Source organism: Ranitomeya variabilis, chromosome 6, assembly GCF_051348905.1.
Source record: "Ranitomeya variabilis isolate aRanVar5 chromosome 6, aRanVar5.hap1, whole genome shotgun sequence".
Classification (NCBI taxonomy): Eukaryota; Metazoa; Chordata; class Amphibia; order Anura; family Dendrobatidae; genus Ranitomeya; species Ranitomeya variabilis.
Genome location: NC_135237.1, coordinates 407,034,949 through 407,179,127, shown reverse-complemented (window position 1 = coordinate 407,179,127; position 144,179 = coordinate 407,034,949). Strand labels below are relative to the sequence as shown.

General features: G+C 44.6%; 1 protein-coding gene across 3 annotated transcripts; it reads left to right on the top strand.

Annotated features, from left to right (window-relative positions):
- Positions 1-43,717: 43,717 nt before the first annotated feature.
- Positions 43,718-113,502, top strand: RALBP1 (ralA binding protein 1). Of its 3 annotated transcripts, none has more exons than XM_077270205.1 (10): positions 43,718-43,840; positions 58,310-58,614; positions 83,356-83,799; positions 84,300-84,649; positions 86,030-86,191; positions 95,489-95,620; positions 97,277-97,387; positions 100,987-101,108; positions 101,851-101,974; positions 109,716-113,502. In XM_077270205.1, exons 2-10 carry the CDS (start codon positions 58,371-58,373, stop codon positions 109,953-109,955), a joined length of 1,929 nt encoding a protein of 642 aa, XP_077126320.1. In that variant the 5' UTR covers positions 43,718-43,840; positions 58,310-58,370; the 3' UTR covers positions 109,956-113,502. The 3 variants fall into 3 exon arrangements, with proteins under 3 accessions (XP_077126320.1, XP_077126322.1, XP_077126321.1); XM_077270207.1 differs by lacking the exon at positions 43,718-43,840 and adding an exon at positions 43,950-44,073; XM_077270206.1 differs by lacking the exon at positions 43,718-43,840 and adding an exon at positions 44,023-44,130.
- Positions 113,503-144,179: the final 30,677 nt, after the last annotated feature.

The following is a 144,179-nucleotide window of genomic DNA, read 5'->3' as shown; positions in this document are numbered from 1 at the left end:
CGCAGCAGAAATCGAGACTCATCAGACCAAGCAACGTTTTTCCAATCTTCTACTGTCCAATTTCGATGAGCTTGTACAAATTGTAGCCTCAGTTTCCTGTTCTTAGCTGAAAGGAGTGGTACCCGGTGTGGTCTTCTGCTGCTGTAGCCCATCTGCCTCAAAGTTCGACGCACTGTGCGTTCAGAGATGCTCTTAGACCTACCTTGGTTGTAACGGGTGGCGATTTGAGTCACTGTTGCCTTTCTATCAGCTCGAACCAGTCTGCCCATTCTCCTCTGACCTCTGGCATCAACAAGGCATTTCCGCCCACAGAACTGCCGCTCACTGGATTTTTTTTCTTTTTCGGACCATTCTCTGTAAACCCTAGAGATGGTTGTGCGTGAAAATCCCAGTAGATCAGCAGTTTCTGAAATACTCAGACCAGCCCTTCTGGCACCAACAACCATGCCACGTTCAAAGGCACTCAAATCACCTTTCTTCCCCATACTGATGCTCGGTTTGAACTGCAGGAGATTGTCTTGACCATGTCTACATGCCTAAATGCACTGAGTTGCCGCCATGTGATTGGCTGATTAGAAATTAAGTGTTAACAAGAAGTTGGACAGGTGTACCTAATAAAGTGGCCGGTGAGTGTATATATATACTGTATATCTCCCTATACTATGTGAAGACATTAATTTGATCTGTTCTATTCTAACCTGTTAGTGTGATTTTACTGTACACTGCGCTGAATTACCAGCTTTTCTCTAGAACACCGGTGCGTATTTCTCACTGATGGTCTGTGTGTAATCCGTATTTTTCTCGCCCCCATAGACTTTCATTGGTGGATTTTTTGTGCAATACGCTGACAAACGCAGCATGCTGCGATTTTCTATGCCTGTAAAATACAGCTGAGAAATATATGGCAGATAGGAGCTGCCCCATAGAAAATCATTGGTCTGTGTGCAATGCGTAGTTTTTGTGCCTCTCATAAGTTCGTAAAACTCGCTAGTGTGACCCTGGCCTGAGAGCCCTGCTCGCAGGCTTAACCACTTAGTGTCAGAGCCAATTGCTACTTAATGACCAAGCCAATTTTTACAATTCTGACCACTGTCACTTTATGAAGTTATAGCTCTGGAACGTTTAGGCTGTGTGCACACGATGCGGATTTAGTGCAGATCCGCCGCGTTTTTTTCCGCGCAGAAACGCTGCAGATCCGCACTGTGATTTACAGTACTATGTAAAAAAAAAGTTGTGCACATGGTGCGGAAAAATCAGTGCGGAAACGCTGCGGATTTCAAAGAAGTGCATGTCACTTATTTTGTGCGGATCTGCAGCGTTTCTGCACCCCTCCATGATAGAAATCCGCATTGGGAAAAACTGCAGAAAATCCGCACAAAATCCGCATTAATTCCCCACAAAAACCGCACTAAATCCGCATAAAAACCGCGGCAAATCCGCGGCTGCGGATTCTGCCAGGAGGTCCGGATTTTGTGCAGAAAATTCTGCACCTCTTTTCTTACGTGTGCACATAGCCTTAAATGTATCCCACTGATTCTGAGATTGTTTTTTCGGGACATATTGTACTTCATGTTAGTGGTAAAATGTCTTCGATATAATGCGTTTATTTATGAAAAAAAAAAAAATTTGGCAAAAATTTTGAACATTTTAATTTTTGTACCCTTAACCCCTTTCTGCAAGCTGACGGAATAGTACGTCAGCTGCCAGTATCCCCCGCTTTGAGGTAGGCTCCGGTGGTGAGCCCACCTCAAAGCCGCGACATGTCAGCTGTTTTCAACAGCTGACATGTGCGCGCAGTGGGTGCGAGCGGAATCGCGATCCGCCCGCGCCCATTAACTAGTTAAATGCCGTTGTCAAACTCTGAGAGCGGCATTTAACAAGCGCTGCCGGCCGCGCGACCAGAAATACTCTTTGAAACCTCTATGGTTGTTGATGGCAGATTGCTGAGTGCCAACCTGTGGTTGGCGCTTCTAGCATGCCTGCAGTTCTGCTGCATAGAGGTGATCTGTGCATCACCTCTATGTAGCAGAGGCGATCGAGTAGTGGATGCTTGTAGCCTCCCATGGAGGCTATTGAAGCATGCCAAAATTTAAAAAAAAAGTGTTTAAAAATATAAAAAAAGAAAAAAGATATATAAAAGTTCAAATCACCCCCCTTTCGCCGCAAATCAAACCTACACATATTTGGTATCGCCACGTTCAGAATCACCCGATCTAACAATAAAAAAAACGGATTAAACTGATCGCTAAATGGCGTAGCGAGAAAAAAATCAAAATGTCAAAATTAATTTTTTGGGTTGCCGCGGCATTGCATTAAAATGCAATAACGGGCAATTAAAAGAACATATCTGCACCAAAATGGTATAATTAAAAACATCGGCACGCAAAAAATAAGCCCTCACCTGACCCCAGATCATGAAAAATGGAGACGCTACCGTTATCGGAAAATTGCGCAAATGTTTTTTTTTTAGTAAACTTTTAACCCCTTCCTGACATCGGACGTACTATCCCGTCGAGGTGGGGTGGGTCCGTATGACCACCGACGGGATAGTACGTCACCACCGATCAGCGGCGCTCACGGGGGGAGCGCGGCCGATCGCGGCCGGGTGTCAGCTGCATATCGCAGCTGACATCCGGCACTATGTGCCAGGAGCGGTCACGGACCGCCCCCCGGCACATTAACCCCCGGCACACCGCGATCAAACATGATCGCAGTGTACCGGCGGTATAGGGAAGCATCGCGCAGGGAGGGGGCTCCCTGCGGGCTTCCCTGAGACCCCCGGAGCAACGCGATGTGATCGCGTTGCTGCGAGGGTCTCCTACCTCCTTCCTGGCTGCAGGTCCCGGATCCAAGATGGCCGCGGCATCCGGGTCCTGCAGGGAAGGAGGTGGCTTACCGAGTGTCTGCTCAGAGCAGACACTGGTAAGCCTGCACCGATGTAAGTGAGATCGGCGATCTGATAGAGTGCTGTGCACACTATCAGATCATCGATCTGTGATGTCCCCCCCTGGGACAAAGTAAAAAAAAATTTTTTCCACATGTGTAAAAAAAAAATAAAAAAAATTCCTAAATAAATAATAATAAAAAAATATATATTATTCCCATAAATACATTTCTTTATCTAAATAAAAAAAACAAAACAATAAAAGTACACATATTTAGTATCGCCGCGTCCGTAACGACCCAACCTATAAAACTGTCCCACTAGTTAACCCCTTCAGTAAACACCGTAAGAAAAAAAAAAAACGAGGCAAAAAACAACGCTTTATTACCATACCGCCGAACAAAAAGTGGAATAACACGCGATCAAAAAGACTGATATAAATATCCATGGTACCGCTGAAAACGTCATCTTGTCCCGCAAAAAACAAGCTGCCACACAGCATCATCAGCAAAAAAATAAAAAAGTTATAGTCCTGAGAATAAAGCGATACCAAAATAATTATTTTTTTCTATAAAATAGTTTTTATCGTATAAAAGCGCCAAAACATAAAAAAATGATATAAATGAGATATCACTGTAATCGTACTGACCCGTCGAATAAAACTGCTTTATCAATTTTACCAAACGTGGAACAGTATAAACGCCTCCCCCAAAAGAAATTCATGAATAGCAGGTTTTTGGTCATTCTGCCTCACAAAAATCGGAATAAAAAGTGATCAAAAACGGTCACGTGTCCGAAAATGTTACCAATAAAAACGTCAACTCGTCCCGCAAAAAAACAAGACCTCACATGACTCTGTAGACCAAAATGTGGAAAAATTCTAGGTCTCAAAATGTGGAGACGCAAAAACTTTTTTGCTATAAAAAGCGTCGCTGGTTTCACACTTGCGTTTTTGTCTGCAGCGTTTTTTGCACAAAAAAAGCATGCGTTTTTTCCCTATATTTAACATTGAAAACGCATGCGTTTTTTTGTACGGGTTTGGTCGCGTTTTCAAACGCATGCGTTTTTTTTCTGCATGCGTTCATTTTCAGAAATACAACCTGCAGTATTTTCTTGCGTTTTTAAGCACATGCGTTTGCGTTAAAAACGCATTCGTTTTTATCGAAAAAAAACAGAAAACACACTGAAAAGCCACCCACCACCATCAAGGTGATAAAGAGATCCAAACCCTAACCCTAACTCTACCCCTAACCTCACCCCTAACCGTTTAATGAACATTTTCTGACAGTCATAGTGCCACGTATTTCAGTGCCACGTATTTCAGTGCCACGTATTTCAGTGCCACGTATTTCAGTGCCACGTATTTCAGTGAGAACGTATCACGTATTTCAGTGCCACGTGTTTCAGTGCCACGTATTTAAGTGCCACGTATCACGTATTTCAGTGCCACATATTTTAGTGCCACGTATTTCAGTTGCACGTATTTCAGTTGCACGTATTTCAGTTGCACGTATTTCAGTGCCACGTATTTCAGTGGCACGTATTTCAGTGCCACGTATTTCAGTGCCACGTATCACGTATTTCAGTGCCACGTATTTCAGTGCCACGTATTTAAGTGCCACGTATCACGTATTTCAGTGCCACGTGTTTCAGTGCCACGTATTTAAGTGCCACGTATCACGTATTTCAGTGCCACGTATCACGTATATCAGTGCCACATATTTAAGTGCCACGTATTTAAGTGCCACATATTTCATTTGCACGTATTTCAGTTGCACGTATTTCAGTTGCACGTATTTCAGTGCCACGTATTTCAGTGCCACGTATTTCAGTGCCACGTATCACGTATTTCAGTGCCACGTGTTTCAGTGCCACGTATTTAAGTGCCACGTATCACGTATTTCAGTGCCACGTATTTCAGTGCCACGTATTTCAGTGCCACGTATTTCAGTGCCACGTATTTCAGTGCCACGTATTTCAGTCACGTTTAGGGTTAGGGGTAGGGGTAGGGTTAGGGTTAGGGTTAGGGTTGGAGGTAAAGTTAGGGTTAGGGTTGGGGCTAAAGTTATGGTTGGGGCTAAAGTTAGGGTTTGGATTACATTTACGGTTTGGATTAGGGTTGGGATTAGAATTATGGGTGTGTCAGGGCTAGGGGTGTGGTTAGGGTTACCGTTGGGATTAGGGTTAGGGGTGTGCTTGGATTAGGGTTTCAGGTAGAATTGGGGAGTTTCCACTGTCCAGGCACATCAGGGGCTCTCCAAGCGCGACATGGCGTCCAATCTCAATTCCAGCCAATTCTGCGTTGAAAAAGTAAAACAGTGCTCCTTCCCTTCCGAGCTCTCCCGTGCGCCCAAAAAGGGGTTTACCCCAACATATGTGTTATCAGCGTACTCGGGACAAATTGATCAACAACTTCTGGGGTCCAAGTTCTCTTGTTATTCTTAGGAAAATAAAAATTTGGGGGGCTAAAAATCATTTTTGTGGGAAAAAAAAGAATTTTTATTTTCACGGCTTTGCGCTATAAACTTTAGTGAAACACTTGGGGGTTCAAAGTTCTCAAAACACATCTAGATAAGTTCCTTGGGAGGTCTAGTTTCCAATATGGGGTCACTTGTGGGGGGTTTGTACTGTTTGGGTACATCAGGGGCTCTGCAAATGCAACGTGACGGCTGCTGACCAATCCATTTAAGTCTGCATTCCAAATGGCGCTCCTTCCCTTCCGAGCTCTGTCATGCACCCAAACAGTGGTTCCCCCCCACATATGGGGTATCAGCGTACTCAGGACAAATTGGAAAACAAATTTTGGGGTCCAATTTATTCTGTTACCGTTGTAAAAATACAAAGCTGGGGGCTAAAAAATCATTTTTGAGAAAAAAAAAAATTATTTTCACGGCTCTGTGTTATAATCTGTAGTGAAACACTTGGGGGTTCAAAGCTCTCAAAACACATCTAGATAAGTTCCTTAGGGGGTCTACTTTCCAAAATGGTGTCACTTGTGGGGGGTTTCAATGTTTAGGCACATCAGGGGCTCTCCAAACGCAACATGGCGTCCCATCTCAATTCCAGTCAATTTTGCATTGAAAAGTCAAATGGCGCTCCTTCCCTTCCAAGCTCTGCCATGCGCCCAAACAATGGTTTACACCCACATATGGGGTATCAGCGTACTCAGGACAAATTGCACAACATTTTTTGGGGTCCAATTTCTTCTCTTACCCTTGGGAAAATAAAAAATTGGGGGCGAAAAGATCATTTTTGTGAAAAAATATGATTTTTTATTTTTACGGCTCTGCATTATAAACTTCTGTGAAGCACTTGGTGGGTCAAAGTGCTCACCACACATCTAGATAAGTTCCTTAGGGGGTCTACTTTCCAAAATGGTGTCACTTGTAGGGGGTTTCAATGTTTAGGCACATCAGGGGCTCTCCAAACGCAACATGGCGTCCCATCTCAATTCCAGTCAATTTTGCATTGAAAAGTCAAATGGCGCTCCTTCCCTTCCAAGCTCTGCCATGCGCCCAAACAATGGTTTACACCCACATATGGGGTATCAGCGTACTCAGGACAAATTGCACAACATTTTTTGGGGTCCAATTTCTTCTCTTACCCTTGGGAAAATAAAAAATTGGGGGCAAAAAGATCATTTTTGTGAAAAAATATGATTTTTTTTTACGGCTCTGCATTATAAACTTCTGTGAAGCACTTGGTGGGTCAAAGTGCTCACCACACATCAAGATAAGTTCCTTAGGGGGTCTACTTTCCAAAATGGTGTCACTTGCAGGGGGTTTCAGTGTTTAGGCACATCAGGGGCTCTCCAAACGCAACATGGCGTCCCATCTCAATTCCAGTCAATTTTGCATTGAAAAGTCAAATGGCGCTCCTTTCCTTCCGAGCTCTGCCATGCGCCCAAACAGTGGTTTACCCCCACATATGGGGTATCAGCGTACTCAGGACACATTGTGCAACAACTTTGGGGGTCCATTTTCTCCTGTTACCCTTGGTAAAATAAAACAAATTGGAGCTGAAATAAATTTTGTGTGAAAAAAAGTTAAATGTTCATTTTTATTTAAACATTCCAAAAATTCCTGTGAAACACCTGAAGGGTTAATAAACTTATTGAATGTGGTTTTGAGCACCTTGAGGGGTGCAGTTTTTAGAATGGTGTCACACTTGGGTATTTTCTATCATATAGACCCCTCAAAATTACTTCAAATGAGATGTGGTCCCTAAAAAAAAATGGTGTTGTAAAAATGAGAAATTGCTGGTCAACTTTTAACCCTTATAACTCCGTCACAAAAAAAATTTTGGTTCCAAAATTGTACTGATGTAAAGTAGACATGTGGGAAATGTTACTTATTAAGTATTTTGCATGACATATGTCTGTGATTTAAGGGCATAAAAATTAAAAGTTGGAAAATTGCGAAATGTTCAAAATTTTCGCCAAATTTCCATTTTTTTCACAAATAAACGCAAGTTATATCGAATAAATTTTACCACTAACATGAAGTACAATATGTCACGAGAAAACAATGTCAGAATCGCCAAGATCCGTCAAAGCGTTCCAGAGTTATAGCCTCATAAAGGGACAGTGGTCAGAATTGTAAAAATTGGCCCGGTCATTAACGTGCAAACCACCCTTGGGGGTGAAGGGGTTAAGGGTTAAAAATTGACCAGCGATTTCTAATTTTTCCAACAAAATTTACAAAACCATTTTTTTAGGGACCGATATAACAGAAAATACCCACAAATGCACCCTTAAAGAAGCGCAAAACCACATTCAAGAAGTTTAATAACCCTTCAGGTATTTCACGAGAACTAAAGCAATGTGGAAAGGAAAAAATTAACATTTTACTTTTTTTCACAAAAAATTTACTTTGGAACCAAAATGGACCACAAAATTTGTTGTACAATTTCTCCTGTGTACGCAAACACACCGTATGTGGGGGAAAGCCACTGTTTGAGCGCATGGCAGGGTTCAGAAGGGAGGAGGCACCGTTTGACTTTTTGAACGCAAAATTGGCTGGAATCAGTTGTGGCACCATGTCACGTTTGGAGACCCCCTGAAGTACCTCAACAATGGAACCCCGTCAATTCTAACTCCAACTCTAACCCCAACACACCGCTAACCCTAATCCCTAACCATAACCCTAACCACAATCCTAACCCTAACATACCCCTAACCCTAACCGTAATCCCAACCATGACCACATGCGTAACCCAACCCTAACTTTAGCCCAGCCTTAACTTTATCCCACCCCTAACTTTAGCCCAACTCTAACCCTAGCCCAACCCCAACCTCAACCCTAACCCTAGCCCATCCCTAACCCTAACTTTAGCCCTACCCAACTTTAGCCCAAACCTAACTTTATCCCAACCCTAAACCTAGCCCCAACCCTAACTTTAACCCAAACTAACTTTAGCCCAACTCTAACCATAATGTAAAACTGGAAATAAATCCTTTTTTTATTTTATTATTTTTACGTAACTAAGGGGGTGATAAAGGGGGGTTTGATTTACTATTTTTTTATTTTGATCACTGTGATAGGGTCTTTCACAGTGATCAAAATTAACCAATAGGAAAAAATGCACCCCTAAAGGTGCGCAAAACCACATTCAAGAAGTTTAATAACCCTTCAGGTATTTCACGAGAACTAAAGCAATGTGGAAGGAAAAAAATATCATTTTACTTTTTTTTTCACAAAAAATTTACTTTGGAACCAAAATGGACCACAAAATTTGTTGTACAATTTCTCCTGAGTACGCAAACACACCGTATGTGGGGGAAAGCCACTGTTTGAGCGCATGGCAGGGTTCAGAAGGGAGGAGGCACCGTTTGACTTTTTGAACGCAAAATTGGTTGGAATCAATGGTGGCACCATGTCACGTTTGGAGACCCCCTGAAGTACCTCAACAATGGAACCCCCCAATTCTAACTCCAACCCTAACCCCAACACACCGCTAACCCTAATCCCTACCCTAACCATAACCCTAACCACAATACTAACCCTAACATACCCCTAACCCTAATCCCAACCCGAACCATAATCCCAACCATGACCACAACCGTAACCCAACCCTAACTTTAGCCCAGCCTTAACTTTAGCCCAACCCTAACCCTAGCCCATCCCCAACCTCAACCCTAACCCTAGCCCAACTCCAACCCTAACTTTAGCCCTACCCAACTTTAGCCCAACCCTAACTTTAGCCCAACCCTAAACCTAGCCCCAACCCTAACTTTAGCCCAACCTAACTTTAGCCCAACTCTAACCCTAATGGAAAACTGGAAATAAATACTTTTTTTAATTTTATTATTTTTACCTAACTAAGGAGGTGATAAAGGGGGGTTAGATTTACTTTTTTTTTTATTTTGATCACTGTGATAGGGTCTTTCACAATGATCTAAATGAACCAATAGGAAAAATTTCCTATTGTTGCCGGTGCCAGCTCGCAGATCTCAGCAAGCACACTGCATTAATGCACCTGCCATTTTCTTCTTGGAAGAAGACACCGCAAGCAGGGGGACTTCACAGGGGGTTGCTGGGACACCATAGGTACCGGGGGGATCGGGGGGACCCCATTTCTCTCTCCTCTGATGTGCAATTACATCAGAGGAGAAAAAAATTAAATGGGAAATCTGACTTTTTTTGTGGTCACCGTTGTTTTGTTAATAATGACGATCGCAACACTGGGGTCAGTAAAAACTGACCCGAATCATGTTCTCTGGGGTCTCAGCTACCCCCGTTAGCCAAGATCCAGGATAAATTCAGACACTGAGGGGTTCTATACATTTATTTATCAGCGCCGTTAAAAAGTGGCTCTGAGGCATAAGTACGCTTAACTGCTGCCGTTAAAAGGTGTATCGGCGGTCGTTAAGGGGTTAAAATCTATGAGGAAATAGGGGAGACACGAAAAGTATATGATAAAAAGTGCTTGTATTGTCCAGCCATCAATACAATAAATAGGGTATTCAAATAACGCTGCATGAACAGGTCACCAGCCAGTATCTGTATAAGAGCAGATACAGAGTACTAGTAAGTGCATGAAGGGTGTATAAACAAATGCTACAAGGGACCAGATTTGGAGGAAAATTTTGTAACGGCAAAACAGGAATAGATAGATAAGTGAGGTGAGGCGATAGGGCAGTCTAAAGAAGTGTGTTTTAGGGCACTCTTAAAACGGTGTATATTGGAGATTAATCGACTTGTACTGGGTAGTGCATTCCAGAGAATTGGAGCAGCATCTGTCTTCTTTAACTTTGATGTTGCACTGTCTATAGATAGATGCAGAATCCATCAAGCTGATGAAGCTGCACCCTTTATGTACATAACACCCCGGCAAAGATGTCGGCAACCCTGGCAGACTTTGCAAACACATTTTATCCAACGGGGCTTTACGTGTGTTGAATGTCTGTGGAGAAAAATCACTTTTGGCAAAATAGTTCGGCCTTTGTAAATTTAAGCTCAAAACATATAACTCTGCCTTTCATGTTGCCAAACACGCCTATTTCAGCACCCTCATCACCTCACTATCCAACAATTCAAAACAAGTCTTTGATTCTTTTCACTCCCTTATATCGTATTTTTCGGATTATAAAATGCACTGTTTTTCAACCAAATTTGGGGGAAATGGGGGTGCGTCTTATAATGTGAATGTACCTTACCGGTACCGTTGCTGCAGGCCGCAGGCTGGGATGAAGGGGTGTCCAGCGGTGCTGCGGGTGTCCGGCACTGCTACCCAGTGCTCTGCGGGTGTTTCTGGGGCCCGGCGGCGCTGCGGGGGTGTCTAGTGGTGCTACTGCGGTTGTCCGGAACTGCTGCCCGGTGCTCTGCTGCCCGGTGCTCTGCTGGTGTCTCTGGTGCTGCGGGTGCGCGGCTGGTTCCGCCTGATGCTGCTGCTGTGGCGGTCTCAGATAACAGCAGGAGGACAAAAAGAGCAAACTGATTATATCTAAAAGATATCATATCATTTTATTATATCATAGAAAAGGTAAAATGTCACAACAATATATAGAACACCAAAAAACAATGCAGACTGTTATGAACCCCACCCATACCTATCCCCACCCCACATATACACTTCAGTCCCTGGAAAAATAAATAAATAAAGGTCCAAAGACCTTTTCTATGATATAATAAAATGATATGATATCTTTTAGATATAATCAGTTTGCTCTTTTTGTCCTCCTGCTGTTATCTGATACTGTTTGGAGCTGATTTTTGATTTGGGTTTGCAGACAGATATTCTCTGCCACCCTGGTCTCTACGTATGTACATGGGATTTTGGTTGCTGTGGCGGTCTCCGGTGCTGCCGGGGTGAGCCGGCAGTCCCATGGTTTCCTGCACGGTGGACTCCAAGAGTCCACCGCACAGGAACTCATGGGACTGCCGGGGCTCTGGCCTTTCACAAAATGTCGGCAGAGCCCCGGCAGCACCGGAGACCACCGCAGCAGCACCGGGCAGCGCCAGCCGGGCACCTGCAGCACCGGAGACACCAGCAGAGCACCAGGCAGCAGCAACGGACACCTGCAGCAGGACCGCCAGACACCCCCCCGCAGCGCTGCCGGGCACGGGAGACACCAGCGGAGCACCGGGCAGCAGCGCAGCACACCAGCAGCACTGCCAGGCACCCCTTCATGCCAGCCTGTGGCCTGCAGCATCACCCCACTTCTGCCTCCTCCAGCAGCGACCCTGGGTCCCCGCTTCACCGCAGCCACTACCCCCAATAAGCAATAAGATGCATGGATTATAAGAAGCACCACCATTTTATAAAAAAAAAGTTTTCCTATTTTTCTCCTCAAAATTTGGGGTGCGTCTTATAATCCGGAGCGTCTTATAAAGCGAAAAATACGGTAAGTGCTAAAGCGCAGGCCCCTATCACCAACCTTAGCGCTGACAATCTAGCCACTTGTTTCAAAGAAAAAAAGAAAAAAATTGACCATATCGGACAGAAAATTTTCCTCCTAGTACCCTAATATAACTGATTCTCTTCCCTCCCACATTTCAAGTTCACATTCCGTTTTTAAATCGGTCACAGAAGAAGTTACCCGGCTTATTTCGTCTTGCCCTACTATCTCTATTCCCTCACACCTACTCAAGTCTCTCCTCCAGTTGTCACTATCCACCAAATAAAATATTTAGCTTCTCTCTTTCATCTGGTATTTTTCCCTCCTCATTCAAACATTTCATCATAACTCCTTTACTAAAAAAAATCCCTTAACCAAAACTGCTCTGCTAACTACAGACCTGTCTCTAATCTCCTGTTCATCTCTAAGCTCCTGTTTCTCTAATCTGTTGTCTCACAGATAACTCTCTTCTTGACCCTTTAAATTCTACAGAAAGGGAATAGTAATAGCACATGTAAATACCATAAGATATTTGTTTGACACTAATGTGATCAAAAAAGCGTAAAAGCTATACAAGGTGTATCCAATCAGGATATCCCTATTTCTAGTATTAAATTTCTCTTTGTGCCAGCAGGCTTCAATAGACAGAGACAGAGCAGGACCCTGGCCTGGCTATTCTGCACCTGCCCTTGGAAAGCTATATAGACTAAATGCAAAGCCCAAAAAGGGGTTCCACATCCCTATATGTATAAAGTACAAAAAAATAAAGTAACAACAAAGAAATGAGCTGGAAGACATGTTGGTATAGGCAGTGTTGGACTGGGGTGACAAGGGCCCACCAATAACATTGACTTTGCGGGGTCCCACTTTTCACCTGCATGCAAATATTATACTACCTTCACAAATTTACCTATATCTCTATATAATAATAAACTGGGTAGCGTGGTTAATGAATGAGATGCTGCTTTTTTTCTGTACAGAGTGAATCAAGTGAATTATGCCAAGTACTGGCCATACAGTAGGGTTGGGGGCCTGAATCTACACAGGGGCCCACAGGGGGATTCCCCTGTTACCCTGTGAGCCAGTCCGAGCCTGGGTATAGGTGCAATGTGTGGGTGCACATTCAAACTGTGGACATTAACAAAAATAACTTAAGATAAACACAAATTGAGCAAATACCCAAGTATGATTTTTTTGCGGACTATAAGACGCACAGGACCATAAGGCGCAGACCAAATTTTGGGGAGGACAATAGGAAAACATTTTTTTTAAATAAAATGGTGGTGCAATTTTATTTTAGCTTATGGAGGACGGGGGGGGGGGGGGCAGCTGAGGTGGAGCTGGGTCACAGGAAGCAGAGCCACTGCTGCAGGCCTCAGGACTGGAGCGATGCTGCGGACCCCATGCTGGGAGAAGGGAGTGTCCCAGCAGTGTGAGGCTGCGGGCCCTGGACTTTCAGAAAATATCTGTGGTGAGCGGAGTCTGCTTCCCATTGATTTTCCTGCAGTTGTTAAGGACTGACCTGAGTTGCAATAGTGATATTGCAACCACTAGGGGCAACACAGCAGGTAGCATCGTCAGGATATAGCCAGTGGTCGGTACACAGAGCAGCAGTATAGTTGGGACGATATGCAAGTAACAAAGTCAGGATATAGCCAGAAGTCAGTACACGGAGCAGCAGTAGGATCTGGAGGATAAACAGCAGGTGGAAAGAAGCTAGATTAAAGGCTGGGAGCTCAATAATTTAGCAATGAAGTGCAGTGCCAGGTTTAAGTAGGTGCTCAGTCAAGAGAGGGTGAGCCAATCAGGAACTTAGAGTGGAGACATCAGGGACTCAGGTTGGAGACATCACAACACAGATACTAGTATCTGATTCAGCAAAGAACTGTTCAGCACGCTCAAAGGGAAGAGCTGCTGCATGGTGAACAAGAGCTGCTAAGTTCGAATCCTGATAGTGGTGGTCTTTAGAAAAATGGCCACCTCCTTCGGCGCATGTGCAGATTGACATCTCAGATCCTGAGATCTCAATCTGCATATAGGCTGCCTCCAGCGGACATTTTCCTGAAGCCCAAGGCATCTCCCAAGGCTGAGCTTTGGGGTTGGACATGGTGGCTTTCGAAAACTACTGCGTATGCCTCACCTATGCTCTGCTGGCTCTGTCTATCTGCCTCACTGGTGATTGAGTCCTTGGACGGTGTCTACGAACACCAGTCCCCTGCAGCTTCCCCGTCCCACCTGGCTGAGTAGTATCCCAATGCTGCCACCAAATTGTAAGAGAAGGCCTCAAGGGGGTCCTTGCCTTGTTTGGGTATGACTTCCACCCCTTTCTGCCAGCTGATGGAATAGTACATCAGCTGGCATTATCCCCTGCTTTGAGGTGGGCTCCAGCGGTGAGCCTACCTCAAAGCCGCGACATGTCAGCTGTTTTCAACAGCTGACATGTGCGCGCAATGGGCGCGAGCGGAATCGTGATCCGCCCACGCCCATTAACTAGTTAAATGCCGCTGTCAAACTTTGGTGTCTATGAACTCGTAATGACCTGGAGAATCATAATGGCAGGTCAGTTTTAGCATTTAGTGAACCTAGCAAAAAATCCAAACAAAAAACAAGTGTGGGATTGCACTTTCTTTGCAATTTCATCGCACTTGGAATTTTTTTCCTGTTTTCTGTTACATGACTGTTAAATATGCTTATATCGCATATTTATTTAATCAGGACTCTTTACCAGATGCGATACTTTTAAAGAAAAATTTCATGATATTTTCATAAAAAAATGTAGTGGTTTATTGGATTGTCCACAAAAAACCCACATTGCAGCAAAACATAAAATAGGTGACGTAGTTACAAAGAGATTGTCCATTTGAGATTCTGAATGGTAAATGGCGTGTCTTTGTCATGGAGTAGAAGTCATCATGGCTACCAGCTCTTCATTTCTTCAGTGAGTCTGAAGTCTGTAGAGAGTGAAGGTGACAGCCCCCACGTGACAGCCCCCACCCTCCTAAAAGCCGTGGATGATATGTCTCATAGAACACGTGTTCTCTCTATATGGTGTTAACTATTACTCTGAGCTACAAATACAGGAATAGCTTTTGTAATGTCAGCGAGAGGCAATGTGCTCAGTACAGAATTGAGAATAAGAATAATTAAATTAATAATTAATATTTAACAATTCCCCCTTTTGAGGGTGACAGACATTGATTGGAACCCTCAAAGTAGATATATTGCTAATAAGATCTTATTTCTTCTTTTCTTCTTCTTTGGCAAAATAATTTAATGTCCATAATAATAATAAATTGTTATACGCAGGGCCGGCGGCAGCACCCGGCCTACCAGGGCAAGTGCCGGGGCCCTGAAGAGACAGGGGGGCCCACTCACACAGTCATAGAGCCATCTGGCTGCTTTAACCCTTTCTACCCTTTCAATTTGCGCTGGCACAAGCATCTTCTCACTGTCAGTGCAGGGCCAGGCACACATAGGGGTTAATTAAGGACACAGCCAGCGTGACATTGTGGGCGGAGAGTTCTCCTGCTCTGAATCTCCTGGCTGTGTGCACTCCTGAACTTATCGGAGGAGATGGAGCTCCTACCAGCACCTGAGTGAGTGCAATGCTATATCGCTGTATGTTCTGACAGTCTGGGACTGGGTGACCTGGGGCGGCCATGGGCTGGGCGGCTGCAGCTGATATATATATACTACAGCAGCCGCCCAGCCCAGGCCCCCAGCACAGCCTGTATAGATACAGTGTATATAATATATATACAGGACAGGTGCTGGGGGCCTGGGCTGGGTGGCTGTTGAAGTATATACACTGCACAGTACCACTCCCCTGTATATATACACCGCACAGTACCTCTCCTCCTGTATATATACACTGCACAGTACCGCTCCTCCTGTCCTGTATATATACACTGCACAGTACCACTCCTCCTGTATATATACACTGCACAGTACCACTCCTCCTGTATATATATATACACTGCACAGTACCACTCCTCCTGTATATATGCACTGCACAGTACCGCTCCTCCTGTATATATACACTGCACAGTACCACTCCTCCTGTCCTGTATATATACACTGCACAGTACCACTCCTCCTGTATATATATATACACTGCACAGTACCACTCCTCCTGTATATATGCACTGCACAGTACCCCTCCTCCTGTATATATACACTGCACAGTACCGCTCCTCCTGTATATATACACTGCACAGTACCACTCCTCCTGTATATATACACTGCACAGTACCGCTCCTCCTGTATATATACACTGCACAGTACCGCTCCTCCTGTATATATACACTGCACAGTACCACTCCTCCTGTATATATATATACACTGCACAGTACCACTCCTCCTGTATATATGCACTGCACAGTACCGCTCCTCCTGTATATATACACTGCACAGTACCACTCCTCCTGTCCTGTATATATACACTGCACAGTACCAGTCCTCCTGTATATATATATACACTGCACAGTACCACTCCTCCTGTATATATGCACTGCACAGTACCCCTCCTCCTGTATATATACACTGCACAGTACCGCTCCTCCTGTATATATACACTGCACAGTACCACTCCTCCTGTATATATACACTGCACAGTACCACTCCCCCTGTATATATATACTGCACAGCACCACTCCTCCTGTATATATACGCTGCACAGCACCACTCCTGTATATATATACTGCACAGTACCACTCCCCTGTATATATATACTGCACAGTACCACTCCCCTGTATATATATACTGCACAGTACCACTCCTCCTGTATATATACACTGCACAGTACCACTCCTCCTGTCCTGTATATATACACTGCACAGTACCACTCCTCCTGTCCTGTATATATATACTGCACAGTACCACTCCTCCTGTATATATGCACTGCACAGTACCCCTCCTCCTGTATATATACACTGCACAGTACCGCTCCTCCTGTATATATACACTGCACAGTACCACTCCTCCTGTATATATACACTGCACAGTACCACTCCTCCTGTATATATACACTGCACAGTACCACTCCTCCTGTATATATACACTGCACAGTACCACTCCTCCTGTCCTATATATATACACAGCACAGTACATCTCCCCTGTATATATACACACTGCACAGTACCTCTCCCCTGTATATATATACCGCACAGTACAACTCCTGTATATATACACCGCACAGTACATCTCCCCTGTATATATACACACTGCACAGTACCACTCCTGTATATATATATATACCGCACAGTACCACTCCTGTATATATACACCGCACAGTACATCTCCCCTGTATATATATACCGCACAGTACCACTCCTGTATATATACACTGCACAGTACCTCTCCCCTCTATATATACACTGTACAGTACCGCTCCTCCTGTATATATACACTGCACAGTACCGCTCCTCCTGTATATATACACTGCACAGTACCGCTCCTCCTGCCCTGTATATATACACTGCACAGTACCACTCCTCCTGCCCTGTATATATACACTGCACAGTACCGCTCCTCCTGTATATATACACTGCACAGTACCGCTCCTCCTGCCCTGTATATATACACTGCACAGTACCACTCCTCCTGTATATATACACTGCACAGTACCACTCCTGTATATATACACTGCACAGTACCTCTCCCCTCTATATATACACTGTACAGTACCGCTCCTCCTGTATATATACACTGCACAGTACCGCTCCTCCTGTATATATACACTGCACAGTACCGCTCCTCCTGCCCTGTATATATACACTGCAGAATTTACAATAGCTATCACTCATGTAAGAAGTGAAATCTGGCATTGTACTATACCTATATTTATCTGCTGTATCTGGGCATCATGAATCGTGGTATGTGTTAAAGGGGGGGCCCACTGAGACTCTTTCGCCCGGGGCCCTCAAAAACCTGGAGCCGGCCCTGGTTATACGTACTCAATAACATAATGAATATATGTAAATACATGTTATGGTAAGCTGTGACCAATATTCATATAAAATAAATAATTATACATCCCAATACATAATTGAAGCATCTCAGGTCCGATCATAATCATCTGATGTAATCTGGTCTTCATCTTGATGTCTTCTTCTTGGTTCTTTTTAAAACAATCTTTATTATAATTCTCTTGAAATAGATGATAGCATGTAGATATTGTAGAGACCGTGTGTCACGTGTCAATCAAAGTCCATAAATTCAAATGTTGATAAGAAAACAAAGTCCATAGATGAAATATACCTTTAATCACTGTGCAGTGTCACCTTTAGAGATCTGGACTTACATTGGCTTGCCTTGGAAATCATCTGGAATCCTCCATATCATCCGCAATCCTCCATATCATCCGCACTGGTCTTGGAACTGGTGTGATATCTTTGGTCAGCACAGCAAGGGTTAAATTGACTCTTCCTTGCAAAACAAAGCACCATAACACATGTCAAGGTTGTAGCATCCTGAAAATTACCTGATTGTTCACCAGCTTTCATCAAAGCTTTATAGGTGATAGGAAACCACTGGAACCTGATAAAAACGTGATATCACAGTTCATCTTAGCATCATAGGATCATCGTCCTCTCCAATTGTGGTTGTCAGTTTAGATACTGCAATCATAGTTGTCAGTGATGGATGCTGCAGTCGTGGTTGTCAGTGATGGATACTGCAATCGTGGTTGTCAGTGGTGACATGAATTGTAATTGACACAGTCTATTATTACTCAGAAATCATAACTGTGTTACCTTGTGGAACTTCTGGATAGCGGCTTTTTCTTCTTGCAACTTTTAAGAATCAATTGAATTTAGAAATATGAAAAGTCTTTATTAACATAACTCCAGTATCTTGATTGAAGTCTTCATTCCCTATTCTACACCAAATCTGGAAATTTTCCTAACCTATAATATCACAGCGTACCATAGCAATCAATAGTATCCATATAATTATTATCGGAACATTAATATGGAATTCATATTTGGAAAAATCAAACAATAATGAGAATACATTATTAACCATATTCTTCATGTGATACAACATTTTTATGTCATAGGTATAATTACTTTTAGATGTCAGTGTGTCTTTTATGTAACAAGTGTTTCCATCTTTATTACTATTGATTCTCTTCCGTCCCACATTTCAAGTTCACTTTCCGTTTTTAAATCGGTCACAGAAGAAGTTACCCGGCTTATTTCGTCTTGCCCTACTATCTCTATTCCCTCACACCTACTCAAGTCTCTCCTCCAGTTGTCACTATCCACCAAATAAAATATTTAGCTTCTCTCTTTCATCTGGTATTTTTCCCTCCTCATTCAAACATTTCATCATAACTCCTTTACTAAAAAAAATCCCTTAACCAAAACTGCTCTGCTAACTACAGACCTGTCTCTAATCTCCTGTTCATCTCTAAGCTCATGTTTCTCTAATCTGTTGTCTCACAGATAACTCTCTTCTTGACCCTTTAAATTCTACAGAAAGGGAATAGTAATAGCACATGTAAATACCATAAGATATTTGTTTGACACTAATGTGATCAAAAAAGCGTAAAAGCTATACAAGGTGTATCCAATCAGGATATCCCTATTTCTAGTATTAAATTTCTCTTTGTGCCAGCAGGCTTCAATAGACAGAGCAGGACCCTGGCCTGGCTATTCTGCACCTGCCCTTGGAAAGCTATATAGACTAAATGCAAAGCCCAAAAAGGGGTTCCACATCCCTATATGTATAAAGTACAAAAAAATAAAGTAACAACAAAGAAATGAGCTGGAAGACATGTTGGTATAGGCAGTGTTGGACTGGGGTGACAAGGGCCCACCAATAACATTGACTTTGCGGGGTCCCACTTTTCACCTGCATGCAAATATTATACTACCTTCACAAATTTACCTATATCTCTATATAATAATAAACTGGGTAGCGTGGTTAATGAATGATGAGGTGCTGCTTTTTTTCTGTACAGAGTGAATCAAGTGAATTATGCCAAGTACTGGCCATACAGTAGGGTTGGGGGCCTGGATCTACACAGGGGCCCACAGGGGGATTCCCCTGTTACCCTGTGAGCCAGTCCGAGCCTGGGTATAGGTGCAATGTGTGGGTGCACATTCAAACTGTGGACATTAACAAAAATAACTTAAGATAAACACAAATTGAGCAAATACCCTGCAGTAGGTAAACAAGTATGATTTTTTTGCGGACTATAAGACGCACAGGACCATAAGGCGCAGACCAAATTTTGGGGAGGACAATAGGAAAACATTTTTTTAAATAAAATGGTGGTGCAATTTTATTTTAGCTTATGGCGGGCGGGGGGGGGGGGCAGCTGAGGTGGAGCTGGGTCACAGGAAGCAGAGCCACTGCTGCAGGCCTCAGGACTGGAGCGATGCTGCGGACCCCATGCTGGGAGAAGGGAGTGTCCCAGCAGTGTGAGGCTGCGGGCCCTGGACTTTCAGAAAATATCTGTGGTGAGCGGAGTCTGCTTCCCATTGATTTTCCTGCAGTTGTTAAGGACTGACCTGAGTTGCAATAGTGATATTGGAACCACTAGGGGCAACACAGCAGGTAGCATCGTCAGGATATAGCCAGTGGTCGGTACACAGAGCAGCAGTATAGTTGGGACGATATGCAAGTAACAAAGTCAGGATATAGCCAGAAGTCAGTACACGGAGCAGCAGTAGGATCTGGAGGATAAACAGCAGGTGGAAAGAAGCTAGATTAAAGGCTGGGAGCTCAATAATTTAGCAATGAAGTGCAGTGCCAGGTTTAAGTAGGTGCTCAGTCAAGAGAGGGTGAGCCAATCAGGAACTTAGAGTGGAGACATCAGGGACTCAGGTTGGAGACATCACAACACAGATACTAGTATCTGATTTAGCAAAGAACTGTTCAGCACGCTCAGAGGGAAGAGCTGCTGCATGGTGAACAAGAGCTGCTGAGTTCGAATCCTGATAGTGGTGGTCTTTAGAAAAATGGCCACCTCCTTCGGCGCATGTGCAGATTGACATCTCAGATCCTGAGATCTCAATCTGCATATATGCTGCCTTCAGCGGACATTTTCCTGAAGCCCAAGGCATCTCCCAAGGCTGAGCTTTGGGGGTTGAACATGGTGGCTTCCGAAAACTGTTGCGTATGCCTCACCTATGCTCTGCTGGCTCTGTCTATCTGCCTCACTGGTGAATGAGTCCTTGGACGGTGTCTACGAAGACAAGTCCCCTGCAACTTCCCCGTCTCACCTGGCTGAGTAGTATCCCAATGCTGCCACCAAGTTGTAAGAGAAGGCCTCAAGGGGGTCCTTGCCTTGTTTGGGTATGACTTCAACCCCTTTCTGCCAGCTGACGGAATAGTACTTCAGCTGGCATTATCCCCTGCTTTGAGATGGGCTCCAGCGGTGACCCCACCTCAAAGCCGCGACATGTCAGCTGTTTTCAACAGCTGACATGTGCGCGCAAGGGGCGCGAGCGGAATCGCGATCCGCCCACGCCCATTAACTAGTTAAATGCCGCTGTCAAACTTTGGTGTCTATGAACTCGTAATGACCTGGAGAATCACAATGGCAGGTCAGTTTTAGCATTTAGTGAACCTAGGAAAAAATCCAAACAAAAAATAAGTGTGGGATTGCACTTACTTTGCAATTTCATCGCACTTGGAATTTTTTTCCTGTTTTCTGTTACATGACTGTTAAATATGCTTATATCGCACATTTATTTAATCAGGACTCTTTACCAGATGCGATACTCTTAAAGAAAAATGTCATGATATTTTCATAAAAAATGTAGTGGTTTATTGGATTGTCCACAAAAAAACACACATTGCAGCAAAACATAAAGTAGGTGATGTAGTTACAAAGAGATTGTCCATTTAAGATTCTGAATGGTAAATGGCGTGTCTTTGTCATGGAGTAGAAGTCATCATGGCTACCAGCTCTTCATTTCTTCAGTGAGTCTGAAGTCGGTAAAGTGAAGTTGACAGCCCCCACCCTCTTAAAAGCTGTGGATTATATGTCTCATAGAAAACGTGTTCTCTCTATATGTTGTTAACTATTACTCTGAGCTGCAAATACAGGAATAGCTTTTGTAATGTCAGCGAGAGGCAATGTGCTCAGTACAGAATTGAGAATAAGAATAATTCAATTAATAATTAATATTTAACAATTCCCCCTTTTGAGGGTGACAGACATTGATTGGAACCCTCAAAGTAGATATATTGCTAATAAGATCTTATTTCTTCTTTTCTTCTTCTTTGGCAGAAAAATGTAATGTCCATAATAATAATAAATTGTTATACGTACTAAATAACATAATGATATGTAAATTCATGTTATGGTAAGCTGTGACCAATATTCATATAAAATAAATAATTATACATCCCAATACATAATTGAAGCATCTCATCTCATCTGATGTCATCTGGTCTTCATCTTGATGTCTTCTTCTTGTTTCTTTTTAAAACAATCTTTATTATAATTCTTTTGAAATAGATGATAGCATGTAGATATTGTAGAGACCGTGTGTCATGTGTCAATCAAAGTCCATAAATTCAAATGTTGATAAGAAAACAAAGTCCATAGATGAAATGTACCTTTAATATCTGTGCAGTGTCACCTTTAGAGACCTGGACTTACATTGGCTCGCCTTGGAAATCATCTGGAATCCTCCATATCATCCGCACTGGTCTTGGAACTGGTGTGACATCTTTGGTCAGCACAGCAAGGGTTAAATTGACTCTTCCTTGCTAAACATAGCACCATAACACATGTCAAGGTTGTAGCGTCCTGACAATTACCTGATTGTTCACCAGCTTTCATCAAAGCTTTATAGGTGATAGGAAACCACTGGAACTTGATAAAAACGTGATATCATAGTTCATCTTAGCATCATAGGATCATCGTCCTCTCCAATTGTGGTTGTCAGTTTAGATACTGCAATCATAGTTGTCAGTGATGGATGCTGCAGTCGTGGTTGTCAGTGATGGATACTGCAATCGTGGTTGTCAGTGGTGACATGAATTGTAATTGACACAGTCTATTATTACTCAGAAATCATAACTGTGTTACCTTGTGGAACTTCTGGATAGCGGATTTTTCTTCTTGCGACTTTTAAGAATCAATTGAATTTAGAAATATGAAAAGTCTTTATTAACATAACTCCAGTATCTTGATTGAAGTCTTCATTTCCTATTCTACACCAAATCTGGTAATTTTCCTAATCTATAATATCACAGCGTACCATAGCAATCAATAATATCCATATAATTATTATCAGAACATTAATATGGAATTCACATTTGGAAAAATCAAACAATAATGAGAATACATTATTAACCATATTCTTCATGTGATAGAACATTTTTATGTCATAGGTATAATTACTTTTAGATGTCAGTGTGTCTTTTATGTAACAAGTGTTTCCATCTTTATTACTAAAACTTTATTAATAAACTATATTTATTAGACCAATGATATGTAAGAATTGTAAGGCTGCAGTAGCATCATACGCAGTGAAGAGGCAGTGACCCACAAAGTTCAAACACAAAAGTCTCTTTTAATGTGTTTCTACACAACATTAAAGTCCAATTCACATAAATGCATATAACTTCAGTGTATATTATCCGTATTCAATTTACACCAGTTCACAGCAATACAAATCATATGGCTTTAGATTGCGGTCCCTAAACAGGCCAGACTTTGCTTGTCCAATTTCCCTGGGCGACCGCACGCCATATCACAGTCTCCATACGTCTCCATACACACAGCCTCATAAGTTGCAGACACTACACACGCCAGCCGTCCTCTGACTAGTTCTCGTGGGTGTCCTGCATCGCTGTATCAGTCTCTTTACTCACACAGTCGTACACAGTCCAGGATATCTTCCGGATAGCAGCTAGTCACCATATCCACCTATTTGCAATTGTTATACATGCTAGTCCTCTTTTGGGCACAGGACATCCACCTCCGGGCACAGGACTGTCCACATCCGACTCCTTCGGGCACAGGACATCCACCTCCGGGTACAGGACTTGTCCACATCCGAGACCAGTACCATGGACGACTTGCATCTCTGTGTACGCTGCAGGTGCCAGGCTATTCAGCTGCCCTGGGTGCTTGTTCTGCTGGCCTGTGCCTCCATGCACTTAGCTAGCGCTCTGCAGGCCTCTACTCTGCACAGCAGCACACACCAGACTGACACTGACGTGCACATCGCACACCTGACACACCCATACCCCTTACTGCAGGGCTTTTAAACACACAAACCTGTGGCCTTCAGCCACATAGAAAACCCGGACCGGAAATCCGTGACTCTCATGCACACCAATGGACTTCATCCGTCTGCATGAACAACCTGTGGAGAATACACAGTGCCCCCTAGCTGTAACAGAGGCCACAGCCTCACAGAATGTATAGTCATGAACCAAAATAAGAATATATATGAATAAATGAGTGAAAAAATTGCTGTATTTAAGTCAGAATTGAAACATTTATCCTATAATGAAACCATAATGAAACTATATTTGTCTGAAGATGTGTACCCATCTATGTAACCATTAAAAAAAAACATTGAATACCATAAAATCATCATTTGGAAAAAATATTCTAAATGTAGATTTTCTTGATAAAATATATTGATGTGTGATTGCACTTATCCACTATTAACTAAATCAAGAAATAATAATTACTAAAGAAATATAGAAATATATGTTGAATAAATAATATTTAAATATATCTTAATATTCTAATAATTTAACTGAATCACATTATTTCCAATAAACACAAGGTTTTTGCTTTTTTTCAGCATACCATGAATCATGAGGCCTTTTTCATACATCAAACGTTATATTCACTCTTAGCAGCTGCTCATACGCTCATCTGATACTCAGACTGTGACACACATATATAAATTGAAACTACATATTCTACATACAAAGATATGAATACACGTATGTTAACCCAAATTATTGTATCCTAATTATCAATGCGCATTGTAAACTATTAAATTTAATATTTTAAAATTTCTTTGAATATTCCCCAAACACACATTACGTAACACTTTGTAAACCATTTTATGGATAGAAAGACTCATTAGAACTTGGCCTTTGACTTGTAAAGGCTGAGGGGCTTCTCAAAAGTTCTTCGTACTGAGATTACCAGCTTTAAACTGAAACATGATGGGTGTATGGTATCGTTATTATTAGCCCACAGTTCAGATGTCACTTGTTGTGACATATCATGCCATGCAGTAAAGATATATTATTACCATGCAAAGGATTAAAATCTGCAATATGTTACAAAATTTTTAACAGTACACAAATTAAATTAGAATATATTATTTATTTTAAGTGTTAAATATATAAAATCATGCAATTATTATAACTTCCTGTGTAAATAAAGACATAAATCCATGTAAGAGGTTTTTGATCAATTCCTGCTTTGAAATGAAAATTCTAAGGAAAAATAAAAGATAAAGGTTAATTTCATATTCATATTCATAAACAAAATAATTTAACCCCTTAAGCCCCAAGGGTGATTTGCACGTTAATGACCAGGCCAATTTTTACAATTCTGACCACTGTCCCTTTATGAGGTTATAACTCTGGAACGCTTCAACGGATCTTGGCGATTCTGACACTGTTTTCTCATGACATATTGTACTTCATGATAGTGTTAAAATTTATTCGATATAACTTGTGTTTATTTGTGAAAAAAATGGAAATTTGGCGAAAATTTTGAAAATTTTTCAACTTTGAATTTTTATGCCCTTAAATCACAGAGATATGTCACACAAAGTACTTAATAAGTAACATTTCCCACATGTCTACTTTACATCAGCACAATTTTGGAACCAAAATTGTTTTTTGTTAGGGAGTTATAAGGGTTAAAAGTTGACCAGCAATTTCTCACTTTTACAACACCATTTTTTTTAGGGACCACATCTCATTTGAAGTCATTTTGAGGGGTCTATATCATAGAAAATACCCAAGTGTGACACCATTCTAAAAACTGCACCCCTCAAGGTGCTCAAAACCACATTCAATAAGTTTATTAACCCTTCAAGTGTTTCACAGGAATTTTTGGAATGTTTAATTAAAAATGAACATTTAACTTTTTTTCACACAAAATTTATTTCAGCTCCAATTTCTTTTATTTTACCAAGGCTAACAGGAGAAAATGGACCCCAAACGTTGTTGTACAATTTGTCCTGAGTACGCTGATACCCCATATATGGGGGTAAACCACTGTTTGGGCGCATGGCAGAGCTTGGAAGGGAAGGAGCGCCATTTGACTTTTCAATGCAAAGTTGACTGGAATTGAGATAGGACGCCATGTTGCGTTTGGAGAGCCCCTGATGTGCCTAGACATTGAAACCCCCCACAAGTGACACCATTTTGGAAAGTAGACCCCTTAAGGAACTTATCTAGATGTGTGGGTGAGCACTTTGACCCAACAAGTGCTGCACAGAAGTTTATAATGCAGAGCCGTAAAAATAAAAAATCATATTTTTTCACAAAAATGATCTTTTCACCCCCAATTTTTTATTTTCCGAAGGGTAATAGAAGAAATTGGACCCCAAAAGTTGTTGTGCAATTTGTTCTGAGTACGCCGATACCCCATATGTGGGGGTAAACCACTGTTTGGGCGCATGGTAGAGCTCAGAAGGGAAGGAGCGCCGTTTGACTTTTCAATGCAAAATTGACTGGAATTGAGATGGGACGCTATGTTGCGTTTGGAGAACCCCTGATGTGCCTAAACAATGAAACCCCCCACAAATTACACCATTTTGGAAAGTAGACCCCCTAAGAACCTTATCTAGATGTGTGGTGAGCACTTTGACCCACCACGTGCTTCACAGAAATTTATAATGCAGAGCTGTAAAAATAAAAAATCATATTTTTTCACAAAAATGATCTTTTCGCCCCAATTTTTTATTTTCCCAAGGGTAAGAGAAGAAATTGGACCACAAAAATTGTTGTGCAATTTGTCCTGAGTACGCTGATACCCGATATGTGGGGGTAAACGACTGTTTGGGCGCATGGCAGAGCTCGGAAGGGAAGGAGCGCCGTTTGACTTTTCAATGCAAAATTGACTAGAATTGAGATGGGACACAATGTCGCGTTTGGAGAGCCCCTGATGTCCCTAAACATTAAAACCCCCCACAAATGACACCATTTTGGAAAGTAGACCCCCTAAGGAACTTATCTAGATGTGTTTTGAGAGCTTTGAACCCCAAAGTGTTTCACTACAGTTTATAACGCAGAGCCGTGAAAATAATTTTTTTTTTCACAAAAATGATTTTTTAGCCCCCAGTTTTGTATTTTCACAAGGGTAACAGGATAAATTGGACCCCAAAAGTTGTTGTCCAATTTGTCCTGAGTACGCTGATACCCAATATGTGGGGGGGAACCACTGTTTGGGCGCATGGCAGAGCTCGGAAGGGAAGGAGCGCCATTTGGAATGCAGACTTAGATGGATTGGTCTGCAGGCGTCACGTGGCATTTGCAGAGCTCCTGATGTACCCAAACAGTAGAAACCCCCATAAGTGACCCCATATTGGAAACTAGACCTCCCAAAGAACTTATCTAGATGTGTTGTGAGAACTTTGAACCCCCAGGTGTTTCACTACAGTTTACAACGCAGAGCCGTGAAAATAAAAAGTCTTTTTTTTCCCAGAAAAATGATTTTTAGCTTCCCAAATTTTTATTTTCCCAAGGATAACAAGAGAACTTGGACCCCAAAAGTTGTTGTCCAATTAGTCCCGAGTACGCTGATACCCCATATGTTGGGTAAACCCCTGTTTGGGCACACGGGAAAGCTCGGAAGAGAAGGAGCACTGTTTTACTTTTTCAACGCAGAATTGGCTGGAATTGAGATTGGACACCATGTCGCGTTTGGAGAGCCCCTGATGTGCCTAAACAGTGGAAACTCCCCAATTCTAACTGAAACCCTAATCCAAACACGCCCCTAACCCTAATCCCAACGGTAACCCTAACCACACCCCTAACCCTGACACACCCAACTCTAATCCCAACTCTATTCCCAACCGTAAATGTAATCCAAGCCCTAACCCTATCTTTAGCCCCAACCCTAACTTTAGCCCCAACCCTAACTTTAACTTTAGCCCTAACCCTAACTTTAGCCCCAACCCTAACTTTAGCCCCAACCCTAGCCCCAACCCTAACCCTAGCCCTAACCCTAGCTCTAAACCTAACCCTAGCCCTTACCTAGCCCTAACCCTAGCTATAACCCTAGCCCTAACCCTAGCCCTAACCCTAGCCCTAATGGGAAAATAGAAATAAATAAATTTTTTTAATTTTATTATTTTTCCCTAACTACGGGGGTGATGAAGGGGGGTTTGATTTGCTTTCACAGTGTTTTTTATAGCGGATTTTTATGATTGGCAGCTGTCACACACTAAAAGACGCTTTTTATAGCAAAAAAGGTTTTGCGTCTCCACATTTTGAAACCTATAATTTTTCCATATTTTGGTCCACAGAGTCATGTGAGGTCTTTTTTTTTGCGGGACGAGTTGACGTTTTTATTGGTAACATTTTCGGGCACGTGACATTTTTTGATCGCTTTTTATTCCAATTTTTGTTAGGCAGAATGACCAAAAACCAGCTATTCATGAATTTCTTTTGGGGGGGGGCGCTTATACCGTTCCGCGTTTGGTAAAATTGATAAAGCAGTTTTATTCTTTGGGTCAGTACGATTACAGCGATACCTCATTTATTTAACTTTTTTTAATGTTTTGCCGCTTTTATACGATAAAAACTATTTTATAGAAAAAAAAAAATATTTTGGCATCGCTTCATTCTGAGGACTATAACTTTTTTTATTTTTTTGCTGATGATGCTGTATGGCAGCTCGTTTTTTGCAGGACAAGATGTCGTTTTCAGGGGTACCATGTTTATTTATATTCGTCTTTTTGATCGCGTGTTATTCCACTTTTTGTTCGGCAGTATGATAATAAAGCGTTGTTTTTTGCCTCGTTTTTTTTTTTTTTAACGGTATTCTCTGAAGGGGTTAACTAGTGGGACACTTTTATAGGTCGGGTCATTACGGATGCGGCAATACTAAATATGTGTACTTTTATTGTTTTTTTTTTATTTAGATAAAGAAATGTATTTATGGGAATAATATTTTTTTTTTTTTACTTTGTATAGGAATTTTTTTTTTTTTTTACACAGGTGGAAATTTTTTTTTTTTTACTCTTTTACTTTGTCCCAGGGGGGACATCACAGATCGCTGATCTGACATTTTGCACAGCACTCTGTCAGATCAGCGATCTGACTTCCAGCGCTGCAGGCTTACCAGCGCCTGCACTGAGCAGGCGTTTGGTAAGCCACCTCCCTGCAGGACCCGGATGCAGCCCCGCGACCATTTTGGATCCAGGCCTGCTGCAGGGAGAGGAGGTAAGAGACGCTCGGAGCAACGCAATCACATCGCGTTGTTCCGAGGGTCTCAGGGAAGCATGCAGGGAGCCCCCTCCCTGCGCGATGCTTCCCTATACCGCCGGAACACTGCGATCATGTTTGATCGTGGTGTGCCGGGGGTTAATGTGCCGGGGCGGTCCGTGACCGCTCCTGGCACATAGTGCCGGATGTCAGCTGCGACAGTCAGCTGACACCCGGCCGCGATCGGTCGCGCTCCCTCCGTGAGCGCGGCCGATCGCATATGACGTACTATCCCGTCACTGGGAATTAAGTCCCAGGTCACCCTGACGGGACAGTACGTCATATGGGATTAAGGGGTTAAATATCTTATACATATGTATATATTTACTATATGTATTTAATGTTATTCTAAGTATTATTACTGGATAAATTTTAATTATTTCACTATATAAAACTACATAAAAACTATATAAAAAATACAGCATTAATATGTGTATTTCCTGTATACTGTGTGAGGGCTAAACTAAGGGTACTAAGGAGTGGACCCACTGGACCGTGACAACAATCCTCCCACGGGCGAGCTGACCAGATGGACCACCCCCTATACAGGGAGCATTAGGGGCAGACCCGCGGGTGACTATCGCCACGGCAGCTGGGAGGTAAGGATGGACAAGAAGGAAGAACTCACGGAAACATGGACTGGATGGAGAAAGAAAACTGATAGGCGGGAGACAGGCACGTGGAATGAGCGGAACATACGGACTGGCAGGCAGGACTCAAAGGGAACAGAAAGGATGGGGAACTTGGACTAGAGGGAGTCTCGGACTGGACGGAGGGTGAGAACTGACAGGCTGGAGAATGGAACATAGACTGGACGAGGGACGCGGACTGGCAGGCAGGATACTGAGGGAACAAACAGCACGGAGGACATGGACCGGATCTAAGGAGAGAATAGGTAGAAGAACAAAGTTAGGTAACAGGGAACACTGAACAGGCGAGCGGCCAGAATTACTTGTAAGACACAAATGAGCATAAGGCACAGCAAGAAGGAAGGGGCAGGGTAATAAGGCCGGCGTAGCGCAGCACTTCCGTGTAGGAGTCCTCTAAGGAGATAGAGAGGACAGAAAGGAGAAGTCAGAACAAACTCAGAAATGTGCACGCACAGCGCTGAACCTAGCGTGCGCGCGCAGCCGACGAGAGGCCGAAGCCTGGAGTGAGCGCAGAGGAGAGGACCCCAGGACGGGATCAGCAGCTGTGGAGGCGTGCCGGAACACCGAGGACACGTGAGTATGGCAGGGCGCGGGGAGCGGCATTGGCAGCGATGTGACATACTGTACGAATATATACCTACAAAACTACAGAACTACAGAATTATACTGTATAAAATAATTACAAATTACTAAATATATTGTATAATACTTTTACACAACATATAATATAATTACATTTTTAACCAATTCCTAAACCAAATCTTATCTCTCTGTCGATAATGTCTTGAAAAGCTCTATTTAAAATTGTCATTTTTAGACTTATAGATTCTTTGAAGAGCTCTGATAATGGAGTCTTCAGCTCACCTCCCATACTCACCTGTTTCTGTCTGTCAATTTCCGCCATTTTTACAGAGAGATCTGAACCTTCAGCTTTTAACTGTTTCAGTGCAACTTCTTCAGTGGACTCTTGGATCTTTTGGTAGGGCTTGTAACAAATATGTAATTTTCTTCGTACTTCATAGATTTGATTTTGGGGATAACTCAGTTTTGGAGATTTTGATTTTGGCTTTTGGTAAAATTTTACTCTGTTTGATTTCAAACACTTAGTATGATTTATTTTCCTTTCAAGATCCTCATGTTTTCTAGAAAAATCAAGGGACTGCGCACATTCAAATACAGAATCTTTTTGTGAAGCAATAACACGAGATACAGAATTTATGAATCCAAATTTGTTTACAAAACATGTTATCATTGATTGTGTATTATCATTTTTAATGAGAGTTCTGTACAACCGTTCAAATATGGACATGATTGTAAAAGTACATTCTTTCCGGCCAATCCTTAATTTTAGAAGAATATAAATATCTGGATAATTTTCTTTTAATCCACAGAATATCTGAATTCTTAATCTTTCTATATCTGTTAATTCTTCGTGGAACTCATCATCATTCTGAATTTTCAATAATAACCTTCTGGAAAAAGTTGCAGGAAGCCACATTTTAAATAACTGATTTTTCTCCTATGTAGTGGTACAACACGGCACTCGTACCATCATGCGAGTTAGGTGCTCAAGTAGGGCATCCAGCCCAAAGCAATCCAGACAATAGAGAAACTTGGCACTCAAAAATACTTTAGCGTATTAGTTATTTATTCAATGTGCATCCATAGAGACAAAAGTTGAACGTTTTCAGTCCACATCCGGACCTTCATCAGAAGAATTATACTGGTATACTGGGAAATACGTATATCCTGTCAAAACTGGTTCCAACAGAGTTTTCAAAGAAGCCTGGATGCAAAGAGGAATTCTGAGTGTGTCCGCGCACATGGAGGGCGACAGAAGTCACATGGTGAGTTGCATGCTCCATGGGTTTGAGATCTGGTTATTGACTTAGCCATTGCAGAATATTCCACTTCTGTGCCTTAAACTCTTGAGTTGCTTTTGCAGTATGCTTTGGGTAATTGTCTATCCGTATTGTGAAGCGTTGTCCAATTAAACTTGGTTGAATCTGAGCAGAAAATACCATCTGTAGACTTCAGAATTAATCCGGCTGCTTCTGTCTTCAGTCACACCATCAATTAAAACTTATGACCCAGTGCCCAGTGCATGCCCATGCCATCACACTGCGTCCACAATGTTTTACAGAGGATATGCTGTGCTTTGTATAATGAGCCATTCTAAGCCTTCTCCATACTTTCTTCTTCCCATCATTCTGCTACAGGTTTATCTTAGTTTCATCTGTCCAGGGAATGCTTTTCCAGAACTGGGTTGGCTTCTTTAGATGCTTTTTAAGCAAAATCTAATTTGGCGTTTCTATTTTAAGGCTGATTAATGGTTTTGTCATGTCGGACGCTGTTCACACTAGGGCGTCCGACAGACAGCGGTAATTCCTCATTCGTCCACTATATGCTCAGTGGCGCCGGCTAGATTGATCCAGATTGTCCGGGGTTAATCTGGCTGGTACTCGGGTTGGAGGCTTAGTCACGCCCATTGCCTTTAAATAGTTTTGCTGGGTTTTGGGAGTCGCCGATTATAGCTTGTGTCTTGTGCCTGGTGATCTCGGTCTGGAGTGGTGGTCTAGGAGAGGAAATATCGTATCTGATGGTGTATTATCCTTCGTTATATTTCTCCTTCCTATATTTGTATTGTTTTGCCCTGTGCACATTATAGTGTTTTCTTGTGTGTCTGCGGCGTGGTGCGTTTTTTAGTTTTCCCTGTCTGTGTTTTCTGTAGGGGTTGGTGAGAGGTCTTATCACTGGGTGGCGGCTGGAGGTTTCAGCTTAGTACTGAAACAGGACTCAGGGTCAGGCCTGGCAGCCCAGACATGTACACCTTCAGTGTAAACTCTGGGAGAGGGACAGACAGGGTTTCCCTAGTTTGAGGGATATTGCAGGGGCCCGGGTAATCAGCTGTAGTCTACCCAGTACCCCCGTGACATTATAATCGGCCATATTTTTTGTATTCCATGGATCCCATGACTTCCATAACCCGCCAGTTGGAGGCGCTGTCCATGCAGGTCACTGAGCTGAAGGAGACAGTTCAGCAACAGGGTCTAGTAGTATCTAATGTGCAAGCTGAATCTGCAGGCGGAGTTGCTGAGCCAAAGTTTCCTTTACCTGAAAGGTTTGCTGGGGAACGCAGTAAATTTGTTACTTTTCGTGAATCTTGTAAACTATATTTTCGTATGCGCCCGATCTCCTCAGGTAATGAGGCTCAGCGTGTGGGCCTGGTTTTGTCATTACTGAACGGGGATCCTCAAGCATGGGCGTTTTCTTTACCATCTGATTCTGCTGCATATAACTCAGTGGAGAGTTTTTTTTTCTGCTCTTGGACTCATTTATGAGGATCCTGACAGAATGGGTCTAGCAGAATCTAAAATTTGCGCTATCCGCCAGGGGGAGTGTATGGCGGAGGATTACTGTTCTGAATTTCGCCGCTGGGCGGTAGATACACAGTGGAATGATCCCACGCTGCGGAGTCAGTTTGTTCATGGGGTTTCAGGAAAGGTTAAAAAAGCCCTTCTGATGTACGAGACTCCTGCGTCTCTAGAATCCGCTATGAGTCTTGTTATCCGCATTGATCGCCGTCTGCGTCAGGGGGTGCAAGAGACGCCACCTATGGGAGCGTAGGTAAACGTGAGGTTGCTGCAGGTGAGCCCACGGAGCCTATGCAAATCGCAGGGGTGTCACATGTGAAGCATCGTGCCCCTTTGCTCAGGAAGCAGAGAGCCTGTTTTTGCTGTGGTAAAACTGGTAATTATGTTAATACTTGTCCTCTGCTATCTAAGAAAAGCGCAATGGCGGAAAAACTACTAAGCTCAGAGGGTGTGGAGGAGGCCAATCTGAACTTATTCATATCCTCCATTGTGCTTTCTCAATGCATGCTCCCTGCCAAAGTTATGGTCGCTGGCAGAGAGCTGCCAATCACTGTGTTTATGGATAGTGGTTCTGCCACTAATATTATTGATGAGGAGTTTGCGCGCACACCCGGTTTCAGGATCGAAAAACTGCCTCATCCTATCTGGGTGGTCACCATCAATGCCGCTCCTCTCCCACAGGGGGAGATTACTGAGTTTGTGGCTGAGGTTAAACTCTACATTGGGGTCCTACATTCAGAGCAAGTTACATGTAGGGTGCTCAGTAATCTGCCTGCACAAATGGTTCTGGGTTTTCCATGGTTGGCTATGCACAACCCGGTGATTGACTGGAAAACCCAGGACATCATCCAGTGGAGCGGATTCTGCCAGGAGAATTGCCTGGCCACGTGTGTGTCTGCTATGACTCCTAGTATTCCTGAGTCTCTGCTGGATTTCGCAGATGTGTTTTCTGAGAAGGGTTGTTCAGAATTGCCACCACATCCTCCCTATGACTGCACTATTAGGTTAAAACCAGGGGCCAAATTGCCGAAAGCTAGGATGTTTAACATCTCTGGTCCTGAGAGGCAAGCCTTAAAAGACTACATCGCTGAGAGTCAAAGGGCACATCAGGCCTTCGTCCTCACCTGTGGCAGCAGGGTTCTTCTTCATTAAGAAGAAAGATGGCGGTTTACGCCCGTGTCTGGATTTCAGGGAGTTAAACCAGATTACGGTTCGTGACCCATACCCTATGCCGCTGATACCCGATCTGTTCAATCAGGTGGCTGGTGCTAGGTGGTTCTCTAAACTTGACCTCAGGGGGGCGTACAACCTCATAAGAGTCCATCAAGGGGATGAGTGGAAAACGGCTTTTAATACTCCTGAGGGTCATTTTTAAAATCTGGTGATGCCATTTGGTTTGACAAACGCGCCTGCTGTATTTCAACATTTCATAAACGATGTGTTCTCTCATGTCCTGGGAAAATTCGTTATTGTGTACCTTGATGACATTCTCATCTATTCATGTGACCGTGATACTCATTTAGAGCATGTTAGGCAGGGGTTACAGCTACTCAGAGAGAATAAGCTCTATGCTAAATTGGAGAAATGCGTATTTTCGGTTCAGGAGTTGCCTTTCTTGGGTTATATTGTGTCCGCTTCTGGGTTTAAAATGGACGCCGCTAAGGTGCAAGCGGTGCTGCGTTGGGAACGGCCTGATAACCTAAAAGCGCTCCAGCGGTTCCTTGGGTTTTCTAACTATTATAGAAAGTTTATCAAAAACTTTTCTACCATTGCTAAACCGCTCACTGACATGACAAAAAATGGTACCGATTTCTCCGCCTGGTCTGAGCCTGCTGTGCGTGCATTCGAGTTTCTGAAGAACAGTTTTGCTTCAGCTTCAATTCTGGTGCAACCGGATGTATCGAAACCATTTACCGTGGAAGTCGATGCGTCTGAGGTTGGAGTGGTGGCGGTGCTGTCTCAAGGCTCATCCTTGAGCGAGTTGCATCCATGCGCCTCTTTCTCCAAGAAACTGTCGCCCGCTGAACGTAACTACGATATCGGCAACAGGGAGTTGTTGGCTATCAAGTTGGCTTTTGAGGAATGGCGACACTTTTTGGAGGGGTCGGTTCACCAGGTTACTGTTATTACCGACCATAAGAATTTGCTTTATTTGGAGTCAGCCAAGCGTCTGTCCCCCAGGCAGGCTCGCTGGGCATTGTTTTTCACGCGGTTCAACTTTTTTGTTACTTACCGACCTGGGTCTAAGAACACTAAGGCGGATGTTTTGTCCAGGTGTTTTCCGGGGGCAGAACCTCGGGAAGAACCGGTACCCATCCTCCAAAAAGGTGTAGTGGTCTCGGCTCTCACGACAGAGGTTGAGGCTGAGATTGCCGAGGCTCAGGAGGAAGTACCACCAGAACTTCCCATTAACAAATCGTTTGTACCGCTCCATCTTCGCCTAAAGATATTGGCAGAGCATCATGATGCTGTCCTGGCTGGTCACCCAGGGGTTAGGGGTACTTTGGAGTTGGTGTCGCGTTGGTTTTGGTGGCCCAAAATCCGACAGGACGTGGTCTCATACGTGTCAGCATGCACCACGTGCGCTAGGGCTAAGACGCCCCGCTCCCGTCCTGCTGGCACACTACTTTCTCTCGAGGTACCCAGTAGGCCATGGACGGAGATCTCCATGGATTTTATCACGGACTTGCCCTCCTCAGCTGGGAACACGGTCATCTTGGTGATTGTTGATCGGTTCTCAAAAATGTCGCACTTTGTGTCTTTGCCTTCGTTGCCTAACGCTAAGACTCTGGCTCAGGTATTTGTGCAGGAGGTGGTCAGACTTCACGGGGTCCCGTCTGACATCGTTTCTGATAGGGGTACTCAGTTTGTGGCAAAATTTTGGAAAGCATTTTGCTCACGGCTGGGGATCAAGCTGTCGCATTCTTCGGCATTTCATCCTCAGTCAAATGGTCAGACCGAGCGTATAAACCAAAAATTGGAGCAGTACTTACACTGTTTTGTTTCTGACAACCAGGAGTAGTGGTCGACGTTCCTTCCTTTGGCTGAGTTTGCCATAAATAATCACCGCCAGGAATCTTCTGGTGAGTCTCCGTTCTTTTGTGTTTACGGGCACCATCCTCAATTTTGTACTTTGAGTCAGGGGGGCTCTTCCGGCGTCCCGGAGGAGGACCTGTTAGGAGCACAACTGTCTTCCGTCTGGAGGAAAGTGAAACAGCGCCTGTTCAGCGTGGGTGCAAGGTACAAACGTGTGGCTGACAGTAGACGTGTGCCAGGTCCGGACCTGAGTGTGGGTGACTGGGTGTGGTTGTCCACAAAAAACATAAGACTCAAAATACCATCCCTTAAATTGGGTCCTAGGTTTATTGGTCCGTTTAGGGTCGCCGCCATCATTAACCCGGTTGCCTACCGACTGGAGCTCCCTACGGTATATAAGATTCACAACGTGTTCCACAGATCGTTATTAAAAAAGGTGGTGGGTTCTGTGGACGCTGCGCCAATGCCTCCTCCAGTCTTGGTGGATGGCAGTTTAGAGTTTGAAGTCTCCAAGGTGGTTGACTCCCGAGTGGTGCACCGCACATTACAGTACCTGGTACACTGGCGTGGTTATGGGCCGGAGGAGAGGTCTTGGTTACCAGCCTCGGATATACATGCGGACCGGCTGGTCAGTATGTTTCACCGCCGCCGTCCGGACAAGCCAGGTCCTATAAGTCGTGAGGGCCCTGGGGTCCCTCGTAGAAGGTGGGGTACTGTCTGGAGTGGTGGTCTAGGAGAGGAAATATCGTATCTGGTGGTGTATTATCCTTCGTTATATTTCTCCTTCCTATATTTGTATTGTTTTGGCCTGTGCACATTATAGTGTTTTCCTGTGTGTCTGCGGCGTGGTGCGTTTTTTAGTTTTCCCTGTGTTTTCTGTAGGGGTTGGTGAGAGGTCTTATCACTGGGTGGCGGGTAGAGGTTTCAGCTTAGTACTGAAACAGGACTCAGGGTCAGGCCTGGCGGCCCAGACATGCACACCTTCAGTGTAAACTCTGGGAGAGGGACAGACAGGGTTTCCCTAGTTTGAGGGATATTGCAAGGGCCCGGGTAATCAGCTGTAGTCTACCCAGTACCCCCGTGACAGATTTGTACCTTGGGGTGAATCTTCTGAATTTGCTCTCATGATTTCTATGGTGGACTTAGATACTGAAACACCTACTTCCTGGAGAGTGTTCTTCACTTGGGTGAATGTTATGAAGAAGTTTTTCTTCACCATGGAATGGCTTCTGCGATTGTCCACCACCATTGTTTTCTGTGGACTTCATGGCCTTTTTAAGCTCTCAAGCTCACCAGTGCGTTTTTTGTTTGCAGAATGTACCAAACAGTTGATTTGAAGACTACTAACACATTTCTGCTACCTCTCTTAGGCTATGTGCACACGTTCAGGATTTCTTGCAGAAATTTCCTGAGCAAAACAGGACATTTTCTGCAAGAAATCTACATCGTGTTTTTTTACCGCGTTTTTGGTGCGTTTTGCAGATTTTCCGGAGGTTCCCAATGCAATAATATAGTGGGGAAATCTGCAAAAAATCCGCAAAATTAATGAACATGCTCCGTTTTTTACCGCGATGTGCACAAAAATTGCGGAATGCATTCTAAATGATGGGATGCATAATGTATACGTTTTTTTCACGTTTTTGTAGCATTTTTATAGCGAAAAAAACGCAAAAAACCCGCAAAAAATCTGCTACGTGTGCACATAGTCTAATGGATTTTTTTTTAATCCTAATATTGGTCTGTTTCACTTCCACTGTGAGCTCCTTTAATTGCATGTTGTGGGTTCGCAATAGCAGCAAGGTAGTAGTGTTAAATAAAAAATAACTTTTAATAAATATCTTAAAAGAGGACTATAGCCCCAATAAACACCAAAGGCAAAATAACACAAACAAAAAACCACACACAGTATCACATATAAAGCCAGACGCTCCTGTCTAGCGCTGTAGTCCTTATAGCATGGTGACAAGCTTTTTCTTATTACACCATAATGGCAATACCCTATCACAATTTTGCACAGTTGTTAGTGCCTAAAATACTATTTGTGCGCAAAAAACAGCATGTTTTTAGCAATCAAGGGTATAAACAGGAATGGTCTCACCAAACTCCAGGGACCTTCCTTAGGCTACGTTCACATTTGCGTTGTGCGCCGCAGCGTCGGCGCCGCAACGCACAACGCAAACAAAAACGCAGCAAAACGCACCCGTTAATGGAGGTGGTAGGATTTTTTGTTAAGTGTCCCCCCTAAAAGAGGTTTAAAATACTTCACCAAGTTACTCCGGGGGTTAAGCATTATATATTTTATCTTATTTCGGAGCCTGGTTAGGCTCATTATGATATCAGGCATCAATCATTCACTTGTACACGCCTCCGGGGCGGAGAATCTTACCCCGGATATCCCGATAATATGGCCTTGCGTGTCAGAATGCGTCTCACGCAAGCCTTTGGAGGTGTGACCAGGAATGGATCATGTGACGCCCTGTATACCCGGAAACCGCGCTTGAAAGCGGAAGAGAGGCATAGGAGGCGGACACCTACAAGACGGCGCCTTACATAAAATGAAGCACCCGCGCGCGGTGAGTCAGGTCCTCCGGTGTGAAGTGCGATGACTGGCACACACACATATTTCTTCTACACTGGGCATCTCCCCTGATGATAGAGCCCAAGGAAACGCGTCGGGAGATCGAGTAACAAGGAGGCTTCCCATAGGGTCCGTTGACATTAGAGAGAAAAGGGGTTGCAAGTAGGATTTGTGGAAAATCCTCCCCCGGTTTTTTATGCATCGGACGCATGGGATGACGCTGTAAGGAAGGTCCCTGGAGTTTGGTGAGACCATTCCTGTTTATACCCTTGATTGCTAAAAACATGCTGTTTTTTTTCGCACAAATAGTATTTTAGGCACTAACAACTGTGCAAAATTGTGATAGGGTATTGCCATTATGGTGTAATAAGAAAAAGCTTGTCACCATGCTATAAGGACTACAGCGCTAGACAGTCTGGCTTTATATGTGATACTGTGTGTGTTTTTTTGTTTGTGTTATTTTGCCTTTGGTGTTTATTGGGGCTATAGTCCTCTTTTAAGATATTTATTAAAAGTTATTTTTTATTTAACACTACTACCTTGCTGCTATTGCTAACCATTTGGATTGGTAGTTTTCTGTGATATATATGCATGTTGTGGGTTCACAGCAACAGCTTGCAAATGCCACACCTGGAATCAGCTCCAGACCTTTTAGCTGCATAATTAAAGATGGATTACCTTGGTAAAAACCCATTAAAAAGAGACAATTGTACAATTACCTTTGGTCCCTTTAAAATGAAGCAGCTAATAATGAAGAGCAAGTGTGCTCGGATATTTTGTTATCCAAGTATCTCGGGCGTGCTCGAATAATGTGTTCAAGTCCCAGCGGCTGCATGTTTTGCTGCTGTCAGACAGCCCAACACATGCGGGAATTGGCTGCTTGTTAAGCATTCCCCGTATATGTACGGCAGTCTAACAGCTGTGAATCAAACAATTAGTCCAATTAGGATGTGAATGCCCTCAAATTATAGCTGACAGTCTGCACTTTAAGCCCATATTCATTATATAAACGGTTATATATTGAGTATATTTTGCTAAACAGTTAAAATGCCAAAACTTGTATCACTGTCCAAGTATTTCTGGCCCTAACTATATAATAGTTCACTATTCCCAATTCCCTCCTACTCTCTTATCTCACTACGGGTTAAGAGGCGGCACAAACCCACTAAAACAAGTAAGAACACTAATAATGTAATCACATCAGTAGCGTAGCTACCGGGGGGGCAGAGGCTGCGGGCGCCCCGGGCCCGGTGCTCTGAGGAGGCCCACCCGGAGCTACGCTACTGTAACTGTATTGGCGCGCACAGCGCGTTGATACAGTTACATGCTGCGGCAGAGCAGGGAGAATCGATCTCCCTGCTCTGCCGCCAGCCGCTATGGGGTCCCTGAGCAGGCGGGGGGCCCCGGTGCCAGCAGTGGGCCCCCCGCCTGTGATCGCAGGGTCAGCTGTATCGGCATTTAGCCGATACAGCTGACCGCAATGATGAGGGAAGGAGCGCTGCGCTCCTTCCCCCATCATCCCCCTGTCAGCGTCTGACTTCGCCGACGCTGACAGGGGATGCGATGAATCACTGCCTGGCGCCGAGGCGAGCTGGAGCTCAGAGCAGCACAGGAACCAGGAAAAAGAGAGGTATTTATTTTTTTAAGGGGTGCTGCCTCATAGTACACAATCTGCCTATGGGGGGGTCTGCCTAATACTACAGGGTTTGCCTATGGGGGGTCTGCCTATAGCGGGGTCTGCCTAATACTACAGGGTCTGCCTAATACTACAGGGTCTGCCTATAGTGGGGTCTGCCTAATACTACAGGGTCTGCCTATGGGGGGTCTGCCTAATACTACAGGGTCTGCCTAATACTACAGGGTCTGCCTATGGGGGGTCTGTCTAATACTACAGGGTCTGCCTAATACTAAAGGGTCTGCCTATGAGGGGATCTGCCTAATACTACAGGGTCTGCCTATGGGGGTCTGCCTAATACTACAGGGTCTGCCTATGGGGGGTCTAATACAACAGGGTCTGCCTATGAGGGGGGTCTGCCTAATACTACAGGGTCTGCCTATGGGGGTCTGCCTAATACTACAGGGTCTGCCTATGGGGGTTTGCCTAAAACTACAGGGTCTGCCTAATACTACAGGGTCTGCCTATTACTACAGGGTCTGCCTATGGGAGGGGGTCTGCCTAATACTACAGGGTCTGCCTATGGGAGGGGGTCTGCCTAATACTACAGGGTCTGCCTATGGGAGGGGTCTGCCTAATACTACAGGGTCTGCCTATGAGGGGGGTCTGCCTAATACTACAGGGTCTGCCTATGGGGGGTCTGCCTAATACTACAGGGTCTGCCTATGGGGGGTCTGCCTATAGCGGGGTCTGCCTAATACTACAGGGTCTGCCTATGGGGGGTCTGCCTAATACTACAGGGTCTGCCTATGGGGGGTCTGCCTTATACTACAGGGTCTGCCTATGGGGGGTCTGCCTAATAATACATGGTCTGCCTATGAGGGGGGTCTGCCTAATACTACAGGGTCTGCCTATGGGGGGGTCTGTCTAATACTACAGAGTCTGTCTATGAGGGGGTCTGCCTAATACTAAAGGGTCTGCCTATGGGGGGGCTGCCTAATACTACAGGGTCTGCCTATGAGGGGGTCTGCCTAATACTACAGGGTCTGCCTATGGGGGGGTCTGCCTAATACTACAGTGTCTGCCTATGGGGGGTCTGTCTAATACTACAGGGTCTGTCTATGAGGGGGGTCTGCCTAATACTAAAGGGTCTGCCTATGGGGGGCTGCCTAATACTACAGGGTCTGCCTATGAGGGGGGTCTGCCTAATACTACAGGGTCTGCCTATGGGGGGTCTAATACAACAGGGTCTGCCTATGGGGGGGTCTGCCTAATACTACAGGGTCTGCCTATGGGGATCTGCCTAAAACTACAGGGTCTGCCTATGGGAGGGGGTCTGCCTAATACTACAGGGTCTGCCTATGGGAGGGGGTCTGCTTAATACTACAGGGTCTGCCTATGAGGGGGGTCTGCCTAATACCACAGGGTCTGCCTATGGAGAGGGTCTGCCTAATACTACAGGGTCTGCCTATGGGAGGGGGTCTGCCTAATACTACAGGGTCTGCCTATGGGGGTCTGCCTAATGCTACAGGGTCTGCCTATAGGGGGGTCTGCCTTATACTACAGGGTCTGCCTATGGGGGTGCTGTCTTATACTACAGGGTCTGCCTATAGGGGTGCTTCTTTATACTACAGGGTCTGCCTGTGGGTGCTACCTTATACTACAGGGTCTCCCTATGGGGAGTGCATTATACCATATTGAGGACTATCTGGTACATTATACTATATTGAGGACTATCTGGTACATTATACTATATTGAGGACTATCTGGTGCATTATACTATATTGAGGACGATCTGGTGTATTATATTATATGGAGGCTATCTAGAGGGGCATCATACAGTGTGGGGATTACAGTGTTGGAGCCATAAGTTTGGAGGCTACTAAGGGGTCAGTATACTGTGTATAAGAGAGCATCATACTGTGTATAGGGGAGCTGTACAGGGGGAGACTCGGGACATTATTAAATATAAAGTGGGCACTTACTGTTATAGGGGAACTCAGGTTACTGTGACTATCAAAGGGGCACACAGGACAATATTACTTTCTAGGGGGCAAAATATGGTCTCTGTTTTCTAGGGCACTTGCACCTGGCATTGCTATATTAAGAGGGGTGCCTTAGAATTTAGAGGGCACAGAGAACCACACAGCAGGGGCAGTAATAGGGACACATACGGCAGCAGTGGCTCAGTATTGGGGTATCAGGTGCAGTAATAGGGTTGCATATGGCAGCAGCGGCTCAGTATTGGGGTATCAGGGGCAGTAATAGGGACACATATGGCAGCAGTGGCTCAGTATTGAGGTGTCAGGTGCAGTAATAGGGACACATATGGCAGCAGTGGCTCAGTATTGAGGTGTCAGGTGCAGTAATAGGGACACACACGGCAGCAGCGGCTCTGTATTGGGGTATCAGGGGCAGTAATAGGGACACATATGGCAGCAGCGGCTCAGTATTGGGGTATCAGGGGCAGTAATAGGGACACATATGGCAGCAGCGGCTCAGTATTGGGGTATCAGGGGCAGTAATAGGGACACATATGGCAGCAGCGGCTCAGTATTGGGGTATCAGGGGCAGTAATGGGGACACATATGGCAGCAGCGGCTCAGTATTGGGGTATCAGCAGGATGAGAAGTTTGTGCAGGTTGGGAAGAGATGGTGATGGGGCTGGAATGTGAGAAGTGAAACGTGTCTTTGTTGAATTCTCTGCAGCCGAGTCGTGGCTGGAAGAAGTTGTCATGTCGGTCTGGGCCAGATGGAAAAGTGACGATTCCATCATAAACACCGTCAGCGGTAAGACATTATCTGTAACTGTGCTGTGATCTCTTATATGTTCTGTAGGGCTAGTATCTACCACTGACCATATGGCGGTAATATCTATGTTGGTCGTTATACAGAGATTATTTTCAGTAACAGCCCCGTCATCTGCTGAGGTTCTCCTCCACTATTAGGGCACATCACCGAGTTGTAATCAAGGTTACCTGGTTAGGGGCCCACTCAGAAGCTTTGCCCCCCCCCGAGCCAAAACCCTAGATGTGCCTCTGAATCACATATAATCTTTACACCCAGCTCCCTGCTTGCCAACCACAACATGGCTGCTGCAAGTGGTCACATGACTGTGGAATGCTCGCAGTCATGGATAAAAAAGTGAGACCTTCTCGGGACTAGAGGCCGACATGTACCGGACAGATCTGTCTACTCCTCTTGTTGTCCCGGAGGAGACCAGCTATTTGTTTAGTATAACGGTTTGTCTCCGGAAAAATGGAGTCAAGGCCTCGAAATTAGAGACACATTTTAGAGCTTGCTGTTTTACCCTATCAATATCCTGTTGTGAGAACTATGCGCTTCCTGCTGAGTGCTGAGTCCAAGGAGGAAGAGGAAGCTTGGCTCATAGTGACAGAGCGAGGCGGAGGGGGAGGACACAGGTGAGAGGCTTGTGTGGAGCCGGATTGACAAGGCGCAGCGCTGCATGTATTCCTCCGCTGTGTTATGAGAGCGCAGGCTATGCAGCTGCACTGCATGTATTCCTCCGCTGTGTTATGGGCGCGCAGTCTTGCGCAGCTGTGTATGGGCTGCACACAGTCCGTGCGCTCCCGGCAGGTGTCCTGGCGCAGCACTATATGTGGGAACCACTGGGACGTTTCCATAGTCGTCCTATGTGAGTGCTGATAAGTCTGATGTGTGTGGTGTCAGTGTGAGTAAATATCGCTGTAAGGTATGCGGATCTTTATCTCGTGGTCTCAATTGTGGAGACGAAAAGGCTTTCTTTTGATATTCTTCTTATTATTGCTTCCGTGGTACACATTATAGCCTTTATTATGACCCAGTACAAACATGTCAGGCTGGCAGCGGATTTCTACGTACAGTAGAGTTCTGGCTCTCTGGACCCCACTGCGCTCTGTGACCTGGAGGTCGCTGTTAGGGTGCAGTCAGACAGCAGTACACGGACTGGCCGGCGGCCCTCCTGACCCAATCATGACAGCTGTATAGAAATGCATGAAGCCACCGGCCAGTCCGTGCACTGCGCTCTGTGACCCAGAAGTCGCTGTTAGGGTGCAGCCAGACAGCAGTGCACGGACTGGCCAGCGGCCCTCCTGACCCAAGTGTGACAGCTGTATAGAAATGCATGAAGCCACCGGCCAGTCCGTGCACTGCGCTCTGTGACCCAGAAGTCGCTGTTAGGGTGCAGCCAGACAGCAGTGCATGGACTGGCCGGCGGCCCTCCTGACCCAAGTGTGACAGCTGTATAGAAATACATGAAGCCACCGGCCAGTCCGTGTACTGCGCTCTGTGACCCGGAAGTCGCTGTTAGGGTGCAGTCAGACAGCAGTGCACGGACTGGCCGGCGGCCCTCCTGACCCAAGTGTGATGGCTGTATAGAAATACATGAAGCCACCGGCCAGTCCGTGCACTGCGCTCTGTGACCCGGAAGTCGCTGTTAGGGAGCAGTCAGAGAGCAGTGCACGGACTGGCCGGCGGCCCTCCTGACCCAAGTGTGACAGCTGTATAGAAATACATGAAGCCACCGGCCAGTCCGTGCACTGCGTACTGATTTATACAGCCGTCTGACTTCACCCTTGCATTATAAATCTAGGGAACCTCGCTCTGATGCTCTTCCATTCTAAGTCTACATCTGGGTGTCAGCCTCAGCCTCCAGTAGGTGTATATGCCCGAAAATTATGCACATGTTTATTCTGGCAGCACCATTCTAGTCTATGACCCCGCTGGCGCATACTCGCTTCCCATTTTACAGGGTATTTTGGACGTAAGCCCCCTCGGGGCCACTGAGTGCAATATGAACGCACCTTAAAGGGCCACTGTCACCCCCCTCCAGCCGTTATAAACTAAAAGAGCCACCTTGTGCAGCAGTAATGCTGCATTCTAACAAGGTGGCTCTTTTAGTTTTAGGTTCAAGTATACCCCCAAAAAAGCGATTTGATACTTAGCCATAATTGGTGTCTCTAGCCACGTAGGCTGGTCCTCCCTCCCCAGCTCGAAACGCTCCTCTGCCGTCACTCACATCTTCTTGGTCTTTCTGCGCCGCCCCCTCAGCGCTGTTTACGTTTTCAAACCGGCGCCTGCGCTGTGTAGTACTGTTCTGCGCAGGCGCAGTAAGCTCTGGCCGTCTGCCGTCCAAGCCAGGCTTTCACACTGCATCTGCGTAGAACAGTAGTACACAGCGCAGGCGCCAGTTTTGAAGCGTAAACAGCACTGAGGGGGCGGCGCCGAAGGCGACTGAAGATTGGAGTGACGGCAGAGTAGCGGTTCAAGCTGGGGAGGGAGGACCCGCCTCCCTGGCTAAAGACCGGTATTGTGGCTAAGTATCAAAACGCTTTATTTGGGGTATACTTGAACCTAAAACTAAAAGAGCCACCTTGTTAGAATGCAGCATTACTGCTGCACAAGGTGGCTCTTTTAGTTTATAACGGCTGGAGGGGGGTGACAGTGGCCCTTTAAGGCTACTTTCACACTTGCGTTTTTAGCAATCCGTCGTTTTGGGAAAAAAACATCCTGCAAATGTGCGTTTTTTACCCATAGACTTGTATTAGCGACGGATCACGATGGATGGCCACACGTCGCGTCCGTCGTGTTTTGGCAGACCGTCGGCACGAAAAAACGTTCCAAGTGAACGTTTTTTTTTGTCCGTTGCGTCCGCCATTTTCTACCGCGCATGCGCGGCCGTAACTCCGCCCCCTCATCCCCGGACTTTAGACTGGGCAGCGGATGCGTTGAAAAAGTGCATCCGCTGCCCACGTCGTGCATAAATTTCACAACGTGCGTCGGTACGTCGGCCCGACGCATAGCGAAGGACCCGTACCGACGCTAATGTGAAAGTAGCCTTATCTGTCTTTTTCTGGATGATCCTCACCTGAATTATACCCGCAATACCTCATAAAAATGAATGTGCAGGGAAGCACAGCTCATGTCAAAGAGAAATGGTGCAATATTTTTAATGTAACCCAATTACCAAAATGATTTTTATTCCCCAAAACATGTAAGGAAAGTAAAACAACAAAAAAATAGTTTTGCACTGCAGGATTGTCATAAGGTATCGTATCTGCCACTTTCCTCCAAGGTTAGCGAGCATATAGTAAGATGGGATAAAATAAAGCACTAAACTGTGTTGCTCATATAGATATAAACATCTAGCAGTATTTGGTCAGTATTTTACATCAGTATTTGTAAGCCAAACCAGGAGTGGGACAAATAGAGGAAAAGTCTAATAGAAACATATGCTCCACTTCTGTATTTATCACCCACTCCTGGTTTTGGCTTACAAATACTGAGGTAAAATACTGACAAATACTGCTAGTGTGACGGCAGCCTTAGACTGTGTTCACATTGCGTATTATCTTCACGTTAGTTGGTCCATCAGTATTTGCATCTGAAGCCTCTGGGATACGGGTCTACGCTCCGATGTCTGATTCCCGTTTTTCTGGACTTCAAATGTAAGCGATAACCTTAGGCCACGGTCCATGTTTAGACTCTCTTGTTGGCTGTTCTTTTTTAAGGAACAGACAAATTGAGTTACAGGGGTTGTCCGGTCATTTATATTGATGACATATCATTGGGATGCGTCATCAATATCAGATCAGTCGGGGCACTACTTCCGGCACCTCCACCAGTCAGCTATTTTCGACACAGCCAGTGGCCGGATGTGCTCTGTTGCAAAGCAGGACTACATCGTTCTGTCAGCTGTATATTTCCTACAGTGGAAAACTGCACATTTACCCCTATTCTAATGAATAGCCATGGATTTGCAGTACCGGGCTGCGGCCACTATACAGCTGATGGAGCTGTGTAGTTCGCCCCACAACTGAGCACATCCGGCCACTGCTGGCGCTAAGAAGAGTTAGTCATCAGGCATGCCTGGTGTCACACCCCTACTGATCTGATATTTATCATCTATCCTAATGATAGGTCATTAATATAAAGTACTGGACAACCTCTTAATGTTCAAAATTGATCCATTGCACAACTGTGTCAGGTGGGTCCCATTAATTATTAGGGGGTCCTTCTGGGTTTCATTCAAGTGCATTATACAGATTTTTTTTCTACTTCTGTTGTTAAAACTGACACATAATTGAACATAGATGAGCCTTGTAATAATCGATGGCTCCCCTGCTTTAATTTGCATTAGTTATTTAATGCAGTGTTCCTCAACCCCTGTCCTTAAGGCCCACCAACACATCATCTCTTAAGGATTCCCATAGTATTGTACAGGTAAGAATTTCATCATCTGTGTAATACAATGGAAATCCTGGGCCGTAAGGACTGGGGTTGAGGAACACTTATTTAATGGATGCGTTTTTGACATTAAAGGGAATCTGTCAGCAGGTTTTTGCTATGTAAGCTGAAGACATCATGAGGTAGGAGTTAAAACGCAGGTTTCAGCACTTGCTATTATCAAGCTCTGTGGTTTACCTGTAATGATAGGAGCTTATCATTGCTGGGCACAGAAGCACATGACTCCAACTCCACCCCCTCCTACGATGAGCAGCTCACTGTCTATAGCTATGTACATGGATAGCCTGGTGTGGGCGGGGTTAGCTTTCTCAGCTCTGTTCATGCTAAATCTAAAAGCTCTGATTGTATCAGTACAGGTGCACCCAGTAAACTAAGTGATGCATCACTGGAATCAGGGTCTCTATGCCTACATTATGCTGCTGTCAGATGAAGGCGCAAAATGCTACTGACAAATTCCCTTTAATTATATTTCTCTGCTCCTAAAAACACAACAGATCAAACAGAATGTCTGAATATAGATGTCAGATTCCAAGAGTGCACTGTTATTCATTTTTTATCTTGTCAATTATTTAGCTTATGTGAATGGAGTCTTACTAATATCCTTGTATGTACAAAGGTGTCCTTATTTTCCTATAACGGGGTCTGTTCCAGCAGCTCCACTTCCAGCCTCTCAGGAGAGTTGTTCCTGTATCAGTAAATCATCAGTGCGCAGTATTAAGGGGGTTGGATTCCTGCTTATTTAATTTGCTAACTTGGTCCCTTCTCTGTCTATGCGCTAACCATGGCGGAGAATAGTGCTTGACTTAGCCTCTGAAATGAGCAGTCAGCCAGCCCCCTTCACACTCAGCACCGACAATGTATGGACTCCAGAGCCTCCCTAATTGGACAACCTCTGTACATATTAGATTAATGTTGATTTTTGCCTAGATAGACTATCTGATCACAAATTCAGGACCTCCAATTTTTCCTTGATGGCAGATGTAAGAGAAAAGGATGGGGCAGTTACCGCTCGGTGTAGAGTATGGGGGTGTCAGGCAGGATACCGTCAGCTTCTGCTATGTAAAGGCTGTGGCCAGCCTGGTGTAATAATGCGATAAGTTTGAGGCATGGCGCTGATATCTGCTGTGTACAGGAAATGTTCCCTGTAAAGTTGTTAGGTTATATAGGAATGGGATAGTGCTTGTTTAAGTACCCAGAGCTGGACAAATCCCAGGAGCCATGTGGCCGATGTGTCGGGAAATGTGCTGCTGGTGCTTAACTTTTTTTTTTTTTTTTTCCCTCTTGAACTATGAATGTTCTTATTGTCTAATCACTAAAGTAAAAATTGTACCAAGCATAGTGTAAATCCTGAAGCTTGCTTACTATGTTCAGAACAGAAGTTTAAAGGGGAATTCCAAAAAATACTGAAGGTTGACTTTGTAATTATTCATTGGGAGGTTATACAGAATTCCAAAATAAATAAATTGGGTTTTTTAGTCTTGGGGACTGATGGGAAACATATTGCTGAAATGACTGTAAGTGAAATATTCACTTCATACATCTGGACAGGGATGTAGTTGCTGTATATATGTTAACATTATACGTCCTGAGAAATTTTTACAAAGTGCAACAGATCTATTGTGTGGGAATATAGCCATTGCTGATAAACCTGGATCTCCTTGTCTGTGGCACTGGCACTTTTTATGTTGGTGAACTGGCACTTCTGGGTTGGTCTTTATATTTTCCTTTCATTTATGTGACTTGGAGTGGAAACTGGTGCAAAGTTTGAGCTATTTCCTTATCTATTGCCGCTTTTGGGCATTACTAAACATTCATTTTGACAATGTTTTCCCGCCAATGGACTTCCAGTTACTCTAGGTGTAGCTGACATGTCACTGCAGTGACCAGGAGTGAACATTACGTGGCAGTCGGTGGCCTAGCAAAGACCTATTAGGGCTGTCCCACACGTCCAGATAATTCCGGTACCGGAATAAATTGGTACCGGAGTTATCCGTGTCCGTGTGCCTGGGAACTCACGGAGGCCATACGTGCGGCACACGTGTGCCGCCCGTATGGCGAGTGGGTACCACACGGAGCGTGTGGTACCCACTCTGCATGGTGCTGAAGCTGCGATTCATATCATCCCTGCAGCAACGTTTGCTGTAGAGAAAATATGAAGAATAGTGTTTAAAATAAAGATCCATGTGTCCGGCGCCCCCCCCGCTGGTCAGAAAATACTTACCCGCCTCCCTCGCTGCTTCCTGGTCTGGCCGCGGCTTCTCCTGCATGCGGTCACGTGGGCCCGATCATTTACAGTCATGAATATGTGGCTCCACCTCCCATAGGGGCGGAGCCGACTATTCATGATTGTAAATGATCGGCCCCACGTGACCGCATACAGTAGGAGGCGCGGCCAGACCAGGAAGGAGCGAGGGAGCGGGTAAGTATTTTCTGACCAGCGGGGGGGCGCACAGGGGGTGGGGGGGCGGCGGACACATGGATCTTTATTTTTAACACTATTCTTCATATTTTCTCTATAGCAAACGCTGCTACAGGGAAGATATGAATACCGGCTTCAGCACCATGTGGGGGGGACAGCGCTTACTGTAGCGCTGTCTCCTGCACGCACACGGACCCCAGACGGAGAATGTCCGTGTGAGGTCCGTGTTTTACGCGGACCCATTGACTCTATTGGGTCCGTGTAAAACGTGCGCTCCCACGAACACTGACATGTCTCCGTGTTTGGCACACGGAGACACGGTCCGCAAAAAATCAATGACATCTGCACAGATGCATTGATTTTTATGGGTCTACGTGTGTCAGTGTCTCCGGTACGTGAGGAAACTGTCACCTCACGTACCGGAATCACTGACGTGTGAAACCGGCCTTAGGCCGTGCTTTATAAATTGCCTCTCCGTTTACCACTGACTGCCAATAATGCTTTGCTATACCAAAATATCATTTATCAAAAACCACATTGGGAAGACTATTAGTGTTTTTAAAAAATACACAATAACAAATAAAAGCCTTTTCTTCATGAAATGTGTTAGGTTTTGTTTTTTTTGTTTTTTTTTTTTTTTAAAACTTTTTACAAATAGAACTGACATTTTCCAGAAAGTTCTGACGTTGTTTCAACTGCAGTAAGAATGTAGCAAAAAATAAGGAAAAAAAACCTGCAAAAGTGTTCACCTTTAAAAAATAATAAAATGTAATCATTTAGGCTACGTTCACATTTGCGGTCAACGCCGCAGCGTCGGGCGCCGCAGCGGCGCCGCATGTGTCATGCGCCCCTATATTTAACATGGGGGCGCATGGACATGCGTTGTGCTGCGTTTTGCGCCGCATGGCCGCAAGCGTTGGACGCAAGAAACGCTTCAAGTTGCATTTTTTTTGCGTCCAACTTTCGGTCAAAAAGGACGCATGCGGCGCAAAACGCAGCGTTTTAGCGTGCGTTTTGCCGCGTTTGTTTGCGTTGTGCGCTGCGGCGCCGACGCTGCGGCGCACAACGCAAATGTGAACGTAGCCTTACATGAAAATTGGCTCAATTAAAGAATTTGTCCCACAAACACAAGCCCAGTTATGGCTATGGCATAATACGGCAATTTTTATATCAAATGCAAACAGAAAAACATACCTGAACTGCTTTTTATTTTATTTTTTTCCTCTCCATTTTTCTAGAAAGTGTTAGTTGTCCAGTTCTGAGGATAGGTAATCAATGTAAGATTTATGGGGGTCCGACACTCATCTCCCCCACAGATCATTTTAGTAAGAATTACTTACTTTACAAGCAATTATAGCGGTATGACATGCCACCTCCTATTTATTACACTCCCCTGGCTGGCCGCGGCTGCTAGGAAATACTGGCAGGCCCTCCCTATACATTACATGGGGATGTTCTATGCACAGCAATCTCCTGACTTTGCCATCCAACAGCACCAGATCTACAGGAAAAAGTTTCTGTGTAAGGAGGTTACATGGTCGGTACTCAGAGAGAAGGGAAGGTTGGGACCACAACAGTATAATTGCTGCTAACGTATAACCTATATTAGACCAGTGCAGCATTTACTGGTCTTTCTCCCGCAGAAACTGGTACTTGCTCTAAAAGAAGAAATATTTGAGGTAGACAGCAGGTTTTTTTTCAGCAAAATATCCTGGTCATTAACAATCACTTTTGAAAATGGCGCTCATTTATGGTAACCACACAACTTTGCGGTCTTTAGGTGTGCTGTGATGTTACATGTCAGCTAATAGCGCATCGCTTACCTGCTACAGATCAGTTTGTATTTTGTGAAGATTCACTTTAAGAGCATCTGTTTCCTTATTAACAATACAAACTGTGTACATTACTAATAAGACATTTGAAACCTGATGATCCTGTTATATTTACTATGAAAATCCATGTAAAAATGGATGAATAATCCTTTATGTAAATTTAATTCTGTCTCTGGCCATGTAACCAGCTCTTCCGTGTCCCTCATGCTGCTACTGAGATATCACATTGCTCTGTCTAAGGCCGAATCCATTGGATTATATGAGACTGTCACGTTCGGGTCAGGAGAACCACGGCAAGTCCGTGCATCGCAATCCGTACATGGATCGTGTTTAACCCCTTAGTGACGGAGCCAAATTTTTGAAATCTGACCAGTGTCACTTTATGTGGTAATAACTCTGGAACGCTTCAACAAATCCCAGTGATTTTGAGAATGTTTTTTTCGTGACACATTATACTTTATGATAATGGTAAATTTAGGTCAATATGTTTGGTGTATATTTATAAAAAATATAAAAAATTTGAGAAAAATGTTAAAAAATTAGCAATTTTCTAAATTAGAATGATTATCCGTTTAATCCAGATGGTCATATCGCAGCAAACCATTAAAAAATAACATTTCCCACATGTCGGCTTTACATCAGGACCATTTGTAAAATGTTATTTTATTTTGGTAGCATTTTAGGAGGTTTAAAATGTAGCAGCAATTTTTCATTTTTTCAAGGAAATTTACAAAATGTATTTTTTTAGAGACTTAGGCTGGAGTCACACTAGCGAGTTTTACGGACGTAAGAGCGCAGAAAATATGTCCGTAAAACTCGCCAAACAAACGGCACAATTATTCTCAATGGGGCTGCTCCTATCAGCCGTATATTACGCATCCGTAATATACGGTCTTGTACGGCCGTAGAAAATCGCAGCGTGCTGCGTTTGTCAGCGTATTGCGCAAAAAATACGCCAATGAAAGTCTATGGGGGCGAGAAAAATACGGATTCCACACGGACCAGCAGTGTGACTTGCGAGAAATACGCAGCGGTGTTAGTGAAAAGCCGGTAATTCAATTGCTGGCTTTTCATTTCTCCTTCCCAAACCCGACAGGATATGAGACATGGTTTACATACAGTAAACCATCTCATATCCCCCTTTTTTTTTGCTTATTCCACACTACTAATGTTAGTAGTGTGTATGTGCAAAATTTGGTTGCTGTAGCTGCTAAAATAAAGGGTTAAATGGCGGAAAAAATTGGCGTGGGCTCCCGCGCAATTTTCTCCGCCAGAATGGTAAAGCCAGTGACTGAGGGCAGATATTAATAGCCTAGAGAGGGTCCATGGTTATTGGCCCCCCTGGCTACAAACATCTGCCCCCAGCCACCTCAGAAAAGGCACATCTGGAAGATGCGCCTATTCTGGCACTTGGCCACTCTCTTCCCACTCCCGTGTAGCGGTGGGATATGGGGTAATGAAGGGTTAATGCCACCTTGCTATTGTAAGGTGACATTAAGCCAGATTAATAATGGAGAGGCATCAATTATGACACCTATCCATTATTAATCCAATTGTCTGAAAGGGTTAAAAAACACACACACACACATTATTAAAAAGTATTTTAATGAAATAAACACACCGGTTGTTTTAATATTTTATTGCTCTCTCAATCCACCTGCAGACCCGCGCTTGGCAAAATAATAAACCCACAATATACATACCATCCGAGGATCTGTCAAGTCCCACGATGTAAATCCTTCTGAAGGGGTTAAATCAATTTACAGGCAGGAGCTGCGCTAAAGCACTCGTTCGTGCCTGTAATCCCCGGGTGCTGAAAGGAAAGCTGGGTGATCTGTACTTGCATTGAGTCGCGGTGAAGCGCCCTCTGCTGGATGTCCTCATGAACTGGAGCCTTGGAAAAGTTCCCACGCTCGAGTTCATATGAGTTCATCCACCAGAGGGCGCCTCACCGAAACTCAATGTAAGTACAGATCACCCAGCTTTCCTTTCAGCACCCGGGGATTACAGGCACGAGCGAGTGCTTTAGCGCAGCTCCTGCCTGTAAATTGATTTAACCCCTTCAGAAGGATTTACATCGTGGGACTTGACAGACCCTCGGATGGTATGTATATTGTGGGTTTATTATTTTGCCAAGCGCGGGTCTGCAGGTGGATTGAGAGAGCAATAAAATATTAAAACAACCGGTGTGTTTATTTCATTAAAATACTTTTTAATAATGTGTGTGTGTGTGTTTTTTAACCCTTTCAGACAATTGGATTAATAATGGATAGGTGTCATAATTGATGCCTCTCCATTATTAATCTGGCTTAATGTCACCTTACAATAGCAAGGTGGCATTAACCCTTCATTACCCCATATCCCACCGCTACACGGGAGTGGGAAGAGAGTGGCCAAGTGCCAGAATAGGCGCATCTTCCAGATGTGCCTTTTCTGGGGTGGCTGGGGGCAGATGTTTGTAGCCAGGGGGGGGGGGGGCAATAACCATGGACCCTCTCTAGGCTATTAATATCTGCCCTCAGTCACTGGCTTTACCATTCTGGCGGAGAAAATTGCACAGGAGCCCACGCCAATTTTTTCCGCCATTTAACCCTTTATTTTAGCAGCTACAGCAACCAAATTTTGCACATACACACTACTAACATTAGTAGTGTGGAATATGCCAAAAAAAGGGGGATATGAGATGGTTTACTGTATGTAAACCATGTTTCATATCCTGTCGGGTTTGGGAAGGAGAAATGAGAAGCCGGCAAATGAATTACCGGCTTTTCACATATATCGCGCTGAATTAAATATAAATACAGAATATATATATATATGTGTCTCAATGAGATATATATATATATATACGCTGTATATATGTTTTAACGGACATTTGAGCACATAAATCCATTAGATGTCGGTTTTGCAAGCCTGCGAGAAAATATCGCAGTACGGATGCCATACGGATTACATACGGAGGATGCCATGCGCAAAATACGCTGACACACCCTGACTACGGATGACATTCGGATCACTATTTTGGGAACATTTCTCCGTATTACGGCCGTATTACGGCCGTAAAAAACGGACCATATTGTCTTACGCTGAGTGTGACTCCAGCCTTATCCATATTTGAAGTGACTTTAGGGGTCCCATATATTGGGAAACCCCCAAACGTGATACCATTTTAAAAACAGCACCCCTAGACATATTGAAAACTGTAGTCAGGTAGTTTATTAACCCTTCAGGTGCTTTACAGGAATTAATGCAAAGTGGTATGACAGAAATGAAAATGTGTATTTTTACCACCGAAATGCCTCTAACTTCTGAATAGATTACCAGACTGTAAGGCCGCTATTTGGTCGTGAATTGCCATCGCAAACATCAGGACCACAAAATCATGATCTCAGGGCACTGATTGGGATAAAGATGAAGCCCTCACACTCTGTTAAAGTACCTTCACACTAAACGACTTTGCAACGATAACGATAGCGATCCGTGACGTTGTAGCGTCCTGGATAGCGATATCGTTGTGTTTGACACGCAGCAGCGATCTGGATCCTGCTGTGATATCGCTGGTCGTTGCTGAAAGTCCATAACTTTATTTGGTCGTCAGACCGGCGTGTATCGTCGTGTTTGACAGCAAAAGCAACAATGCCAGCAATGTTTTACAATGGTAACCAGGGTAAATATCGGGTTACTAAGCACAGGGCCGCGCTTAGTAACCCGATATTTACCCTGGTTACCATTGTAAAAGTAAAAAAAAAAAACACTACATACTCACCCTCTGATGTCTGTCACGTCCCCCGACGTCCGCGCTGCTGCTCAGAGCTTCCTGCACTGATGTGTCAGTGCCGGCCGTAAAGCAAAGCACAGCGGTGACGTCACCGCTGTGCTTTCCGGCTGGCGCTTACACAGTGCAGAGAAGCACAGCGCCGGGGGACGCGGCAGACACCGGAATGTAAGTATGTACTGTTTGTTTTTTTTACTTTTACACTGGTAACCAGGGTAAACATCGGGTTACTATGCGTGGCCCTGCGCTTAGTAACCCGATGTTTACCCTGGTTACCCGGGGACTTCGGGATCGTTGGTCGCTGGAGAGCGGTCTGTGTGACAGCTCTCCAGCGACCACACAGCGACGCTGCAGCGATCGGCATCGTTGTCGATATCGCTGCAGCGTCGCTTAATGTGACGGTACCTTTAACCATTTATAATGATGTAGTAACTATTGACAGCAGCATCTAAGGGGTTAAACAGATTTGGATGGTGCAAGCACTGATAGTGGCTGATGCAGCAAGTTGTCAGCTATAGTGTACAGCCAACAGCTGCGGGATTGTCACCTGTATGGGGAGACTATTCTGTTATATCTCAGGTCAGTTAAGAGACGTATTGGCGGTCATTAAGGGGTTAATAGACTTTTGTATTGGCGTAAGCTGTAGCTGCCTGGATGGTTGGGGCAGCGACTGGCTACACTTGGACTCCTAAAATTCTATTCTATTATGCAGTCATTTTGACACGGTTTTCATAGTAAGTACAACAGCCTCTTGAGGTAAGCAGTTTGCAAAGTAAGCCATATGTTGTATTCCTTTGCAAAAGCAAAAAGCCCATCTAAAGTAAACATTTAACAGTTGAACATCTTACGTGGTGGGAGTGACACACACACACACACGCATACACACACGCATACACACACGCATACACACACACACACATACACACACACATACATACACGCACACACACGCACACACACGCACACACACGCACACACACACACACACACACACACACACACACACACATACATACACGCACACACACACACTACTTTTACGTCACTAAAATGATACTTAAACCAGGACTGCTTCTGGTACATACTGGATTCCAAGTCGTTCTGATGAGCTTCATAGTCTTTGCTGAGTGATAGCATCTCCTTTCGGATTTTACAATGTTAAGTTCTAATGGAAGAACTGTTTTTTCAATCTGAGATCTTTGCCCATAAAAATTCCTGACTTAACTGCTTCACCAATGCATGAAAACGCATATTACTTACTTAGTCATTGTTACACTGGGCTTTAAGGAAAACTTACCTTATGTAATGTCTGTGCTTTGCTCTAGTACACTCCATACAGATTTGAGCTTCTGTTCTGAAATCCACCTCGGAACCAGCGACAGTCCATACCCTATGCAAGTGAATGTGGTTTCTGCAATTATTTGCATAGGAAAGTTTTTCTTACAAACTTTTAGTCAGGACTACAGGCACAGGGAAAGGCTTTCTCAATATAGATGCAGTTATTTCCTTGGTTTTATATCTACTGTTCGTGCACTTTGCCAGAAACTTTTCAGTGTCATCAGTCACCAAAAGCAGTCATTCTAGTGAATATCAGATACAAATGCCATCTATTGTGTGACCACACAATCAGCATGTCACAAGGTAAGCAATTAAGGTATTTGGTACAAGCGTCTCTATTGTTCACCTGTCCATGTAATGTGAACCAGCTGAAAGGGCTTAAGCCTTCGTTTGCTAGTGTACATGCTCAATTATAGTACATCTGATGGGTTACAAGAAAATGTCCTGTAGTTGACTCAGTGGGAGTATGTAGTTTGTTGGTTGAAGCTTAAATGCATCACTCCTATAAGGGTACCGTCACACAGTGCCATTTTGATCGCTGCGACGGCACGATCCGTGACGTCGCAGCGATCGTATGATTATCGCTCCAGCGTCGTAGACTGCGGTCACACGTTGCAATCACGGCGCTGGAGCGATGCCGAAGTCCCAGGGTAACCAGGGTAAACATCGGGTTACTAAGCGCAGGGCCGCGCTTAGTAACCCGATGTTTACCCTGGTTACCAGCGTAAACGTAAAAAAAACAAACAGTACATACTCACATTCCGGTGTCTGTCCTCCGGCGTCTCAGCTTCTCTGCACTGTGTAAGCACAGCGGCCGGAAAGCACAGCAGTGACGTCACCGCTGTGCTCGCTTTCTGGCTGGCCGGCGCTCACAGTGCAGAGAAGCTGAGACGCCGGAGGACAGACACTGGAATGTGAGTATGTACTGTTTGTTTTTTTTACGTTTACGCTGGTAACCACGGTAAACATCGGGTTACTAAGCGCGGCCCTGCGCTTAGTTACCCGATGTTTACCCTGGTTACAAGCGAACACATCGCTGGATCGCTGTCACACACAACGATCCAGCGATGTCAGCGGGTGATAAAGCGACGAAAGAAAGTTCCATACGATCTGCTACGACGTACGATTCTCAGCAGGGTCCCTGGTCGCTGCTGCGTGTCAGACACAGCGATATCGTATGGATATCGCTGGAACGTCACGGATCGTACGGTCGTAGCGATCAAAGTGTGACTGTGTGACAGTACCCTAACACTTGTTTTTTTTTTTTTTTGTCTTTGACCAGGTAAAATGGACAGGTAACAGAAATCTGGGCTCAGTTCCTACATTAGATTGTCATCGGCAGAATGACCGAGTGCTTTCTGCCTCCCACCAGTAGCCCCAGTGAACATCGGAGGACTGAGCATGGAGGGGGACTGGCTCGTACACCTAGCTCTGAAGAAATCAGCCCAACAAAATTCCCTGGACTGTACCGTACTGGAGAGACATCACCTCCTCATGACATCCTCCATGAGCCCCCGGATGTAGTGTCTGATGACGAGAAAGACCATGGCAAGAAGAAAGGAAAGTTTAAGAAGAAGGAGAAAAGAAGTAGGTATACAGGAGCATCTCCTACATTATGCTTATCACAGGCCCAATCAATATAATAATTGCTGTCATTTTTGTAAACAAAAGTTCAAGTTCTGTTTTGATGAAAATTTCTTTAGGAGGGTGTAGAAAGGGGTTCCCAACATCAGAAGGAGCTCACTAACTGATTCGCTGATAATCCTTCAGCTGTCCTGTTCCAGCGAGACAGGCTATAGAAGCCAAAATGTTCTAACATATTTAATGAAATCCCATTTTTGGCCAAAATGTTTGCAGTTGTCCATATCCTTTAAAGAGTTACCGGCTTTTTAATTTTCATTTCATAATTTAATACATATGAAAATACACCTTGTAATATATCTTATTAGAGAAATCTGCTGCTTTCTCCTCCGGGACTGATCTTATTTCTCAAAATTACCCATTCACAGGTAAATTTTGTATTAATTGAAGACAGAATGTTACATTACTGAGATAGGCGATGGCAAGTACTACTGATAACATTCTATGCAGCAGTTGGGGTAGCAGGAGACAGAGCTCGTCCTCTCCCTTCTCACCTTCCGTCTACATAGAACCGATGGCAGGTACTACTGATAACATTCTGTGCAGCAGTTGGGGGGGTAGCAGGAGACAGAGCTCGTCCTCTCCCTTCCCACCTCCCGTCTACATAGAACCTTAGGAGATGGCAGGTACTACTGATAACATTCTATGCAGCAGTTGGGGTAGCAGGAGACAGAGCTCATCCTCCCCCCTTTCCACCTCCCGTCTACATAGAACTTTAGGAGATGGGTTGCTGCTGCTATCTTTAATGTAAACATCTTTCTTCACTGCATACAGATTTTACCCATGAATTTTGAGAATGAAAGATCAGTCCATGAGGAGAAAGAATCAGTTTTCTCTAATAAGATATATTGCAAAATATCTTTTCATGTGTACTCTTGATTTATAAGATAAAATTAAATCTGTGATTACTCTACGTCTTTAAAGTGTTCAGGAGAACTTGCAGCAGAATATGTCGGCCTCTAGCTCCTCCCCTCCACTCTCCATAGAACTTCATGAGCACCAGCTGTCATCTCCTATCTCAGTAATGGAAAAGTCTATTCACTGAAGACTGATTTTACTGTGAATTGAGAGTGAAAGATCAGTCCAAGAGGAGAAATAAGCTATTTTCTCGGATAAGATATATTGTATTTTCAAAAATGATGCTGATGTGAAGTATATCATGTGGAAATGTAATTTATTATTTTGTGTGATATAACCATTTGGTTTATAGGCATAAAAATTAAGTTTGAAAATTGCTAAATTTTCAAATTTTGTCAAATTTTCGATATTTCCATAAATAAATGTGAATTATATTGACTAAAATTTACTACTAGCATGAAGTACAATATGTCACGATAAAACATTCTCAGAATCAGTGGGATACGTTGAAGCATTCCAGAACTATAACCTCATAAAATGACTCTGGTCATGAAGGTGAAAACAGGCTGGGGGCTAAGGGATGTTCCAGTAAGGAATATTTTACCGTCTATCCAGTGGTTATGAAATAAATGTTTGATCAATCCGGATCTGACTGCTAGGTAGGGAAGAGTTTCTGTGACCTTTTAATTGGAGAAGGGAAGGGTTTACTTGTCCCCCTCCTAATGGGTAGTGTTCCCATCAAATGGATTCCCAACAATTTATCAAGTTAATAGTTGACAAGTATTTTTGGCTAGAATGCCCCTTTTATTACCCTTCAATTCACTGAATAGCTGATAATTGTTAGATCCGTGTGGATCCCATTGTAACAACCCCCACCGATCGCCCAATCAAGGCACTTTTAAACCCATTCCTTTTTTTTTTTTCACCTGGCTGCAAGAGTGTAGTTAGAAGTTGGATGGCATGGCTGGTGCTTCATATACACGGCCCCCCATTCTAAGTCTGTCACTGATATACGGAGACAGCCAAGCTCAGCGTTACCCATATTGGTTACTTTCCTTAGTGCCATGTGCAGCAGGGTGTGTACATGTCATGACCCTGCATTCAGCTCCTTGTAGCCACTGTCTAGCAGTCAGGTGGCCCTTTTGCTCCATATGTTGCTTACTATCGTGTGACTATTTCCCAGTCATACGGTTACAGTGGGAGGCTTGTGCAATGGTGTACCTGCATGTAGTAAGCTAGACTTCTGGTTGATGCCATAATAGCAGAGGCGCAGTCAGGGTGTAGTCCAGGCTTAGCGGCTACTTTGTCATTAGTTGTAATGAGTCATTGGATGTTTGGCACATACCTGTAGCATCTCTTATTAATTACATGTGGAGCAATGTGATGTGTTCTGCCTGACTTTCTAGTTTGTGTCGACCAACTTGTTTACTTACTAGTAGTGATGAGCGAATATACTCATTGCTCGGGTTTTCCCGAGCACCCTCGGGTGATCTCCGGGTATTAGTGCTCGGAGATGAAGTTTTCTTTGCCTTTGCTGAATGATTTACACCTATTAGCCAGGCTGAGTACATGTGGGGGTTGCTAGGGAGTCCGCACATGTAATCAAGCTGGCTAATAGCTGTAAATCATTCAGCTGAGGCAAAGAAAACTTAATCTCCGAGCACTAACAAATACTCAGAAGTCACCCAAGCGTGCTCTGGAGAACCCAAGCAACGAGTATATTCACTCATCACTACTTACGAGATGTTAGAGCTAAACATGTGAGTTTACCTTTTGTATTGGGATGGCTGACTGGTGCTAGGTAATGTAGTAGACCACAGATAACACACACTGATTTGTACTGGAGCTCTGCAGTTCTGCATTTTATGTCAAGGCCAAATTTCTAAATGGGTTTTCCATGTTTTATATTTGAAGGGCATTGATGCATCTCTTCTGAAAAATGCTTTTAAAAAGACAGGTGTAAAATCTCACTAATAAGGTTAATTCAGGAAGGATAATGTGTATGGTCAAGGTCTCTGAACTATGTTGTATAATGGCATGTTGTTCTTAAAGGGAACCTGTCACCCCTAAAATCGAAGGTGAACTAAGCCCACCAGCATCAGGGGCTTATCTACAGCATTCTGTAATGCTGTAGATAAGCCCCCGATGTATCCTGAAAGATGAGAGAAAGAGAGGTTAGATTATACTCACCCAGGGGCGGTCCCGCTGCGGTCCGGGGCCTCCCATCTTCTTACGATGACGTCCTCTTCTTGTAGTCACGCTCCGGCTCCGCACGTACTTTGCCTTGTTGAGGGCAGAGCAAAGTACTGCAGTGCGCAGGTGCCGGGAAAGGTCAGAGAGGACCTGCGCACTGCTGTACTTTGTTCTGACTGCAACAGGGTAGACAAAGTACGCCTGCGCCGGAGGCGCGGCAGGAAGACAAGAGGACGTCATCGTATGAAGATAGGAGGCCCCGGACCGCGACGCCCATCGTACCGGGACCGCCCATGGGTGAATATAATCTAACCTCTTTTTCCCTTCCCCCATGACGGCACACCTGAGAGAGTGGATCCGCCCAGTTAGGACACGAAACCCTACTGAAAATAAAAGGGCGGTACCTCTCTGTCGCTTCAGTTGGGTTTCCTGTCCTGACAGGGACCCTCGTGCTGAACACGGCGGTGAAGTTCCACTTACCCAGCTCCTGTCCCGGCGTGGAAGAACAGGCAGCGCCTGTGCGTCGGAGTTCGGGTCCTGGATGCGCCGTCCGCAGGTCCTCCGGGGCTTTGCGTCCGATCGGGCTTCTGTGCAGCACGGTCAGATGGCCGGGTTCCTTCCGTGACTGCCACGCCGCCCTCCTCTCTCTGCTGGCGTCCAGGTGCGGCAGCCGCTTCCGGGTCGCCCGTCTGACGTCACGCGCAGGGCCGGCTCCAGGTTTTTGAGGGCCCCGGGCGAAAGAGTCTCAGTGGGCCCCCCTCTTTAACACATACCACGATTCATGATCGCATATAAACACAGCCATGTAGTATATAGCACTGCCCACGTAGTATATAACACTGCCCACGTAGTATATAGCAGCCCAGCCCACGTAGTATATAGCAGCCCAGCCCACGTAGTATATAGCAGCCCAGCCCACGTAGTATATAGCAGCCCAGCCCACGTAGTATATAGCAGCCCAGCCCACGTAGTATATAGCAGCCCAGCCCACGTAGTATATAACACAACCCAATCAGTATATAAGAGCCCATACCTTGTCCTCCCAGCCAGGCTCTGCATCCCCCCGGCCCCCGCAATCCTTTGTTCCAGGTGGCAGGTGCTGCACACTTCCTGTTTGGCGACGCTCGGCTCATTCTCCAGGCACTGGACAGTCGGAAGTCACTCTGCTCTGCGTATCCATGGCGACGGATTGTGGGCGGCTCTCCAGCAGCTGAAAAAGTCCCAGAGCTCCGTGCTGCCTCTGCCTCCTCTTTTCTAGCGTGCACCTCAGACCGCAGATGCCTGCCTCAGGGGCCGCATGTGGGCAGCCTGCCCCTAACGCCGGCCCTGAATGGGCCCCCCTGTCTCGCCAGGGCCCCGGCACTTGCCCGGGTACGCCGGGTGCTGACGCCGGCCCTGGTCACGCGCAAGGCACGCTGGGAATGGGTGTGCCCGCATGATGTCGGAGGCGGGCGCAAGATCCAAGATGGCGCGGCCCATGAAGATAGCGCCGGCCAGTGGAAAAGGACTCCGGCGGCGCGACAGAGGAGGGGAAGGGCCAATATTGGGCATCGGAGGAGGCGGGGAGTACAATGGATCCCCCATAAAAGGGGTGATAACCACAGAAGACGCACTCGTGCCCAGAAACTCATTATGGAAGTGGGGCAGCAAGAGCAGCAGCAGTCGCCATCACAGCAGCAGGAGCTCTTGCCAGATGCCTTGCCGAGCCAGCATACCAGGAGCAGCCGCTCAAGTGGTAGGAGCAGCAGTCGTCCTGTCCGGCATGACTCTTCGGCATCCAGAAGGGACGCTGCACGTGCATCTGTCCAGCCTCCAAAACCGGTACCCTTGATTGTCGGCGGTGGTGAGTGATCTACGTGAATGTCACCCTTATGGTAACAGGGTCCATTTTTTTTCTATTTTGATCACTAGGAGTCGAGGAAGTCTAGCGGTAAAACAAAGAACCGAGAGTGTGCCCTTTGTAAAGTCCCACATGCAGTTCAGTGGCAGAAAGATCTCTGTGCTGACTGCATTAATAAAACTATTCAGGTAGAAACCCCTAATTTCGCCACTAGCCTTAAAGCCATAATACAGGCTGAAATAAGACTCCTTAAAAATGGCCCTTAATAAACCGAGGCGGAAAAGCCGCAAGGCGTCTACTGAGTCGGATGCCTCTCAGTGAGAGAGTCATAAATCATTCCGATCTTCCTCTGCCTCTATCCAGTCTTCAGATTCCTCCTCAGACAGTGATTCAGGAGGTCGTCCATGTTTTCCAACCGAGGACGTAGACAAATTAGTTAAAGCAGTTAGATCTGCAATGGGTCTTAAGGAGGAGAAGACACCTAGGTCACTAGAAGATGTCATGTTTGGTGGCTTAGAAGAGAAAAGGAAACGCACATTTCTGGGCAATGCGAAAATCAAAGCATTAATTGAGAAAGAGTAGAAAAAAACTGAAAAAACGGGTACTTTGCCTTCTTCATCCAAAAGGAGATATCCTTTTGAGGGAAATGACTCTGAATCCTGGGAGAAGATCCCTAAAATTGACGGTGCAGTGGCCAAATGTTTAAAAAGATTGTCCCTTCCGATAGAAGAAGAAGACTCGGGTGTTCTAAAAGACCCGCTTGATAAAAAAGCAGATAGTTTATTCGGACTCCCATGACAGCACTACGAGAGAGGGGATCCGCCCTTCAGGAACAGGAAACCTACAGAGATACAAAAGGGCGGCACCTCTCCCTATGCATCAGTTGGTTTCCTGTTCCTGGAGGGACAGGATCCTACAGATGAAAATCTCCGTAGTGGATCCCAGGCCGGCCGGCCGAATCTGGTAGCGGGGGGGTCTCCTACCTCGGCCGGTGCGGATGTCCCTGGAGGCGCCACGGTGGTCCTGGCTGGACTGCACGTCGGTGGCGTATGGCAGCAGGGAGCAGGGTCCGGAGGATTGCCTGATCTCCATTCTATGCCGGCGTTGGTAAGTATATCCCCCCCTTGGTTCTTGCAGCGATGCGGTGCGGCGGTGGAGTGGGGTAGCGGTGACGGGAGAGCGGCGCCGACCGGAGCGCTGTCGCACATCACCGGCGTCCTGCACCGCTCTCAGGAGCGTTTCCGGAGTGCTGTGACGCCGGGGGCGGAGTCGGCAGGCGCTTCTGGGTTACTGGATGGCTGCGCATGCGCAGTCTATCCAAGATGGCGGCGCCCATCGATCCTGGACACCGGATTCCCCACTAACTACCGCTGACCTCCCAGCTGCGGTCTGGTAAGCAGAAACCAATGGGATGACGCCAGGCAGCCTGCTGACCGGAACCCAGGGGGATTTAAGCAGGTGTCGGACTTAGAGCCCTGCTTTTGGTCACACTTCCATCATGGAGAGTGATGGTGAGCAGCCTCAGCTACTGGAGGTGCGACAGAAGCCCTTGGAGATGGAGCATGTCAGGAGTGACCAGTCCAGCCGCAAAAGCTCGTCCAAGCAGGGATCGAGAGCGTCGACTGGGAAAGAACCCCCTCGTGTTCCGGTACCTTTCTTGGCGTACGCTGGTAAGTGATCTACGTGAATGTTCACTCAGTGACGCGGGCCCCCTTATACTTTGTCATTCTAGGGGAAGAAAAGTGCAAAGACGAAACATAAGGAGTGCGCCCTATGTGGAATCCCCTTACCAGATTCTTATCCCAAAAAGTTATGTGCCCCCTGTATACAGCAGACGGTGAGGTCTACAGGTGTGGTAGGGGTTAAGGGACATCAGGTCGGATAGATGGTATCACCTTATTGTCCTCCCCTAGGTAGCGGAAGAATCTGCAAATACGGCTAACTTAAGAGATGATCCGTCTGGAAGTAAGGGAATCCCTGCGGTCTCTATCCCAGGCGGGAGGTTCAAAACCTAGAACTCCCTTAATCTCTGAGTCTTCGGAGGAAGAAAGAGAGGAAGGTTCCTATGGCTCTATTCCCTCTTCCTCGTCATCGGAAGAGGACTCTGGCCGTTTTTGTCTGCCGCTGGACCGAGTTGATAAACTAGTTAAATCGGTCAGGGGTACGATGGGCCTGGAAGAGCCAAAAACTCAACCTTCCAGGCAGGAATTAATGTTCAGCGGATTAGACCATAAGAAACGCAGATCTTTTCCGGTGATAGATAAAGTTCAAGAGTTAATTCTCCGAGAGTGGAAGAAACCGGAGAAAAAAGGCTCGTTACCACCAGCTTTAAAACGCAGGTATCCCTTTGAGGATGCAGCGGTTGATACCTGGGACAAGGCCCCTAAGCTAGATGCTGCGGTGGCAAAAGCGTCCAAAAAAGCCGCATTACCCTTTGAGGATATGGGGTCCCTTAAAGATCCGCTTGATAGGAAGGCAGACACCTTTCTTAAAGGTACCTGGGAGATGGCGGCTGGATCTCTGAGACCAGCGGTGGCCGCAACGTGTACAGGAAGATCCTTAATGGTCTGGCTGAATCAGCTGGAGTCACAACTTAAGGAAGGTGCGTCCAGGAATACAATCCTGAATGCGCTCCCAGTAATTCAAGATGCTGCGGCCTTCCTGTCGGACGCTTCATTGGATTCTGTCAAGATGGCGGCCAGAGCAGCAGGTCTTTCCAACGCGGCTCGTAGAGCCTTATGGTTAAAATGTTGGTCCGGTGACATCCAATCAAGATCCAAGCTCTGCGCTATCCCATGTAAAGGGGAATATCTCTTCGGACCAACTCTGGATGACTTGCTTGAAAAAGCAGGTGATGATAAGAAGAAGTTCCCTAATCTGGCATCAGCATCTTACCGTCGCCCCTTCAACAGAAGGAGGTTTGGTCACGGAAGGAAACGCGCGTCCTCACCCTCGAGAGATAATTTCAGATGGGAGGATAGACGCAAGAGAGGTACGGGCTATATGTTCCGCCGTTCCTCAAAAGAACGTAAAAAGTCAGACCAATGACTAGCAATCCCTGTGGGAGGGAGATTGGCAGCCTTCTCTTCCGCATGGTCTGACATCACTAATAGTGACTGGGTCCGAGGCATTGTATCAGACGGCCTGAGACTGGAGTTTGACCATTGGCCTCGGGATAAGTTCAAATTAACCCCCTTACGTTCCTCCTCTATTGAACAAACGGCTTTGGAAGCTGAAGTCACCAATTTATGTCTTAAAAAGGTGCTGATTGAGATCCCAGATTCAGAAAGAGGAAGAGGGTTCTACTCTCCTCTATTTCTGATTCAAAAACCAGATAAGTCATTTAGGACCATCATTAATCTTAAATCTCTTAATGAATTCCTGGTTAATAAAACCTTCAAAATGGAGTCTATCAGTACTACAATAAAGATGTTGTTCAAACACTGCTTTATGGTAGTTGTAGATCTTAAGGACGCATACTATCATGTTCCTATCCATGAGAACTTCCAGAGGTTCCTGAGGGTGGCGGTGTCTATAGAGGGAATTGTTCGTCATTTTCAATATCGAGCCCTTCCCTTCGGCATTTCTGCAGCTCCTAGGGTATTTACCAAGGTAGTCGCTGAGGTTATGGCATATTTGCGAGAATCCGATATCCTCATAATACCTTATCTGGATGATTTCCTTATTGTGGGAAATTCAGCAGATCATTGCCTTTCGCAAGCAATGACAGCCATAGCCAAACTAGAACATCTGGGCTGGATTATAAATTATGACAAATCCCGTTTACAGCCCCTAAAAATTCAGAGATTCCTCGGACTGTTATTAAATTCAGAGACCCAACAATGCTGTTTGCCGCCTGATAAATTACTCCACATTCAACAACAGGTGTTGAAGGCGATTAATAAACCATCCATGACCCTTAGACAGGCTATGTCACTGTTAGGATCCCTAACTTCGTGCATTCCTGCCGTCCGTTGGGCCCAATTCCATACCAGACCTTTACAGTTTGAGGTTCTGGACAATGATAGAGCCTTACAGGGGTCCTTGCAGGGTCAGGTGACGTTAAGTCCAGTAGTACTTACATCTCTCAGATGGTGGCTAGTAGAAGGCAATCTGTCGGCAGGAGTTCCCTGGGTGACACATGTGACTCGTGTAATAACAACTGACGCCAGCCCTACGGGATGGGGGGCGCACATGGGTGACATCGTAGTTCAAGGGCTATGGGACCCTCAAACATCAGCTTCCTCCAATCAGAGAGAGTTAATGGCTATTGAGCTAGCAGTTAAAAAACTCCTCGTGTATCTACAGGGTCACCATGTCAAGATCCTCTCCGACAACCAGGTGGCAGTAGCCTACGTAAACCACCAGGGTGGAACACACTCCGAATCTCTGATGGAAGTAGCAGACCGCCTTCTCCAGACAGCAGAGAGCAATTTACTATCTTTAACTGCTCTACATTTAAAAGGGAAAGAAAACATAAAAGCGGACTTTCTAAGCCGCAACACGTTAAAACAAGGGGAATGGTCCCTGAACAGAGACATCTTCGGTCAGATTGTCCACATGTGGGGTCATCCAGACGTGGACCTGTTTGCCACCAGGGACAACAGAAAAACAAAAAAATTCTGTTCTCTGAATCCCAGGGAGAATCCGTTGGCAGTGGACGCCTTCTTGATCAAATGGGACTTCCGTTTGGCTTATGCGTTTCCCCCGCTGGGCCTATTACCTCTTGTGGTCAGGAAAATAAGGGAGGACCGAGCAAGGGTCATACTGGTCGCCCCTTTCTGGCCCAAGAGAGCTTGGTTCGCGTGGCTCAGGACCATGTCGGTGGAAGACCCCTGGGTACTTCCGGACATTCCCAATTTACTCCATCAAGGTCCGATCACCCATCCGCAGGTGAAGGGGCTCCATTTGACGGCATGGTGTTTGAGAGGTCATTATTAAAAAACAGAGGTTTTTCCCCAAACTTAATTGATACCCTTATGAAGAGTAGAAAAAATATAACAACAAAGATCTACTCTAGAACCTGGAGGAAGTTCTTGGCCTCTTCAGATTTCAGAATTGAAGAAGGGTTACCAATTAACCAAATTTTAGAATTCCTGCAGAAAGGGTTAGAGTTAAACCTATCCACGAGTACACTAAAAGTACAAGTCTCAGCCCTGGGGGCCCTGTTTTCTTGTAACGTTGCTAATAACTATTGGGTATCAAGGTTTATAAAAGCTTCCAGTAGAGCTAGACCTATACACAAGAACAGGTCGGTACCTTGGGATCTCAACCTAGTCCTGTCAGCCTTGACTAGAGAACCGTTTGAGCCCTTACATTCTGCTTCAATTAAATTATTGTCCCTCAAGACAGCGTTCTTGGTAGCGATAACATCTGCTCGTAGAGTAGGGGACATTCAAGCGCTCTCTAGACTCTCCCCATATACAGAGTTTTTACAGGACAGAGTAGTCCTAAAACCGGACCCCGCCTATTTGCCAAAAGTCGCCTCACATTTTCACAGATCACAGGAGATAGTGTTACCATCATTTCTCCCTAACCCCTCTAACGCCAAAGAAGAACTACTCCATACATTAGATGTTAGGAGATGCCTGTTAGAATACATCACAGTCACTAACGCTTGGAAGAGAGAGGATGCGTTATTTTTATCCTTCCAAGGTCCTAGGAAAGGGCTTAGAGTTTCGAAGTTCACACTAGCGAAGTGGATTAGGGAGGCTATCTCTCTGGCTTATACTGCAGGTGGAGGTCCGGCTCCGCAGAATCTGAGGGCGCATTCCACCAGGGCCATGGCTACATCCTGGGCGGAAAGATCTGGAGTATCAATCGACCAGATATGTAAGGCAGCTACGTGGTCGTCCCCTTCCACCTTTTTCAAGCACTATCGGTTGGACTTGGGGTGCTCCTCTGATCTCACCTTCGGGTTAAGGGTGCTGCAGGCTATAGTCCCTCCCTAAGGTAGTTTTACATCTCTGTAATTCTCTCGTAGTGCTGTCATGGGAGTCCGAATAAAGCATTAAGCTACTTACGGGTAGCTGCGTTTTTCGGAGGCCCATGACAGCACCCTTAGTTCCCTCCCTATTCACGGGGGGTTGCACTTCCTATAATGTATATAATGAGATATATATAGATCTCACGTGTGGTATTTGTATTGGATTAGTTTTGTATATAAACTGTATATAATATTTGTGTGCTACTAACCGCGGTAGTCCTCTCAGGCTCTAATATACAACTGATGCATAGGGAGAGGTGCCGCCCTTTTGTATCTCTGTAGGTTTCCTGTTCCTGAAGGGCGGATCCCCTCTCTCGTAGTGCTGTCATGGGCCTCCGAAAAACGCAGCTACCCGTAAGTAGCTTAATGCTTTTCTGAGACACATCTGGGAAGCCTCAGCGGGAGGGCGAAAAAGCCAGCGATTTCTGGAACATGTATGGCCGTGCTCTCATGGTCTGGCTACAGCAGATAGAGGATCAGCTAAGGGACAAAGTACCTAGAGATGACATCCTTGCAAACATATCCTTAGTGCAAGGAGCAGCAACTTTTTTGGCCGACTCTTCTGCAAGACTTAACAGCTAGAGCAGTGAGCTTGTCTAATGCGGCACGAAGAGCCCTTTGGCTCAAGGGTTGTCCGGGGGATTTACCAGCTAAACATAAGCTGTGCTCCATTCCATGTGACGGCCAACTCCTTTTTGGCAAAAAACTAGAAGAGATCCTGGAACATGCAGGGGATAAAAAGAAAGTCTTTCCCAATATCCCTAAAGATTCCAAAAAACCTTTCTTTCGGAGGAGAAGATTTAACAGAGGTCGCCCCCCAGGGGAGAGGAAAAATTGTGACTTTAAGGATAAAAGAGGATCGGGCTACATGTTTAAAGGGCCCTCTACATCAGCAAAAAAATCCCCCCAATGACATTACGCCAGAGGTGGGAGGAAGGCTCTCCCTCTTCTTCCCGGCCTGGAAAAACATCTCCCCCAGTGCCTGGGTCTTAAATATTATCAAAGACGGCCTAAAAATAAAATTCATCCATCCACCCAGGCAAAACTTCATAATTACACCCCGAAGAAGGTCTCTGCAGGAGCAATCTGCCCTGGAGACGGAGGTCTTGGGACTCATTCAAAAAAATGTTCTTCAGGAAGTCCCGGCTCGGGAACAGAGAGGCGGATTTTACTTCCCCCTCTTTTTAATCCAGAAACCGGATGGCTCTTGGAGAACTATAGTCAACCTAAGGAAGCTCAACCAATAGGTAGAGAACTACTCCTTCAAGATGGAGTCTATCAACACGACCACAAAACTTCTCTTCCAACACTGCTTCATGGCAGTAATAGATTTATAGATTCGTATTACCATATCCCAATACATCAGGAATATCGGAAATACTTGAGAGTAGCTCTCTATTTTCAAAATCAGATAAAGCATTACCAATATACAGCCCTTCCATTCGGCCTGTCTACAGATCCTAGGGTCTTCACCAAAGTAATTGTGGAAGTAATGTCATACCTCCGGTCCTGGGATGTAGTAATTGTCCCATACCTGGACGATTTCCTTGTAATAGGGAGATCAGAGTTCCACTGCACCCATCAGGTAACAGTGGTAACATCAACTCTAATGGAGCTGGGTTGGATAATAAGTATCCCCGAATCAAGATTACTACCAGTAAAACTACAGTCCTTCCTGGGGTTAATGCTGGACTCCGAGCGTCAGCTCTGCCTCCTTCCAGAAAACAAAGTAGCCAAGATAATAAACCTGGCTGGTACAGCAATACATCAACCAGCAATGACTCTAAGAAAGGCGATGTCCCTACTAGGCTCGTTAACATCGTGTATTCCGGCAGTAGGATGGGCACAATTCCATCTAAGACAACTTCAGTGGGAGATTCTCTCAGCTCAAAGACTGTTAAGAGGGCATTTAGAAGGAAATCTATGTGTCTCCCTGGGCCTAAGAGATTCCCTAGTTTGGTGGACGGTGGAAGATAATCTGACAATGGGGGTCCAGTGGCAAAAACCGGTCAAAGACATCATCACGACCGACGCAAGCGGTGCAGGTTGGGGGGCTCACCTGAGGTCTCACTCAGTACAGAGAACCTGGTCCTTGCTAGAAAGGAACCATGGTTCAAACAAAAAAGAGTTATGGGCAGTGGAAAAAGCCCTAAGACATTTTCTCCCTTTGCTCCGGGGCCGCCATACTCGAATCATGACGGACAATCGAGCAGTGGTGGCGTATATCAATCATCAAGGGGGGACGAGGTCCAGAGGCCTTATGGAAGTATCAAATCTACTCTTTCAGTTGGCAGAACAACACCTGTCATCCCTGACGGCACTACACATCAGGGGCATAGAAAACACACAAGCAGACTTCCTGAGTCGCAGAGGCTTGAAACAGGGAGAATGGTCCCTAAACCCCCAGGTATTCCAACAAATAGTTCAAGCCTGGGGCACGACAGAAATAGACTTGTTTGACAACTCGCACAACAAAAAAGTCAAAAAGTTCTCCTTAAATCCAAGAGAACGTCCTTTTGCAGTAGATGCCCTACCCCCTGGAAGTTCTCGCTGGCCTACGCATTCCCCCCGATAGTGATGATTCCAGCTGTGGTCCAGAAGATCAGAGAGGATCGAGCGAAAATAATCCTCATAGCTCAATTTTGGCCAAGGAGACCATGGTTCTCCCTTCTAAGGCAGATGTGGATAACAGACCCATGGATTCTGCCAGAAGTTCCGGATCTGCTAACCCAGGGCCCACTGACCCACTCTCAGGTGAAGGGCTTCCATCTGGCAGCCTGGAATTTGAGAGGGCGTTACTAAGTCGCCAAGGATTCTCACCAGGGTTAATCTCCACCCTATTGAAAAGCAGAAAACCTGTAACCTCTAGGATCTATGGTAGGACATGGAAAATTTTTCTTAACTTCCAGGGTGAACCATTGAGGGAGGTAGCTCCAGTGGGTACCATCCTAGAATTTCTGCAAGCAGGATTACTTCTTGGGTTAGCAACCAGCACCCTTAAAGTTCAGATTTCAGCCTTGGGGGCCCTATATAACTGTAATCTTGCCTCAAATAGATGGGTTTCACGGTTCATAAAATCTTGTAGTAGATCTCGACCGGTCATTTTCCCAAAAATCCCTCCTTTGGATCAGAATTTAGTCTTAGATGCCCTAGCTAAACACCCTTTTGAGCCTTTACAGGAGTTATCACCTAAGTTAGTTACCCTTAAAACAGTTCTACTTGTAGCCTTCAAGTAAATAAGGCAGCACGACCAGCGATATCACAGCAGGATCCTGATCGCTGCTGCATGTCAAACTAAACGATATCGCTAGCCAGGACGCTGCAACGTCACGGATCGCTAGCGATATCGTTTAGTGTGAAGGTACCTTTAGACTAACATTCTCTCTCTCTCTGTGGAGGGGTAATGGACCTGTTGCGATTAAAACACCTTTTAACACATTTTTTTAAATGTATTCTTTAGCCTTCTGACCGAGCACTCCGCCTCTTAGCCACAGGTGTTTTAATCGCAACAGGTCCATTACCCCTCCACAGAGAGAGAGAATGTTAGTCTAAGAGGTTTCACAGGTACTCATTCAGATGGAGACGTTTATTCTCAGCGAGGAAAGGAAAGCATAGGACCTGGTATACGAGAGATGCCCTAAAGTGGCTACCAGGTACACATAAAATTGGCCATTTTTATGCGCTAAACGCTCTTTTTTCATATTTCTAGTGCAGTGGTGCAGTTCAGTTTTCATGTTTCATGTTTGCATGTTTCAGCGCTGCAGTGTGCTGCCTTATTTGCTTGACTGTATGAGTTGGTGACTCTAGGTTCAGCACCTGTTCACACTTATTAGAACTACTCCAGAGCACATATTGAAAACAAGAAAAAAGGGGGGCAATTTCACACAAAATAGTAGAGAAAAGCCCCAACACCTGCAAAGAGGACAACCAACTCCATATTAATCATGCAAAATAGGAGAACTAGGAGTATAATGGGTATATAAATTTTTATTACAAATATAGGGTACAAATATAGGGTATAAATATACACACAGTAAAACACATATAGTATATGTAAACAAGATCTACAATATAAAGTGCAAGAAAGGATGGAAAAATGGGAAACCAGTGTCCACCCGGTGTGCAGGAGCACAGAAAGTCCCAAACAGTCTGAAATGGCAGACTGAATACACCACATTGCATAGTATAAATAATGGAGTGACAAACCGTCACTGGTAATAAATGCTAGGGCTTACCGCAGATAAAATGGGCTACACTGCACACCAGACCAGAACCAGGATAGGACGACCCCCGACGTACGTTTCGCTTAGTCCATATAACCGCTTGAGAAAGCGGTTATATGGACTAAGCGAAACGTACGTCGGGGGTCGTCCTATCCTGGTTCTGGTCTGGTGTGCAGAGTAGCCCATTTTATCTGCGGTAAGCCCTAGCATTTATTACCAGTGACGGTTTGTCACTCCATTATATATACTATTTGGGTGGTTGCCTGCAATGTGGTGTATTCAGTCTGCCATTTCAGACTGTTTGGGACTTTCTGTGCTCCTGCACACCGGGTGGACACTGGTTTCCCATTTTTCCATCCTTTCTTGCACTTTATATTGTAGATCTTGTTTACATATACTATATGTGTTTTACTGTGTGTATATTTATACCCTATATTTGTAATAAAAATTTATATACCCATTATACTCCTAGTTCTCCTATTTTGCATCACACTTAGTCTATGTTTGGATGTGACGGTCAGTTTTTTTTAAATGCTACTTGTAGCCTTAACAACGGCACGTAGGGTAATTGATTTACATGGCCTGTCGATTTGCCCTCCTTATACTCAGGTTTTTGATGACAGGATCGTTCTAAGACCAGACCCGGCGTATCTCCCCAAGGTGGTTCAAAAGTTCTATAGGAGTCAAGAGATTACTTTGCCATCATTCTGTAGTAATTCTAGAAATCCAGGGGAACAAAAGTTCCACATGCTGGATGTAAGAAGATCTATGTTACAGTACATATCTATAACTAGTCAGTGGAGGTAAGACCAAACCCTATTTGTAGCCTTTCAGGGTAGCAAAAGAGGGTGCAGGGTAGCTAAAAGTACTATTGCTAGATGGATCAGGGAGGCCATTAGTTTATCCTACTATGCGGGTGGCACTCCGGTTCCTGAAGGCATCAAGGCTCACTCCACCAGAGCCGTGGCTACCTCCTGGGCAGAGCAGAAAAGGCTGAGGTATCGATTGATCAAATTTGCAAGGCCGCTACCTGGTCCTCACCCTCAACTTTTTTCAAGGACTACCGGCTAGATCTTTCTTTCTCTGCTGACCTAACCTTTGGTAGAAGGGTACTACAAGCGGTGGTCCCTCCCTAAGGTTTCATTCTACAAAAGTCTCTCAGGTGTGCCGTCATGGAAGGGAAAACACCAAGGTTACTTACCGGTAGCCGGTTTTTCCAGAACCCATGACGGCACCCGTGTATTCCCCCCCTTTATCACCCCTTGGGTGTACACTTTTGTTTTCGGTGCTTTTTAGTTAATGTGATGAATTGCCATGTGTACTAACCGCGGGGGCCTCTCATGCTCTGAAAACCAACTGAAGCGACAGAGAGGTACCGCCCTTTTATTTTCAGTAGGGTTTCCTGTCCTGACTGGGCAGATCCCCTCTCTCAGGTGTGCCGTCATGGGTTCCGGAAAAACCGGCTACCAGTAAGTAACCTTGGTGTTTTCTCATCTTTTAGGATACATCGGGGGGCTTATTTATAGCATTACAGAATGCTGTAGATAAGGCTAGGGTCACATTGCGTTAGGGCAATCCGTTAAGCGCATAGCGCTAGCGGATTGCGCTAACGCAATGCTTCTCTAGGGTCCGCGTTCGGCGTCCCCGCTAGCGCAGATCCCCGATCTGCACTAGCGAGGAACGGACCTCAGGCGCGCCGCGGACGCTGCAAGCAGCGTCCGAGGTCCGTCACTCAAATGACAGCACATCGCTAGCGCACGCCCAATGTGGGCGGGCGCTAGCGACGCGTTCACCATTACAGGCTATTGCGGCGTTAACGGACTACGTTAACACCGCGTTATGCCGCGGTGTAACGTAGTCCGTTAAACGCGGTCACATAACGCAATGTGACCCTAGCCTAAGCCCCTGATGCTGGTGGGCTTAGCTCACCTTCGAGTTTGGGGGTGACAAGTTCCCTTTAAAGGGAATTTAAAAAAATTTCTGAGCTCAGTGACTATAGTAGCCACTTACTGCCTATTGCAGAGTAAGTATTTTCAGTATGATGCTCCTCCAAAGTGAAAATGGCTATACAGTGGCTTGTAAAAGTCTTTACCCCCTTGGCATTTTTCATATGTTTTTGCTACCTCTCAACCTGGAATTTCACTTTTTTGTTGAGGGTTTACATCAGTTCATGTAAAGGACAAGCCTACAACTGTGAACATTTGTTTTTCTTTTTATTGTAAAGCAAACAACAAATAGGGCAAAATAACTGAAAACTTCAGTGTGCATAACTATTCACCCCCCTAAAGTCAGTAATCTGTAGATCCTCCTTTTGTGGCTAGTCGCTTTGGATAAGTCTCTGAGCTTTCCACATCTTGGCACTGGGATTTTTGCCCATTCCTCAAGGCAAAACTGCTCCAGCTCATTCTAGTTACTGTATTTTTCGGATTATAAGACGCATTTTTTTCTCCCAAAATTTTTTGGGAAAATGGGTGTGTCTTATAGTGCAGATATACCACGTTGGAGCAGGATCCCAGGGTCGCTGCTGGAGGAGGCAAGAGTGGAGTGTTACTGCATGCCACAAGCTGGGATGAGGGGGTGTTCGGATATGCTCTGCTGCCTGTGTTCGGTGGTGCTGGGGCTCCGCTGACATTTTGTGAAAGCCCAGAGTCCCCACACTTACATGGTTACTATGCGGTGGAGATATTAAAGCTGAGATCTCATCTCTGCACATGCCGGCCGCCATTTTCCCAGAGTACACTGCATAGTAAACCATGTAAGTGCGGAGGTTCTGGGCTTTCACAAAATGTTGGCAGAGCCCCTGCACCACCGAACACCAGCAGAGGCGCACATCCGAACACCCCCTCATCCCAGCCTGCAGCAATGCTCCACTCTTGCCTCCTCCAGCAGCGACCCTGGGACCCCACTTCACTGCAGCCACCACCCCCAGTAAGCAATAAGACGCATGGATTATAAGAAGCACGGCCATTTTATTAAAAAAAAAAAGAAAAAAAAAAAAAGGTATTTTTCTGCTCTAAATTTGGGGTGCGTCTTATAATCCACAAAATACAGAAGATGGTTTCCTCTGGTGAACAGCTGTCTTCAAGTCTGACCACAGATTCTCATTTGGATTAAGGTCTGGGCTTTGACTACTAGGCCACTCCAAACATTTACAATAGTGATGAGTGAGTGAGCTCGAATGTAGCATTATCCGAGTATCGTGGGAAGCTCAAGTAATATGTTAGTCTCCATGGCTGCATGATTCACGGGAGCCGCAACACATTTGGGAATTGCCTGTTTGTTAGGCAATATTCAAATAATACCCGAGCATGCTCGGTTAACGCTATATCCAAACACATTCGCTTAACACTAATTTACATGTTTATCCTTAAATCAATCGAGTGTTGCATTAGTATGCTTTGGGTCATTGTCTTGTTGGAAGGTGAACCTTATTCCCAGTCTCAAATCACTGACTGACAAACAGGTTTTGCTCAAGAATATCCATGTATTTTGCACCATCATCCCCTTGACTCAGACCATTTCCCTGTTCGTGCTGCTGAAAAACATACCACAGCATGATGCTGCCACTACCGTGTTTCACTATGGGGATGGTGTTCTTGGGATGATGAGCTGTGTTGCTTTGGTGCCAGACATATCGTTTACCTTGGTGGTCAAAAAGTTACATTTTGGTCTCATCTGACGACCGCACCTTCCTCCTTACATTTGGGGATTCTCCCACATGTCTTTTAGCAAAATCAAAACAAGCCTTAAAATTTTTGTGAAGTAAAGGTTTTTTTCTGCCCACTCTTCAATAAAGCCCACCTCTATGGAGTGTACGGCTTATTGCGGTCATATGGACAGATACTCCAGTCTCTGCTTTGGAACTCTGCAGCTCTTTCAGGGTCACCTTTGGTCTCTGTGCTGCCTCTCTGATTAATGATCTCCTTGCCCAGGCTGAGGTTTTGGTGGGCGGCCCTCTTCGCAGGTTTCTTGTGGTGCCATTTTCTTACCATTTGATGATGATGGATTTGATGATGCTAGAGGGAGATCATCAGATTGGGATATTTTTTATAACCCAAACTTTACTTGTACTTCTCAACAACTTTTTCCCTGTCTTGTTTGGTGATCTCCTTGGTCTTCGTGGTGGTGTTTGGTTAGTGGAGCCTCTTGCTTGGTGGTGGTGCAACCTCTGGTCTTTTAAACCGGTTGTGTATACACTGACAGATGTGTGACTCTTAGATTGCTCACAGGTGGACATCCTTTCACTAAGCATGTGACTTATGAAGGTAATTGCTTGCACCAGAAATTTTCAGAAGCTTCATAGCAAAAAGGGTTTTAAGTTGTGCCTATATTTTTCTGTCTGTCATGCCCCCAAATTGACTTTGATTGAGATGGCTCTTGGTGTCTGTATGTTCTCAGGTAAGGATATGGTCATTCAGCCTGACAGTTGCTACATCACAGCCGTGCATATGACCAAGTTGAACTTTACTTTGTTTTTTTTTTAAACTGAACATTGCAGACCATTCTCCTCTAGATCCATTAGATTTGCCTTAGCGCTCATATAAAAAAGGAGGAATGTGATAAGCTAATGGGTTTCTATAAATACTGTCCCTTGCTGAATCACTTAGCCTTTATGTGAATGATTTATCAATTCCAAGTATGATCAGTACTCATGGCTGGAGCTCATGTCATAATAATTGTGCTGATTTTTTTTTCTTCTGGTTACACTTCTAAGGCAGCAGTTTTTATATTTAAAATAAGAGTGCACAAGACTGCCATGCGCGTAAGACTTTGTGTTTCTGAAAAGGCCTTTTCAGGCTACTTTGGGTTAACAATTAAAAGACTTTTTGTGACGCAAAATTAGTAGCTGATACCTGTCACAGTTAGACTATTGTGTTGGTATTTTTGTCATTGTTGAGTATTTTCATTGAAAACTCTAAGCGATACATTTGCAATAATGGACGTTCAAATCACGGCAGAGGTCTTTGTTCAAATTGTCATTTTAACTCTTGCTATACGGTAGTTATCCAAGACTAAAGCCTCGAAGACCACCGACCAGCATTGAATGCTAAGTTATTGAAAACTGAGTAAGGCTACTTTCACACTAGCGTCGTGCACTGCACGTCGCTATGCGTCGTTTTGCAGAAAAAACGCATCCTGCAAAATTGCTTGCAGGATGCGTTTTTTCTCCATAGACTTTTATTAGTGACGCAGTGCGACGCATTGCCACACGTCGCAACCATCGTTGCTTGTAACGTTTTTTGGTGCGTCGTCTGCAGCATTTCCGACCGCGCATGTGCGACCGGAACTCCGCCCCCTCCTCCCCGCACCTCACAATGGGGCAGCGGATGCGTTGAAAAACAGCATCCGATGCTCCCGTTGTGCGGCGCTTGCACAGTATGCGTCAGGGCGCTGCAACGTCGCATTGTGACGTGCAGTGCACGACGCTAATGTGAAAGTAGCCTTAAATCAACCATGTATTGTCAGCTGCACACGCTTGTATTTTCTCAATAATATTATTTCCTGCCATAGCATGAAGTCTAGACCCACGTGTCTTTCATGCACCCAAAAGAACTCTTTGCCTGAAACCATTTTTCGCTATATTGTTATTAAAACAATGTAAAGTAGTACCTGCTCTGCGGATATAAAAATAGAGCTAAAGTAAAGGAAATATAAAAAGCTTGTTTACTTCGTGTATCGTCAGAGATGAGTTCCAGTTTTAGGATAAGTTATGAGCCACTGCACTGATCATTAACCCCTTTACGACTTTGGACATAACCATACGTCCGAGGTTGGTAAGTAAAAAAAGAACCTGGATGTAGCCATATGTCGTATCATTAATGTGGCACCGCGTCCGCAGTCACAATGATCGCACTAAGGTGCCTGCTGTATCTTGCAGCAGGGCACAGAGTCGTCATCCCGGGGATAGCGACAACCCCTACAACTACAATCGCTGTGATTGGCTGTTAATTCAATAACATTGCTCTTAACATTGAGGTCCAGCTTAGCAACACCGGCATCACCAGGGCCAGCTCTGATTGGTGTGATCAGACGATAACGTTGATCGCACGAGTCAGTGCACAGAGGCGATCTAGCCTCCTCAGCGGTCATTCTGTCACGCTGTGCTGGGTTTTGTGGTGCCACATAGTTTTTGAAGCCTGTGCCAGCACTTCTGCTGGTGCTGCAGTGATTCCTGAAGACCTTCCTGATCTTTCCCTTATCCGTTTCTGATGTCTGATCTTTCCTAATCCACCCCAATCACCCTCTACTCCTCCCCCCTCCTCTCCCTAACCCCCTTTTTAATCTTCTCCTACCGCTGTGCACTGATCAGTACCTGATTGCTCGATTTTTGGCAGTTGTTTTTTTTTTTGTATGTGAAAAAAGAATTAAAGGGAACCTGTCACCCCCAAAATCGAAGATGAGCTAAGCCCACCGGAATCAGGGGCTTATCTACAGCATTCTGTAATGTTGTAGATAAGCCACCGATGTATCCTGAAAGATGAGAAAAAGAGGTTATATTATACTCATCCAGGGGCGGTCCCACTGCGGTCCAGTCCGATGGGCGTCGCGGTCCGGTCCGGGGCCTCCTATCTACATAGGATGACATCCTCTTCTTGTCTTCACGCTTTGGCGCAGGCGTACTTTGTCTGCCCTGTTGAGGGTAGAGCAAAGTACTGCAGTGCGCAGGCGCCGGGCCTCTCTGACCTTTCCCGGCACCTGGGCACTGCAGTACTTTGCTCTGCGCCAGAGCCGCAGCATGAAGACAAGAAGAGGACGTCATCGTAAGAATATGGGAGGCCCCGGACCAGACCGCGACGCCCATCGGATCGGACCACCCCCCCAGGTGAGTATAATCTAACCTCTTTTTCTCATCTTTCAGGATACATCGGGGGCTTATCTACAGCATTACAGAATGCAGTAGATAAGCCCCTTATGCCGGTGGGCTTAGCTCATCTTCGATTTTGGGGGTGACAGGTTCCCTTTAAACAAATTTAATTGGTTTATAGGACTAGATTGGGGACAGTAAAAATATACTGTAGTAATCCGTGTCAGTATTTTTTTTTTTTTACTGAATATAGTCGGGGTTAATGTCAATTCAGAAAAAAAGAATCGAATTCATGCGCAAGTCCTATAGCCATCGAGCGCTGATAAGCGACGCTGATCGGCCTCCAGTTGTTGCTTTCTGTGTGTGTAAAAAGAATACATTTTAGGTTAGATGCTAGGACCAGATTAGTGACAGTAAAAATATACTGTAGTAATTGGCGACTACTGTATTTTTTACTGAATATAGTTAGGGTTAGTGTCAGATAGTTGTGGGCGCTCAGTAATTTATTTTTTATTTTTTTTACGGACGTCCGTTTAGTAAGTTTGCTTTTTAACAAATTTTGATATTCTTTTTATTTTATATATTTTTCTTTTTCTTTCTAGATTTTCATTTTTTTCTCTTAATAAAAGTTTATAACACACACTCACGCACACCACCTCTGAATAAAATTTGGTACACGCACAAACATAACATACTTGAAAAAATGTCCAGCTCATCCCAATTATGGTATTTATCGGAGGAGGCATACAGCTTCCTTGCCTCTGACACTTAGTGAGGGACAGGATGCCACCTTCCTTTATTTTTCATCCTCTCTCTCATGTGACACCGAACCACCATGTAGACGCTCCAGGACAGAAAATAAACCAGCTCTCACCTTTACAGCGCTCACTGTATGGATCCTACCCCCTGAGGATTATGTGCCACTGATTCATGATTTGACACTACCAGCCTCACAGAAATACTCTTTCAAAGTCTTTCTCTCTGAAGTTTTTGTAAGCCTCATGCTGGCCCAGACAAATTTGTATGGCCAGCAATTTTTGGCACAAAAACACCCTTCATCATTTTCTAACTGGACCCCTAATAGACTAAGTAAAAATGATGATGTTTTGGAACCTTGCCCTTCACATGGGTTTAGTGAAGAGGTCAGAGCTTAAGCAATATTGTAGCGTTGACGTTTTGTATAAAACTGTACTGTTCCGCATGGCCATCAGCCGTAAACTATTTGAGGCAATCAAAAATGTTTTGCACCACAAAGATAATGGACATTTAATGCACAATGTCCTTTCCAAGATGACCCCCAACTTTGACTGACTTTTTTCAAAGTTCTGATGGGTATTAATCACTTCAGCAACAAGTTTGCTGATGTGTACGTTCCCCAAAGGGTAAAGACTCAAATTTCAGCAGCACCTGCCCAGTAAGAGGACCAGGTACGGAATTAAGCTCTACAAACTGTGAGAGTGCCTCAGGGTACCACCCACAGGTTTAGAGTTTGTGAAGGGAAGGACACCCAGATTGAACCCCCTGGATGCCCCCCTGTCTTGGGAGTGAGTGGGAAAATTGTGTGGAATTTGGTGCACCCACTTCTGAATCACCTCTGTGTAGATAACTTTTATACCAGCAATTCCACTCTTCAAGACCCTCTTTATGTGAGCTACTGCAGCATACAGTACTGCAAAAATCAGGGAGGCCTTCCTGAGGCCCTAATTGGGCAGCTACTCAGAAAGGGTGAGCACAGAGCCCAATATAGTGACAACATGCTAGTGGTCAAGTAAAAGGACAAGAGGGATGTCCTTTTATGACCACTATACATGGTGGTGATGGCAGCTCCCCCACCACTGTACGAGGTACCTCTACACAGGTCACCAAACCAGACTATGTACTATGGTACAACAAGAACATATGGAGAGTTGATCTTCATGATCAAGTCCTCCAGCCGTGCAGTGGCATGAAAAAAGTGCGGTGTGGTATAAGAATCTGGCCGTGTATATCGTGCAGATGGCAATGTACAACGCTTATGTGCTATGATGATGTTCAGGCCAGTTTGGTACCTACCTTCAGTTCCAGGAGGTAGTAATCAAGGCCCTAATCTTTGGAGATCAGTAAAGAGTGGGCCCAAGTACTTCCGGAACTGAAGGTGTTCGTATGGTACCAGGCCAACATTTCACCTGTGAAGTCACTCAAACCACAAAGAAAGTAAGGGCGCAAAAGAGGTGCCGAGTCTGTTACAGAAGGGGGATAAGCAAGTGAACCACTTATCAATGTGACACCTGCCCCGCCAAACCTGGCCTGTGTATAGTAAATGCTTCAAACTGTACCACACATCCATGGACTGCTAAATTCATATCTGACTTGCACAACTCGCATATGCCAACGTGATGCACTCGCCATAGAAGTAGCATATTTATATAGGAAGTTTCCAAATTAATAATTGAAATAGTTTTCTGACAGTTCACATTGACATGTATTTTTTTTTTATTAGATAGACTTTAATGTATGACATGTAAGGGTCCAGTCACTTTTTTTTTTTTTTTTTTTTTAATTTTTTTTTTTAAGTCCAGTGTTTTCTTTAATTTTGTGTTGTAGTATTTAGCCAGCTATCAATTTATTTCTCCTAATTAATGCTTTTCTGTGGTATTTAAATTGGGTATAGCAATATTTATTATAGCTGTGAAAAGCAATTTAGGGCCTCTTGGCTAAAAATGACAGAACTGTCATAAAAAAACAAAAACTGTCGAGTCCCTCAGCACTTTGCACAAGACTAACTGCCCACTTTCCTCTCCAGCTGAAGGTTATGCTGCCTTCCAGGAGGACAGTTCTGGTGATGAAGCAGAGAGCCCGTCCAAACTGAAGAGGTCCAAGGGAATCCATGTATTCAAGAAGCCCAGTTTTTCTAAGAAGAAGGAGAAAGACTTCAAAATAAAAGAGAAACCTAAAGAAGAGAAGCACAAAGAAGAGAAGCACAAAGACAAGAAGTCCAAGGATCTAACTGCTGCAGATGTAGTCAAACAATGGAAAGAGAAAAAGAAAAAAAAGAAGCCCACCCCAGAGCCAGAACCAGCACCTGTAGATGTGCCGAGGCTGAGGCCAGTATTCGGAATCCCCCTGGCTGCAGCTTCGGAAAGAACCATGATGTGTGATGGGATCCGGCTGCCGGCTGTGTTTCGGGAGTGTATGAATTTCATTGAGCAACATGGCATGAAATGTGAAGGCATCTACAGGGTGTCAGGTAAAACTGCTGAACTTACGGCTGGTAACTTCAGCCTGACATAAGGATATGCAGTATATTAAACTTGCCCAGTTGAATAGTTATGATTGTATGAAATGAAGCAATCATTTAAAAGGCCCCAAGCATAAAGAAACATAGATAGGATATTAAAGTATATGGGAGGCGCGTAGTTGCCAGCCCCTTATGAAAGTGGCTTTTGTGGTTAGTGCATTGTTTGGAGGAGGGGGGTAGATAATGTGTTATACACTGAATGCAAGAGGCAGATTGCTGTAATTGTAACTGAGACCTGATGGAAGAACAAGAACAACAATGGGTATTCAATATTAATAATGTTAAAGGGGTTGTTTGATAAAAAATGGCTGCAGATGTTTTATAATTTTGTTAAAACATCAGATGTTGAATAACCCATTTTAAGTATACAGAAAGTACCGGTACATCACTTATTTATTTTATTTTTTTTACCACTGACTTTTAAAAGATTTAATTTTTCCGTCCATAAGGAATCAAGTCAAAGGTCGATGAATTGAAAGCATCATATGACCGTGAGGAGTCTCCTAACCTTGATGACTATGAGCCTTACACAGTTGCCAGCCTACTGAAGCAATACTTGCGTGAGCTACCTGAGAACGTCCTCACCAAAGAATTAATGCCTAAATTTGAAGAAGCCTGTGGCAAGGGCACCGAGGCAGAGAGGCTGCAGGAGTGTCAGCGTCTCTTGAAGGAACTGCCTACCTGCAACTTTTACTTGATTTCATGGCTGATTGTTCACATGGACCATGTCATAGAGAAAGAGCTTGAAACTAAAATGAATATACAGAATATTTCGATTGTGCTGAGCCCGACCGTTCAGGTACATATGACAGATTTCCTAGAGATTACATTGCTTGGACAGAGTGACTTTCTTAAACCTCATTTTAACTATTCGTTCATGAGTGGGACACTGATCCGTAGTAATGATGACCGTGCATGTGAGGAGAAAGTTGATAATCCTTGGATCACTATTAAGTTCTGCAGTGATGTCATGTACATCATTTATGTGACTGGTGAGGCCAATAATCCAGAATAATGTTCAGTTTTAGTGGTTACTTCAGGGCCAGAGGAGACCACTGCAGTGTTTGGGATTGTTTTAACACATTTTCTACTCTTTATCAGTGTTTTTTTTTTTTTTTTTTACTAGTCACAGACAAGCCCTTTAAGCTATGGCTTCTTTACAATGAAACCATGTCTTTTGTCATTTGACCCTTTCCTTTTCTGCAACATTCTCCTTAATTGTTACTCTTATGCCATCATCTACTTTTTATTGAAAGGACCTGCATGGAAAGTCGGAGTTGTGACAGCCTTAATTCATAGTTTTCTACACTAGATAGGTGACAACTGCTAGATCAGTGGGCTCTAACCATTGGGACCCCCAGTGATTGTCAGAACAAGGGTTTCTGTGTCCCCAGTTTAAATGCAGCAGCCACCGCACTTGAACACTGCCCCTCCAAAGTCTATGGGACTGATGGAGATGGCTAGTGTGCATGTGTGATGGCTATTTCATTCAAATTGGGGACATGAGACCCCAGTTTAATGATTAGTGGGTGGTCCCAGTTGTCAGACTGCTACCAATACAGATAATCGTGTGAACTGCTATCTAATGGATAGGTGATAATTGGTTATTACTGAAAACCCCTCTATTTAGATTTTCTTGAAACTATAAAGAGGTTGTCCACTACTAGGACAACTTTTTCTCAATCTGAATGTTGGCCCCATGAAAATAAAACCACCAGTCGTGTTCCTTGGACTTTCGTGCAGTTGCTATGACGCGTGAGCCCAATCAGCGCTGGCGACACTGTCCCCGCCTTCAGGTGTATTAGTGATCAAGAAGTGAGAGCGCAGGCTCGGCTCCCACCCCCTCATGATTACGTATATGTCTGAAGGCGGGGACAGTGATGCCAATGTTGATTGGGCTCAGGGCTCATGTATACTGACCACCTCACAAGAGCCCCTGGTAACACGAGTGGTGACACCACTGGAATGTCACGGGAGGGGAGTATAGGTGTTTTTATTTTCACGGGGCTAACATTCAGCTCCAGAAGGGGTTGTCCTAGTAGTGGACAACTCTTTAAAGATGACCTAATTAATTAAAATAGTCTAAATATATTGATGTTCTTGCTTTTGGGGTAAGCAATAAGCTGTCCTCACGCTAGAGCTTGCGTTGGCTTAATTTATGTTGTCTTCTGTATTCCAGATCAGTAACAGAGTCCTGTACGTATTCTTTACACACGTGCAAGAGTTGTTTGGTGGAACAGTGATCAAGAAGGTGATAAAACCTCTCCGCTGGTCCAATATGGCCACCATGCCTGCTCTGCCCGAAACTCAAGAAACTATCAAGGAAGAAATTAGGCGACAGGTTTGTTTTTGCAGTTTAGCTTTATACCTGTACAGTGTAGAAATGGCTTATCCTTATTTTCTGTATTAACATTTAAATGACTAGAGAAGGTTTTATTTTATTCTCTACTCCTTCCAAGAACTCCGTTAACATGGACATGAGTGTTTTTTGGGTTTTTTTGCCTGCGTAACAGGCTGTAGTTTTGAATGACCTAATTTATTTGGTCATAAAATGCACAGAAAAACTGAAACAAATTGCTCAACAAAATGGAGAGAGAGAGAAAGGGAGAAGTGGTGGAGAAAATGTAATTCTGCCATTGCTTATTATTTATTTTTAACAAGGTTTAATGTGTGGTAAAAATGACCTAGAAAAATGATTGTCCTGGTTAGTGTGATTAGTGATTCCAAAGTTGTATCGCCTTGTTTTTTATTTTTAGCCATGACGTTCAAAATTTTATTAAAAAAAAGGTAGTTTTTTTTCGCTTTGCGTCACTATTATTCATGATTTTTATAATTTTATTCTCCCGCTGAGTGAGGGCTTTTTTAATTTGCTCTTATAACATCTTTGTTAGGATGTTATAAGGGTTAAACGTTGACCAGCGATTTCTCATTTTTCCAACAAAATTTGCAAAACCACTTTCTTTCTCGCTTCATTGGGGGACACCGGTAACCATGGGTGTATGCTGCTGTCACTAGGAGGCTGACACTATGCAAATAAAGAAGTAACTCCTCCCCGGCAGTATACACCCTCTGACAGGCACCAGGCAACTCAGTTTTTGCTTAGTGTCTGTAGGAGGCGGACCTGGATCTAACCCCAGATCCGCATTTCTTTTACAGGGATTTGTTGTTTGTTTTTAAACATTTCCCCTTTCTTTTTCAGATATTTTCTTCAGGGTAAAGGTGCAGTTTTTCTCACACTGTTTTCCCCACTTTGAGCAGCCGAGAGAGCAGTGTGGTATCACCCACATCGCACCCTCTCTGACCCGCTGGGCAGGACTTCGTCCCCTGTCACCCATTCGGGTGTTCAGGGTGACCTTCTTCCTCGGTGGCCAGTCCTGCCCGTTTTCCCCTCCTCATCCCTCTCCTCGGAGAGGGATGAGAGGAAGACGGCGGTCACTTCCAGTGACCCTCTCCCCCTGGTTAGGGGTCGACGCCGTCTTCTGCGCCGGAGAGTTTGCGGCGCGGGAAGGAGGACTTTTTCCAGGACCCTCCATCTTCCAGGGATCCTGGTGTTTCCTCATCTTCAAGTAGGGAGTCTTCAATCAACAAACCATCAACCACCACCTGCCCAGCAGTGATCGCCTCTTACCAGACCTCCTTTCTGATAAGGGGACCGAAGAGGGCCGCATTCTCTGCGCCGGGACGCGCTGTCGCCACAGGAAGGGGAGCAGAAACACTAGCATTCTTTTTCCCCCTCTTTATTCAAACTTGCAGGCGCGCGCCCGCCATTTCTCCCTGTCTCTCCCGGCTTTTTCTTTCTTTTTGGCGCTCGAGCGCCCTCTTGTGGCGGCCGGCGTTATTGCGGCCGGGACGTTCAGCGTCTCCCTGTCTCGACCTGCTTTTTCTTTCTTTTTGGAGCTTGAGCGCCCTCTTGTGGCAGCTGGCGTTATTGCGGCCGAAAAAAAAGAAAAAGACAGGATTTTCTCTGGGAACACAGGCACCTGTGGCTACCGCTGTTGCTGTCCGTCAGCAGGCTCAGCGCTACTAAGTACTCCACCTGGCAGTATTTCTCCGTGGACAAGGTAATATCCACCTATGTCCGACCCCACCCCGGCCTTTGCCCCCTCGGCCATCCATTACGCCTGCGCTCACTGTAAGAAAAAGTGGGCCTCAGGTCAGCCTTCTCCTTTCTGCCCGTCCTGCGTTCCTCCTACCATGTCAGTGCCCCAGGAAGCTTCTAGGTCCCGGGATGAGTGCACACCCCCTCCCCCGGAGTAGGCTGTTGCAATGCCTCAATCAGTGTCCGACCTGACTAAGGTTTCTCAGTCCCTGGTCCAGGCACTTGAACGTATCCCGCTTCTCTCTAATGCCACCAGTGCCACGAACACTTCACACGGCGATTCGCTCGCACCTGTCCTAGACCCTCACAGAGGCAGACCGGACAAAAGAGACAGAAAACGGACCTTATCTAGATCCTCTTCGAGTTCCCTGGACGGGATTCCCCTATCTGCCCGTTCCCCCTCCTCGCAGGCGGACGTTGGGTCTGACCCTTCCTCCCAGTCGGAATCTGACTCTGATGCAGGTCAGACTTCCGGAACACAGGAGATGGTCGATAGCCTTATTTCAGCTCTCATTCAGACGCTTGATCTTAAGGAGGATGAAGCGAGCTCTCAGGACGTCTCCGTTGCGTTTAAATGGATTAAACGTCCCTCTAGGTTTTTTCCTAATCACAAGGAGTTTTACAACACTACCTCTACACACTGGGAAAACCCTGGCAAGCGTTTCCCTGGCAGGAAATGGCTTGACGTGTTATACCCTTTTCACTCCGACCTGGTCTCCAAATGGTCCGAGTCTCCTAAGGTCGACCCACCTGTGTCTAGGCTATCCTCTCAGACAGTTCTGTCTATCCCGGACGCGGCTTCCCTTAAGGACAGACAGATCGAGGCACTAGCAAAATCGGCATTTGAGGCCTCCGGAGCCTCCCTTTGCCCTAGTTTCGCCTCGTCATGGGTAGCCAAGGCTGTATCAGCCTGGGCCAAGACCCTGTGCAGGGGCATTTTAGCTTCTGCTCCTGCTGAGGAACTGTCTGAATTAGCGGATCAGATTTCGCTGGCAGGAAAATACCTCATGAATGCCTCCCTTGATGCAGCGGCCTGCTCTACCAGGGCTAACGGCAATATTGTTGCTATTCGCCGGATTCTTTGGCTAAAGGCGTGGAACGCTGACTCCGCTTCAAAGAAATCGCTCACTGGTCTACCTTTCCAGGGTTCCAGACTCTTCGGCACCCAACTAGATCAAATGATTTCGGTCGCTACGGGTGGTAAGAGTACCTCTTTACCCCAGTCCAAGCCGAAACGTCCCTTCATCAGGAGGGGCCCTCAGTCCTTTCGCCCCTTTCGGTCCTTTGCCTCTTCAGGAAATCCCACCCAGGACCGTTCCTCATCACAAGGGGACAGAAGAAAACCTTCTTTCTGGCCTCCACCGCGTTGGAGAGCCAAGAGCCACCCCGCAAAACAATCGGGATCTCGGGGCCACAGGTTTTCTAATAAATGACGGGTCGCCCCCACCTGGAACTCCTTCCAGGGTGGGAGGCCGCCTTCTTCTGTTCTCAGAAGTTTGACTTTCAGTAGTCGACGACGCCTGGGTCAGGGAGATCGTCACGTCAGGCTACAAAATAGAATTTTCTTTGCCCCCAGGAAGACGTTTCATGCTCTCTCGTCCTCCCACTCAGCCCTCTCATCTCCAAGGGCTTCTCCAGGCCGTCGAGTTGCTCCTCACCTCAGGAATCGTAGTACCTGTGCCTTTTTGCGAACGGTTCTCGGGTTTTTACTCAAACCTGTTCGTGGTTCCAAAAAAGGACTGCTCTCTACGTCCGATTTTATATCTCAAGCGATTGAACCGCCATCTACGGATTCGGCACTTCAAAATGGAATCTCTGCGCTCGGTAATCGCGTCCATGGAGCCGGGAGAGTTTCTGTGCTCAGTGGACATTCGGGATGCGTACCTTCACGTTCCGATTTGCGTACAGCATCAGAGGTTCCTCCGGTTCGCGATCCAGGAGCATCATTACCAGTTCACGGCCCTCCCTTTCGGGCTGGCGTCTGCTCCCAGGGTCTTCACGAAGGTCATGGCAGCTGTCATGGCCATTCTGCGCTCAAAGGGGATCCTAGTAATCCCATACCTCGACGACCTCTTGATCAAGGGCTCGTCTCATCGGGATTGCAGCCAGAGCCTCCAGCTTACTCTGGACACGCTAGTTCGCCTCGGCTGGTTAATCAACTACCAGAAGTCTTCCTTGATTCCAACCCAGCGTCTGGAGTCCCTGGGCATGGAATTCGACACCTCTCAGGCTCAGGTCTTCCTCCCCAAGGGGAAGTTCCTTTCTCTTCGTCGGGGTGTCAGAGCACTAAAGGGCCCGAATCCTCCGCCTCGCTATGAGGGTTCTGGGGAAAATGGTCGCTTCTATCGAGGCGGTCCCCTATGCCCAGTTCCACTCTCGTCCCCTCCAGCTGGCCCTTCTATCTGCCTGGGACAGGATTCCGTTTTCCCTGGACAGTCCGTTTCGCCTCTTACAAGGTGAGGCAGTCCCTCTCTTGGTGGACGCTGTCCACCTCCATTCTGCGCGGGAGGTCATTCCTCCCTCCCCACTGGCAGGTGATTACCACCGACGCCAGTCTCCAGGGTTGGGGAGTGGTCTTTCTCCACCTCACAGCCCAGGGCTGCTGGACGGCTCAGGAGGCGTGCCTCCCTATCAACCTCTTGGAAATCAGAGCCATCTTCCTAGCCCTCATCCGCTGGGAGCCCCTTCTCTCGGGAAAGCCGGTCCGCATTGTCGGACAACGCCACGGCCGTGGCATACATAAACCACCAAGGAGGGACTCGCAGCAGTCAAGTGATGACGGAAGTGGCAAAAATTCTCAGATGGGCGGAGGATCACGTCCCCTCTCTGTCGTCCACATTCCAGGGGTGGACAACTGGGAGGCCGACTTTCTAAGTCACCAGGGCATCGTTGCGGGCGAGTGGTCTCTTCTTCCCGCAATCTTCAGCCAGATTTGCCAGCGGTGGGGCGTTCCAGACGTAGACTTGATGGCCTCCCGGGCAAACCACAAGGTTCCCCAGTACGTCTCCAGATCTCGGGATCCGATGGCCGTCGGATGCGACGCTCTCGTGATCTCATGGGCCCAGTTCCGGATGCCCTATCTGTTCCCGCCTCTCCCCTTGATCCCAAGGGTAGTAAAAAAGATCAAGACAGAAGGGATCCCCGTCCTCTTGGTAGCGCCAGATTGGCCTCGCAGGGCCTGGTACGCGGAACTGGTGAACATGCTATCGGACGTTCCGTGGAGGCTTTCGGATCTTCCGGACCTTCTTTCGCAGGGGCCCCTCTCCCACCCGAATTCTCGGTCTCTGAATTTAACAGTATAGCCGTTGAGGCCGCGGTCCTGAAGAACGCGGGTTTTTCGCATAGCGTCATCCAGACTATGATAAGGGCGAGGAAACCGGCTTCCTCGCGTATTTACCACAGGTGTTGGAAGGCCTTTTTCCGGTGGTGTCAGGACAACAATCTGTTTCCTATCACCTTTTCCCTTCCTTCCCTTCTCGGCTTCCTTCAAACGGGCCTAGATTCGGGTCTTTCCCTTAGCACCTTGAAGGGTCAGATTTCCGCTCTATCCATTCTTTTTCAAAGAGACCTAGCTTCCCTACCTCAGGTGAGGACCTTCATCCAGGGGGTTGCTCATATAGCTCCCCCTTACCGTTCTCCCGTCGAGCCTTGGGATCTCAACCTAGTCTTAGACGCCCTCCAGTGGGCGCCCTTTGAACCGCTTCAGGATGTTTCCTTCTCGCTTCTATCCTGGAAGGTAGCCTTTTTGGTCGCCATCACCTCCATCAGAGGGGTGTCAGAACTGGCGGTATTATCCTGTCGTTCTCCCTTTCTAGTCCTGCATCAGGACAAGGTGGTTCTTCATCCGGTTCCTTCCTTCTTACCGAAGGTAGTCTCATCCTTTCACATCAACGAGGACATTATCCTCTCTTCCTTTTGCCCTTCCCCGGTTCATCCCTTGGAGAAATCGCTTCACAAGTTGGATGTGGTCAGGGCTATCCGTATTTACCTCGCTAGAACTGCCTCTTTTCGTCAGGCCGATCCTCTGTTCGTCTTCTCGGATGGGCGTCGAAAGGGACTTCCCGCCTCCAAGTCCACGATTGCTCGTTGGATCCGTTCGGCGGTTCTGGAGGCATACCGTGCCCAGGACAAACAGCCTCCTTTCGGGGGTGAGGGCTCACTCTACCTGGGCTGTGGGAGCTTCCTGGGCAGTTCATCACTAAGCTTCGGCCTCGCAGGTTTGCAAGGCCGCTACGTGGTCATCCATGCACACCTTTGTTAAATTCTACGGGGTGCATACTCAGGCTTCCGCGGACGCGAGCCTGGGTAGGAGGATACTGCATGCGGTGGTTTCTCACCGGCCGACCTAACTCCTCTTTTTCTGCAATACCCGCCCTAGGGACTGCTTTTGGACGTCCCATGGTTACCTGTGTCCCCCAATGAAGCGAGAAAGAAAGAAGGAATTTTTGGTTCTTACCGTAAAATCTTTCTTGGAGCCTTCATTGGGGGACACAGCACCCTCCCTTGAAGTTGTACAGTGTTAGCTAACGTGCCGTTGTTGTGGGTTGGTACATGGGTTGAGTTTTATATTACCTGTTCCTACTACTGCTTTTTGCACCAACTGAGTTGCCTGGTGCCTGTCGGAGGGTGTATACTGCCAGGGAGGAGTTACTTCTTCTTTATTTGCATAGTGTCAGCCTCCTAGTGACAGCAGCATACACCCATGGTTACCTGTGTCCCCCAATGAAGGCTCCAAGAAAGAGATTTTACGGTAAGAACCAAAAATCCCTCTTTTTTTTTTTTTTTTTTTTAAGGACGACCTCAATTTGAAGTGAGTTTGGGGGGTCAATATATGACACAAAATACCCTAAAGTGACACCATTCTAAAAACTGCACCCCTCAAGGTGCGCAAAACCACTTTCAAGAAGTTTATTAACCCTTCAGATGCTTCACGAGAACTAAAGCAATGTGGAAGGGAAAAAAATAAACATTTTACTTTTTTCACAAAAAATTTACCTTGGAAGCAATTTTTTTTATTTTCTCAAGGGTATCAGGAGAAAATGGACCACAAAATTTGTTGAGCAATTTCTCCTGAGCACACCAATACCCCGTATGTGGGGGAAAGCCACTGTTTGGGCTCATGGCAGTGCTCAGAAGGGAGGGAGCACCGTTTGACTTTTAGAACACAAAATTGGCTGGAATCAATGGTGGGCGCCATGTCGTGTCTGGAGACCCCCTGATGTTCCTAAACACTGGAACCCCCCCTAATTCTAACTCCAACCCTAACCGTAATTCCAACCATAACCACAACACTAACTTTAGCTCAACCCTAACCCTAATGGAAAAATGGAAATATTTTTTTTAATTTTATTTTTACCTAACTAAGGGGGTGATAAAGGGGGGGGGGGGTCTGAGTTACAATTTTTTTTTTTTATTTTGATCACTGTGATAGACCCTATCACTGTGATCAAAATGAACCAATAGGAAAAATGTCCCATTGTTGCCGGGTGATCTCGGTGGGCGTGTACTGCACATACGCCCCCATTTTCTTCCCGGAAGAAGATGCATCCAGCAACTTTATAAACTTTTCCTGTGAACCACCTGAGGGTTCAAGGTGCTCACCACACATCTAAATAAATTCCCTGAGGGGTCTAGTTTCCAAAGTGGGGTCAGTTGTGGGGGTTTCCACTGTTTAGGCTCATCAGGGGTGCTCTCCAAACGGGACATGTCGTCCTCTGATTCCAGCAAATTTTACATTCAAAAAGTCAAATGACGCTCCTTTCCTTGCGAGCTCTGCTGTGTGCTTAAACAATAGTTTTCTCCCACATATGAGGTATCAATATTTGAAGGGAAAAAGGGAGACACAAAGCACAAATAGGGTCTTATCTCACAAAAGAATGGAGGAATCACCAAGAAAATCACTCACCTGGTGAAGCTGAAAGCAGGCATGTAAAGATTTCGGCTGCCGCAGATCCACAAGCCGGTCACCGACCATGTGAAGCAGTATACTATAGGAAGTGTGCGCTGCCGTAATAATGATGAGGTTTCAGTTGGTCCAACTGAAACCTCGTCATTATTAAGGCAGCGCAGATTTAATCCACACTTCCTATAGTATACTGCTACATATGAGGTATCAGCATACTCAGGAAAACTTGCATAACAAATTTTAGGGTCCATTTTTTCCTGTTATCATCCTTGTGAGAATAAAAAAGTGTTGCTTCTAAAGTAAAATTTTTGTGAAAGTTAAATGTTCATTTTTTTCACATTCCAAAAAGGGTTAATAAACTTCTTGAATATGGTTTTGAGCATCTTGAGGAGTGCCCTGCCGTGAGCCCAAACAGTAGTTTTCACCCACATATGGGATATTGGCGTACTCAGGAAAAATTGCACAGCAAATTTTTGAGTCTAAAATAATTTTTTTGTGAAACAAAGTTAAATGTTTTTTTTTTTTTTTTCCTTCCACATTGCTTCAGCTCTTGTGAAGCACCTGACAGGTTAATAAACTTCTTAATTTGGTTTTGAGCACCTTGAGGGGTACAGTTTTTAGAATGTCACCTTTGGGTGTTTTCTGCTATACAGGCCCCCCCAAAGTCACTTCAAATGTAATTTGGTCCCTAAAAAAAATTTGTGAGAATTGTGCTGATGTAAAGTGGAAATGTGGGAATTGTTACGTATTAACTATTTGGTGACATAACTCTGATTTAAGGGCCTTAGAATTAAAAGTTTGAAAATTTTCCAAATTTGCGTTTATTCATGAAAAAAAAACGGAAGTCATATTGAAGAAATTTTACCACTAACATGAAGTAAAATATGTCACTAAAAAACCATATCAGAATTAGTGGAATCCGTTGAAGTGTTCTAGAGCTATATCTACATATGGTGACCTAAGATATTAAAAAAATCTGGCACTCAAATAGTTGTATGTGCAATCAGTTTATTAAGGATAGAAAATCCCAATATCTTATGACGTTTGAGTCTTAAACTCAGACCTTCCTCAGACTGGGAGCCTGGGATGAAAACAAAACAGTATACAAAAAATAATAAATAAACCCAATTTGTCAAAGATGTTAATATTACAAAAATACTGAAGAAGCTATGTCAGTTGAAGAAGCAATATGAATTAATTTATACATATGCAACATATTTGTCACTGTGATAACATTAATGATAGATGATAATACAGTATATTCCAGTACAGAAATAAAGCACCTAGAGGCATAAAGGTATAGGAGTACATTGTTTGCCCAAAATTAATTGTTAGTATTGTAGATGGGCAATATTTTGTGTAGAATATGTATAAAAAATTAATTAAAGAGTGAAACAATGAAAAAAGAAAAAAAGGGGAAAAAAATGAATAAAGAAAAAAATGAGAAAAATAAGTGAAATGGTAATAGTCACAATTGGTAATTTAGAGATAAACTGGTCACATAAGTAGTCAGAATTGTAAAAATTGGTCTGGTCATTAACGTGCAAACCAGCTTGGGGGGGTAATGGGGTTAAAAGAAGGCTCTACAGATCTCTTTAACCAGTGTTAACTATTATAAAACTTTTTTTTTGCAGGAATTCCTGTTAAATTGTTTGCATCGAGACCTGCAGGCGGGGATAAAAGATCTGTCTAAAGAAGAACGACTGTGGGAGGTGCAGAGAATTTTGACTGCACTTAAAAGGAAGTTGCGAGAAGCTAAAAGGCAGGTGTGTGGTATTCTAAGTCTCGGCCTGTCTGTTCTGTTAAACCTTTCATCACCAGGCATGCATAATGGCACAGAGGGTACAAGGCTCGCCCTTGTATGGTTCTTGGCGAAGACCCAATGTGCTGAATAGGTGTCATGTGACTTGGACTGTCCTCCCTGCCCAACGCAGCTGCTACATTTCACATGCTGTTCACCTCTTCACTGCTCTTATCTCTTCTCTTTTATCTAGTGTGATTCATTTCTGTACTGCAGCTGACTCATGACTTTATACTTGCCAAGTTATCCACGATGTATCTTCACTTTCCACATTTGTGGGTTTTATTGCATAACTTTGTGATTAATAACTAACCTAATGGATGATGTAAAAGATCAGAAAAATTTTACTGCTTTTGCATAGATTCAAAATAATACAATGCATAGAGAACATTTTTGTAACATGTATATCGCAAGCTGTAAAGAGTAATCTTTGTTTTTTGATTTTTTTTAACCATATATAACAGGCATTTTAATTACCTGCACATCAATGGGGGTGCCAGGTCCTAAGACCCCTCCCCCCGCCAACAGCTCAGTAGATCCTTGAACTGTGTGTAGCGCTGCAGACAGGAGCCTACAGCTCCTGTCTGAGGTTTCCTAGCCTATGCTTTCTACTGAAACTCTACTCTGCTCTTAGTGCGCAGGCCATGGCTCTCACTGATCTGCAGGCAGTAAGGCTTCTCCCGCAGCGGATTTGATAAATCTGCAGGGCAAAACCACTGCGGTTATCCCTGCAGATTTATCGCGGTTTGTCTTACGGTTTCCGCTGCGGGTTTACTCCTACTATTGGTGCTGCATATGCAGCATCAATAGTAATGTTAAAAATAATTAAAAAATGGTTATATACTCACCATTTGACGTCCCGATCTCCTTGGCGTTGCACGCGGCGGTCCGGTTCCAAAGATGCTGTGCGAGAAGGACCTTCGTGACGTCACGGTCATGTGACCGCGACGTCATCGCAGGCCCTGCTCGCGCAGCAACCCTGCGACCGGACGGCTGCGTGCAGCGCTAAGAGGTGAGTATATCATTTTTTATTTTAATTCTTTTTTTTTTTTACACAAATATGGTTCTCAGGGCCTGGAGGAGAGTCTCCTCTCCTCCACCCCGGGTACCATCCACACATGATCTGCTTACTTCCCGCATCGTGGGCACAGCCCCATGCGGGAAGTTAGCGGATCAATGCATTCCTATGTGTGCAGAATCGCCGCGATTCTGCACAAAGAAGTGACATTCTGCGGAATGTAAACCGCTGTGTTTCTGCGCGGTTTTTCCTGCAGCATGTGCACAGCGGATTGCGGTTTCCATAGGTTTACATGTAACTGTAAACGCAATGGAAACTGCTGCGGACCCGCAGCTGCAGAAACGCTGCGGTTCCGCAGTAAAAACCGCAACGTGTGCACATAGCCTTAGTGCCTCCTAAAGAGAAAAGCATCAAGAAAGTTGTTATCCTTTAAGCAGTTTTGCCACTCAGCTGCCAGTGCTCATTTCTAGCCAATGTGCAGTCTTTTCTAAACTTGCCCACTGATGCCTTTTACGTTGTTAGTGACTGCTGAGCTTGTGTGATATTCATCTTATGGAAAATGAACAATTGGCAAAGTAATTTTATCTCGAGTACTTTTCATAGGACTGTGAAACCAAGATCGCCCAAGAAATTGCTAGTCTTTCAAAGGAAGATGTTTCTAAAGAGGAGATGACAGAAAATGAAGAAGAGGTTCTTAATATACTGCTTGCACAGGTAAGTGCATCGCGTGTCTGTGAGGATTAACTACACATAGGTATAGGCCATAGACCGCCACCTGACCGCATTGTCAAGGGTCAGGTAAAATGCTTGGGAGAACACACTACGCTGGACTATTTCATAGAAACTAGTTTTAAATCACCTCAAATCATATAGTGAAAATGCAGAAATGTGTGTGGTTGATTACCAGGTAACACTAGATGAAGCATGGTGCATTATTAGGTATTATGTCTCCTTAGGTCTCTACTGAAAATGTGGGATTAATGACCAGAAATGTAGTAAAAACTTTGAAAGGTTTCAGAATTTTTGTGCAACATGGAGTTCCACCAAACAATTGCCACTTTTTCCGTTTTGAATCCGCACTGCTAAAATGAGTGAAGTTGGTGAGGAGATAGGGCAAGGCCCACCTGCCTGTCCAATTCATCAAAAGTGCCAGCAATTTGTATGCCAGATATGCTCCTAGTAGTATTTTTGGCAAAACCAGTCTAAAGATGTGCTGCATTCATTAAGTGGCATTCGCCACTGTAATGAGTTTGGCGCCTTGTACCCCAGCAGGAATGGCGTAACCTAAGCTTGTGCTATGCCAGTCTTGGTGAACTGACCCCATAGTATGTAAACAGGCTTCATCTTACAATGTTGATTACTTCACAAGTGGAATTAAAGTAGCTGTGATTTGTTTTCACTGGACAACCGCTTTCCAGCCTAACTATGAAGATTTAACGATAACCTGTTGTAGAATTTTATAAATGCAGCGGTTACCTAATATCTTCATCTGTAACAGAATAGCTGCAGATTTTAGTGCTAGATTTTGGAAGGAAAATCTGCTGAATACACCAGCAGCAAAGTGGATGAGGTTTGATAAAACCACACACTGCTGACTATTTCTGCTCAATAATGCATGACCATTCTTGATGTGGATTATACACCAGATCCACAGCAAAATGTGTAGCTGTGGGTTCAAGTATCCTGACCAACAGTGAGGACATATTGTAAATAAGACAAATTACTGTTGGTGTCACCCATGTCATCGCTGCTCTAATGGACACACAGACCGAAGGAGGATCAGGCAGCCATTAGCAGGGAAGCAACAGAACGTATTCAGACTTTTTATTCAGCTCCGCACTTCTCTACAATGGATTTAAAGTAACAAAACCCCTTATACAATTGGGAATTGTTTGGTGCTGATTTCCTTGTGGATTCTAGGTCTGATTTTCTGGAGAATTGTAGGCACCCATATGAACCTGGTCAGTCTTATTTGGGCAGCCAGTGTTCCAATACTGTGAAGAGACTACCTAGATACATGTTGTACTATAGCATTATATACTAACACAGCTGACTTTTTTGATTTTCTTCTTTATTTTTATGATTAAATAAATAAATAAATGAAAAAAATAACGGCAGTGCATGGACTGTCAGATGGCAGAGCTCGGCAGTGCCCTCGAACCACTTTTCACAGGGGCTGGCTGGCATTTTTCAGCCTGGGGGGCAATCGCAAGGCAGTGGCCCTTCAGTTGCAGTGGCCCTCCTTTTCCCTAATAATCTCTGGCCACTGCATAAAAGTAGCAGAGATAACAGGCTTTAAAAACAGGCTGGTTCATAGATATGGGAACAGAATGGAGCTTGCTGCATAGATATGGTAGCAGAACCAAGCTTACTCCGGAGATATGGGAGCAGAACCAAGCTTACTCTGGAGATATGGGAGCAGAACGGAGCTTACTGCAGAGATATGGTAGCAGAACCGAGCTTACTCCAGAGATATGGGAGCAGAACAGAGCTTACTACAGAAATATGGGAGCAAAACAGAGCTTACTACAGAGATATGGGAGCAGAACAGAGCTTACTGCAGCGATATGGGAGCAGAACAGAGCTTACTACAGAGATAAGGGAGCAAAACATAGCTTACTACAGAAATATGGGAGCAGAACGGAGCTTACTACAGAGATATGGGAGCAAAACAGAGCTCACTACAGAGATAAGGGAGCAGGACCGAGCTTACTACAGAGATATGGGAGCAGAACCGAGCTTACTACAGAGATATGGGAGCAGAACCGAGCTTACTACAGACATATGGGAGCAGAGCGGAACTTACTGCAGAGATAAGTGAGCAGAACCGAGCTTACTACAGAGATATGGGAGCAGGACCGAGCTTACTACAGAGATATGGGAGCAAAACAGAGCTTACTGCAGAGATATGGGAGCAGAACGGAGCTTACTATAGAGATATGGGAGCAAAACAGAGCTTACTATAGAGATATGGGAGCAAAACAGAGCTTACTACAGAGATATGGGAGCAAAACAGAGCTTACTACAGAGATATGGGAGCAAAACAGAGCTTACTACAGAGATATGGGAGCAGAACAGAGCTTATTACAGAGATAAGCGAACAGAACCGAGCTTAAGTCTACTACATGGAACCAAGCCTGCTACATAGAAACTGGAGCAGAACCGAGATTACACATACAAGAAACAAATACCGCCACACCATGACCAGACCACATATTACCACCACATAGTGACTGAATAATACCACTTAAAAGGAACAAATATAGTGATGAGCGAATATACTCGTTCCTCAAGATTTCCCGAGCACGCTCGGGTGTCCTCCGAGTATTTTTTAGTGCTCGGAGATTGTTTTCAGCGCCGCAGCTGAATGATTTACATCTGTTAGCCAGCATAAGTACATGTGGGGGGTTGCCTGGTTGCTAGGGAATTCCTACATGTACTTATGCTGGCTAACAGATGTAAATGATTCAGCTGCGGCGCTGACAACTAAATCTCCGAGCACTAAAAAATACTCGGAGGACACCCGAGCGTGCTTGGGAAATCTCGAGTAACGAGTATAAACACTCATCACTAAACAAATACCAACGCACCATGTCCAGACCACATATTACCACCACATGATGACCAATAATACCACATAACAAGGAACAAATACTACAATACTGATCATTAATTTAAAAAAAACCCCACAATACTAAGTGCTACTGTATACAGGAACTCTGTATTTACTGTCAGTGTACAGGTAATACAGTGATCACTGGTGACATTATACACAGGAGCTCTGTATATAGTGTCAGTGTACAGGTAATACAGGGATCACCAGTGACATTATACACAGGAGCTCTGTAAAAAGTGCCAGTGTACAGGTAATAGTGATCACCACTGCCAGTGACATTATTCACAGGAGCTCTGTATATAGTATACAGTGTATAGTGTCAGTGTACAGGTAATACAGTGGCCACGTCACAGTGCAGCGCACACTTCCGTGCACAATTTGATGTGCGGCTGTACAGCCACCACCAGGCGGCTGGCCCTGAGCAGCTGCTGGGGGAGCGGCCCGGGGGGCATTTGCATCTTTGCCACCTGGCCCAGCCCGCCCCTGCCTTTTCATATAATGGGTCCTTCGGCTTTCCATCACGTTGTTGGGCATTTTACCAGACACAATAGCTCAACATGCTGAACTACTTTGTCTAGCGTTGTGTCCGAATCTGTGACGGAGCCTCCGGTGCCCATGGCTGCACACTTTGCCACCACTCGTATTCTTCACATTGTTCAGAGCATACTTCCTCACTAACGGATGTTTATCCTGTTAGGAAAATGAGATCCTCACGGAGCAAGAAGAGCTTGTAGCAATGGAGCAATTTTTACGAAGACAAATTGCTACAGAGAAGGAAGAAATCGATCGTCTTCGAGCTGAAATATCAGAGATACAAAGGTGGGGGTCATTATACACTCAAAGCCATTAAAGGGGCTGGTCTCTAGATACGGCTTCATGAGCGCACCGCTCCCGTCCCCCAGCTTCTTGCTCGTTAAGTGCTGAGCATTCCTGAAGATTGACAGGTAGAAGTTACCACGTACTTCTGGCGCACACAGCTTCTAATATGAAGTAATTTGCAAAGTTGCCTGTTTTTACAGGCACGTTGCAATTATACCCATGTTCAAACATAAGACAACCCCTTACTAGGGGTTTATAAAGGTTTTTCTGTCATGTTACCAAGATCATGTCACTCTTTATCTTCTAGTCTGCGAGCTGTAGCATCAGTGTTGTTTTACTAGATGGAAATGGAAGTAGTGCGCACTGAGCTTATGAAATCCCACTACTCATTCGCATGGAACCATTTTGGTCTAAAAAGTGTAGATTCTTCTACTATTACACACTACCCGCATCATAGATTCGATTATTTCATATTCATGCCGCATTTTATATCAGCAATGTCAGGCTTGCAACAGGTTTACTGCATTGTTCAGTAGTAACTTTGTACACATTTAAGGAGGAAATATGTGAAATCTAAACTTACAAGTCCATGTTTACCAGCATACCGGTTTATGGTTTTATTTTACAGATTACTGTTTTTATTGTAGGTGTAATGCTTTTTCACTCCAGTATAGGAATCTAATTTCAGGTTACTGAATGTTTGGTCTTTTGCACTTTTCAAATCTGACTTTTCTCATTGTAGTCGGCAACAACATGGCCGTAGTGAGACCGAGGAGTATTCATCAGAGAGTGAGAGCGAAAGTGAGGATGAAGAAGAGTTACAGATTATTCTGGAGGATCTCCAGCGGCAGAATGAAGAGTTGGAGGTAAGTCCTCTTTTATCTGGATCTAGACTATCAATGGTCATGTACTTAAAGGGTTTTTGCTATTTAATCTCAGAGTAGCATAATATTGGGCACAAGACCCTGATTCCAGGGATATGTCACTTATTAGACTGTGTTGTATTTTCAATACAAACGGTGTTTTATCAGCAGGAGATGAAAGTTTCCAGGCCTACAGCTCACATGACCAGCAGTCGGGCTAATCTGTGTAACCCAGCCCCCACCACTGATTGGCAACATGCTGACCATGCACGGTAGACAAAACAGGTATTCTATTAAAACTACGCCAAGCAAGTGACACATCTCTGGAATGCGTTTTCTTGCCATATGTTATGCTGCTCTCAGAATATATAGCAAAAACCTGCTGACAGATTTCCTTTAACCCCTTCCCGACCTTTGACGCAGCGTATGTGTCATGAAAACCTGTGCCAATCCGACCTGTGACACAGCATATGCGTCATGGTCGGATCGCGCTCCTGCAGGCCGGGTGAAAGGGTTAACTGTAATTTCACCCAAGCTGCAGGGACAGGGGGAGTGGTACTTGAGCCTAGGGGGGGTGGCTTCGCCCCCCTGTGGCTAAGGTCGCTCTGATTGACTGTTGAAAGTGACGTTTCACTTTCAGTCATAGCGATAGTAATATTTCACCAATGAAAATTGGAGAAATATTACAATCCAGCCATGGCCGATGCTGCAATAGCATCAGCCATGGCTGGAGATCGCGATCTGCCCCCCGCCACCGATCTCCTCCCCACCGTCCTGTCATCTGCTGTCCTCTGCTCCCCCTGTCCTCCTTTCCGCTCCCCCTGCAGTCCGATCTCCCCCCCGCTGTCCGATTCCCCCCCTCCCCTTCATACTTACCGACCTCCGATGTCCCTCCAGGTGCCCGTCCGTCTGCTCCATGGGCGCCGCCATCTTCCAAAATGGCGGGCGCATGCGTAGTGCGCCTGCCGAGTTGGCTGGCAGATTTGTTCCAGGTACATTTTCATCGCTGTGATAGGTTCTATCACAGCGATCAAAATAAAAAAAATAATAAATAAACCCCCCCTTTATGACCCCCATAGGTAGGGACAATAATAAAATAAAGAAAAAATATTTACTTTTATTTTTCCACTAGGGTTAGGGCTAGGGTTAGGGCTAGGATTAGGCTATGTGCACATGGTGTGGATTTGGCTTCGGATCCGCAGCGGATTGGCCGCTGCAGATTCGTAGCAGTTTTCCATCAGGTTTACAGTACCATGTAAACCTATTGAAAACCAAATCCGCTGTGCCCATGGTGCGGAAAATACAGCGCGGAAACGCTGCATTGTATTTTCTGCAGCATGTCAATTCTTCCGCAGCGTTTTACACCTGTTCCTCAATAGGAATCCGCAGGTGAAATCTGCACAAAAAACACTGGAAATCCGCGGTAAATCCACAGGTAAAACGCAGTGCATTTTACCTGCGGATTTTTCAAAAATGGTGCGGAAAAATCTCACACGAATCCGCAACGTGGGCACATAGACTTAGGGTTATGGTTGGAATTAGAGTTAGGGTTGGAATTAGGGCTAGGGTTGGAAATAGGGTTAAGATGAGGCTTGTGGTTAGGGTTATGGTTAGAGTTAGGGGTGTGCTGGGGTTAGGGTTGTGGTTGTGGTTAGGGTTGGGATTAGGGTTAGGGGTGTGTCGGGGTTAGGGTTGTGGTTAGGTGTGTGTTGGGGTTAGGGTTGTGATTAGGGTTATGGCTAGAGTTGGGATTAGGGATAGGGGTGTGTTGGGGTTAGTATTGGAGTTAGAATTGAGGGGTTTCCACTGTTTAGGCACATCAGGGGTCTCCAAGCGCGACATGGCGCCACCATTGATTTTCAGCCAATCTTGCATTCAAAAAGTCAAATGGTGCTCCCTCCTTTCCGAGCCCCAACGTGCGCCCAAACAGTGGTTTACCCAAACATATGGGTTATCGCCGTACTCAGGAAAAATTGCACAACTTTGGCCGTCTAATTTCTCCTGTTACCCTTGGGAAAATAAAAAAAATGGGGGGCTAAAAACTTATTTTTGTGGAAAAAAAAAGGATTTTTTATTTTCACGGCTCTGCGTTATCAATTTCTGTGAAGCACTTGGGGGTTCAAAGTGCTCACCACACATCTAGATAAGTTCCTTGGGGGGTCTAGTTTTCAAAATGGGGTCAATTGTGGGGGGTTTCTACTGTTTAGGCACATCAGGGGCTCTGCAAACGTAACATGATGCCCGCAGACCATTCTATCAAAGTCTGCATCCCAAAACGTCACTACTTCCCTTCTGAGCCCCGACGTGTGCCCAAACAGTGGTTCCCCTCCACATATGGGGTATCGGCGTACTCAGGACAAACTGGACAATAACTTTTGGGGTCCAATTTCTCCTGTTACTCTTGTGAAAATAAAAAATTGCTTGCTAAAAAATAATTTTTGAGGAAAGGAAAATTATTTTTTATTTGCACGGCTCTGAGTTATAAACTTCTGTGAAGCACTTGGGGTTTTAAAGTGCTCACCACACATCTAGATTAGTTCCATGGGAGGTCTAGTTTCAAAAATGGGGTCACTTGTGGGGGAGCTCCAATGTTTAGGCACACAGGGGCTCTCCAAACGCGACATGGTGTCCGCTAACGATTGGAGCTAATTTTTCATTCAAAAAGTCAAATGGCGCTCCTTCCCTTCCGAGCCCTGAAATGTGCCCAAAGAGTGGTTTACCCCCACATGTGAGGTATCGGTCTACTCAGGAGAAATTGCCCAATACATTTTAGGATCCATTTTATCCTGTTGCCCATGTGAAAATGAAAAAATTGAGGCTAAAAGAAATTTTTTGTGAAAAAAAAAAAATAAAAAAAAAAAATACTTTTTCATTTTTACAGATCAATTTGGGAAGCACCTGAGGGTTCAAAGTGCTCACTATGCATCTAGATAAGCTCCGTGAGGGGTCTAGTTTCCAAAATGGGGTCACTTGTGGGGGAGCTCCAATGTTTAGGCACACGGGCTCTCCAAACGCGACATGGTGTCCGCTAAAGATTGGAGCCAATTTTTCATTGAAAAAGTCAAATGGCACTCCTTCCATTCCGAGCCCTGTCGTGCGCCAAAACAGTGGTTCACCCCCACATATAGGGTATCGGCGTACTCAAGACAAATTGTACAATAACTTTTGGGGTCCAGTTTCTCCTTTTACCCTTGGGAAAATAAAAAAAATGTTGCTAAAAGATCATTTTTGTGACTAAAAAGTTAAATGTTCATTTTTTCCTTCCATGTTGCTTCTGCTGCTGTGAAGCACTTGAAGGGTTAATAAACTTCTTGAATGTGGTTTTGAGTACCTTGAGGGGTGCAGTTTTTAGAATGGTGTCACTTTTGGGTATTTTCAGCCATATAGACCCCTCAAACTGACTTCAAATGTGAGGTGGTCCCTAAAAAAAATGGTTTTGTAAATTTCGATGTAAAAATGAGAAATCGCTGGTCAACTTTTAACCCTTATAACTTCCTAGCAAAAAAAAATTGTCCAAAATTGTGCTGATGTAAAGTAAACATGTGGGAAATGTTATTTATTAACTATTTTGTGTCACATAGCTCTCTCGTTTAACAGAATAAAAATTCAAAATTTGAAAATTGCAAAATTTTTGTAAATTTTCACCAAATTTCCATTTTTTTCACAAATAAACGCAAAAATTATCGACCTAAATTTACCACTAATGTGAAGCCCAATGTGTCACAATAAAAAAATCTCAGAACCGCTAGGATCTGTTGAAGCGTTCCTGAGTTATTACCTCATAAAGGGACACTGGTCAGAATTGCAAAAAACGGCCAAGTCATTAAGGTCAAAATAGGCTGGGTCATGAAGGGGTTAAAAGGAATTTGTGTTTCAAGTATATTTATTGAATTTTTATGTAAATAAAGGGAACATAAAAAAGGAGATGGGAAGGAAGGACAAAATAAATTGGATTAGAAAATATAAACGGGTAGGATAACAAATTTAGAGAACTCAAAGTTAACACAATACACATTGTCAGAGCATTAACCAATGTTATACAGCAATATGTGCGCAAGGTATCAAAACAAGGGAAAGAGGAAAGGAAAAGGGGAAATTAAAATAATAAACCCTATAAAGATAGGGAAAAGACAAGTAAACCTACTAGCTATATTAATAAGGCACAATTAAATGTTGCTATAAATAACAATTCTTGACACAAAGTCTGGTAAAAAGACAATATACATATCAGCAATAGAAGAAGTCATGCATGCATATAAACAGGGAATAATAGCAACAACAAAAAATATTGCTTAAAACGTATGAGTACTTGTCCTGTTTGGGAGTACCCTTGAGTAACCCTAGAACTTAGCGGGGAAAGTTTGGTTCAAAAAGAGAGAGAAAAACAAAGTGGATTATAGGAGGATATAAAATTGGTAAATCAAAAGATACAATGCAATATATGTGTGTGTGTGTGTGTGTGTGTGTGTGTATATAAAATGCTTCTATTAGCTTAGTTTTTGCCTTTTAATAATTACATTTCTATCTATTTGTTTTGTGTTTTTTGTGTATATATATATATATATATATATATATATATATATATATATATATATATATATATATATATATATATATATACACATACTAGCTGTACTACCCGGCTTCACCCGGGGTAATAACTGCTGTTAGCAAAATAGAGTGTGTTAACAAAAATTTATTCTGCACAAAAAAAACACAAAACAAATAGAAATGTAATTATTAAAAGGCAAAAACTAAGCTAATAGAAGCATTTTACAACATATATTTCAACACCAGAGATATTCCGCACAGATTTAACTAAATTGGCCAAGTAATGTGAGGTAATCTTCTACTACTTATTCGAGAGCCTTTTGATAAACGACATTCTTAGTTTTTCCTTCAGGTGCAAAGACAAACAGATTTTTGGCTGTTCCAACTCTTGAACAGGCCACATAAAGTTGTCCATGAGAAAAGCATGGAGATTGTAAATCTAAGCTAGCTGAAGAGCCCGGCGTTGCCTGGGCATAGTAAATATCTGTGGTTAGTTATAGCACCTCACTTCTCTTATTTTCCCATCACGCCTCTCATTTTCCCCATCACATCTTTCATTTTCCCCCTCACATCTCTCATTTTCTCCCTCACACCTCTCATTTTCCCCCTCACTCCTCTTATTTTCCCCCCTCACTCCTCTCATTCCCCCCTAACACTTGTCATTTCGACCTCACATCTGTCATTTTCTGATCACTCCACTATTTTCCCTCACTCCTCTCATTTTGCACTCACACCTTTTCATTTTCACCTCACACCTCTCATTTTCACCTCAGTATATACATGTTTGTCATCTCCCTTATATATAGTATACACCTGTATGTCATCTCCTGTATATAGTATATACCTGTATGTCATCTCCCCTGTATATAGTATATACCTGTATGTCATCTCCTCCTATATATAGTATATACCTGTATGTAATCTCCTCCTGTATATAGTATATACCTGTGTCATCTCACCTATATATAGTATATATCTGTGTGTCATCTCCTCCTGTATATAGTATATACCTGTATGTCATCTCCTCCTATACATAGCATATACCTGTATGTCATCTCCTCCTGTATATACTATATACCTGTAGGTAATCTGCTCCTGTATATAGTATATACCTGTGTGTCATCTCCTTCTGTATATAGTATATACCTGTATGTCATCTCCTGCTGTATGTAGTATGTACTTTTATGTCATCTCCTCCTCTATATAGTATATACCTGTGTGTCATCTCTCCTGTATATAGTATATATCTGTGTGTCATCTCCTCCTGCATATAGTATATACCTGTGTCATCTCCCCTGTAAATAGTATATACCTGTGTGTCATCTCCTCCTGTATATAGTATATATCTGTATGTCATCTCCTCCTGTATTAGACCTCGTTCACACGTTATTTGGTCAGTATTTTTACCTCAGTATTTGTAAGCTAAATTGGCAGCCTGATAAATCCCCAGCCAACAGTAAGCCCACCCCCTGGCAGTATATATTAGCTCACACATACACATAATAGACTGGTCATGTGACTGACAGCTGCCGGATTCCTATATGGTACATTTGTTGCTCTTGTAGTTTGTCAGCTTATTAATCAGATTTTTATTTTTGAAGGATAATACCAGACTTGTGTGTGTTTTAGGGCGAGTTTCGTGTGTCAAGTTGTGTGTGTTGAGTTGCGTGTGGCGACATGCATGTAGCGACTTTTGTGAGATGAGTTTTGTGTGGCGACATGCGTGTAGCAACTTTTTGTGTGTCGAGTTGCATGTGACAGGTTAGTGTAGCAAGTTGTGTGCAGCAAGTTTTGCGCATGGGGAGTTTTGCGCGTGGCGAGTTTTATGTGTATTGCCTTTTGAGTATGTGCAAGTTTTGTGTGAGGCAACTTTTGCATGTGTTGCAACTTTTGTGCATGTGGCAATTTTTCTGCGTGTGCAAGTTTTGCGTGTGGCAAGTTTTCCATGAGGTGAGTTTTGCACGTGTGGCGAGTTTTGCATGTGGAGAGTTTTGCGCGTAGCGAGTTTTGAGCGGCGACTTTTGTGTTTCAACTTTTATGTGGCGAGGTTGGTGTATGTGTGGTGAAATGTGTGCTGAGGGTGGTATATGTGTTCGAGCACGTGGTAGTGTGTGGCGCATTTTGTGTGTGTGTTCATATCCCCGTGGTGGTGTGGTGATTATCCCATGTCGGGGCCCCACCTTAGCAACTGTACAGTATATACTCTTTGGCGCCATCGCTCTCATTCTTTAAGTCCCCCTTGTTCACATCTGGCAGCTGTTAATTTGCCTCCAACACTTTTCCTTTCATTTTTTCCCCATTATGTAGATAGGGGCAAAATTGTTTTGGTGAATTGGAAAGCGCGGGGTTAAAATTTCACCTCACAATATAGCCTATGACGCTCTCGGGGTCCAGACGTGTGACTGTGCAAAATTTTGTGGCTGTAGCTGCGACGGTTCAGATGCCAATCCCGGACATACATACGCACATACATACATACACACATTCAGCTTTATATATTAGATATACACATATAGATAGATAGATAGATAGATATATATAGAGAGATATATAGATATAGTGTATACGGTGTATATATGTTGTAATCCAGGAAGAAAAGAATTTGTAATTAGAAAAGGACCTGTTGTTTAAGTCCGTTTTTTGAGTTAAATGTCGGTTTGTTTGTTTTTTTTAACATGTCACAATCTGGGTTTGAAAATAAATCTTTCAATTTTCACATTGGCTGTTGGAGCTTTTTTAGACTTAACACATGTTCATTATCTGCAATGGTTGTTTTATGTATTGACTTGTCAAATAAGCTTGTGCAAAAGTGATATTGAAGGGAGGGAAGCGGGGTCAGATGTGACATCATCTATTGTGAATGGTGGATCCTGTGTAATCAGCTTTGTATAGAGGTTACACTCATTGAAATCCTATCTGATAACCTGAAGATTTGCTCTAAACTCTTAATAAAAGGAAGTATGAGCCTAAAAAACCCCAGTGTGAAAATCGCAGGATTACCATTTTTTTTAATAAACGTGTTGGATCTTTGCCAAGCTAGCATACCTTCAGGTTCTCTCCATTTCTTCTTCCTTGCTTGGCTTTTGGAGGTCCTTGTTTGTGTGACTTGTGTTGTGGTGTGCTTAGAATACACATACTAGTTAGATACTTGACGTTTTGCAATTTATTCCAAGTCTACAACTTCTTTTGTCAGATTAAGAACAATCATTTGAACCAAGCCATTCACGAGGAGCGAGAAGCGATCATTGAGCTGCGTGTGCAGCTTAGGCTGTTACAGATGCAGCGCATAAAATCCGAGCAGCTGCAAGATGAAGAGGAGCCGGGGAAAGCGGGCAGCAGAGCCCAGCTGCAGAGAGATGCCGCCTCCGACACAAAGACGAAAGAGCAAGCGAGACCCTCGCCAGTAAAGGACTGGAAGGAAACTCTGATATGAGAAGTGAATCCCATGTAAAGTGCTTATTAACCCTTACAGGCCATCGCTGTGATTTTGATTTCGCACAGTAACTGCCCTCCTGAGGAAAACAGCTTTTTTTTAAAATTTTCTTTCTCTTTTATGTTCCAGTTTGTTCTTGGGGTTCTGGCTTTTCTGGGTCACTTCTATAAAATAACGATTATTTTGTACTTGCATTAATGGTGAAAAAAGAATGTAGTTTTCTGAATGATGGGACTCGTGGCAAGTTTCAGAAATGCGGCTATGAGGGGTTTTTTTTGTTCGTTTTTTTAAACACTTATTTCTAGGTGATTTTATGATACAGATGTTACCAGGCACACCATTCTATATTATTTATTCATGAGTATCTTGGCATCAGAGCAGCTTTAAGATACAGGTTTTGGTTTTTTTAATTTCCATAAGCCAGGGACTTTGCAGCTGTGAATGCACCTGTTTGAGACTACTGCAAATAAAAACTTTGATTATATAGCTGTACATGGTTCTAAATGATCTGATCAGCTCTCCAGTGTTGCTGGCTTGCTGCCGTTATTGCTTTCCCGCACCCTGAGTGAGCTATGACTTGAGTTCGTGCAGTTGTGCTGTACAGAACGGCATTCATTTCTTGCATTATGTGCTCTGGAGATCTTCACCACATGTCTGACTTGGCAATTGAAGCATTAGCAATCAGAATATGGAGTAGGATCGCTTTCCATACCTTAAGGCTACATTCCCACGATGAGCTTTTGGTGAGTTTTTGAGGTTGCAGATTTTTGGTACCCATTAAGTAAAATGGGTTGCTTGCATTTTGTTCAAAAATATGCAGCATGAAAAAAACTCACCATATACTCGTTGTGAGAATGTAGCTGAACACAACCTCAAACTAAACCCCACTGTCATGGTCCTTTCCCATACTTGTGAGAAATAGCCATTTTACAGACTAAGCGTAAGTGCACTCCTTTAGTATTTGCAGCATACTTTTCTGCTGCAGAAACTAGTGTGTTAGCAGGAAAAACTATGCATAAAATATGCCCGTTTTGCCTGCAGTTTGTGTATTTACTTGTCATTTTTCTTTCCTCATTTATTTGAATGGGTGAAAAACACTTAAAGAATCAACATTTGAGCGTTCAAATCTGTGATGAGAAAAAAGCAGCATGCGCAGGAGATTTCAGAAATCTAATTTACTTTGCTGATACTGTAAAATTTAGTGCTTTTGTCCACTGCAAAAATGTGCTGGTAAAAATAAAAACAAATCCTGACAAAAATGCACCGTGTGAACAAGCCCTAAGGCTATGTGCCCACGTTGCGGATTTCTGTGCGGATTTTTCTGCTCCGGTTTTGAAAAATCCGCAGGGAAAAAACGCACTGCGATTTACCGTGGATTTGCAGCGTTTTTGTGCAGATTTCACCTGTTTTTACACCTGCGGATTCCTATTGAGGAGCAGGTGTAAAATGCTGCGGAATCCGCACAAAGAATTGACATGCTGTGGAAAATAAACCGCAGCGTTTCCGCACAGTATTTTCTGCAGCATGGGCACTGCGGATTTGGTTTTCCATAGGTTTACATGGTACTGTAAACCTGATGGAAAACTGCTGCGAATCCGCTGCATCCAATCCGCTGCGGATCCGCAGCCAAATCCATAACATGTGCACTTAGCCTTACTCATTTCTATAAATGTGCTCCGTGAATATGCACAGAAGGCAAGTGATCTCAAATACAGACCGAGCTAATGGCGCAGATTGCTGCAGAGGTTTAGAGTAAAGCAAAATGTGTAAAAGCTACAAAAGTGCAGAACACCAATGGATATTAGTTTTTTCAGAACTACAGGTTCTTCGAAATGTGAATTAAGCAGCACATTCCTAGCCACCAGTGTGTTTGATGTAACGGGTTATATTACTGTTCTAAGTACCCCCATATGATATAATCATATACTGCCTAGTAAAAGTAAAACATGACCGCAGTTCAAGTTGCCCCTTGAGACATGACGTTTCTCCTGGAGAAAAGGTTGAGATCCTGTGTGTACGCCGTGAACTGTAGACCTCAGTAATCAGTAAGTTGCCTGTAAACTGCGGCACAAAAGACGCACTTTGGTCAGACTTAAGCTTTCTCTCCCCTTATTTTTTGTGTAGCTGTTGAACATTACACAAAAAATGCCTGCTTTTGTCAGCTCCACTGATGTGCATTAGTGGGGGGGGGAAAAAAAACTCCTTTAAATTATTTTGTGACGTGATTGATTGAGGGGAATCTCCGATTTGGACTAGTAGAACATATTTGCATCTTGAGTTGCACTTGAAGATTGCCTATCCTTTAGAGTGTAATGAGCTTTACCATTCAGTCTTTCACTTCACCTTTTTGTGCCTTTCTGCTTTATTTGAAAGCTACTTGTTGGTTATCTGCTCATACCACTTTTCCTTGTTGGCTATTCTTTCTTTTTTTTTGAGAAATCATATCTTTTCTTTTGAAGATGGAAAGCTGAAGTTTCATCACTTCTTGTAATGTGCTGTATTCTGTGATGGCAATCAGTTTTAACAATTCTACAGATTACCCTCTTGCAATCCTCCTTAAATCTAAGTGATATAGTGGTGACAGATACTTGAGATGAAGGCAGCTGTTATTTGCCCGTAAATTACTGTAGGGTTGGGTTTCTTCTGTGACATTGCTATATAGGCTCAAACTACTTGAAGCCCATGAATAGGTCTTCCCTTTTTGTATTTTAAGTGCAAACCACATATGCTATTTACTGGTGATATAGCTTCAGTTATCACACATGGCTGAGGGATCACCTCATTTTGTTATGCAGTGGTGATCCTGAAAACCAGCATAATATGCATAAGACACTTATTGCTCCAGATTCTTAGGTGACCTAGCTCCATTCAGTGGTTGACCGTCACCATGTGGCTGGCGCCAGAGCTGTGAAATGATATTATAGATTCATTGTGCATGTTTATACTGAAGCCCCAGCAATACTTTTGGTCTGGAAACCATTTTCTTGGAGCCATTAAAAGCACATTCCAGTCCTATTTAGGAGATACAGGGTTGCTTGGTGCTTAGATGTGTACAGTGGAGTTGTAGAGTGACAGTAGACTCTGGTATTTAACAGGTACCATCATTAAGTGAAAAGTGCTAGCAGTGTGATTCTGTGCGTAAAACAAAAACTAATTCACCTTTTACCTCTTACTCGTGGGTGACCATTTCCTATTCCCCAAGTGTCAATGGCAAAATGGGTGGCACTGCTAATGATGATATAACTGGAATGAGCCACCCTACAAGTTCTACATGTTCCATAAATGTGTACACAGGTAGAGTGCAGATTTGCTCTTTTGTCATATTCCTATTGTTTTAAATGGCTAAATGAAGTGTTAACATTTCCTTCTGTCTGTTACAAATACATTTTGTATTTACTAATGTTGGTCCACTTTTGAAGCATTGCGTTCCAATTAATAGTCACTTACCAGTATTTTTTTTTCTCCCAACTTTATGTAAGTCTCTTAGTTAATGTTTCTTATCCAGGCATCATGCAACAGAGCAAATAAAAAATCTGTTTTAATCCTGCATGTCATGTTTTACTTGAGTCTTCCCAACATTAGTTGTACCTGTACGCCATATTTGCCTAGGTGTTCCGCAAATGGACATACCGGTATGTCCTGGTGATTGTGCAGGCAATTACCGTGGGAGCTTTGCTTAACTGAGAGCCTAGCTCCTGCAGTAAAAGCCAGTGCTAGCATTGTCCGTATCTGTTTAATACTTTGGAAGCTGCTAAACCATGCGATTGTGGGTTGCTGATGGTTGTGCTATGGCAATCTGTAGGTAAAAGAATGATCTCCACATCTGCAAGGTACATAAACTATGAAATGTTCAAGTCCCATAGAGGGAATAAATAAAAGGGTAAAAAAAAGTAAGAAAAAAAAGCTTACAAATCATAAAAAAAAAGTTCTCCAATAATTTTTCATGTTTATGTAAAAATTAACAAACTACATATTTAGTATTGTCGCATCCAGACGGGCGCAATTAATATAACTGTCGCGTTATTTAACCCTTATATAAAAGAAAGCTGCAAAAAGTGGAATAAAAAGCAATCAAAAAGATGTATGTAAATAAAAATGGCATCAGTAAAAATGCCATCTTGGCAGCTCGGTCAGTGTAAAAATATAAGATAGCACTCCAAATATAGTGGTTTAGAAAACATGTCTTTCTACAAAATTAAGTGTGCAAAGACCTAAAAATACCTACATAAATCTGGTATCGCTGTAATCAGGGCTGTTGAATCGGTAAGCCAAACCACCCTCTGACTCCTGAATTTCTCGGACTTCCGACTGGATGACTTCGACCCCAGAGCCCTGCCTCACTACTGAGCATGTACATAAAGTGCAGCACAGATTCATCTCCACTAAAAGCCGAGATCCTTAGATCAGGAACAGAACAGATATTTAGAGGCAGGGTGGATTTGATTTAAATGTAACTGATTTAAATCACGATTTAAATCACTAGTCAGTAAGGCTTGATTTAAATCAGTGATTTAAATCAAAGTTTCTACCTAAACTAGTTCTTGCTACTTTAACATGCAAGTAGATGAAGATTTTTAGAATCACTTTTTAGTTTACTTTTTTTCTCCCCAGTTTAATGGGTTAATCATTCATATTTGGACACCACTGTTCTGTTGTACTTAGGAAGGAGAAAAATAATCCTGACCTTAATAACAATTTAAATAGATTTATTCAACTGAAACAATAACAGCATTACAGCATAAGTTATTTGCTTAAACAAACATCCATGTTTGTTAACTAATTTGGCTAAACAAAATATATATATATTTTAAGAAGCTTAGACTGTCAGCCCAGCCGACACATGAAAAACTTAAATACTACTGTCCCTGCTGTCCTCTGTAGCTCACTTGTCGTCATCTTCATCATCATCTTCTTCTTTGTTCCTATTCATAATCTGGAAAAGAAAAACAAGCTTTCCTGCTTTATTGGGTCCCAACCGATTTCTCAATTTAGAATGAATGAGTCCAAAGGAAGAGAATATTCTTTCAACGTCTGCAGAAGAAGCTAATGCTGTTAAAAGTGAAATCATTACTTGAACAGTCTCTAAATCCAAGCGCTTAAGTGACTTCCACCAGTTTACTGGTGTGACCTTCCTTAAAATATCTTCAGCAAACATATATTTCTTGAATGGTTCCCCCTTAGCTCTGAAGTTTATTATAGTTGGCATTAAAGATGGATGATTGCTGGATACCCATGTCATAGCTAACTCCTCTTCCTCAGCACTTAGGTTTTGACCCTGATATTGGATATTGACAATATTTGCCAAAAAATGAGCTGGAGTCAGTGCTTGTCCCATTCGTTTGTTTACTGCTTGTAATTTAATTCTGTCCTTGTGTAGTTCTGTTTTTAAGTGTTCACTCAGTTCCTTCCAAATTTCAACAGCATCCGCAATAAAACAGCTATTTTTCTGTATTTTGTTTAAAGCTTGAGAGATGGGTTTCAGGAAGCTCAGCATATGTTCAACATTTCTCTTAAGCCCAATGTTGAGGATTTTGGCCGTGACAGTGCCATCTATTTTATCTCGATTTTCTTCACAAAGTGTCATCAGAATAGGCCAGTTTTTGATATACTGCTCAAAACAGTCCACCACAGAGTTCCATCTAACATCTTGTGGGAGCGTTAGCTTGGTTCCACCCATCCTTTTCAGAGCTGCTGCAGCAAAATGATTATTACGGAAGTATTTAGCAATTTCAACAACATTAGCCTTTATTTCTGGAACACTTAAGTCTTTGGCTAAGAGGTGCAGCAAATGAGCACTGCAACCATATGTTATTAGCAGCTTTGTATTCCCTCCCTGCTCTTCTAAATCTCTTCTCATCTTGGATACGTTTGCAGCATTGTCAGTGACCAAACTGCGTACTAGACATTTGAATTTTTGTTCACATGTCGTTATAGCTTTTACTGCCACTTGTAAGTATTCTGCTGTGTGTGCATTTCCTGACTTATCAGTTGTTTGTGCAAGGAAGACTTTACCTTCTTCTGTTGTTATACAAGCACATACAATAGGATCATTGTGGACATTACTCCACCCATCAATACTTAGGTTAACAATTTTACCCTCCAGAGCTGTTGCACATTGCTCCATTTCTCTGTCATGCACTTGATCCAGCAGTTTCCCTGCAACATCAGCTCTGCTGGGTGGACTGTATCCTGGTCTCAGTGACTGAACCATATTAATGAAATGTGGGTTCTCAGTCAGATGGAAAGAAGAGTTCGTTGCATAAATAAACTGGGCAATTTTTCATCAATCAACTCTTTTTCTAATCTGCTAGTTCTTATCACAAACCTATCTATGGTGGTTCCAGGAGGTAAAGGTTTTTTCTTCCTTTTGGGTGATGGTGATATGTGGCTGTGGGTGTCTGATGATGATGATGCTGCTGCTAATGAAGCACTATCCTGGATGGATAACTCTGAAACTGTAGAACAGGATGATGGTGATCTTGGAGGTGGATAGTTTCCAGAATCCATGAATTCCCCTAAACAAAAAAGTCAATGCTGTTATTTTATTGTTTATACAATTTCTGCTTATTGTACACAACACATCACTGCCCCTGCCCCAAAAGGAATATTTGTTTTTCTTCATAACTTTACCAAATGACAGTAACATGCAGTAATAATAAGAAATATAATTTTTCTCACACATGACAGTTCAGTCTTTAGAAATAGGATTCAATAAAAATGTTTACCAACCTGAAGATGCTGCCTGTTCAGAAGTGTTTCTTTGGTCATCTTCATCACCGCACTTCTCATGATGTTGCCTCATTCGCGCCACCAGGCCTTGCATCTCTTTGTTGCATCGTTTGCATTTTGCACGCATGCCTGCCTTACCGATAGGCGAAGGAGCTTCATTAAAATATTCCCAAACTGGGTCTCTTTTACGGCCTGCTGCCATTATAAGGAAAGAATGTGATAAACCTCAGATCGTATCGTACACACAAACAGATCCAGACTTGTCTGTCTGTGGCTATGCTGCAGTATTGTGCTCAAAGTTTCACTTTCATTTTCTTGTCTGCTTGCCCTTCCTCCTCCTCACACTTAGATTCACATTCTTCTTGTGTTGTGCAGATCTATTCCACTCCAAACAATCAGAAACATATTGTCTAACTTCTTGGACTTGGCACTGAAGGGGTTGATTCTGTATTCATAGGTTTGTAGAACAATAGGATTAAGGTCTTTTTCTCAACTCTGTTCATGTTGTAACATTTTTGCTGTGAAGAAGAGGCTGGGACCTCTGCGGAGTCAAATTCAGTTTTGAGAACTGCGTAAGTAAAGCGAGCGTCTGTGATAATATAGGAGAGAAACTGCCCACTAATCCTACAGAAACCTCTGGAAGAGCATGGCATGGTGAATGTTACACATATACAGCCTTTATTCTACTGAGTTAAACAACTCAGCTTTATCTCATGATGGAAGAACCTTTGGATGGTAAAATATTTTCCTCAAAAAGCAGTTTATTGAAAAGAATCCGATTTAAATAAAAAAAATCCGATTTAAATAAAAAAATCCGATTTTTTTTTTTTTTTTTTTTTTTTTTTTTTTTTTTAAAAAACATTGATTTTTATCCACCATGTTTAGAGGGCATTTCATAACTTTCCCAAATTTTTATGAAAACATTTACAGCACATCCTGCATTGTACTACTGTACCTAATGTGTTATATATTGTCGGATTCAGTCCATTTTATACCAACTCTGACTCCACAGGTCTGGCTGTAATTACACGGACCTAAAGAATAAATCGATCTTATTGTTTATACTGCATGGTGAACAGTGTAAAGAAATACTATTATTGATCTGCTGTTGATCATTTTCCTCCTTGCATCAGGGTTTCCATCTAAACAAAAAAACTAAAAACTGGATTCAGACAAACTCCCCATTCACAAAAAAGACTATCACTACAAGAACAGAGCCCAAAATGAGCTCATATGCCTCATTACAGTGAATATCTTCATGGGGTCTGTCTGAATTACATATTTTGTAAATTTTAAACCTATCCTTAAATGTGATCCAGAATGTTATGTACCCCAAAGTGATACCAATAAAAAGCTCCAACTCAGGCCTGACTGGAAATATAGGGAGTTTCCACATTGCTCGAAGCACAAAGGCTCTGGGAAAGCAATATGGCTCTGACGCAAATAAAATCTAGCTAAATCTGCAATTCCAAATAAAAATTCCCATCGCTTCTGAGCCCCACAGTGTACCAAAACTACAGCTAGTATCCACATATATGGCACTAATGTAGCAGCAAGAACCCACAAATCTGTAAGCACAATATATTGGGCACTAAGCTGGCATATTTGCAATTTTCATTCTGCAACGCCAAATCTAGAAAACATCCATTGAGCCAAAATGATTACACCTGTAGATTAATTCACTCAGGGGTGTACTTTACGTAATCGAATCACTTGGGGGAAATTTCTACTGTTCTGGCACTTGGGGATTCTGCAAATTATGTCTGCACATTATTCCAGGAAAGTCAAATAGCTCCTTTCTCCTGATACCTAAAATGTGGCCAAACAGTACCGTACAGCCACAGAAGGGGTAATTGCCACGTTCAGGAGCATTTGTGTAACAATTTATTGAGCCGTTTTCACTTAATGATCCCTTGTGAAAATGTTCAATCTGTCCTTAAAACAAAATTTACGTGGAAACGATGTAATTTTGTTTTTGGAATAAAATTCTGTGAAACACTTGCGATATCACACATGCTCAGAACACCCCTAGATGTATTCAGTGAGAGTTGTCATTTTTTTTAATGGGGTTACTTATGGGGAAAGTGGGGATGTTCTGGAACATCAGTGGCTTTGCTAATGTTATATGAGACCCCCATGTCATTCCAGCAAAATCTACACATTTTCTTCAGTTACTTTTGCTCAAAATTTCTTATTTTCACAAACGTAACATTCACGTGAATAATAAGAAAAAAAAAATCAGAACTTCAGTTTCATGGCCCAGTATTTCAAAATTCTGAAAAGCACCTGTGGTTTCAAGATGCTCATCACACGTCTAGATGAATTCCTTTAGGCGTATGGTTTCCAAAATGGGGTCTCTAGTGGGTAGGTTTCTACTGTGTTGGCACCTCAGGGGCTCCGTAAAAGCAACATAGCATCCTCTATCTATTCCAGCCAAATTTGTACTCCAAAAGTTTCTTTTTCAAGCCCTACTGTATGCCCAAACAGTACTTTCCAATCACATATGAGGTATTGACATCCCTCCTGACAGCACCACCAGGAGGTGGTTGTTCTTATCCTTGATAGGGACAGGAACACAGAAGAGGTTAAATAGTCCCTCCCCACCACTACCCTTCGGTGTTTTTCCTGCCTCTATCAGATACAGATGCAGAAGTGGAGCACAGGGGTGCGAAGAATAAGTTACTTGTGTGCTGATGTCCACTCCGGGTGGAGGCGGTTGAGCAGGAGGCTCCCGGCAACAGTCATATCCCTCTCCATATCTGGGCAGCGGAGGTTCGGTCTGACGAGCAGACTCCGCAGTGGCGCTGATACCGGAGAAGGTCGCTCAGCTTCCGGTTGAGCTGTGTGCTCCTGGCATCTGCTGCATCCCTCCCCAGGTGGCTCTGGGCAGTGGCTGCTGTTCTGGCTTCAGGGCCGTTGTCTCGTGCCTTAGACTTCTGGCGTGCCGGTGCATCTGGGGGGGTGTGCCTACAGGACCCTGGGACTGGGTCAGAAGCGCGATTCGGCTAGCATCTTGCCCCTGGGCTACCAGCAGCATCGGACGGAATCAGAGAGGCGTGTTTGCAGTCCTTGGTCTTGCTAGGCTTCCGGCGCTTTGTAGCATCAGGGGCAGTCGGGCGAGGCCTGGTGGGAGGGTCTCCAGGCAGGGCACCGGACGCAGGTGTCTTTGGCGGCCGCCGTGCGTTCAACGTGGAGCGTGCGCAGTACGGCCGAGGACCAGCAGCGGAATTGACATCAGCTGAGCTCAGAAGGAGGATGAATTCGATGTCTTGAAGCTGGTTAAGGTGGACTATTTAAGTGACTGACAGCACACTTGACTTAGTAAAGATGGAGAGTGCTAGCCGTCCTGAAGTCCAATCCTTAGAGCCATTCCTGGAACATGTGAGTGAGGTGTAGTAGGGGTCTCTTAGCTGGTCACTAGATCCAAAAGCTACAGGGCCCTTTATTGTCTTTCAGGAGGCACCTAGGTGGTCCAGTTCAGCGGCCAAAAAGCAGGCTAGCAGATGTCCCCTATGCACAGCCAGATTTCCAGAGGGATAGGACAAGAAGCTTTGTGAAGGATGCATATCCAAATTACTTAAGGATGAGCAACCTCTTTACTGGATAGTATAAAATCCATGATCAGAGAGGAAGTACAATTTACAGTCTCAGTACAGTCACAGCCTTAGTACCAGCTCAATCCCTCGTCCTAAGAGACCCAGATGGGACACGGATCTGAGTTCTAAGGAGGGCGAAGTGTCTGGACTTGGGTGAAGGCGGGGGTACCTCAGTAGTACTCCCGGAAGAACGGAAGAGATAGGTTTTCTTCTGAAATCACTGACATGCTCCTGCAAGCTGTCAGAAATGCCATGAAGGTTGAGGACTCCACAGAACCATTGACAATCTAGGATGAAATGTTCGGCAGCCTGAGAGCTCGTAGGAATAGAGTATTCCTGGTTAATAATCATATAACGGCAATATTGGAAAAATGGGAAGATGTGGGGGAAAAGCTTGTGGTCCCAAGGGACTTAAAATTCCACCTTCCCTTCGATCCGGAAGAGACCAAGTTATGGGAAACCGTACCAAAGATCTGTGGCTAGAGTCTCTAAGAAAACAGCCATTCCCTTTGAAGACTCGTCTGGCCTTAAAGATCCGATGGACAAGAGATCAGAGGACCTCCTTAAGAAAGCCTGGGAGTCATCAGCAGCCATTATGAAAGTGAACGTAGCAGCCACCTTGGTAGCCAGGTTGATGAGTCTATGGGTAGACAAGCTAGAGAGCCACATTAAGAACAAGACTCCTAGGGAGGAAATCCTGAAATCACTACCATTGCTGAAAATGGCGACCGACTTTATGGCAGCTGCCTCAGCAGAATCAGAAATAATGCGTTACCAAATGCAGCGAGGCGAGTTCTGGCTAAGATCGTGGACAGGGGATATCCAGTCAAAAAATAAACTTTGTTCAATACCTTTCTCTGGCCTGCACGTATTTTGAACCAGTTGTAGATGAGTTGCTTGAAAAAGCGTCAGATAAAAAGAAGGGCTTCCCTGAAGAAAAACCAAAGAAATTGCCGTCCTTTCGGAGGACTCGTTCTCACCCCAGACAAGACTATAAAGGAAAGGGGAAATCCGGCAGGTGGAGCTACCCCAAGAGTGTCAAGGGTAAAGGCTCTTTTCAGGACCAAAGGCCAAGACCCAGCAGGCAACGACGCCAAAGGCGTTGGGGTAGACTCCAGTACTTCTTGAAAGGTTGGCAGGAGATTACCCAGAATCCGTGGATTCTGCAGACAGTCGCTTAGGGGTACAGGATAGAGCTCACCCAGGTACCACCCAAGAGATACTGCCTAACCCATACCCAATCTCCAGCAGTCCATCAAAGACTTCTGAAAGATGTACAGGAGGTTATATAGTTGCGGGTCATAATTCAGTTGCCTCATTCCCAGCAGTTCCACAGACATTATTCGAGTCTGTTTTCCATAAAGAAACCAGGAGAGGAATACCAAACAATAATAAATCTGAAGCCACTAAACCGGTGGGTGGCCTACAAATAATTCAAAATGGAGTCACTCAGATCAGTCATACCGTTGATAAGGAAGGACTCTGTAATGAGCACACTAGATCTAAAAAGTGCTTATTACCATGTACCTATTCATGGCTCGCATCAAAAGTACCTGAGGTGTTTGACATAAAAGACCAAGAGAGAATACAACACTTCCAGTTTCAGTGCCTGCCATTCGGTCTCTCCTGCTCCCCAAATCTTCACAAAACTCATGGCAGAAGTTATGGCCTTCTTAAGAGAAAAAACATTCTCACCGTCCCATACCTGGACGACCTACTACTAGTGGCAGACTCACCACAACATATGGAAGAATGCTTAACAACAACTGTGTCACTCCTGGAGAAGCTGGGGTGGTTAATAAACTTAAAGAAATCAAGTTTCAGGCCAGAAAGGAAGAAAGTGTTTCTGGGGGTACTCCTAGATTCCTAACAGGAGTTTTTCGTCCCTTCCACCGCACAAACAACAATAATCAAACAGGAGATTCAGACGGTTCAGAAGTGGAAATATATTTCCATCAGGAAAGCCATGAGAATCCTGGGTTTGATGGCCTCATGTATTTCCAGCATCCAGTGGAGTCCATTCCATTCAAGAAGCTTACAGCGGGAAGTTCTTTCGGCATGGGATGGCAAGGAGACTTCATTGGACAAGAGGATGTTAATATTCGGAGTGGTAAAGCGGTCATTGTCATGGTGGACCAGTACAGCAAACCTCTACAAAGGAAGACCCTGGAGGGTGTTCCCATGCATAAACATCACTACAGATGCAAGCCTCAGAGGTTGGGGCGCTCACATTGAACGACGTTACCTCCAAGGAACATCAGTGCGCAACAGTTCCTCGAACCACAGGGAACTCAGAGCAGTCTGGGAAGCGCTGAGCAGATGCCAGGAAGAGCTACAAAATCAACACATCAGGATCTTCTTGGACAACTCAACCACAGTATCCTTCCTCCTACATCAGGGAGGTCCCAGGTGCCATCGCTTACAGAAATTGTCAGAGACTATTTTCCTGGGCAGAACTCACTCACTAAAATTAATCACAGCAGTTCACCTGAAAGGCTCAGAAAAGCACATAGCGGACTTCCTAAGCAGGGAGAAGGTTCATCCTTCGGAATGGTCCCTAAATGAAGAGGTTTTTATTCATCTGACCCTACACTGGGGTACACCGGAAATACTTATTCGCCTCGAGGAAAAATGCAAAAACAAGATTGTTTCTCATTGAATCCAGAGGACAATCTGACCAGGGTAGACGCCTTGGCTCAGAGGTGGGATATGGAGCTTACATACGCCTTCCCACCGCTCACTCGAATACCGAGAGTCTTGAGGAAGATCTAATAGAATCAGGCATCGGTAATCCTAATAGTCCCATACTGGCCCAAAAGGAGCTGGTTCTTCCTATTAAAGTGGATGGCGTTGGAAGACCTAATTCTATCATCAAGATGGGATCTTCTGGTGCAGGGCCCTCTGGTTCATCAAAATCTAGGGATGTTACAGCTGTCAACTTGTATCCTGGGTAGATCCTAAGGTCAAAGGGTTTGTCAGAACCAGTCATCTCCACGATACAAAAGAGCAGAAAGCCAGTAACAGCGATATACCTAAAGGTCTGGAAGAAATTGTTCACAAAGTACAGTTCCAGTATCCATCACTCTGGGCCCAAATGTTCCTCAAATTCTAGGTTTCCTTCCGAACTTTGATAAAGACCTGAGTACGTTGAAGATACAGATTTCAGCTCTGGGTTCTGTTATGACCCCAATGGCGAGGGTCTCAGAGAAACAAGTAAGTCTGCGACGTACAAAAATCCAGCTCATAGGGCAGTGGTAACTGGGTTGACCATATATCTACTCCTAACGCCAACACTAGCAGTAACCGGGGAACATGCCTACGTTGGTCGCTAGATGTCTCGCGCCAGCCGGAGGACCAACCACCCCCAGAAGAGGAAAACAAAGACCTCTCTTGCCTCCAGAGAATAGACCCCAAAAGTAGGATAGCAGCCCCCCACAAATAATAACGGTGAGGTAAGAGGAAATGACAAACACAGAGATGAACTAGATTTTAGCAAAGAGAGGCCCACTTACTAATAGCAGAATGTAGTAAGATAACTTATATGGTCAACAAAAACCCTATCAAAATCCACACTGGAGATTCAAGAACCCCCGAACCGTCTAACGGCCCGGGGGGAGAACACCAGCCACCCTAGAGCTTCCAGCAAGGTCAGGAAACAGATTATATACAAGCTGGACAAAAATGCAAACAAAAACAAATAGCAAAAAGCAAGAAAGCAGACTTAGCTTAATCAAACAGGAACCAGGATCAGTAGACAAGAGCACTACAGATTAGCTCTGATATCAACGTTGCCAGGCATTGAACTGAAGGTCCAGGGAGCTAATATAGCAACACCCCTGACCTAACGACCCAGGTGAGCATACAAGGGATGAATGACATACCCAGAGTCAAATCACTAGTAGCCACTAGAGGGAGCCAAAAGGTAAATTCACAACAGTACCCCCCCTTAGTGAGGGGTCACCGAACCCTCACCAAGACCACCAGGGCGATCAGGATGAGCGGCGTGAAAGGCACGAACTAAATCGGCCGCATGCACATCAGAGGCGACCACCCAGGAATTATCCTCCTGACCATAGCCCTTCCACTTGACCAGGTACTGAAGCCTCCGCCTGGAGAGACGAGAATCTAAGATCTTCTCCACCACGTACTCCAACTCGCCCTCAACCAACACCGGAGCAGGAGGCTCAGCAGAAGGAACCACAGGCACAACGTACCGCCGCAACAAGGACCTATGAAATACGTTGTGGATGGCAAACGATACCGGAAGATCCAGGCGAAAGGATACAGGATTAATGATTTCCAATATCTTGTAAGGACCAATGAAGCGAGGCTTAAATTTGGGAGAGGAGACCTTCATAGGAACAAATCGAGAAGACAGCCATACCAAATCCCCAACGCGAAGTCGGGGACCCACACCGCGGCGGCGGTTGGCAAAACGCTGAGCCTTCTCCTGTGACAACTTCAAGTTGTCCACCACATGCCCCCAGATCCGCTGCAACCTATCCACCACGGAATCCACCCCAGGACAGTCAGAAGGCTCCACATGTCCCGAGGAAAAACGAGGATGGAAACCAGAGTTGCAGAAAAATGGCGAAACCAAGGTGGCGGAACCAGCCCGATTATTAAGGGCAAATTCAGCCAACGGCAAGAAGGTCACCCAATCATCCTGATCAGAAGAGACAAAACACCTCAAATAAGCCTCCAGAGTCTGATTAGTTCGCTCCGTTTGTCCGTTAGTCTGGGGATGGAAAGCGGATGAAAACGACAACTCAATGCCCATCCTACCACAAAAGGATCGCCAGAACCTGGAAACAAACTGGGATCCTCTGTCCGACACAATATTCTCAGGAATGCCATGCAAACGAACCACGTTCTGGAAGAACACAGGAACCAGATCAGAAGAAGAGGGCAGCTTAGGCAAAGGAATCAAATGGACCATCTTGGAGAAACGATCACATATCACCCAGATGACAGACATGCCCTGAGACACCGGAAGATCAGAAATGAAATCCATAGAGATGTGTGTCCAAGGTCTCTTCGGGACAGGCAAGGGCAAGAGCAACCCGCTGGCACGAGAGCAGCAAGGCTTAGCTCGAGCACAAGTACCACAGGACTGTACAAATGACCGCACATCCCTTGACAAGGAAGGCCACCAAAAGGACCTGGCCACCAGATCTCTGGTGCCAAAAATTCCCGGGTGCCCTGCCAACACCGAGGAATGAACCTCGGAAATGACTCTGCTGGTCCATCTAGCAGGCACAAACAATCTGTCAGGTGGACAAGAGTCAGGCCTACCAGCCTGAAATCTCTGCAACACACGTCGCAGATCTGGAGAAATAGCAGACACGATAACTCCTTCCTTAAGAATACCCACAGGTTCAGCGACTCCAGGAGCATCAGGCACAAAGCTCCTAGACAGAGCGTCGGCCTTCACATTCTTAGACCCTGGTAAATACGAGACCACAAAGTCAAAACGGGAGAAAAACAATGACCAGCGGGCCTGTCTAGGATTCAGGCGTTTAGCAGACTCGAGATACATCAGATTTTTGTGATCAGTCAAGACCACCACACGATGCTTAGCACCCTCGAGCCAATGACGCCACTCCTCAAATGCCCACTTCATGGCCAACAACTCCCGATTGCCCACATCGTAATTTCGCTCTGCCGGCGAAAACTTCCTAGAGAAAAAGGCACAAGGTCTCATAGTAGAGCAACCAGGGCCTCTCTGTGACAAAACGGCCCCTGCCCCAATCTCCGAAGCATCCACCTCAACCTGAAAAGGAAGTGAGATGTCAGGCTGGCACAAAACAGGCGCCGAAGTAAACCGGCGTTTTAACTCCTGGAAAGCCTCCACGGCAGCAGGAGCCCAGTTAGCTACATCAGAGCCTTTCTTGGTCATATCCGTCAGCGGTTTAACAACGCTAGAGAAATTTGCGATAAAACGACGGTAAAAGTTAGCAAAACCCAAGAACTTCTGAAGACTCTTAACTGACGAGGGTTGAGTCCAATCATGAATAGCTCGGACCTTGACTGGATCCATCTCCACAGCAGAAGGGGAAAAAATGAACCCCAAAAAGGGAACCTTCTGTACACCAAAGAGACACTTTGAGCCTTTTACAAACAAAGAATTTTCACGCAGAATCTCAAAAACCATCCTGACCTGCTCCACATGCGAGTCCCAATCATCAGAAAAAACCAGAATATCATCCAGATAAACAATCAAAAATTTATCCAGATACTTCCGGAAAATGTCATGCATGAAGGACTGAAAAACTGAAGGTGCATTAGAGAGACCGAATGGCATCACCAAGTACTCAAAATGACCTTCGGGCGTATTGAATGCGGTTTTCCATTCATCGCCCTGCCTAATGCGCACAAGGTTGTACGCACCACGAAGGTCTATCTTGGTGAACCACTTGGCACCTTTAATCCGGGCAAACAAATCTGACAACAGCGGCAAAGGATACTGAAATTTGACACTGATCTTATTTAAAAGCCGATAGTCAATACAAGGCCTCAAAGATCCATCCTTTTTGGCCACAAAAAAGAATCCCGCACCAAGAGGGGAAGAAGAAGGACGGATATGCCCCTTCTCAAGAGACTCCTTGATATATGAACGCATCGCGGTATGTTCAGGTACCGACAGATTAAACAGTCTCCCCTTAGGAAACTTACTGCCAGGAATCAAATCTATTGCACAGTCACATTCCCTATGAGGAGGCAGTGCACTGGACTTAGACTCGCTGAAGACATCCTGATAATCAGACAAATACGCCGGAACTTCCGAAGGCGTAGAAGAAGCAATAGACAAGGGCAGGGAATCTCCATGAATTCCATGGCAGCCCCAACTTGACACTGACATAGCCTTCCAGTCCAAGACTGGATTATGGGTCTGTAACCATGGCAAACCCAAAACAACCAAATCATGCATTTTATGCAGAACAAGAAAACGTATTACCTCCCGATGTTCGGGAGTCATGCACATGGTAACCTGTGTCCAAAACTGCGGTTTATTTTTTGCCAATGGCGTAGAATCAATACCCCTAAGAGGGATAGGATTTTCCAATGGCTCAAGAACAAATCCGCAGCGCTTGGCAAATGACAGATCCATAAGGCTCAGAGCAGCACCCGAGTCCACAAACGCCATGACAGGATACGATGACAGTGAGCAAATCAAAGTTACAGATAGAATAAATTTAGGTTGCAAATTACCAATGGCGACCGGACTAACAACCTTAGTAAGACGTTTAGAGCATGCTGAGATAACATGTGTAGAATCACCACAGTAGTAACACAAGCCATTCTGGCGTCTATGAATTTTCCGCTCATTTCTAGTCAGGATTCTATCACATTGCATTAAATCAGGTGTCTGTTCAGACAACACCATGAGGGAATTAGCGGTTTTGCGCTCCCGCAACCGCCGGTCGATTTGAATAGCCAGGGCCATAGAATCATTCAGACCTGTGGGAATGGGAAAACCCACCATCACATTCTTAATGGCTTCAGAAAGGCCATTTCTAAAATTAGCAGCCAATGCACACTCGTTCCACTGGGTCAGCACGGACCATTTCCGAAATTTTTGGCAATACACTTCAGCCTCGTCCTGGCCCTGAGACATAGCCAGCAAGGCCTTTTCTGCCTGAATCTCAAGATTGGGTTCCTCATAAAGCAAACCGAGCGCCAGAAAAAACGCATCAATGTCAGCCAATGCCGGATCTCCTGGCGCCAGCGAGAAGGCCCAATCCTGAGGGTCGCCCCGTAAAAAAGAAATAACAATTTTTACTTGCTGAGCGGAGTCTCCAGATGAACAGGGTTTCAGGGACAAAAACAATTTACAATTATTCCTGAAATTTCTAAATTTAAATCGGTCTCCGGAAAACGGTTCAGGAATCGGTATCTTAGGTTCTGACATAGGACTTCTGAAAACATAATCTTGTATGCCCTGCACACGAGCAGCAAGCTGGTCCACACTTGTAATCAAGGTCTGGACATTCATGTCTGCAGCAAACACAAGCCACTCAGAGGTAAAGGGGAAAAGAAAAAAAAATGAGAGAGAGAAAAAAAACCTCAGAACTTTCTTTCTTATAATCCCGCTTCTGCAATGCATTTAACATTTAATACTGGCCTGGCAAACTGTTATGACCCCAATGGCGAGGGTCTCCGAGAAACAAGTAAGTCTGCGACGTACAAAAATCCAGCTCATAGGGCAGTGGTAACTGGGTTGACCATATATCTACTCCTAACGCCAACACTAGCAGTAGCCGGGGAACATGCCTACGTTGGTCGCTAGATGTCTCGCGCCAGCCGGAGGACCAACCACCCCCAGAAGAGGAAAACAAAGACCTCTCTTGCCTCCAGAGAATAGACCCCAAAAGTAGGATAGCAGCCCCCCACAAATAATAACGGTGAGGTAAGAGGAAATGACAAACACAGAGATGAACTAGATTTTAGCAAAGAGAGGCCCACTTACTAATAGCAGAATGTAGTAAGATAACTTATATGGTCAACAAAAACCCTATCAAAATCCACACTGGAGATTCAAGAACCCCCGAACCGTCTAACGGCCCGGGGGGAGAACACCAGCCACCCTAGAGCTTCCAGCAAGGTCAGGAAACAGATTATATACAAGCTGGACAAAAATGCAAACAAAAACAAATAGCAAAAAGCAAGAAAGCAGACTTAGCTTAATCAAACAGGAACCAGGATCAGTAGACAAGAGCACTACAGATTAGCTCTGATATCAACGTTGCCAGGCATTGAACTGAAGGTCCAGGGAGCTAATATAGCAACACCCCTGACCTAACGACCCAGGTGAGCATACAAGGGATGAATGACATACCCAGAGTCAAATCACTAGTAGCCACTAGAGGGAGCCAAAAGGTAAATTCACAACAGGGTTCCTTTTTAGACTATCCACTGGCAAAGCATCCCTGGGTAATAAGATTCACTAGGGCTACTCAGCGTATTAGGTCCACAATACGTAGCTCAGTGGCCACTTGGGATCTCAACTTCTAAACGAGCTATGCAAAAATCCATGAGAGCAACTAGACCAGGCAGACCTAAGGTCCGTAGCATTCAAAGCACTCTTCCTAGTAGCAATAACTTCAGCAAGGCGTATAGGTGAGATCCAGGCCCTTTCCATTAGAGAACCATATTTAAAGATTCAGGAGGACTGTATTGTTTTAAAAATGGATCCTGCTTCTTTACCCAAAGTAGTTACTGATTTCCACAGGAATCAAGAAACTGTGTTACCCACTTTCTGCCAAAAGTACAGCAATGAGAAGGAACTCTCTGCACTCCTTGGACGTTAAAAGGACAGTTCTACAATACTTAAAGCTCACAGAGAGCTGGAGAGTGGACTCTAACCTCTTTGTTCAGATGGAGAACAAGGGGAAGAAGGCTTCAAAACCTACTTTCGCTTTTGGATAAAGTCAACAATTAGTGCAGCATATATCTAGGCGGGAAAGACTCCACCAGAAAACCTCAGGGCTCACTCGCTGAGAGCAATCTCTGCTTCATGGGCAGAGAGCGCTGGGGCATCTATGGATCAGATCTGCAGGGCTGCGACCTGGTCTAATTCAAATACCTTTTGCAGACATAAGTTGGATGTTCTGTCAAACCAACAGACTGCCTTTGGGAGATAAGTCCTCCAAGCAGTAATCCCACCCTAGTAGGAGTTATTTGGTATTTCTCCTGGTGGTGCTGTCAGGAGGGACGTCCTGGAAAGTAGGAATTAGTCCTACCGGTAATGGTGTTTCCAGGAGTCCATCATGACAGCACCCCTTAACTACCCTCCCTTGGATTTCCTCTCTATGTGAAATTAACATGTGTAGAGAGGAAGTTCAATAAAGTTGTTGCATCCTTCCTGGTGTGGTACTTGGGAAAATCACTGAAGGGTGGTGGTGGGGAGGGGCTATTTAACCTCTTCTGTGTTCCTGTCCATTTCAAGGATACGAAGGACAACCTTCTGGTGGTGCTGTCATGATGGACTCCTGGAAACACCATTACTGGTAGGACTAATTCCTACTTTTTCCTGTTACTCTTGTGGAAATTAAAATTATGGCACTAAACTAACATTTTAGTAAAAATAAAACATTTTTCCTTTCACTTGCATTATTTCCCATGATGCATCAGACGGGTTAATAAACTTTAGAAATGCAATTTTGAATACATCAAGAAGTGCAAATGTTGGATGTATCCTGCATCACGCCCACAGGTAATGATTAAAATGAAAGTCCTTTATTTTTCCATGTTAAAATTAAAGATTAAAAACATTCTTGAAAAATAGTGCAAAAAATATTCTATAGAACTTTACGTGTTTCAGACAATTCTGTTCTTAGTTATAGTTCTTATTCATAGTTATGAATTAGAACTGAATTGTTTGAAACACATTCAACTTTTAATACTACATTCAGAGACTGTGGTAAGATTCGTGGAGCAAAACACACACATACTGGGACGACAGACTCAAACATTATTGAATCATGAATTAAAATCCTGCAGGGAACGTAAGGTCCCCATGTTCATGCCAGCACATGTCCAGGTACGGTTTAAGTTCACCAATGACCATCTGGATGATCCAGAGGATGCATGGGAGAAGGTCATGTGGACAGTTGAGACCAAAATAGAACTTTTTGGTATCCACTCCACTCACCGTATTTGGAAGAAGAAGGATGAGTACATCCTAAAGAACATTGTCCCAACCATGAAGCGTGGTGGGGGAAACTTAATTCTTTGGGGTTTTTTTCTGCAAAAGGGATAGTATGACTGCGCCGGTATGAAGGGAGGATCGATGGGGTCATGTATAGTGAGATTTTGGCCAACAACCTCCTTCCCTCAGTAAAAGCATTGAACATGGGTCGTGGCTGGGTCTTCCAACATGACAAGGACCTGAAACACACAGCTATGGCAAGTTAGGAGTGGTTCCGTAAGAAGTATTTCAAGGTCCTGGAGTGGCCTAGCCAGTCTCCAGCCGTAAACCCAATAGTAAATGTTTTGAGGGAGTGATAGACCTGAAAAATCTGGAGGTCTATATGAACGAGTGGGCAAAAATTCCTGCTGCAGTGTGTGCAAACTTGGTCAAGAACTACAGGAAACGTTTGACCTCCGTAATTGCAAGCAAAGTTCTGTTTTTGTATTGTATAAAATGCTTATTTCATACAATAAAATGCAAATTAATTATGTAAAAATCAGTGATTTTTCTGTTTTTTATTTTTAGATTGTCTCTCATAGTAGAAGTGTACCTACGATAAAAATTACAGACCTCCATTCTTTGTAGGTGGGAAAACTTGCAAAATTGGCATTGTATCAAATAAAAGAAACACTTAAACAACACAATGTAACTCCAAGTCAATCACACTTCTGTGAAATCAACCTGTCCAGTTATAAAGCAAAAATTTCTCCTGCTGTTGTGCAACTGGAACAGACAACAGGTAGAAATTATAGGCAATTAGCAAGACAACCCCTATAAAGGAGTGGTTCTCTAGGGGGTGACCACAGACCATTACTCTGTTCTAATCCTTTTTGGCTGTTTTAGTCACTTTTGCATTTTGCCACTGCTCTCACATCTAGAGGTACAGTAGCATGAGTCTGTCTCTACAACCCACATAAATTGTGCAGGTAGTGCAGCTCATCCAGAATGGCACATCAATGCAAGCTGTGGCAAGAAGGGTATCTCTGTCAGCACAGTGTCCAGAGCATGGAGCAGATACCAGTAGACAGGCCAGTACACCAGGAGATGTGGAGAGGCCCGTAGGAGGGCAACCTATTTTGTAGAAGGAGGAACAGAATGAGCAGTGCCAGAGCTCTGCAAAGTGACCTTTAGCAAGCCACTAACATCCATTTGTCTGCTCAAACTGTCAGAAATAGACTCCATGAGGGGTGGTATGAAGGCCCGGCTTCCTGGATTGTGCCGGCTGATCGGCGCCGCAGCTGCCTGTGTCCCAACAAACAGGCTTTCCATGCATGTGCTGTGACAGTGACACAGCCGAGACGCATGCAGCTGCGGCGCCGATCAGCTGATAAGTCGGGTTCCCTCTGCAGCCAATTTGGCAAGCACTATAGCTTGCCAAATAAGTGGAGACCCGAATAAATTTGCTAAACTCTAGTCTTGAGAACTTTCCACTTATGTTGTATTAGCCTGTAATTTGATTTTCCAGTTTAATTTTTAGTATCATTCCAAATCCAGACCTCCCATGAGCTATACATTTTGATTTACATTGATTATTTTAATGTTTTATTCTCAATGCATTCCACTATGTAATGAATAAAGATTTGCAAGTGGTATATTTCATTCAGTGATATCTAGAATGTGGTATTTTAGTGTTCCCTTTATTTTTTTGAGCAGTTTAAATATGTACATACACATATCTAAATATATACAGGTCCTTCTCAAAAAATTAGCATATAGTGTTAAATTTCATTATTTACCATAATGTAATGATTACAATTAAACTTTCATATACTATAGATTCATTATCCACCAACTGAAATTTGTCAGGTCTTTTATTGTTTTAATAATGATGATTTTGGCATACAACTCCTGATAACCCAAAAAACCTGTCTCAATAAATTAGCATATTTCACCCGACCAATCAAATAAAAGTGTTTTTTAATACCAAACAAAAAAAACATCAAATAATAATGTTCAGTTATGCACTCAATACTTGGTCGGGAATCCTTTGGCAGAAATGACTGCTTCAATGCGGCGTGGCATGGAGGCAATCAGCCTGTGACACTGCTGAGATGTTATGGAGGCCCAGGATGCTTCAATAGCGGCCTTAAGCTCATCCAGAGTGTTGGGTCTTGGGTCTCTCAACTTTCTCTTCACAATATCCCACAGATTCTCTATGGGGTTCAGGTCAGGAGAGTTGGCAGGCCAATTGAGCACAGTAATACCATGGTCAGTAAACCATTTACCAGTGGTTTTGGCACTGTGAGCAGGTGCCAGGTCGTGCTGAAAAATGAAATCTTCATCTCCATAAAGCATTTCAGCCGATGGAAGCATGAAGTGCTCCAAAATCTCCTGATATCTAGCTGCATTGACCCTGCCCTTGATGAAACACAGTGGACCAACACCAGCAGCTGACATGGCACCCCACACCATCACTGACTGTGGGTACTTGATACTGGACTTTTGGCATTTCCTTCTCCCCAGTCTTCCTCCAGACTCTGGCACCTTGATTTCCGAATGACATGCAAAATTTGCTTTCATCAGAAAAAAGTACTTGGGACCACTTAGCAACAGTCCAGTGCTGCTTCTCTGTAGCCCAGGTCAGGCGCTTCTGCCGCTGTTTATGGTTCAAAAGTGACTTTACCTGGGGAATGCGGCACCTGTAGCCCATTTCCTGCACACACCTGTGCACGGTGGCTCTGGATGTTTCCACACCAGACTCAGTCCACTGCTTCCTCAGGTTCCGGTCACCTCTTCTCGTTGTACAGCGTTTTCTGCCACATTGTTTCCTTCCAACAGACTTACCATTGAGGTGCCTTGATACAGCACTCTGGGAACAGCCTATTTGTTGAGAAATTTCTTTCTGGGTCTTACCCTCTTGCTTGAGGGTGTCAATGATGGCCTTCTTGACATCTGTCAGGTCGCTAGTCTTACCCATGATGGGGGTTTTGAGTAATGAACCAGGCAGGGAGTTTTTAAAAGCCTCAGGTATCTTTTGCATGTGTTTAGAGTTAATTAGTTGATTCAGAAGATTAGGGTAATAGGTCATTTAGAGAACCTTTTCTTGATATGCTAATTTATTGAGACAGGTTTTTTGGGTTATCAGGAGTTGTATGCCAAAATCATCAATATTAAAACAATAAAAGACCTGACAAATTTCAGTTGGTGGATAATGAATCTATAGTATATGAAAGTTTAATTGTAATCATTACATTATGGTAAATAATGAAATTTAACACTATATGCTAATTTTTTGAGAAGGACCTGTACACACACACGCACTAAAAGTTTGGGCACCCCTGTCAAAATTACTGTTGGGAACAGTTCAACTAGTCAAAGGTGAAATGAACCATAAAAAGCTTAAAGTTAAAGATGACACATTTCCTTTGCATTTTAGGGAAAAATATATATATTTTCATATTTTACAAATTACAAAAGGAAAATGGGCCAATGCAAACGTTTGGGTATCCTGCATGGTTAGACCCTAATGACTACCAACATACAGAGCATATAAACTTAATGAATTAACACTGGAGACACACCTGAACATGAATACTGCCCCCCCCAAAAAAAAATAAATAAATATATATAGGTGTATATAGTCTCTAAAAATTCTTAGAACTTTATTGAAAATAAACAAAAATACATATAAATTCAATAGAGTAACGCAATGGAGGACAACATGATACATCTGCATAGTTTTCTAAATTTCCAAAGTGCTGACTAACAGTCAAAAATGCCAAATTTAAAATAAATATAAACATCATCCACATGATGATGCACGTCACGGACTATCCCACAGGTTTTTGCTTTGTGCAAAGAATTATAACATGCTTAGTGGTACTAATTATATTAAATGCTAGGCAATAACAATGAGATGACTTGCATATTGTTGCAGACTAATGTGGTAGGTTGTCCTGGTGCCCCATCTCTTAAGTTAAATATGACACATTTCCTTTGCATTTTAGGAAACAAAATATTTTTATATTTTACATTTTAAAAATTACAAAAAGTTAGACCTTTTAGTCTCCCTGCTCTGCTTCACCTACGACAAGACGAGGTCCCAGTGGAGATTAGGGATAACCCTCTACTGTGGTCAGTAATCTTGGGATGGCGCCATGCTAGACGAATTAGTGGACTTGACCCCATATCTCGGTGTTTCTTCCCTTCTGAGACAATCCCTCCTTTCTACAGGGCAGGCCACCTCCCATCTATCGTGTGCTTGGGAATAATGGATGTACACTGGTTTGTGACATGTTGGCGGACAATCGGTGTCCTCTTACTTTGGAAGACAATTTCTTTAAATACCCAATCCTGGTGGGAGATAATTTTAATATTACTCAAATTAGACGTTATGTAGGCTCGGTGCTGCGGGATATACCAGACGACGTTCGAGTGCACCTTCTAAACTTAATCTCCATTAAAGCCCACACGGGGAATTACTCTTTTCATTTACTTACCGTATATACTCGAGTATAAGCCGACCCGAGTATAAGCCAACCCCCCTAATTTTGCCACAAAAAACTGGGAAAACTTATTGACTCGAGTATAAGCCTAGGGTGGAAAATGCAGCAGGTACCGGTGAATTTCAAAATTAAAAATAGATACTCCATACCGTTCATTATGGCCCCATAGATGCTCCACATAAAGCTGTGCCACATATAATGCTCTGCACCGTTCATTATGGCCCCATAGATGCTCCACATAAAGCTGTGCCATATATACAATGCTCTGCACCATTGCCCCATAGATACTCCACATAAAGCTGTGCCATATATACAATGCTCTGCACCGTTGCCCCATAGCTGTGCCATATATATAATGCTCTGCACCGTTGCCCCATAGCTGTGCCATATATATAGTGCTCTGCACCGTTGCCCCATAGCTGTGGCATATATATAATGCTCTGCACCGTTGCCCCATAGCTGTGCCATATAGTGCTCTGCACCATTGCCCCATAGCTGTGCCATATAGTGCTCTGCACCATTGCCCCATAGCTGTGCCATATAGTGCTCTGCACCATTGCCCCATAGCTGTGCCATATAGTGCTCTGCACCATTGCCCCATAGCTGTGCCATATAGTGCTCTGCACCATTGCCCCATAGCTGTGCCATATAGTGCTCTGCACCATTGCCCCATAGCTGTGCCATATAGTGCTCTGCACCGTTGCCCCATAGCTGTGCCATATAGTGCTCTGCACCGTTGCCCCATAGCTGTGCCATATAGTGCTCTGCACCGTTGCCCCATAGCTGTGCCATATAGTGCTCAGCACCATTGCCCCATAGCTGTGCCATATAGTGCTCTGCACCATTGCCCCATAGCTGTGCCATATAGTGCTCTGCACCGTCCATTATTGCCCCATAGCTGTTGCTGCTGCTGCAATAAAAAAAAAAAAAAAACATACTCACCTGTCTTGCTTGCAGCTCCTCGGCGCCATCTTCCCGGCGTCTCTCCGCACTGACTGATCAGGCAGAGGGCGGCGCGCACACTATATGCGTCATCACGCCCTCTGACCTGCACAGTCAGTGCGGAGAGACGCCGGGAAGATGGAGACAGCGCCCGGCGTGTGGAACGAGGACAGGTGAATATGTAATACTTACCTGCTCCCGGCGTCCCGCTCCTTCCCCCTGCCTGTCTTCGGTGCCACAGCCTCTTTCTCTATCAGCGGTCACCGGCACCGCTTCATTAGAGAAATGAATAGGCGACTCCGCCCCTATGGGAGGTGGAGCCGCCTATTCATTTCTCTAATGAGCGGTCCCACGTGACCGCTCAGGGGAAGAGGCTGCGGCACCCGGAGACAGTGAGACAGGCAGGGGGAGCGCCAGGATCGCCGGAACTAGGTGAGTATATGACAGTGCTCACCCGCCGACCCCACCACCGATCATGACTCGAGTATAAGCCGAGAGGGGCACTTTCAGCCCAAAAATTTGGGCTGAAAATCTCGGCTTATACTCGAGTATATACGGTATTTAGTTTTATATACAAGTCACTGAAACCTTCCATAAAGTGGTCAGACTCATCACAGGGCCTCGGGAGATGGGTATCTCAACTAACTGACTGTCAGGTAAAAAGACCTGACTGTCAGGTAAAAATACACATTACGTATTAACTCTATGTTACCGTATGATAGTTACATAACCATGACTCATGATATTCTATAGAGCATATATCTCTCCAGAGGTTAAATCTAAAATGTCCCCCTCAGGTGATTTTCCCTGCCCTAAATGCTTACATTCTCCAGCTGCTATTTTTCATTGTATCTGGGAATGTCCAAAAATACGGGAGCTTTGGGATACACTCTTGCAACATCTCACTAATACCTTTGGTGTATCTATTCCTTTTTCTCCGTAGTGGGCCATATTCTACATTCTCCGACAAGATCAGTTGGTGAGGATTTCTGTTCAGCAGCGCCTCATTCTATTCATCTGGGCGGCAGCCACCCGCAAATGTATTCTTCATCTATGGGCACAGGGTAATACTCCCTCTTTGAGCTTAATTACTATGAAGGTAGCGTATCTCTTCAAGATGGACTGGATAGTGTCCATACTGAATAAAGAAAAATACACAGAATGTTTTTTCCTTACATGGTCTTATTTTATTAATGCCCAGACATTATATATGCCAGGCAATTCATGCTTGCTTCCAATTTCCAGACTGGTACATGAGAGAGCAAGTTGACGGCAGAATTCCTGTCGGGCTTGATGTTATGTTATGATAGTGTGGAAGTGGGACAATGCAAAAGTAGTAGAAAAGCTTGGAAATTTGCATCACCCAATCTTTCCTAACGATGATAGTGAACATGCCATAACCCTAACAGGCTAATTAAGGTCAGTTAAACAGTCAACATCAACATGAAGGGTTGTTTTTTGTTTTTTTTTGCAGGAAACTGGAGAGAGAAATCAGAGGAGTGCTACCTAAGCTCAATAAAATATGTATGGGTGACACGTGTGTAAGCGCTCATCTGGAGGCGTTGTGCAGGTAGTTTGCTGGAGTCTAGCTTGTGCTCTGCACCCCTCTGCGTACCTGCTTTATGAAACCAGGCAGGTTGTACATGTGAAGTGTAACGGTTTTACTGTACATGAATGTGTTAAACAATGTACCGATGTTCATGCATTGTGTATGTTTCATGATTAGAAATAGAGATTGGGAAATTTAGTATTTGGGTAAGGTTTAGTGTTTGAAGAGGTAAAATAGGACTTAGAATAGTGGGGGGGCATTATAGAGTAGGAGTTTAGAGTGAGTTCAGACAAGATATAGTTAAGCCAATAGGATGCTAGTTAGTGGGAGGAGTTAAGGCAGTGTGAGAATTGTTCTAGAAGGTTCTTAGTTGAGGTATAGGGAGAACAGTGAGGCTGTAGACCGGAGCTGTATCGTTACCAAGGCTTGTCAATCCACACCCTATGGTTGGACAGACATTGGAGCACGAGCAGATCGGGGCAGCATGAGAGAAATAGTGGCTAGGCTTATGGGAAACTTCCGAGACCTACGGTCTGACAAGGATTGGCAGCGGCATCCTTTACTTTCACCCAGGATGGGGAAAATGGATGGGGAGCACTAGGAACAAGCTAGTCCGGCTACTCAGGAAGCTGCAGTACCTGGAGATATGGTATGGGAACACATGTCATCAGGAAGGACCAGGGATAGCTCAAGGAAAAGAGTGTCCGTAACATGTGAAGATTGCTGTGCGGTGTCTGCATGTAAACTGGATGAGCTAAGTAAAGTTTTGTTGAAAATGAATCTGGACTTTGAGAATCTTTGTGTGTTGTAGAAGAAAGCTAGGACTCTGCAGTCTGAGGAAAACTCTGACACAGGTGGGTGAAATGCACATGGACCCCACTCCCATAGGGGTGGAGCCGCATATTCTTACTGTAATGAGCGGTACCATGAGACCGCTCCCTACAGGAAGAAGCTGCCGGCGCCGGGGAACAGACGTGCAGCGACGGCGCAAAGAGCAGATGAGTATAATTCAGTGCGCGACCTTCACTTGCTCCCTGTTCCACCGTCGGCGCCGCTGCTGCGTCTTCCGCATCCTCTGCAGTGACGCTCAGGTCAGAGGGCGCGATGACGCGATTAGTGCGCGCCGCCCTCTGCCTGAACGTCGGTGCAGAGGACGGGAAGACACAGCGGCGGTCGGCGGTGGAATGCAGAGCAGTTGAATATAGCAAGTGCCGGGGGCCTGAGAGGTAAGTATGTGATTTTTTTTTAATCGCAGCAACAGCATATGGGGCAAATGTCTGTATGGAGCATCTTATGGGGCCATGCACAGCGTTTTATGGGGGCAAATATCTGTATGGAGCATCTTAAGGGGCCATGTGCAGCATTACATGGGGCAAATATCTCTATGGAGCATCTTATGGGGCCATGTGCAGCATTATACGGGGCAAATATCTCTATGGAGCATCTTATGGGGCCATAATCCACATTTGTGGAGCATTATATGGGGCAAATGTGTCTATGGAGCATCTTATGGGGTCATAATCAACATTTGTGCAACATTATATGGGGCATATTTTAATATGGAGCATCTTATGGAGCCCATCATAAACTGTATGGAGCATTATATGGGGTGTATTTTGTATGGAGCATCTTATGGGGCCATCATGAACTGTATGGCGCATTATATGGGGCTACTGATTCAATATGGATATTCAAAAACATTTAAACTACTGATGTCTCAATTAATTTTACTTTTATTCTTCGCCACGACAGCACCCACTGGAGAGATAGGGATCCGCCCCAAGGAACAGGAAACCTACAGAAGAATAAAAGGGGTGGTCCGCCTCTCCTCCTCAGTTTAGGTTTCCTGTTCCCAGGGGACAGGTTCTCTGGAATACTCAGAAGACCATACCAGGGCCAGGGCATCCGTCTGTGCGGTCACGGCAGGGGATGCGGTCCAGATGCAGCGTCAGGGGAGTTTCCATTAGACGGCTCCCCCCTCGTCTGTCCAGCACAGTGAAGACTGGATCTGGGGGGAGGCCGCACGGTCTCACTGAGGAGCACTGCGGTGAGGTGCAGGCTGAAAGAGAGCTCCGGGACGTTGGACGGCATATGGGGGTCCGCAGCACGGTCCACAGCAGCAGCAGCCGAAAACGCTGCTCCATAGCGCGGACCGAAAGGAGAACGCAGCCGCGCGTGCCCAGACCGGCGAAAAGCTCCATTACCTGCCTGGAAGTGATCATAGCACTTCCAGGGCATACAGCACAGTGGTGAGGGAAAGCACGGTTCGTGCATGCGTAGTACACCGCTAGAAGGAGAAAAAAAAACAAAACCTCAAATGTTCTGTTTAAAAAGGGGATGGTTGCGAGCACACAGGCGATGCAACATGTCATCCCCAGGCAAGACGGTGGACCCAGTGGGTGATTCAGCCAGCTGGAGGTCCTCAGACGTCAGCCGTAAGAGTGATGCCGCGGATTCAAGGTCCAGAACGGCGCTTCGGCCACCTGATCCGGTACCATAGAGCTTCACTGCATGAGTGTAAAAACCCTCTACGTATTAAGCCGACACTCTTTTCCACAATATTTTTTCCCCCAGGCCAAAAAGAAACAAAAATCCAAACAAACAGTGTGCGTTGTGTGATCAACCTCTCCTAGATTCCTACCCTAAAAAACTCTGCAAGCAATGTATTAGTGAAACCAGGCAGGGTCCATCTATGTCCTTTACGGATATACAGGCCATAATCAGGGAAGAGTTACAAGCCATCACCCAAGCCAACGTACCCCTTAAGAAAACTAGTAGGGAAAAAATAGAGTCCAGCTCTGAGTCCGATGATGATCATGCAATCAACTCGGACTGCTCACCTGCATCATCCTCATTACCATCAAAAATTGAAGGTCGGTCTTGTTTTCCCCTTGATGGGGTGGACAACCTAGTAAAATCAATTTGGAACACAATACGTTGTGAAGATACAAAGGATGACCAGACGACGCAAGATATCATGTTTGCAGGGTTAGGGTACTGTCACACTCTGCAACTTTCCAACGATCACGACCAGCGATACGACCTGGCCGTGATCGTTGGAAAGTCGTTGTGTGGTCGCTGGAGAGCTGTCACACAGACCGCTCTCCAGCGACCAATGATGCCGAAGGCCCTGGGTAACCAGGGTAAACATCGGGTTACTAAGCGCAGGGCCGCGCTTAGTAACCCGATGTTTACCCTGGTTACCATCGTAAAAGTAAAAAAAAAAAAACAACAGTACATACTCACATTCTGGTGTCCGTCAGGTCCCTTGCAGTCTGCTTCCCGCTCTGACTGAGTGCCGCCGTAAAGTGAAAGCAGATCACAGCGGTGACGTCACCGCTGTGCTCTGCTCTTACTTTCCGGCCGGGAGTCAGTCAGTGCGGGAAGCAGACGGCAAGGGACCTGACGGACACCGGAATGTGAGTATGTACTGTTTTTTTTTTTTTTTACTTTTACGATGGTAACCAGGGTAAACATCGGGTTACTAAGCGCGGCCCTGCGCTTAGTAACCCGATGTTTACCCTGGTTACAAGCGAACGCATCGTTGGATCGGTGTCACACACACCGATCCAACGATGACAGCGGGAGATCCAGCGACGAAAGAAAGTTCCAAACGATCTGCTACGACGTACGATTCTCAGCGGGGTCCCTGATCGCTGCTGCGTGTCAGACACAGCGATATCGTATGGATATCGCTGGAACGTCACGGATCGTACCGTCGTAGCGACAAAAGTGCCACTGTGTGACAGTACCCTAAGCGAAGAGGAAAAGGAGAGCTTTCCCAGTAATCCCTGCGGTTAAAGCATTGAAAAAGAGAGAATGGGAAAAACAGGACCAGAGAGGGTTTTCTCCCGTCAGCCTCCAAAAGGAAGTACCCCTTTAGTGATGATGAACTTATATTATGAACTAAGATCCCTAAAGTGGATGCAGCGGTCGCCTCCACTTCAAAACAATCCGCTTTACCAGTTGAGGATGCAGGCTTAAGGCCCCGTCACACATAGCGATTTACCAACGATCACGACCAGCGATACGACCTGGCCGTGATCGTTGGTAAGTCGTTGTGTGGTCGCTGGGGAGCTGTCACACAGACAGCTCTCTCCAGCGACCAACGATCAGGGGAACGACTTCGGCATCGTTGAAACTGTCTTCAACGATGCCGAAGTCCCCCTGCAGCACCCGGGTAACCAGGGTAAACATCGGGTTACTAAGCGCAGGGCCGCGCTTAGTAACCCGATGTTTACCCTGGTTACCAAAAAAAAAAAAAACAGTACATACTCACCATCTGATGTCTGTCAGGTCCTTTGCTGTCTGCTTCCTGCTCTGACTGAGTGCCGCCGTACAGTGAGAGCAGAGCGCAGCGGTGACGTCACTGCTGTGCTGTGCTCTCACTGTACGGCGGCAGTCAGTCAGAGCTGGAAGCAGACGGCAAGGGACCTGACGGACATCAGATGGTGAGTATGTACTGTTTTTTTTTTTTTTTACATTTACGCTGGTAACCAGGGTAAACATCGGGTTACTAAGCGCGGTCCTGCGCTTAGTAACCCGATGTTTACCCTGGTTACGAGTGAAGACATCGCTGGATCGGTGTCACACACACCGATTCAGCGATGTCAGCGGGGCCTCAACGACCAAAAAAAGGTCCAGGCCATTCAGACACGACCAGCGATCTCGCAGCAGGGGCCGGGTCGCTGGTACGTGTCACACATAGCGAGATCGCTACTGAGGTCGCTGTTGCGTCACAAAACTTGTGACTCAGCAGCGATCTCGCTAGCGATCTCGCTATGTGTGACGGGGCCTTTACTCTCTGATCCTCTAGACCGGAAAGCAGAATAGTCATTAAAAAGATCATGGGAAGCTTCCACAGGCATATTTAAACCGGCAATTGCCAGTACATGTACTGCTAGATCCATGCTTGTTTGGATTGATCAATTAGATCAACAGATTGAACAAAGAGTCTCTAGACAGAAATTGCGGGATGCTATACCATTGATTAGAGGGGCAGCAGCCTAAATGGCTGATGCATCAGCTGACTCTACACCTTGCAGCAAGATCAGCAGGTCTAGTAAATAATGTCAGACGAGCATTGTCGATGAAGAGTTGGAAGGGGGATACACAGTCGAAGACCAAAATCTGTGCTATCCCGTGTGAAGGTGAGTTTCTCTTTGGGAAAGCTTTGGATGATATCCTTAAAAAAGCGAAAGAAAGGAAAAAAGCCTTCTCTGACCCCTCAATTCCTTTCTACAGGAAGACTTTCAGGAGGAGACCATTCGGGAAAAGGAGACAGAATGAAAGACCAACGCGGTGGGCCACAAAGGAAGAAAAACAAAAGGGTACTATGTTTAAAGGACCCCCCTTCCGCAGAGACAATAAATATTAGAACACTAGTCACCCCAGTAGGTGGTAGACTAAAATTATTCCTCCCTAAATGGGAAAAAATAACATCAAATCCGTGGATTCTAAATATCATTCAAATATCAAGGAAATATCATTCAAAAATCATTCAAATATCAAGGAAGGAATTAAGATAGAATTCCTCCAAATTCCCCACGATTCATTCATTATAACAACCCTTAGCTCACCGATACAACAAAGGGCCCTTGAACTTGAGATACAGAGCCTGATAGATAAAAATGTTTTAGCAAAAGGGACAAGAGGGTAGTGGGTTCTACTCTCCATTATTTCTAATCCCTAAGCCAGACGGTTCGTTCAGAACAATTATAAATCTTAAACTCAATACATTTATTAAAAATTATAAATTCAAAATGGAATCCATTAAATCCACCATTAAGCTCCTTTTTCCAAACTGTAAAATGGGGGGCATGGATTTAAAAGATGCTTACTACCATCTCCCTATCCATAACAGATATCAAAGATACTTCAGTCGCAGTAATACTCGAAGGAGATTCATCATTTCCAGTACACGGCCATGCCCTTTAGCCTCTCCACGGCACCAAGAATCTTCACCAAAGTAATGTTAGAGGTGATGGCTTACCTTCGTCAAAAGGACACTTTAATCATCCCCTATTTGGATGACTTTTTAGTTGTCGGAAATTCGTCTCTTCAGTGTGCTAAACGCTTAGCCTACACTGTCTCATTTTTACGGGACCTGGGCTGGATCATCAACTTCGAAAAATCCAGACTTATCCCACTTTCCCTCCAGACATTTTTAGGGTTTCATCTAGATTCTACAAAACAAAGATGTCTCTTCTCTATTAGAGAGATTTTTACCTGAGGGAGTAAAGTAACTGCTGCAATTCATAAACCCCGAAT

What these genes read in the sequence shown, in the direction of transcription:
- RALBP1 (XM_077270205.1), top strand. Translation starts at nt 58,371, where the DNA reads ATGACCGAGTGCTTTCTGCCTCCCACCAGTAGCCCCAGTGAACATCGG. An exon ending in TAAGAAGAAGGAGAAAAGAA is followed by an intron (nt 58,615 to 83,355) that starts GTAGGTATACAG and finishes TTTCCTCTCCAG; the next exon opens with CTGAAGGTTATGCTGCCTTC. An exon ending in TGCGAGAAGCTAAAAGGCAG is followed by an intron (nt 95,621 to 97,276) that starts GTGTGTGGTATT and finishes TACTTTTCATAG; the next exon opens with GACTGTGAAACCAAGATCGC.